The 122,767-nt window shown below is 51.8% G+C and overlaps 29 protein-coding genes across 29 annotated transcripts; 16 read left to right on the top strand and 13 right to left on the bottom strand.

Annotated features, from left to right (window-relative positions):
• Positions 1 to 1,986: 1,986 nt before the first annotated feature.
• Positions 1,987 to 3,453, top strand: CONPUDRAFT_77694 (kinase-like protein; the record flags this gene model as incomplete). Its single annotated transcript, XM_007776755.1, is given in 11 exon segments — positions 1,987 to 1,990; positions 2,217 to 2,245; positions 2,295 to 2,323; positions 2,386 to 2,545; positions 2,600 to 2,648; positions 2,705 to 2,770; positions 2,823 to 2,872; positions 2,931 to 2,975; positions 3,028 to 3,117; positions 3,174 to 3,323; positions 3,343 to 3,453. 11 exon segments carry the CDS (start codon positions 1,987 to 1,989, stop codon positions 3,451 to 3,453), a joined length of 783 nt encoding a protein of 260 aa, XP_007774945.1.
• Positions 3,454 to 3,981: 528 nt separating this feature from the next.
• On the bottom strand, positions 3,982 to 4,756 carry CONPUDRAFT_77693 (uncharacterized protein; the record flags this gene model as incomplete). The annotated part of the gene is made up of 4 exons (XM_007776754.1): positions 3,982 to 4,050; positions 4,118 to 4,366; positions 4,428 to 4,532; positions 4,613 to 4,756. The coding sequence occupies 4 exons, from the start codon at positions 4,754 to 4,756 to the stop codon at positions 3,982 to 3,984; spliced, it is 567 nt and encodes a 188-aa protein (XP_007774944.1).
• Positions 4,757 to 5,180: 424 nt separating this feature from the next.
• On the bottom strand, positions 5,181 to 5,866 carry CONPUDRAFT_159659 (uncharacterized protein; the record flags this gene model as incomplete). The annotated part of the gene is made up of 4 exons (XM_007776753.1): positions 5,181 to 5,247; positions 5,328 to 5,417; positions 5,473 to 5,565; positions 5,640 to 5,866. The coding sequence occupies 4 exons, from the start codon at positions 5,864 to 5,866 to the stop codon at positions 5,181 to 5,183; spliced, it is 477 nt and encodes a 158-aa protein (XP_007774943.1).
• A 983-nt stretch (positions 5,867 to 6,849) lies between these two features.
• Positions 6,850 to 10,110, bottom strand: CONPUDRAFT_77692 (kinase-like protein; the record flags this gene model as incomplete). The annotated part of the gene is made up of 14 exons (XM_007776752.1): positions 6,850 to 6,980; positions 7,154 to 7,334; positions 7,397 to 7,556; positions 7,793 to 7,850; positions 7,898 to 7,964; positions 7,996 to 8,155; positions 8,212 to 8,240; positions 8,296 to 8,327; positions 8,384 to 8,471; positions 8,525 to 8,586; positions 8,689 to 8,851; positions 9,414 to 9,456; positions 9,510 to 9,590; positions 9,869 to 10,110. The coding sequence occupies 14 exons, from the start codon at positions 10,108 to 10,110 to the stop codon at positions 6,850 to 6,852; spliced, it is 1,497 nt and encodes a 498-aa protein (XP_007774942.1).
• A 2,122-nt stretch (positions 10,111 to 12,232) lies between these two features.
• Positions 12,233 to 12,658, top strand: CONPUDRAFT_27913 (uncharacterized protein; the record flags this gene model as incomplete). Its single annotated transcript, XM_007776584.1, has 1 exon — positions 12,233 to 12,658. A coding segment is annotated over one exon (426 nt), but the record flags the coding sequence as incomplete, so codon positions are not given.
• A 9,181-nt stretch (positions 12,659 to 21,839) lies between these two features.
• On the top strand, positions 21,840 to 24,278 carry CONPUDRAFT_159655 (uncharacterized protein; the record flags this gene model as incomplete). The annotated part of the gene is made up of 2 exons (XM_007776751.1): positions 21,840 to 22,322; positions 23,724 to 24,278. The coding sequence occupies 2 exons, from the start codon at positions 21,840 to 21,842 to the stop codon at positions 24,276 to 24,278; spliced, it is 1,038 nt and encodes a 345-aa protein (XP_007774941.1).
• Positions 24,279 to 24,890: 612 nt separating this feature from the next.
• CONPUDRAFT_77689 (uncharacterized protein) lies at positions 24,891 to 25,647 on the bottom strand (the record flags this gene model as incomplete). Its single annotated transcript, XM_007776750.1, has 3 exons — positions 24,891 to 25,207; positions 25,284 to 25,489; positions 25,568 to 25,647. The coding sequence occupies 3 exons, from the start codon at positions 25,645 to 25,647 to the stop codon at positions 24,891 to 24,893; spliced, it is 603 nt and encodes a 200-aa protein (XP_007774940.1).
• A 2,005-nt stretch (positions 25,648 to 27,652) lies between these two features.
• CONPUDRAFT_159654 (uncharacterized protein) lies at positions 27,653 to 28,015 on the bottom strand (the record flags this gene model as incomplete). The annotated part of the gene is made up of 1 exon (XM_007776749.1): positions 27,653 to 28,015. The coding sequence occupies one exon, from the start codon at positions 28,013 to 28,015 to the stop codon at positions 27,653 to 27,655; it is 363 nt and encodes a 120-aa protein (XP_007774939.1).
• Positions 28,016 to 28,797: 782 nt separating this feature from the next.
• CONPUDRAFT_159653 (uncharacterized protein) lies at positions 28,798 to 29,200 on the top strand (the record flags this gene model as incomplete). Its single annotated transcript, XM_007776748.1, has 3 exons — positions 28,798 to 28,834; positions 28,882 to 28,954; positions 29,008 to 29,200. 3 exons carry the CDS (start codon positions 28,798 to 28,800, stop codon positions 29,198 to 29,200), a joined length of 303 nt encoding a protein of 100 aa, XP_007774938.1.
• A 5,192-nt stretch (positions 29,201 to 34,392) lies between these two features.
• On the top strand, positions 34,393 to 38,120 carry CONPUDRAFT_140292 (calcium ATPase transmembrane domain M-containing protein; the record flags this gene model as incomplete). Its single annotated transcript, XM_007776747.1, has 11 exons — positions 34,393 to 34,502; positions 34,610 to 34,892; positions 34,939 to 35,021; positions 35,097 to 35,148; positions 35,174 to 35,449; positions 35,542 to 36,237; positions 36,261 to 36,661; positions 36,750 to 36,954; positions 37,611 to 37,745; positions 37,850 to 37,954; positions 38,007 to 38,120. 11 exons carry the CDS (start codon positions 34,393 to 34,395, stop codon positions 38,118 to 38,120), a joined length of 2,460 nt encoding a protein of 819 aa, XP_007774937.1.
• A 6,587-nt stretch (positions 38,121 to 44,707) lies between these two features.
• CONPUDRAFT_66633 (uncharacterized protein) lies at positions 44,708 to 45,605 on the top strand (the record flags this gene model as incomplete). Its single annotated transcript, XM_007776602.1, has 2 exons — positions 44,708 to 45,124; positions 45,177 to 45,605. The coding sequence occupies 2 exons, from the start codon at positions 44,708 to 44,710 to the stop codon at positions 45,603 to 45,605; spliced, it is 846 nt and encodes a 281-aa protein (XP_007774792.1).
• Positions 45,606 to 46,322: 717 nt separating this feature from the next.
• On the top strand, positions 46,323 to 47,131 carry CONPUDRAFT_159649 (uncharacterized protein; the record flags this gene model as incomplete). The annotated part of the gene is made up of 3 exons (XM_007776746.1): positions 46,323 to 46,364; positions 46,416 to 46,493; positions 46,547 to 47,131. 3 exons carry the CDS (start codon positions 46,323 to 46,325, stop codon positions 47,129 to 47,131), a joined length of 705 nt encoding a protein of 234 aa, XP_007774936.1.
• A 1,366-nt stretch (positions 47,132 to 48,497) lies between these two features.
• CONPUDRAFT_66843 (ribosomal protein L18ae) lies at positions 48,498 to 49,220 on the bottom strand (the record flags this gene model as incomplete). The annotated part of the gene is made up of 4 exons (XM_007776616.1): positions 48,498 to 48,646; positions 48,696 to 48,825; positions 48,968 to 49,064; positions 49,129 to 49,220. Coding segments are annotated over 4 exons (468 nt in total), but the record flags the coding sequence as incomplete, so codon positions are not given.
• A 583-nt stretch (positions 49,221 to 49,803) lies between these two features.
• On the top strand, positions 49,804 to 65,721 carry CONPUDRAFT_93664 (uncharacterized protein; the record flags this gene model as incomplete). Its single annotated transcript, XM_007776745.1, has 13 exons — positions 49,804 to 50,113; positions 50,166 to 50,337; positions 50,391 to 50,514; positions 50,540 to 50,580; positions 50,627 to 51,186; positions 51,247 to 51,589; positions 54,613 to 54,642; positions 64,500 to 64,620; positions 64,675 to 64,836; positions 64,890 to 65,018; positions 65,082 to 65,222; positions 65,278 to 65,532; positions 65,593 to 65,721. 13 exons carry the CDS (start codon positions 49,804 to 49,806, stop codon positions 65,719 to 65,721), a joined length of 2,517 nt encoding a protein of 838 aa, XP_007774935.1.
• A 640-nt stretch (positions 65,722 to 66,361) lies between these two features.
• CONPUDRAFT_159642 (uncharacterized protein) lies at positions 66,362 to 67,116 on the top strand (the record flags this gene model as incomplete). The annotated part of the gene is made up of 3 exons (XM_007776744.1): positions 66,362 to 66,477; positions 66,539 to 66,646; positions 66,702 to 67,116. 3 exons carry the CDS (start codon positions 66,362 to 66,364, stop codon positions 67,114 to 67,116), a joined length of 639 nt encoding a protein of 212 aa, XP_007774934.1.
• Positions 67,117 to 67,420: 304 nt separating this feature from the next.
• Positions 67,421 to 69,496, bottom strand: CONPUDRAFT_159641 (uncharacterized protein; the record flags this gene model as incomplete). The annotated part of the gene is made up of 7 exons (XM_007776743.1): positions 67,421 to 67,771; positions 68,404 to 68,630; positions 68,686 to 68,820; positions 68,882 to 68,957; positions 69,019 to 69,180; positions 69,242 to 69,360; positions 69,427 to 69,496. 7 exons carry the CDS (start codon positions 69,494 to 69,496, stop codon positions 67,421 to 67,423), a joined length of 1,140 nt encoding a protein of 379 aa, XP_007774933.1.
• A 1,692-nt stretch (positions 69,497 to 71,188) lies between these two features.
• CONPUDRAFT_169798 (calcium ATPase transmembrane domain M-containing protein) lies at positions 71,189 to 77,582 on the bottom strand (the record flags this gene model as incomplete). Its single annotated transcript, XM_007776742.1, has 15 exons — positions 71,189 to 71,722; positions 71,780 to 71,822; positions 71,882 to 72,135; positions 73,530 to 73,737; positions 73,788 to 73,904; positions 73,955 to 74,286; positions 74,333 to 74,743; positions 74,794 to 75,072; positions 75,143 to 75,186; positions 75,269 to 75,632; positions 75,686 to 75,868; positions 75,930 to 75,952; positions 76,019 to 76,135; positions 76,998 to 77,332; positions 77,443 to 77,582. 15 exons carry the CDS (start codon positions 77,580 to 77,582, stop codon positions 71,189 to 71,191), a joined length of 3,384 nt encoding a protein of 1,127 aa, XP_007774932.1.
• A 1,496-nt stretch (positions 77,583 to 79,078) lies between these two features.
• CONPUDRAFT_66856 (uncharacterized protein) lies at positions 79,079 to 79,273 on the top strand (the record flags this gene model as incomplete). Its single annotated transcript, XM_007776618.1, has 1 exon — positions 79,079 to 79,273. A coding segment is annotated over one exon (195 nt), but the record flags the coding sequence as incomplete, so codon positions are not given.
• Positions 79,274 to 79,609: 336 nt separating this feature from the next.
• CONPUDRAFT_77682 (uncharacterized protein) lies at positions 79,610 to 81,550 on the top strand (the record flags this gene model as incomplete). Its single annotated transcript, XM_007776741.1, has 8 exons — positions 79,610 to 79,733; positions 79,918 to 79,995; positions 80,053 to 80,119; positions 80,169 to 80,229; positions 80,300 to 80,797; positions 80,860 to 81,004; positions 81,215 to 81,252; positions 81,302 to 81,550. The coding sequence occupies 8 exons, from the start codon at positions 79,610 to 79,612 to the stop codon at positions 81,548 to 81,550; spliced, it is 1,260 nt and encodes a 419-aa protein (XP_007774931.1).
• A 559-nt stretch (positions 81,551 to 82,109) lies between these two features.
• Positions 82,110 to 83,881, bottom strand: CONPUDRAFT_159638 (uncharacterized protein; the record flags this gene model as incomplete). Its single annotated transcript, XM_007776740.1, has 6 exons — positions 82,110 to 82,304; positions 82,358 to 82,515; positions 82,560 to 82,818; positions 83,304 to 83,464; positions 83,524 to 83,706; positions 83,740 to 83,881. 6 exons carry the CDS (start codon positions 83,879 to 83,881, stop codon positions 82,110 to 82,112), a joined length of 1,098 nt encoding a protein of 365 aa, XP_007774930.1.
• Positions 83,882 to 83,955: 74 nt separating this feature from the next.
• On the bottom strand, positions 83,956 to 84,594 carry CONPUDRAFT_66852 (uncharacterized protein; the record flags this gene model as incomplete). Its single annotated transcript, XM_007776617.1, has 1 exon — positions 83,956 to 84,594. A coding segment is annotated over one exon (639 nt), but the record flags the coding sequence as incomplete, so codon positions are not given.
• A 3,801-nt stretch (positions 84,595 to 88,395) lies between these two features.
• Positions 88,396 to 89,306, top strand: CONPUDRAFT_159637 (uncharacterized protein; the record flags this gene model as incomplete). The annotated part of the gene is made up of 4 exons (XM_007776739.1): positions 88,396 to 88,438; positions 88,492 to 88,670; positions 88,723 to 89,207; positions 89,264 to 89,306. The coding sequence occupies 4 exons, from the start codon at positions 88,396 to 88,398 to the stop codon at positions 89,304 to 89,306; spliced, it is 750 nt and encodes a 249-aa protein (XP_007774929.1).
• A 1,240-nt stretch (positions 89,307 to 90,546) lies between these two features.
• On the bottom strand, positions 90,547 to 92,574 carry CONPUDRAFT_112819 (S-adenosyl-L-methionine-dependent methyltransferase). Its single transcript, XM_007776738.1, has 5 exons — positions 92,494 to 92,574; positions 92,299 to 92,431; positions 92,130 to 92,236; positions 91,074 to 92,046; positions 90,547 to 91,014 (listed from the first exon to the last, which is right to left on the bottom strand). Exons 2-4 carry the CDS (start codon positions 92,379 to 92,381, stop codon positions 91,373 to 91,375), a joined length of 864 nt encoding a protein of 287 aa, XP_007774928.1. The 5' UTR covers positions 92,382 to 92,431; positions 92,494 to 92,574; the 3' UTR covers positions 90,547 to 91,014; positions 91,074 to 91,372.
• A 1,133-nt stretch (positions 92,575 to 93,707) lies between these two features.
• On the top strand, positions 93,708 to 95,691 carry CONPUDRAFT_66660 (cytochrome P450; the record flags this gene model as incomplete). The annotated part of the gene is made up of 11 exons (XM_007776603.1): positions 93,708 to 93,843; positions 93,896 to 94,031; positions 94,087 to 94,275; positions 94,334 to 94,485; positions 94,535 to 94,644; positions 94,710 to 94,830; positions 94,899 to 94,912; positions 94,975 to 95,164; positions 95,221 to 95,277; positions 95,334 to 95,358; positions 95,412 to 95,691. 11 exons carry the CDS (start codon positions 93,708 to 93,710, stop codon positions 95,689 to 95,691), a joined length of 1,410 nt encoding a protein of 469 aa, XP_007774793.1.
• A 727-nt stretch (positions 95,692 to 96,418) lies between these two features.
• Positions 96,419 to 97,368, bottom strand: CONPUDRAFT_29539 (S-adenosyl-L-methionine-dependent methyltransferase; the record flags this gene model as incomplete). The annotated part of the gene is made up of 3 exons (XM_007776585.1): positions 96,419 to 97,113; positions 97,168 to 97,277; positions 97,328 to 97,368. Coding segments are annotated over 3 exons (846 nt in total), but the record flags the coding sequence as incomplete, so codon positions are not given.
• Positions 97,369 to 98,845: 1,477 nt separating this feature from the next.
• On the top strand, positions 98,846 to 104,199 carry CONPUDRAFT_112813 (uncharacterized protein). Its single transcript, XM_007776737.1, has 22 exons — positions 98,846 to 99,197; positions 99,253 to 99,365; positions 99,422 to 99,999; positions 100,049 to 100,156; positions 100,209 to 100,299; positions 100,354 to 100,497; positions 100,555 to 100,626; positions 100,682 to 100,732; positions 100,789 to 101,386; positions 101,436 to 101,566; positions 101,617 to 102,178; positions 102,238 to 102,304; positions 102,359 to 102,604; positions 102,658 to 102,676; positions 102,725 to 102,780; positions 102,830 to 102,960; positions 103,014 to 103,166; positions 103,226 to 103,352; positions 103,411 to 103,499; positions 103,553 to 103,597; positions 103,650 to 103,842; positions 103,890 to 104,199. The coding sequence occupies exons 1-22, from the start codon at positions 98,972 to 98,974 to the stop codon at positions 104,059 to 104,061; spliced, it is 3,972 nt and encodes a 1,323-aa protein (XP_007774927.1). The 5' UTR covers positions 98,846 to 98,971; the 3' UTR covers positions 104,062 to 104,199.
• Positions 104,200 to 104,678: 479 nt separating this feature from the next.
• Positions 104,679 to 105,754, bottom strand: CONPUDRAFT_159631 (uncharacterized protein; the record flags this gene model as incomplete). The annotated part of the gene is made up of 4 exons (XM_007776736.1): positions 104,679 to 104,873; positions 104,959 to 105,104; positions 105,168 to 105,268; positions 105,327 to 105,754. The coding sequence occupies 4 exons, from the start codon at positions 105,752 to 105,754 to the stop codon at positions 104,679 to 104,681; spliced, it is 870 nt and encodes a 289-aa protein (XP_007774926.1).
• A 4,493-nt stretch (positions 105,755 to 110,247) lies between these two features.
• Positions 110,248 to 114,820, top strand: CONPUDRAFT_132472 (uncharacterized protein). Its single transcript, XM_007776735.1, has 3 exons — positions 110,248 to 110,835; positions 110,916 to 110,998; positions 111,070 to 114,820. Exons 1-3 carry the CDS (start codon positions 110,437 to 110,439, stop codon positions 114,431 to 114,433), a joined length of 3,846 nt encoding a protein of 1,281 aa, XP_007774925.1. The 5' UTR covers positions 110,248 to 110,436; the 3' UTR covers positions 114,434 to 114,820.
• A 1,629-nt stretch (positions 114,821 to 116,449) lies between these two features.
• CONPUDRAFT_169791 (uncharacterized protein) lies at positions 116,450 to 120,521 on the top strand. The gene is made up of 23 exons (XM_007776734.1): positions 116,450 to 116,671; positions 116,772 to 117,004; positions 117,062 to 117,133; positions 117,194 to 117,303; positions 117,373 to 117,393; positions 117,452 to 117,523; positions 117,574 to 117,688; positions 117,745 to 117,757; positions 117,813 to 117,838; positions 117,893 to 118,110; positions 118,162 to 118,268; positions 118,327 to 118,411; positions 118,466 to 118,523; positions 118,583 to 118,587; positions 118,637 to 118,676; positions 118,732 to 118,893; positions 118,943 to 119,042; positions 119,090 to 119,110; positions 119,173 to 119,205; positions 119,259 to 119,580; positions 119,635 to 119,874; positions 119,924 to 120,157; positions 120,216 to 120,521. Exons 2-23 carry the CDS (start codon positions 116,938 to 116,940, stop codon positions 120,444 to 120,446), a joined length of 2,352 nt encoding a protein of 783 aa, XP_007774924.1. The 5' UTR covers positions 116,450 to 116,671; positions 116,772 to 116,937; the 3' UTR covers positions 120,447 to 120,521.
• Positions 120,522 to 122,767: the final 2,246 nt, after the last annotated feature.

Raw genomic sequence — 122,767 nt, 5'->3', positions numbered from 1 at the left:
CAAAGTTTTAGACGTTCTTCAGTAGTGTGATCAGTCTAAATGTTCGCGTTCGCCATACCGTCGGTATGGTAATTTATTTACTTCTTTGCTCCTACTCCTTCGCTCCTTTCTTCGCGTCTACTCTCTCCCTGATCGTATTATGGGCTGGATCTCGACGGCGACGCGGCTAACTCTGTACATGCATATCTATCGGACGAAAATAACTTTATACCCGTTGCTTTCATACCTCAGGGCGTCGATGATGTGCACTCGTTTTCTTCTTTCTTTTCTTCTATCATCATTACATAACAAAATCATCAAGCGTCATATTAGCATGAGGGTCATTGTGTCAATAGTATTACAGCATAATAAAAGCAAAGTTTTAGACGTTCTTCCTCGCTGAGAGGATTAGTACGCTGCAACCTGCACTGGACAATGCCAACGACGACGACACCACGATAGTTGGCATAAAGATGCTCTTTAAATGCGCTCACTCTAATCTAATCCGACTCAACACCCGCTGTGCTCATCGCACGAGCCCGCATGCCGCGCATGCGTTTTTCTCGCGCGCTCTCGCTCACCCGCTTCCGCAGCGACCGCGATCGTTGCAGGTGTCTCGTCTTGCGGGCAGCGTATGAGGCATACGAGCGCAGGCGCAGCCCCTAACGTTCGCAGAATAAGGAGGGCTTTCATGAACTCGCCTCCGTGGGGGGAAGACGCTGACCCCAACGGTTGTTCATTCAAGTTCCCGCGTCTTGTCGGCATCTTTCGAGCTAGAATTTGTCACGTTGCTCTCTCGCATTTCCGTTATATGCCAAGGCTGCTCTACTGTTCATGCTGTAGTTACGAAGCTACGCTGTGCAATACACGGTCAGGCTGCCAGACTAGCTGGCAGTCTCGACACCTTCTACATCAAACATTTGATATCTATTCAACAGCATGCGCGAGGTCAGATTAGACAGAAGGAGGGGCAAATCTGACGGATTCACTGTGCGAAGGCGCAATGGGGTAGCTACTAGTAGCAAGATAATTACATGGATCATGCCTGAATAGGGGTGGCTAATCGTTTTTTGGGTTAGCAAGTAGGCTGTTGCGGCGGCGAGTCGTATTAGATTTCGTGAGCGACAGATCGTCGACGGATCTGGCGCAAGATGCAACCATCCACCTTGGATGCGTTGCGACAAATATTAGACATCGCATTCGAGCCAAATCTACCCTGGATCTGGATCTGAGGCTGATCTGCATCTGTCAAGATCCGCGTCTTTCCACAGTGCAGCATCAAATCAGAAGCCAGGGACACCAGGGGGCGGATGCTTTGGGGGTTGGCAGGCACGGCGATCCTGACGTCATGCGTTAGTCAGCGCCATGGCTCAGTGTTGGAGACTCGTTTGGGATGAATGAGCGGCCCCTTGACAGAAGCCTGTCTTTCCATATCCGACATGAGCGATAAGGCAGGATGACTTCTAATGCAGCCCTTTTGCCAGTCCAAGCCGACCCACCTGAACATGTAACAATTAAAGTTTATTGCTCACAACGTAACGTTCGGCACTCAGCTTTACCCTACATGCCTTTATCCAGGATGGCTCATGCTTTAAAGAACCTCAAATCTCTTGTATCATTTTAAATTTGTCCACCAAGTCCTTTGACCTTTCTGTTGTAGTACCTTTCGCCTACCCGTTCTCCCGGCTTGATGACAGACAACTATCTTCCTGAACACTGGGGCGTACTTGCTCTCCATGTTCCCCAACACGGTTGGATCAGGAATATTCCCTTGACCTCCCGCAAGGACTGCATCCGAGTAGGAGCAAACTTGATGGCTAATGACGTTAATATTACCAGCAGAGGGATTCCTCTGGGTATCGCATCTTTTATTATATGCGTTCCTTTGGCGTATATGGCTCATTGTCCTTGCACAGATGCTCATCACTTTATCGTATATAATGCGCCGGATAAACAACTTGAAGACGCAGAAAAGTTTCACTTATCGGACATTAGTACATTCGGGACATGGGTAAGCCTTGCAAGAAGCCTTGCGCTCTTGCTGCCGATACAAGTCTATTTTAAGCTCACTTGTATTTACATTTCAAAGGTCAACGGTGTGCGCTGTATCCAAGGGAGCAAGGTAGCTATCCGACCAGGTGCCCGAATTACCACGTCTGGCAAAACAACGGAATTCTGTACCACTTTTTCCACTATTAGCTCTCGGACGTAACTGATTTTTTCAATCGACATCCCAGATTTTGAGCTCTTGGATCCCACAATTGCTGTAAGTACTATGAATGAAGTCACTTGTCATAAGCCTAATTGTATCACAGTTCTCAGACCAATACATGATTGGAGAAAAGTGAGCGCATGCAGTTTACTAAGACAGCTGAGCTAAGTCGAGCCTGTATTTTTTGGGGATAGCATTGGAAGCAGTTCCTTTGGAATAGTTTACAAAGCAAAGCGCTTGGCCACAGAAAAGGAATACGCTGTAAAAGTTCTTCGAAAGCTTCCATTCCGTCCCCACAAACTTCGCAACGCCCCTATCCTTAAGGAAGTACTCATCTTACAGAACCTTGGACACGTTGGTCGTATTCTTACAGTTCAGCTACCATAGTACTGACGCAAAATGTTATAGACAAACATCGTCAACCTTCATGCAGCTTTTGAGTCCAAGAAGGAAATCTGTAAGCGGTGCATCTTGTATTGCTCAAGCTACGTATCGAGCTAAGTCCACTTGTAGACCTGGTCATGGAGTTCATGCGCCATGGCGACCTTGAAAGCCTTATACAAAAGTACAAGGGTCTAGGTAGGTAACGGTATTAACTAAATCCCTTCAGCCTGGTGAGCTTTCCTCATAGATGAATCAGTTTCCAAAACAGCCCTGAATCAGATTTGTGACGGGCTGGAGGTGAGTGGCCATTTGCCTCACGCTTCCAAGTCTCTGGCTAACGTTGCTCCCTCTCCAGTACCTTCATTGTATCGGCATTGTTCATAGAGACGTTAAGCCTCCGGTGAGTCGATGGTCTTTTTTTTGCGATATTCAGCTGCTTGACCGCGCTGCAGAATGTTCTAGTGGCTGGCACTACACCGCTACGCTTGAAGCTGACCGACTTTGGCATCTCAAAAGTTGTCAATGATACAACCTTCATGAGGGTAAATCAAGTGTATAGTCTCTTCAACCTTGTAATACCTGCTAATCCTAGAACTAGACACTGTGTGGGACGCCAATGTATATGGCTCCTGAGATCTACGCCCCAGGCGCGGGTGTCGACCATCACTACGATCGGAAAGTTGATTCTTGGAGCCTCGGTGTTACTCTATTCAAGATGTTGGTGCACCTCAGTTCACATATATCGGCTGTCTGTGATGCGTTTTTAGGTTATCAAGCAAATACCCATTCTCAAAGAAGGACGTTCCAAGACCGCCCGACTATCAGGACAAACGCTTCCCAAAGTGGGACCGTCTCCCGGAGAGGATGCGAAACGTTAACAACAGCCAAGGTAAACGCCTTCAAGAGTTGAAGCGTTTAGCTAACCTCATAAAACTCTCTTGAAGTTCGCAACCTATTGACAAGTCTTCTTGAGCACAACCCGGTGCAAAGGCTGCCTATTCAGAAGGTGAAGCATCACCCTTGGATGCTCTAATGCCTCTGGCATTATATCGCAGCAGTATCAACCACTGGGTCGCGATCGCAACCAGAGAGGGGGTAACAATGTAAGATGGAGCCACGTAGTATGTATATTTTTACTAGCTACGTCTAGACCATGCCCCGTACATGTACACTAGTATAGCGAAATGGCTTGGCATAGGAATCAAACAAATCAGAAGCAGCTAGATGATGTCGCACCGGTGTGAATCAAGCGTTCAACTAGCTTATCACATACGAGGACCTTAGAATTCCGGAGCTTTGGTCGTAGTAGATCATCTAGTATAGCTGTATTAGGCGAGGCACCAGCCGAGCTGGTAAAAGCTTTGCTCGTAGTCGCACATGGCGCCACCTCCACCCAGAGCGTCCTCTTACCCATATGCCAGCCACGCCCTTGCCGCGTCTGCTGTCCATGCATAACCGACCATGCTCCCGATTAGCTGATGAGCATCAAAAGAGGAGTGATTAAAGCGAGAACACCCCAAACCAAGCTTTCGCAGTGCATACCTCTCCAAAGGGAACCTGGGCTCGGTGCTCCGCTGCGAGAGCGCTGCAAGCACAGGCGTGATCTGCTGCACCTTGCGTATCGACCTCGCCGCCGCTGACGCTCCCGAGCGGGTTATGCATCCTATTCATGGCCTCGAGGAGGCGCAGCCCATGCGCGTTGCAGTCCACGAGGTCGGTGACTGTGCGCGAGACGCTGCTGAGCGTGCGATAAGCCGTGCGCATATGCCAGGCGCACGCAAGATCCCCGATCTGAAGAAGGTGTCAACAAAGTCCCATCGCCTTCGGAGCCACCAACCCAGAGAAGACGTACCAGCGAGTTGTGTTCGTCCCCGGGCCCCGGCCCACGCCGCGAAATCCTGGAGGACAAGTCTGAAGAAATGTGCGAATCTGCCGCCATCCGAGCCGTCGTATAGGCCTATCGATGCCTCGGTGAACGGCAGCGATGTCTTTGGCGGAGGCGGTGGCTCTCCATGGTCAGAGCGAGGCGGAACGAACTCGTGCTGGCTTCCATTTACGAGTCTGCGCATTCAGCTTGCCCGCTGACTTGGTGTTGGTCGGCGCCTCCACATACTCGTCGGGCTTGTATCCCGACTCGTCTGCTGGAGGGCCGGGTACGCTGGGTGCGCTGGGTGCGAACATGACGGAAGAAGGAGCGGTAACAGACGAGAGTTGTAGGTCGGGTGGTGGTATTATCGTCGTTGAATGGGTTCATAGGTTCGTCTGAAGGGCTGTATTCCGTGAACAGGATGTATTAGGTATGAATAGGAGAGCATATAAACATGGTGCTTACCTCGAAAGACGGGCGAGCGGGGAGGGGATGAATGGAGGCTGAGGCTGGGTAGGAGGAACAGATGTTCGAGAGGCTGAGGAGAACGAGCGACATGCTGTAGGCGCACATGATCGAGAAGGCTTCGCCATCGCGATTCGCCCTCGGCTGGGTCCGGCGAGCTGGCGCTATGCGTCCTAAGACCGGCGCGGCGATTCTGGCCCAAAGCGTAGCGAATGAAGATGGAGTAGAATCACGTTCAGGTTCATCGACATCCACTGCACCGCAAGAACTTCCTCAGGCTCGTCCATCACCGGCGTCGACCTCACTCGTCTTGCCCGTCCCGGTGTTCACCGCTTCCTGCCTGGCGTTACATAATCTCCAGCACGTGCGTTAAGAGACTTCGCACGGCGATGCTGGCTCTCATGTTGACATGCTGCGTACTCGTCAACCTCGTCCCCAACGTCTTGCATTGACGTCGGCATAAAAACTAGTGAGGTTGTCGGAGTCGTCGTTGGGGTTGCGTGAGATGGCCTGCTATGGTCATTAGCTCGCAATGAACAGGCCGGGGAGGAAATTGAGTACGAACTCTGTACGGGAGCTGCTGGCTGCCTTGATAATCCTACTCTCATCGTTAGCGATTTCAGCGATGAGGAGAAAGACAAAACCTCTTGTCCTATACCTAGGGGTTGCGAGTAGCACGAGGAACTAAGCCTTGATGTTCGTATGCCTCTTCCTCTTTTTCTCATCCTTCACCTGTTCCTAGGGCTAGCGCGCTCGGACCATCCGCACTCGGATATCGTGCCAACGCGTCCTTGTCTTCGCCCCTGGGCTCCGTGCCGTGGAGCCACGCCAGGCCCTTCGGCGGGGCGTGACGTCTTGAGCCATGTCTTTGGACCAATGACGAGCTTGGTGGGCATCAGCAGCGCAGCGACGTTGTAGCGGTCCAGCGCGTGAGGTTCGGCCTTAGCGACCCATTGCATGACTAGTGGTCGCGAAGAGGCGCATGGTCATGCGTATGCGAGAGCGAAATGGTAGAGCGTGATGCTTACATAAGCCAAAGCCCCCTTATCTTGTCTAAAACCCTGACGCAAAAACGATCATCGCCCTCGCGGGCATACCTGGAACCGCGGCAGGGCCTCACTCAACGATCGGACGAAACCAGACATGGTACACAACTAGGCATAAAGGATACATGCTAGATTTACTAGATTGCAAGTATATACGATTAGCGCGTTAGATCTGCGCGTCATAGGATACGGGAAGGAGTTCGTCCGACGGAGTGAATTCGTTCCCCAGCAATCGAAGGGGAGCGTGCGAGGTAGGCGCGCTGCTCAGGTCTACCTGAGGAACAGAATACGTGCAGACGGCACACGCAGTCATGCCCATGGCAATATCGAGCGTCAAACGCCGACTGCTACCCGCGTATAATAGCTTCCTTCAATGCTTCGCCATAAAAGTAAGATAAAGGGAACTCCTTGCCTAGCAAGATCGTAGGTAGCTGTAGAGAAAATGTAGGTGATCCGTGAATCAAGAAACGACAGTCCTCCTTGCAGTCTGCATTGGAGACGCCATTGAGCACTCTTCGTCGGCATGAACACTCTTAGTCGGCATGCAAGCGGTAAGCGCTTAAGCTGTCAACGCAATACAATAGGGGATCAGTAACCTTTGAGCATGAGGATGCCGGCGGTAACGCTCAAGACTAGAAGCACGAACGGAGGCTAAAGAACAAGAGAGATGCCATCGATGATGCATATACAACGAGCGAGGGATTACTAGTACTCCTGCTAGTGGCTAAAGGAAAATTAATTCACTATCTAGTATTGGCGACCGCTAAAGTTCAAGGTGAAGCAACCTTCTAAACGCCTTCGAGGGTGCTTTTAGAAATAATCCTCTTGTTTTATATGCCTACCCTAAGCCACACAACCCTAAGCCACGCAGGTTCCAAAATCATCGGAGCGCTGACTTAGGTGCTGACGTTGCTTGTTCCATTCCGAATAGACCATAACTCTCTCATCCAATCATGCTTTGTGACATTGGAGATTGATAGACGATCTTCTACTGCCCATGCAAGCATACCAAGAATCATGTTGCGGACTGTATTGCGGCAATTTCACTTAGCATATGTATCGCATCGGAAAAGTAGACGCTTTCCAGTTTCGTTAGCCTTGTCTGGAAATCTGCTCCAATCAATTATACGGGTATCAAAGATCAAACCACCTGGCAAGATTTTGAAGTCGCTATGGTGGAACGGTGGCTTAGCTGCTAACCTGACAGTTCATCTAAGCACAGGGGCGAAAATGCAGGGGTACCATCGTAAAAGCAGACGTACATAAAAAAGATCGTGACGCCCAGGCCCCAAGCGTCGACCTTGTTATCATATTCATTGTAGCCCAGCATTCGGTTGCAAACCACTTCTGGAGCTATGTACAACGGTGTACCGCAAAACGTCTGAAGGATAAGATGCAAGGTAAGCAGGCGTCGTCCATGGCTAATATCAATATGGCACGAACCCTGCAGCAGCTACCATTGGCTGCAGCTTTTGCAATGCCAAAATCCGCCAACTTTGTCCTGGGTGGGTTCAAGGAAGCAACCAGAATATTCTGTTGGCACGTAGTCTTAGTGTTGGTTCTTGATCGAGGCTTGAAGAGCCATACGTTGGCAATGACCGACCTTTGGTTTGACATCACGGTGCACAACGTTGTTGGAATGAAGGTACTGGCACGCGCGATGGCTTTAGAGGAGCACGGAAAACTTGGTCAAAATTTGAGGAGATTGACTTTACCTCGAGAGCGTCGCACATATCGGCTGTCACAAGCTGTGCATCGTGTTCCGCTGGCATGTTGTGTTAACGCGCCATGTTTCATTGCAGCTAGGAGTGGACTGAATTCTTACACATCCCTTCGCACCTTTCTATAAGATCGTGAAGGTCGCCGTGTGGTACGTATTCCATCACAACGACTAAGGCTTTTGATTAGTGAAAAACTCCACCATCATAAGTAGGAAATGCTGACAGAGTTCTCGATGCTCTTCTAGAACGGCGACAAGTTGGACGATGTTGGGCTGGGCGAGGGTCAGCATCTGAAGGGAACCAGGCGTATCGACCTCGCACATGTCTCAACGTTTTCAGCATAGTGATCTCATTTTGAGCTTCATTACGACGGTCCCATCTGGGAGGTAAATCCGGTTTACGCATGATCTTGACGGCATACTCTTGCCTGTTAATTCGGTTGCAGGTTCGCTTGACAACCCCAAATCCTCCGCATCCAATTCTACACAAGCCTATTAGCTTGATAGCAGGCGGAGATCATCCGCAAATGTCCCTCACTGTTCTTTTAAGTCAAAATGAGAAGAAAACTATAGCGGACATTTCAGCGTCGTAAGCCGTCAACGGGGGGAAAGATGCGCTCACTGAGTTATCGTTTGTAGCCAAAAACTCAAGCGCTGTGCACATATGGGGTAGGATTCAGCCTTGCATCCACGCGCGATATTGTACTTACCTAAGTGACGGGGTCGACGCGGAAGATGTATGACCGCACCGCTCAGAATATCATGCTGCATATCAGCTGAAATTCTTTGGCGGTTTACCTTGAGAAATTTGGTCGACAAGCGTTAGGCATGGACAACTGAAATCTGCTCACATATGTTCCGTTCCTGCTCTTGTTGTCTTTAATCGTGTATCTGACGGTTGCCGAGTCGTCTCCTAGATGACGTGTGATGCAAAAATGATGGGCACCTTCGCAAGAGAGAAAGGCGTAGACCGATCAGCGATACTGATGATCGAAAACGACCACAAGCCACTTACTGATGAAAGGATTTTCGATCAGAAGGTCGGATGACATATCGGAGCCAACAGTGTAGCAATCCTTGAGGGAATCGAGAAAGATCTCTTGCGCAGTTCCACTTTCGAGGTCTGGATTAGTAACAAGGATTCTCCCCCAGACCGGAGGTAACAAAAGGTACGCCATCTCCAAAGAATTGGTGAAGTATCAACTTGGTATAAGAGTATCACGTTGTGGCTCTTAGATACGAGGCAGCTGGGGGGGGGGGGCAGGTTGAACGTTCGAACGTTGGGATCGAGATGCCGGTCATAAAATGGATATATACGGGAAGAACTGATCACGTGGCCAAGGCGCGCGGTGATATTGACATCAAAGACTTCCCGCCCGAGCACGAAACATGCGTATTGAGTGCGTAGGCTAGGGCTAGCACACGGGGAGCATCACAACGCAGAAAAAAAACAATGGAGCGTAACTCTATGCAAAATCAAGGCGGCTCGGCGCGGCCGGCACGTTTTGGGCGATTTTAAGTTGGCATACAGCGTTGAAGAGATAGAGATGAGCGCAGCGATGCGAGGTACCAAGAGCTTCGGATGCGAACTAGAGGTTACTAGAGGGCGAGGGTGGCTGACATGGTCATGCGGTTTCGAATGTAGATTCCGGAGGCTCCCGACGACTCGCACCAACGGCTGACCCTTGGGCTGACCGTTGGGATACGATTGGACAATATGATTCATGGCCCTCACCGTACCTTACCAACGTCTGTCACGCCGTAGTTAAGTTGATCGCCCCGCCTTGATGATGCAACGATCAGATAGCGAGTATGATCGTGAACGGGGCAGCTTACCTGTTGCATAAGAAAGGGTCCCCAAGTACTCCAACATCAGGTGATAGTCCAGCACCGCCGATTGCACGCAAAGTCTGGAGGCTTCGCAACGGAGACGTCGTGAAGATTATGCAACTTAGTGAAAGAGTTCTCCAGCCCGCTCAGCAGCTCTTGCATCGTCACTCGCTGACGGCGTGAAAGCTCCAGCGGTGTAGAGGAAAGTTGAATGCGCTCCATGCGCTACTGCGAATGCGCAACGCTGTTTGGCTCCGCTAGTCTAGTCTCCGAGTCCGGTAGGCAGACTTTAGCTGAGCATGGAAAACAGTCGTTCTGACGGCTCCGGCTTGTGAACCGTATTAAGCAGCCAGTCACGAGCTGACGGCTGCACTGGCACCGTCGGTGTCGCCCGTGAAGTTGGTGCCCTCAGCCCTGAGGGGTCTTCCTGGGTGAGGAAGAAGCCAAAGGTGCTCATCGTGCACCGCTCAACGGAGCTCTTGATCATTGAAACGCACGCGGCACGGCCCTTTGCGTCTATCGATGAGTTGTCTGTGCCGTAGCCCGAAACCCCGCCCTCGGCTGTCTGAAGCCATATCTTACCAAGTCTAGCATCACCTCCACGCATTTTGAGGGCTCGTTTTGGGAGCTGTGGACTTGGTGGCGGTGGGTGGCTCGTTGCGAGCGGCTGTTACTTATCGTGCATGTTGGCGGAATCAATCCAGGGGGTAGTTGATCGCCAGATGAACAGGGCGGCGTGCCTCACCCCGAGCTGTTGCCCGCGGTCGAGCAGCGGGAAGACGCTCTTGATGCGGTGCGTTATTTCAAATTTGGCGTTAGGCATCTAGGCGTTAAACGTTTCGATGGCCATATGTGCCGCTGAGGTTTAGGGAGCGCATAAGCAGGGATGCATGATGCACCCTCGCGCACCCTGTTTGAGCAGGCGGCGATCTCTGTGCCATGCTGGAGCGGTAGGCTGGGCTCCTTTTTGAGAACACGCGCGGCGACGCTGATTTTGGAAGCGACCAGGATGCAAGGGCAAGGTCATGCGCGCTCTGAGCAAAATTAACGTATACCCGCAGCGGACCGAGCATCTCACATTAATTGCAGATAGCGTGTGGCAGCTGCGTGGCCTCTGATCGCGATCCACTTCCTGAGATCTAAACTTGCCCAGTCGCTGCTGTTTCGCACCTATGCTTTCGCCAGCGTCGATGTCCCCGCCTTGCCCGCAGCTTCCTTCGTCTCTCGTCTTGAGCATGAGGTCTTGAGGGCCTGCGTCCGTTACAGTAATGTTGATCAAGCGCGTAGAAGTCATGGTGAGAAACATGCGGATGCGCTGCGGAGAATGCTATACCCGCAGGAACTTCGCGAACCGTCATTTCGAGCGGGTGAAACCCCGCTTCCGAGTCGTACGTCCTGAGACCCGACGACGCTGGGTCATTTACGTCATAATCGTAAGACCGACCGTCAGGCCTCAGGCCGAGTTCTGAGGCGCACGCGCACTCTTTTCTGCTCTACCATGGCCGGGTTGGGTGAGCGGCGCGTTAAGGTAAGTTCAAGCCATCCAGTGAACTTGCATGCACTTACTACGAGAGCCGTGCTAGGCTTGTCATCGCATCACTACTGTGGATGCAGCTACGCTTCTAAGGGACCATGATAGCGGGCAAATTGAAGTGTTGCCTTATGCTGTCACCAGTGAACAGGACCCCGATTCTTGTGCCAGCATGTCGCAGGCGTTCTCAACGCTGCGAACTCTTATGAGGGAACATGATGCCTTCAAGGAAAGTGCTCGTGCGGGATCTGCATCTGATGCCGCTGATCCTGGTCCTGTGCCTGATCTCCAGACGCCGAAGGGAGATTTTGAACATAACGTGAGTTGAACGTCTATTTTTGCTTAAGCTATCAGCTGTACTGAATGGATTTTTGCTAAGGGTAAAAAATCTCGAGCTGATAAACGCAAAGTGCGTAAGTACGCCCAACAGACCCTACGTCGACAAAAAAAACGCCAGATTGCTGGCTGTGCAAAGGCTGCTGGGCATGAGACTGTTGGTTCTCTTGGTCTCAAGAAGGCACAACGTACTCGCCTCCAGAAACGACCTCATTTCACTGCTGCTTCGATTGATGCAGAGGGTGACCTGAAGACCGACCACGGAGCTTTTTCTGGCTCAAAGAATGTTGAGGATAAGGGAAAGCCTTTCGATATTCAGCCACTTCTGGATAAAGGGTTTGAGCTACTTCCGTGGAAAGGTGAGTAAGTAATATCTATCAATGAAACGTATCATCCATCCTCACCATCTATTTTGCATTGCAGGGAAACCGAGCTCATCACCGATAAGAACGGGGTTGTTCTTTGTGTGCTGGCAGGCAGACCCAGCTCGGCAGAGGAATCCGGCTATGATGCTGATTGCAAAGACGTGACCTGCATGATGAATTGCTTGGGGAAGGCTTACCCGACACTTCCATCTGCTTGCAAGAATATGCGAGGTCCACATACTACCAAGACCATCGGTATAACTCATGGGCAAGGAACTCCGGTAAATATGAACAGCTTGCCTTATTGTACTCAGATGCTCAGTGCAGTCACTCCAGCACCCGGTCAACTTCGCTGCTGACCAGGACCTCGCTAATTTTCTTCGAAGCCAGCCAGCTGTGCATCGCATCTCAGGTTATGCTGATGGCGGGTCCTTCTTTTCATCTCTTTGGTTCTTTTACTAATTGCGCTTCCCAACCGTTCAGCTGCAATGTGGCTGTATGCGCCAAAGCAGGCACATTATATGAAAGACACATGCTCAAAGGTTCTGGAGCGCGATCCCAACCTCGTACCCAACTTTCCTGACATCGTGTGGCCTGCAATGTCTTTCAATTTTGGCAAGAACGTTGCAACGCATAAGCACGTTGATTGTATGAACCTTCCGCAAGGTTTGTGCGCCATATGGGCTGGAGGAGATTATGATCCCACAGAGGGAGGGCACCTCATTCTTTGGAAACTCAAGCGCATCATCGAGTTTCCTCCACACTCGTGGATACTGATTCCTTCTAGCATCATTCCCCACGGGAACTCTTCGGTCCATCCTCATGAGAACAGAGTTTCGATCACCCACTTTTGTCCAGGCGGGCTTGCAAGATGGGTGGAGGCAGGCTTTACCTTGATGGAGAGCTTAACACCGGCTGAAAGGCATGCTGTTAACGGAGGGGATAGGGGTAGATGGCCTGCAGCGTCAAATCTCTTCTCTACAGTAGAATCTCTCGAAAAGGATAGGAGCGACGTAGTAAGGTAATCTGGGGCACCGATATACCCATCACAGCAGACTTAGTTAGCTTCCAACTTCAGCCTTTAATAGACTCTGAGTTGGACGTTCATTGAAGCCTTTGCATCAGAAACCGGTATGAAGAGCATGCTCAGAAGCTGGGAAGTCGGTGACAGCGGCAGTACTAGTAAACCCCGGTGCACGGTATCTCCCGTATAATTCACCTTCTTACCGTTATTCGTTTGGTGTTCTCTCGCTCTCCCTTGCAACCCCTCGCCTTTGTGCATGCGTCAGCGGAAGCCTGGGCTGTTGGTAAGCCTTCGCCGCGCTGACGCACCCCCTCTTCGACCGAGAATAAAAGAAGGAGAGTTCTATCTCCAGTGGCCTCATTCCACTCCTGGCTCCGGCTCGTTCGTCGTCCACATCAGCATGTCTGCGTGTTTTGTCGTAGGCATGATCGGCCTCGCCAATGGCGTCCGTCGCTCGGAGAGTAACGGCAGTGCCGTGACGTTTTATTGCTATTACGACTCCGCAGTTCACTGCAGTCAAGCCCGCTCCGTTCCCGCCCAAATCCGCGTTTACAGTCCTAAGCGCGATCAGGTCCTTCCCAACGACACTGTCGCGTTCGTTATCGCCAAAGCTTACTTTGAGTGTGGAGGGACCATTCTTCTCGACACTCAGCCGCAGCAGCTCTTTCCTATCCCTGGCGATCCATCCGACGAGCATTATCTCGACCACGTTCCGGACTTCAATTTTCCTATGCTGTTCGCCATCGGCCGCGTTTGCCCTATGTCATCCACTGACAGCGTATCGACTCCCGTTTGTCGTTTCGACATTGCTGTTTCCGAGTACGTTCGCAACACTACGCAGCATAGCATTGTTGAGTGAGCAATGTATTCGATTCTTTTCACAATATCTAACATGCAGCTTCACAGATTAAGTTGCGACGTATCTTCGTCACGGTGGGCAAATACGCCTGCTCCGACTGTTAACACAGGCGTTGGAGTACTCGCTGTCGCCAGCGGCTTGAACACTTCCGGTGTAATGCGGTTTGACTTGCTCTCTCTGGCTTTAAACGTATCTCCAACCGTGGCGATCGGAGGCGGTCCAAGCAGCGGCGTCAATGGCGATGGCATACCGGATTCGTCGAAACGAAAGCGATTCTCGGCTTACGCGGGATCAGGGCAGCAATAGTCACAGCGGTATGTTGTTTATGTTCTTCGATGCTGTGTATCGTGCTTACATGTTGTTACCAGCAGCCAATCGGCGGCAGGCGACCTCGACGATGAAGACCACGCGCATGATAAGATGCATCCTACAAAGTTCGTCCACGGCGTCGAGGATGAAAAGAGCGATTCGAGTAAATCTGCTAGTGGTGGAGGGAAACGGAAATCAGCTCGTCAATCCTCAACGACCAAGGGTAAGAGTGTTTCGTCTCAAACGGGGGAGACATTGAGTCCACAAACGTACGTTATTATTCTTTCCTCTTCGCAGCGAGTTCCTGATTGTTATCGCATTAAGGGTGGAATCAAGTTCTGAATTGTGAGTCTGTCGCAATGACCGATGTTGTGTATAGTCGTCATAGGATAGATGACGAGGCCATGTCTGAAGTTGTAGACGTGGAAGAGTCCAGCAACAAAGTCGCTGACGGAAAGCCTGCAATCAAGTACGTGGTTCACACTCTTAACCGCTCTTATGAAACCGACTAACATGATACGTGAAGAGGATCATCGTCAACGTCGGCCACGAACGCCCCTAACGCGGACTCGCGTTCACGCGACGCGGTGTTACCCCCCGAAGCTTTCCACCCGCAGACGCCCCAGCTTTTCGAGCCCAAGGTTGATGCAGGGGTTGCGTCCGGTCATGCTGCGATGCTGGCTACGCTCAGCCCTGAAGAATTAACAGCCTTAGTTGCTACGTAAAACAAAAACTCATCTGCGGTCGGTTCCACAACCGCTGCACCAACTTCGAAGCCCAAACGCCAGCGTAAGAGCAGGAAGTAGCGACCGACTTTTCTTCACCTGTTGTTAGAGTAGTCGCATGCACCTCTGTATCAGTAAAACAAACGTCTACAATTGGATGATCACCATGCAATTGCCTTCCCTCTGTCGTGCTTCGGAATACCCCTTTTATTAATTGTTCAGTGTGACTGGGACAGGGGCGCGTTTGGCGATGGTCGGAGGAATAACAGGAACAAGGCCGTATGGCGAAAGTGACTCACCAGCCGCGTCCGAGGACAAGTCGTGCTCTGAATCCGAGCTATCCTGCATGGATGAAGGGTCAGGCTCGTCCTGAGTTGTCGTAAATCTCCTAGAACCTGCAAACGGCTTCGGGCCGAAACGCCGCCGCCGCGCCTCGGCTGCCGGTTGGCATCGCGTCGCTCACCGCCGCCATCGCGTCCCATCCCTTCATGGCGTCCCATTCCTTCATGAGCCCCCTCCGCCCGCAGCGGGCGCCGCGCTTGGCAAGCCCTCAGCCTCGCACCCTCTGCAACATGGCTCCCCAACGCTCGGCTTCCGGACCCGGCGAGCCCGCCGTCTGGGTAGCAGCCTGCCGCATGCTTGACTAGCCTAACCATAGGCATGTTGGCGTGCGGTGTGCACGGGCATCGGACCCCTGCTTGGTAGGCTGGCGCGCCTTGGAACTCTGGAGAGCACGCAATTAGCTCTGAGCTCAGCTGCTCGCTCTCGGTCGGACCTCTCTGAAGCTCGTGAGTGCAGGATGGTCAAACGAGCTACCGTTGCTAACTGCCGTCGGCTCTCAACAGCAGCCCCACCGCGCTCAGGCACGTCGCCTTTGGCTCTCTCTGCTGCATTCGCATCGACCCCTTCGACGCCGGCTGCTCAGCGCCCGCAGTTTGCTTTTGGACGCCTTTCACCCAGGCTGGCAGCTTGAGCGATGGTGTGGAGGGCTTGAGGGAGGGGTCGGAGCTGGAGTTGGAGGAACCACAGGGGGAGGAAGCTCAGGCGAAGAACTCTAACCGCCCGCCATCCTTACACCTTGCTGCTAAAAGACCGGCTCCGCGTCGAAGACGCAGTTTCCTGCTGATGCTTCCCGCTGCTCAACGGCTCCAGGGTGCCCTATACCAGAGGCGCCGCGGTCGCAGGGGATGGGCTGCGCTCCCCCCGCGCGTGCGCGCACTGTTTTAGTGTGCATGCCAGGCATCAATCCCTTGGCGCTCACCCCGCAGCGCCTGCGATCCGTCCGCCGTCTTCCCTTTTTCAATTTAGCTCCAAAAAAAGCAAACAAACAAGCAAACAGCCCTCTTCTGCATGCACTTCTACTCCGTGCTTTGCGCGTCGCAATGGCATTGGGAAGCGACGCCTCCCTCCACCACCTGTGCCCGACGCCAAGGGATGCTCTAGCAAAGCTGGCGAAGGCTCGTCTGCGTAGGGCGTGAATCAGGGCAGTTTTTGGCACCCTAGTCCGCAGATCCTGAGACGACTCCGCTCCCTATTCCACCGGCGGCAGCGGGGACCCGCCGACGCCAACGGGTGCGAACTCTTCCGACGAGTACCACAGGCCAAACGGGGCCATGGACGAGCATGAGGTGGAGCCAACGCCGCCACTCTCCACGGCAAGTGCGCGGGCACGGTCTTGCAGCGATCCCGCCCTGCCTTTCCATCATCCACGGGGGTGGCTCGCTTGCATTGAAGGGGCCCTGCGCTTTATTGATTCTACCAACCCAGCGGTGCTTCGCCGTCGGCCGCACCAGCGGTCAGGCTATCGCGTCGAACCAACCAACGCTAGGTCTATCGTTTGCTCCCTCGGGCAGCATCGGATCTGAGCCCTTGCCCGCCGTCGGCGCTTCCAGTATGCAACGAGCACGGCCCAACAGCCCTGATGCTGCCGGATCTCGCATTTCCTTGAACGCGTTTCCCAAACGCGTCTTTCGGTGCGGGCATGGCTCTCGAGGGGAGCCGCCTTCAGCGGCGCTGGCTTTCAAGCAGCGTTCTACGCCGGCCAGAGTCGCCAAAGGGCACCCCGGACCCGTTCCAACCGCTGGCGCAAACAAGGGGCTCCAACGGACATAGTGCTTTCAAAAGGCCTCGCCGCCTGAAGCTGAACGGAGCCGACGCATCGCCTAAGGATTGCGCCAGAAAAATTCACCAAAATTTACACATGCGCCTCTCGTCGTGATGGGCAAGGCATTCGTCGCTTAGTGAACGGCCATCGAGGAGAGCCTCACCTCAGAAGCTACCCCCTTGGCAAATGCTTACGGCTCCACCGCTGCATGGCTCGCTCCCGCTTGACACGGACGCTGGCGCCTACTCGTGAAGCCCCGCTTCCTTGTCCATCGATCGATGGTCGTGTAATTGATGCAAAAAGTTCAATGCGACATCTACGCCAAAGCGGCGTAGCAGCTCGCTGGCCTCATCAAAGCCCCAAAGTCCTTGAGCCTGAGGCCTGAGCATGGGGCCAAAGGCGCTTTCTGCATGCGTAGCGGTCCTGCAAGACGCCAACTTTGCACTAGAGTTTGGCATCCTCCTGAAAAAGCGGCGGCAGCATCATGGACTTTAAAGAAGCACAGACCCTGTAGAACGAGAGCACGGCCGCACATTCGGCAGGAGGGGGCTCTTCTCTCGGTCTTTCGCCCGTTTGACGGCGTTGAGCTCTCTCGCCTTGCCAAGCGCCGACCAGCCCCGCCGACCAGCTCCCTCGAAGTGCGACCACCCGCCCAATATCGCAGCTGTCCAGGACCAGATGGCGCAAGCCGGGGGGGAAGATCAACGCGATAAGTTCCGCATCAGCGAAGCGATGCGTTGCATGTCGACAGGTCGAGCAGCTCCAGGCGGAGGCTAGAGGTCGCCACCTTGCCGCAAACAGCAATTTCGAAGCAGGGTTCATAGATGGGGTGCTGAGGTTCTCCAACCTCCAGGCAGCGATGCAGGTCGGGTTTGGGTTTTACCAGGGTGCCGGCGAGGTGGTTGAATGCACCCGGCGAGGTTGAGGTTAACATGGGGTGAAGAAATTGCGGCTTGCCGAATATGGGCTCACCGATTGCTGCTAGCTTTACACCTTGCCTGGCAAGATTGAGATTGCATGTGCTGAAGTAGCGTTGATGTCGTTTTGCCTGGTGTCAGAGAGCTTCGGGATCACGCTGCTGGATGGCAAGGAGGGGTGGAGGTCAATCTGGATCCACCCGTTTAATGCTGAAATAACGTCGTCTACCCAAAACGACCCCTTATTGATACCTGTCGCGTTTGACTGCTAGACTCGAGGTTATCAAAGCGTTCCTCGCGCCCTCCCCAAGTCACTCATGTAAACTCCAGTCCAAAATGAATCGGCACAGCGTTCCGGCACTCTCGTTAATAGACGCGCGCGTATACGCAGCCGTGCTCCCATTCCAGTCCACGCGCCCACGCACACGCTGAAAGCCCTCTTTCTGCCTGCATCGCTTAGCCCATCTCCTATCAACGCCCTTGTAAGCCTTCGTTCAGAAGGCGCAACTTGAACCGATATGCCTCTCCATGAGGATGCCGACGTCCCGGTAATCCAACCGCCGCCTATGCTGTCTGGTGACGGGATCCATCTCTGCCAATGCCCCGAATGTTCTGCTCACGCAGGCGGCGGTCGCCACGTTGGACTCAACGAATACAAAGAACATCGAAGCAGGTACAATAGACGACAGGGTCTGGTACCCTCTGGTCATTCGACTGCGCCCTCACCGGGTTTATGGCCTTTTGTCCCTTCCGCAGCTTCGCCGTTAGAAAATCACAGCCCACCATCTGCAAACACCGACACCTCAGCAGAGAGCGCCAGATCCTCATCCGCAGAACCCATCATCAAAGCGCTAATCGCCATCCAGAACCGGCTTGATAGCCAACGCCCTGAAGACCATCCGCTAGAAGACTTAGCGTTTGTTTCCCCCCCTGGTGCAGACTCGAATGCCCCTCCGAAGGTTATTCCTGACATAACTCAAGGAAACTCTGGGGTTTTATCTCTGGACGAGGAGGAAGCCGTTAATAGCGAGCTTATTGGCCGGCAAGAATGGATGCTAGGACTCCGGGGCTTTGTATGCGAAGCCACGCAAAACAGTGATCCCTACGTCCGTGCCCTGTCCAACATCATACTGCACAGTATGGCTGCCAAACTGTCCCAAATATACAGCATCAAGCGTTTGCACTGGAAGCAGCAGCGTCGACGCATCCGTGAAAATATATCCTTGGCGTGCCTTGACAAGGCTTGCATTGATACAGGTGAGTAGCCTGTTTGACGCTCCACCCGTGTTCATTTGCTGATCGCCCTGTATCTTTGATGCACAGAACGTTATTTTATACCCCTCCATTGCTATTCCCCTGCTATCCTTGCATCTTATGTCCTAGTCGCCATCCTCCATGTTATGTGCGGGCTCTCTCTTGACCACTGCGCTATAGTCCTTGCAACTTTGAAGACGATTCTCAAGATGGGCTTCTCTGCAGAGGGTGCACCTACCAGCGAAGGTTCAGTTCCCAAAGATGCCAGGTTTATATCAGAAGCGCTTGGGCTCGGCCCAGTTACTCGCGCCTACCTCTGTTGCTCGAAATGCTTCACCTGCTACACGATGAATGAAGATCCTAATGAAAATCAGCTCTACTGTACTTATGTGGATGTACCGGATGGCGAAGCCTGTGGCGCGCAGCTATTCTCTAGTACCCGCCAACTACCGCATCTCAATCATGCCGCTCCAAGTCCAGGAGCTTCGAACGAAGTACCGAACGATGCACCGACCCCTTCTCATGAGTCTCCGATCGGTAATCGAAGGCCTGCACGAACGTACCTTTATCAAGACATGAAAGAATGGCTTGGGCGATTGCATTCGAGAAAAGACATCGAGCTTGCTCTTCAGCGTGACGTAACCAAGACGAGCTCAACTGCAGATGCAGACGTACATGGCGATATATGGGACGCACCTGTTTTTCGAGAGTTTCTCGGCCCTGACGGTCAGCCCTTTGCAACATCTGACACTTCTGAGGGACGATACGTGTTCAGCCTATGCATGGATGGGTTCAACCCTTACCATAACAAGGAGGCTGGGAAGAATGTTTCTGTGCATGCAATATACCTAGTTTGTCTGAATCTTCCACCGGATTTGCGTTACAGGCCAGAAAACATATTTCTTGCAGGCATCATCCCTGGCCCGGAGAAGCCGTCAAAGCATCACATGAACCACGTCCTCCGCCCACTTGTAGACGACCTCTTAGCTTTGTGGGATCCCGGGGTTTGGCTGAAGAAAACAGCTTTGTACCCTCAAGGGAGAAGCATCCGCTGCGCGTTGATTCCGCTGATTTGCGACCTTCCTGCTTCACGCCAAATGGCTGGTTTTGCCAGCTATAATTCCAGGCACTTTTGTTCTTTTTGCCTACTCCTTCGCGACGATATTGAGAACCTCGATTCCTCAGCATGGGGTCACCGATCGAAGCAAGATCATTTGCGCATTACTCAGGAATGGAAGGACGCTCAAACTGAGGCTATACGAGATAATATATTCGAAGCACACGGGCTACGGTGGACCGAACTCCTTCGACTCCCATACTGGGATCCTACCCGTTTCGCTCTCCTTGATTCCATGCACTCCCTGCTCCTCGTGCTTTTACGGGTTCACTGCAGAAAGGTCTGGGGTATGGACGCGTCTATCAAGGATGGACCCGGCGCCACCTATGACTGTCTTATATCCAAAAACCCTCTCAGTGGCAGTGAGATTGCTGAAGCCAACCTCATTCTTCAAACCGGCACCATGGATCAGCTCAGCAACATCAGCGAGCTCAAACTCCGCCGACTCTGCCTTGACCATAATCTACGTTTTGGGGGTAAAAAAAGGGTGTTATTGCGGCGTCTCACAGAACTTGTACGTACCCGCTCTGCGTCTAGTTGCGTTTGCATCGATCTCACGGATACGCTTAGCGCACAACAAATGGCTGGTCACAAGAGGGCGATGACCGTATCACCCAGCAGCATGATCAATCCATGAGTGAAGATGAATCTGATGCTGATACCTCGACTATCAAAGAACGCAACAAGAAGAACGTACGCTTCCAGGTTCCATCCGGAGAATTGTCTTTGTCTTCTGAGTTGAGCCAGATATCCAGTCAGAGGGCATCAACGGAATCCCACAGCTTATCGCTTCAGCAAAGCGACCGCTCAGGTCCCTCGGAGTCTTCTGGTGCTCGTCTTCCAGATTTAACTGATGAAGCGGCCATGACATCATTTCTTCAAACCGCTACCAAGACGGCGTTGAAGGGCCTTTCACGCACCACTCTCCGGCGCATATGCGCCATGAAGATGGGTTCTCGTCAGGATGCTCCGGATCATTCTCGGATGCTGAAGCCAGAACTATTGCGCCGTATCCAGGATTGGGTGAGTCTAGGAATTTTCTCTTACCGTTCAGATGACTTACCTAATGCCTAGCGGCTGGAGCAAGGCATCGTTAGGCAAAATGGCAGACTGCGTACTCGAACCTCTACACGGCGTAATAAACACCAAGGCAAATCCTGCGTTCTGGGATCTAATATGCTATCTGAGGTCTGGAAAGATATGCAGCGCATGTCACTCCCTTCCTGGGTTAACGGTGCACCAAGTCGTGCGGGTTCGTCCTCTCATGGGAAACTTGGAGCCGACCAATATCGTTCTCTGTGTTGCATCAATCTTGTCTATACTCTAGGGCGGATATGGGGCAGCAAACCGCCAGAAAGCCAGGAGCATAAGATGTACACGAACTTTATGGACCTTATCTCTGCGGTCAAGATTGCTATGATGCGCACAATGACGCCTCAACGCATAGAGGACTTTTCTTTCTACATGCAAAGATACCTCCGTTCTCTCCTTGACGCGTACCCTGGTGTGGAGTTGTCGCCTACTCATCATCTGGTTCTTCATCTCCCCGAATTGCTCCGAGATTTCGGTCCCGTACACGCATGGCGCTGCTTTCCCTTTGAGCGCTATAACGGGCTTTTGCAAAGGATTCCAACAAATAGTAAACTAGGTTTGCTGAGCATCTTATCGTACGGGTTCTAGTCTTGCTTATTGGGCGTTTTCTTCAGGAGAACTAGAGCAAACCATGCTAAATAGCTTTTGCATGGCCCAAAACATTAGATCCTTGCTTTCCTCTGGAACACTGCCTCCGAACATTATGACCGACATCCTGCCCGCTTATGAGCAAGCGTTTTCAAAAGACATACGGGGAACGCTTCTCAACGATATGCTAGCCTTTGAGGATTGTGAGACAAGCAGCGGAGGTATTCCAACTCCACATGCAGAGGCAGAGCTCAGAGACCTTGGCAGCGTGGAATTCCAGCTCCTCGAGCAATGGATTAACAACCACGATGAACGCGCTGCTTCTCATATTCGACCAGAGGCTCACCCTAAGGTCAACGTAGGGCGTGCTGGCGAGACGTATTCAATAGAAGGCAAAGCACAGCGCAATAGCTATATCGTATATCGTGTTGCTGGCAACGACGGTCCCTGGAAAGCCGGTGTCATTCGCGCCATATTCGATCATACACGCAAAGCTCCTGGAAACCACAGCACCACTCAAACCTTCTTCCTCGTATTTCCTCTTCGCCCTCTCCCAGACAGGCTTCTACCGTACGACTACTACAGGGCTTTCCCGGAGGTCGGCTGTTGCCTCTATCAGAAAGACCTTGAGACCCAGCCTATCCTGCTTTCGTGGAGGGACGTTATCTGCCATTTTGCTTGCTGTGATCACTCCATAAACGGCGTAGAGAACTTATTGTTTGTCCTTCCGCTCAACAAAGTAAGCTCGATGGAACCATTTACATTTTGTCATTGACATCTTGGCATGTTGCAGGCCTGATTTGCTGAGAAATATAAGGCATACGATTGCAGGAGCGTAATTTTATAGGTTATTATATACTAGTATGTGGCTGTAGCAATTTTGCGATGATGGCGAATGGCAAGAGCAGCTTGAGTACTATCGTATCATATCAACATAGTCCAGTTGTCTATACTGGAGTTTGAACATGCGTCAGACCATTGTAGGGGAAACATTGCATGCATGGGTCATGAAGCTGAAGCCGCAATTCTGAGAACGGAAACAAGAATTGTACGGACCCGGTGTGGACGAGGCCAAAAACCAAAGCACTAGAAAATCAGGAAGCTATGATCAGAAAATATCGCTCCATCCAATGTTAACAACCTAAATCACAACGTCAGCCCATTGTCGAGGCGCTATTAGGCCATCTTGAATCTGATCTCCTTCAGGAGGGCGGCTTCGGCACTGCATATCCATAGAACATAATGGGGCAACGAGAAATGGGACCGATTCCTATATATTTCCGCGAGCAGGGCTGGATAGTCATATAGATCGTCTAAAGCAGGAGTGGGGCATCATATAGCGCCTCAGTGCTAGCCAAAGTTTAGAACTTAACGTCGATCTGAAGTCTCTGGACAGACGGCGCTGCATACCGACCTGTTGTTACCGGTTGACTTGCTCAGCATGAAAGGAATGCGGGAGGACAATGAGCGGGGACGCATAGTGAGCCTTGAAAACGAATCGTCGCAAGAACTGCGCCTCAAAAGCTACCGAATAGCTGAAGGTCGGACTGGTAGAGCGTGATGTGATGTCTGAGCGAAGTCTCGTAGGATTCCTCAACACCCACGGAGCAATTGTTAGTGTGCAGCTCGGAGATGAAAAAAGAGAGCCTACCAGAACGTCACCCTTGAGAATATCAAACCGCGCGCCGTCTACGGACCCTTGAATCCGTCGGAGGAGTGGAAGTATATGTCGCCCTCCTTGAGAACGCCGTAAGGGTCTACAAGACCATTTCCATCATAAGCCCAGATCGTATTGTAGCCAACAAAATTAGATGCTCACCAGGGACAATTTACGCCTCCGCAGGCTCCTGAATCGGGATATGCAGCGACTTGACGTAGTCGTCAATAACCGTCGTCACGATCTTGCGGATCTTGTCATACAGCACCTCCAGGTTCTACGGGCGGAACCTAGACTGCAGCAGCTGTATCGCCGCCTCATAAACTGACGGCGGCTGCACAGGCTCCCCGCTGCACCGCCCTCAACCCCGCTAGACAGCACATGCGCGTCCTCGTCGTCCGTATCAATATCCGCCGGCGCCTCAGAGTCTCTATCATCCGGCCCCACCCTCCCCAGCCCCAGCGCCCTTGCCCGTTCCGCAATACGCCTGCGCAGACGCGTAAAGCTCGCCCCGCCCGCGCGCTCGACTGCGCGCCACACCACGACGAGCGTGTTCGGGCCGTCCCACTGCGTGAGCTGCTGCACCTCATGATCGAGGACAGCCGCCATGAGCGAGGCAAACGCGGCCTCGGGCACGCCGTTGTGCGCCATGTTCACGATCGTCTGCTACGAGAGCCGGCTGGGGTGCATCACGCGCGAGGGCGCGAGCAGGTCGAGCACGAGGTGCTCGCGGTCGGCTGGCGGGCTGGCGATTTTGTTCTGCGAGGACCGGATCCAGATCTTGGCGGGCCCGTCGATGAGCTACTCGGCGGGGTCCGGCCCTCACCAATGCGCATGCTCTCCTTGAGGGTGGCCCCATTCGCCCTGCTGGCCCTCGTTCCGACCGATGATGGGTGAAGCCATATGAGCCGAAGACAGTTAGCTGCAAGAACAGCGGGGTAATTCTGCAGGAGCTGCAGGCATCGTGCGCTGAAGCAACACGTCCATGAAGGTGTATCAAGAAATCGGCGCAATGTATGTGATGCTTCTGAACAGCGCCCACCCCTGTCTTGACAAACCGCAGTTTTTGCCAATTCTTCAGGGCCGAACGCCAGCAATCTCCGCCTCGGGAAGGCCAAGCTCTTTGAACAAAAAGGAGCATGCGTCTGAGACACGAGCTAAGGTAACGCTGTTGTACAGGAGCAATGAATAAATCTTCAGAATACGAGGTGGTTGCTGCAGGTGATCTGAGCCGGGAGTTGGAGGTGAGAGGACGGCAGCCGATATTCTGAATTTGAAGGCATTGGTCATGGACGAGTTCAGCAGAATTTCCGGCGAAATCTTGGATGGTGTTAGTTAACTAGCGAAACCTATAAGGGTGGAGTCCAAGGAATAGCGTTGACCGTGCAGAAGCCAAAGGAGCGTGCTTGATAAGTACTCTGGCAATTGTCGCAGATTTATGGGTCAACCTAAAAGTAAAACGTCAGCCATTCACGTAGAGGATAGCTAAGATGCAAGGTACATACATGCTCAGGCACCTCTGTCATTGGCCCATCCTTGTCCACTTTTTTGCAGCACCCCATTTGAATCAACGCCTTCAACACCTCCCCCAACTTCACTAGGTCCGTCTTCCAGAGAAGATATGCTTTTCACAACACCAAAGTACCCTTGCGAATCGTCATACGCCTCCCGCGGACGACAGGGAAATTGGCACTGGCGGAGGGTCACTTGTGACGCCGGAGGACGGGAAGGAGGGAAGGAGGTCGGCGAGCCCACGAGCGTTTGGGCTGGCAAGGACGGTGTACTACGCAGTGGAGGACGAGGGAGGCGGGTGACGTCGGCAGTTCCTGCCATCTTCCAGAGAAGTCAGGCTAACGTCTAAGGTAACTCCAAAGAAACAGTTGGTAGTCAACGATTACGCACCTGAGGGACCCAGCGGAGGCTCTCCGCCTCGATGCATCATAGGTGATCGCAAGTTGGCACGCATGAATCGGTCGATGAGCTCAATCTCGGTGCCGGCAAAGATTACGGCTTTCCCACACAAGTCTGCTTCCAGGACGCTGACCGCATTACTTCGAGATGCTGTCGGAACATATCGCCGGGATTGTAGCCAAACTGTAGCTTGAGTTCTAGCGTGCACGTACGAGTGCGTTACCGGTGTTACTGGGACATGACCAAAGCTCAGTAACGGTTATGGCGGTGCGCACATGAGTCTGCGACGCAATGTTGGCTGCCGTTGACGACACCGGTGCGCGCGCGCCCGGCGCGCCATTGCAGTCAGGTGCATATTGACACCAGACGCGCTTACTGGGGCGCGGGTTGCGTCAGTAGGTACCTTCCCTGTATGGATGTTCAAACGTTCAAGCTCAGCGCTCAAGCCAAGTTCAGCGCCCTCTGCTCACGCGCGAGATGCTGTCCTCTCAAGTACATTCACTAGGAATAGGAGTATCCCTATGGTGAGTACATAGCATTTAGGATAGAGTACGGTCTACCATGTGCTTGAAGACCAGCACTAGCAGGCTCTTGCATATCCTTATTTTCAGCACAAGGGAAGTAGGGACACGAGTCGGATGCTCGCATGTCGCGTTCAACCGGTCCTGGTAACATTAATGTTAATTCTCAACTTGGCTTGCCCCTGGCTGCACTGCAGCACCAAACGCGGTTTGTTGACGCGCCGCCACTCCACTTGCTAACAAGGTTCGGGAGCTCCAGTAGTCTCCCTTGCAGACCTTGACACATGCTTGCCTAAGGACGGCGGCGCTATAACGTAGAGCTCCAGTAAGCGCGTCTGGATCTATCGATGCGCAGCTGACTGTAACTCTGAATCAGCAAGTCTCACCCTACCTGGTTACTCTATCCAGCTCCGCACTTGATTTCGTCACTTGGACCTCTAGAGTAATGTCTGCACCGCCCAAAGTTCGCCGACTACAGTACGCCGCTCAGATTACGCCCGATGCTGCTGCTCCACTCATTCTCAAACCTACTCTTGGTCTACTCTCATTAGGGGTGCGCGTCTAATCCTAGAGTTTGCTTCCCTGGTCACAACCATGCGCCCCTTTTGCATTGCTGACGACTTGCTATTGTTATCTTGGTGCTTACGGCCACTGCCGCTCATGATCCTCTGCATCAAACTTATAACTCTCAGTCACTTACGATGTTCTTACTACAGTTGTGTCATCGTTGCCACCTTCCATTCTAATCGGAATTTCCCTGAGCTCTATTGCTTGCGTTTGCTTGTCAACCTACTTCAACCGTTTATCCTGCAAAAGTGTCCTTTTGGAAAGTATTGCCGACTTACGGAGGTAACAAATGAGCTACATCCACTCTTGGATAGCGCTGAAGCTACTTCGCTGTAAGGTTGGTGCCTGCTAAGTAACTGGTAAACGCTTGGGTGCTAGGCTAAATTGGATACCGCGTCGCAGCCCTATCAAGGGAATACCTACCTTTGGGTGATCATCAACTGAATGGGTAAGTAGCGGAATTGACGGGATTAATGCTGCTACTCAAGGACGATTCCTCCCCTCTGGAAGAGCATTCCTACTCAGCTTGGTGTTCATGATGGAAAACACAATGGTGTGCGTCTCTTCTTCCTCTCCTGTAGCTTTTTCCTGATTCTAGCCAAAACGGCAGAGCAACCGTCAGGCACTTTTGGAGCGGCATGTTCTTATGCACAGTGTACCAGGAGGATATGGAAAGGAATTTGGATGTGGTCTCAAAGGCATACAGCCCCTACGGGTACATTAGCGAATGTCCCTCTGGAGAACGTAAGTGTAACATCCCGCAAGCAAGGCTATGATTGGCCAATACTTTGTCACCAGGAATTTTGAACTTGTTCTCTATGTTTGACGATGGCTTTATCGTTCAGCAGAAAATCTGCCAGGACTGGGAGATCTACGTGGTTGCCACTACGATGGTAAGCACAGTTGGTATCCTATATGCTTATAATAACACGGCTACAGGCACAGGATACCCTTCGCTGGATTGTCCCGAATGAAAAGGCTCGATTGGTGTTTGAGATAGAATTCACCAGCCCTCAAGCCAGTCGCTTTTTTGCTGACGCTCTCGCTGAATATAGAGAAGCATCACAGACAGCCTCCAGCACTGAATACCGCAATGGAGATGTTGTCCTCGATGTCAATGAATACATAGGCATTGAGGACTTTGTATTGGTGCAGGATAGAGACGTAGAAATAACCTATGTTTGAAGTATATGGAGGCTTCACGTCTCTACTTAGCGGTTTTTCCTTCTTTGCCAATAGTTTTCTCTCGATTCTAGAATAATGATATCGGGTTTAAAGATTGTTTACTCGAGTCTGGCCAGTTCCCTCAGCAAGAGCACGCGCGAGCGCGGACGTGCCACAGACTTCCGCCGGAAGTCTCGCCCGCCAGGCGCCAGTGCACATGAGTCGCGTGCCAGCGGACACGCCGCTGTCCACGCCCGCGTTCTCCGCCGAGTTCGCGCCAGCGTCGGCAGCCGGACTCGCCGCCAACGAGTTAGCATCCGACGAGCAGCGACGCTTACATACGCCGTCGATCTGGCGGCGCAGATTGGCGGGTGTCGTCAGACAGGAGGTCATATACGCCTCCTGTCTTTCAGCCGGCATCCACTGTAGCCAAGCTATTGGTAGGCAGGCAGGGCGCGGGCTAGCGCTCATTGCTCGTCTCCACGCCCGAAGCTTGACGTCTTTTCCTGTCGCTTCCGACCGCCATGTGTTACTAGCTCTACGCATTCACTCCAAATCAATGTTTGCGCTCGGGCTCCCGGGTCGCCTCCTGGGGGTCGCGGCTGCTCTATTATCACCACGGCGTGACCAGCCGCACAGGCGAGGGACTGATTAGAGTGCACTCAATAGCAATGTTTTGGAGGGTGGATTATTATACATATGGAAAATATTAGGAAAATATTGATGCCTGGGAAAATTAGAGGTTCACAGCCTTGCGACGCCTGCGTCCAGCGCGTGGCTCTCACCTAAACTTGAACCCCCACCAGCTTCAGCTTTCCTTAGAAGCTGACTCGCTACTATCATCTTGGCTCAGTCTCAAACGTTGACCTTATCCAAACACAGATAAACTGGCACTCCTTAATATCAGATGAGCCGTCGAATCTTCGAAGTCAAGACAGCGCTCAGCGCCCACTACAATAACCCAACTCGATTGCAATTGCCATTACCTCTGGGATGGACGGAGGGGATGGAAGCTGATCTCCTTAATCAGGTATCGTATACGTGGCAGTTCAAGGATCCGACCCGGTACGCTGGCTTGATTCCTTTTTCCTCAGTGCAGAACTGAGTACTGCGGCATAGAAAACCACATTTTCCTGTTCACAACGGCACTGAAATGGATCAGGCGAACAGAAGTTTCTCAGCATCTATGTGAGTATTTGCTGATGTGGAGTAGTAGCTGCCCACTCACCGCCGTAGCCGCTATCCTGAGTTCCATGAAGATATCGGCCAAAGAGCAGGCGTTATACCAAGGTATCTTAAGGGCTGTCAATACCTCTTCAATACGCTGACTTCTTCAGCACAACTACTCTTCCATTGCCTTCTACGACAGTTGATGATTGCTATCAAACTAGCAACGGCGCAGGGCAACAGGTCAGTTTTAAGAGAGCAAACATCATCCGCTGAGCTGATGGCTCCTATTACAGGTATCTGAGAGGAGGAGGCACAAGCACCGTGCTTCGCCTGGAGAATACCACTGGTTTGAATCGGAATCAAAGTGCCTGCTCGATAACCCTCCAGTTCCCAAGGACGTCCAAGAGGGTGATTTCTACGTCCATTGCGCAGGAGAAGAGTACCAAGTCTGGCTTTGGACGGCTGAGCATGTTTGGGTTCAAGTAGGACCAGGATATTCTCCGCTAAATTCTGACCGACACGTTGTGATCACCAAGAAAGGTCACCTTTCTCTTGTCCAAGGACCTACGTGGAAGAAGGAATATCAGTACAAGCCATCTCCGTTAATTGTACCAGCCTCTTCTTGAGTGCACGTTATTGTATATCGTCCAATACATACCCTATCATTCTACTCTTTGCCTAAATGTACAGCGACCGACTTTTATTTGCAAGCTGACAACGCTGACAGAGTGCGGTCAAACAATAGCCTGTGCTTAACAGCTGGGTGTTCTGAGCTGACTGTCGGCCCTCATTTCTAACCATAATTCAGCCTACAAGATCAGTAGGTCCTGCTACTGACCCCATATTCGCTGCCAATTCCAGGAGATCCTCAATTTCACTCAATACAAACTACGTTTTTCTAACTTGTTACTTTCCGCTATAAACTAACCAAACATCACCGCATTCTCAGCAAACGTCCTCCAAAAATAGTGCATGAACCTTAGAATCTGTGGTCCAAGAGTTAAAACGGATAACCACCCTCCTTACCAAATCCTAACGGCATATGCGTCAGATCCTAGTAGGTATGATTGCGCCTTTAACGTCAGCTCTCTTAGGCCTAAGCCTAATCCCGGAGCTACGCCACAGACCTGGCGGAGCGCTCAACAGGCATATGCGTCAGATTCTAGGTACGATCGTACCTTTAACGTCAGCTCTCTTAGAGGCGCAAGCCTAATCCCGGAGCTACGCTGTAGGCCCGGTAGAGCGCTTGCAGAAGCTCCTACACCTACGTCAAGATCAAGAAAACATCTCATCGACCATATCTTACCTTGGTCATGGGGTAGATAAGGTAGACATCTTTACTTCTTAAACATAGACCCGAGTTTGCCCTCAACTCAACTGATTGCATACCATCACTAGCTGCTGTCGCACACCGCCTTGTTGAAGCCATGAGAAACAATTCACACCTTCCCCCACTATGGGCAATACTGGCCATCTATACTCCAAAGCGTGGCTGGACTCGAAACATACCCTTGAGATGCGAGGCGCGCCATTACCGCTGCCGTGTTGGTGCAAACTCGCACGCAAATGAAGTTGTCCTCTCGAAGAGTCCTCTTGGTATGTTGGATTTGGTTCGTGTAGTTATCCAACCCCTGATTGACGGTTTGATAACTCATCAAGATCCCCATCACTTCATCCTCCACTGCACCAAAGGCGACGAAGGTACTCTGAAGTGCTATATAACCAGTCTCAGCAAGCTGGGGACATGGGTAAGCTAGATGTGGCTGGAAGCCCGCTGAAGCTATCTCACACCGACCTTAGATCAACGGGGTCAAGTGCCCTTTGAAAGAAAAGGTCACTATTGCACACGGAGCCCGTATTACTGTATCCGCCTCCGAAACTGGATTTTGTAAGTGTTGGAGTTGGCGACCAATGCTACCACTCATTTCCTTGATTCATCCCAGATTTCCATTTCCTTGACGATTCGGTCAAAGATGTAAGGAACGTCACTGTATTCATTGACAACACAACTTATTAGCATCGCTATAGATCACAAAACACTATCAAATTGGGGCAAGGTACGTCTGCATGCTCATGGTGGCACGAGATGCCTCCATGAGCCCGTTCTCCATTGATGAGAGCCCATTCTTAGGATAGGAAATGGTAACTATGGGACGGTGTACCAAGCGTGCCATGTTGCATCAGGAACAACGTCTGCTGTCAAGGTTATACGCAAAACTGTCCTCCCGCCAGCCGGATGCAGAAACGCACCCCACCCTGCACTCAGAGAAGTGTGGGTCCTGCAAAGATTTTCCCATGTATGCCATACGCATCTTTGTTTACACTGTTCAGCCTCAAAGATAGTCCAGAAGAATATTGTCGCCTTACAGGGCGCTTACGAATCAGACAAATACATCTGTGAGTGCAATTCTAGCAACGCTTCAAAATGCTGACGTGTTTGCGCCAGTCATTGTTCTCGATTACATGCCTGGTGGCGACTTGTATAGCCTCATTGTTGATCGCAATGGTTTGAGTAAGTCTTTCGAGGAATTGACCTTGCCATGAGCGGGATCTAATCTTCATGCTACCAGATGAACCCTTTTCGCGAAGTGCTTTAGCGGATATCTGTTGCGGTCTTCAAGTAAATCACATGCTCCTCTTGTCCTTGCGAGTCTGACAGCTTTCCTTTGACATCAATCACCAGTACCTTCACTCGTGGAACGTTGTTCACCGGGATGTCAAGCCAGAGGTCAGTTTAGTTTTAACAGTCGCATGCTCTGTTAATTAACTATTGGCACAGAATGTTTTAATAGCCAGCGTTATGCCGCTCCATGTCAAGCTAGCTGATTTCGGGATTTCAAAAGTAGTCAATGAAAATACGTTCTTGAGGGTGATTGAATGAAGAGTTTTGTACTTCATTAACTAATGGAATTGCACAGTCATTTTGCGGTTCGCCAATGTTTATGGCCCCAGAGATCTATGCTTCGCGTACCAGGCTCAACAATCACTACGATCGTAAAGTCGATTCTTGGAGCGTTGGAGTCACACTTTTCATCATGTGAGTCGCTTCGCGTCCTTGTTAATTGTCCTTAATAACCTGATCCAGGCTGAGTAACGACTTTCCTTTCCGTACAAAGGAGGTTCCGGTCTTTCCCAATTCCAAGGACACGCGCACCATTCACTGGGACAGGCTTCCAGCTAGAATACGAGGCGATACTGACTGTAAGCGTCCATCCCGTGCGCCTCAGTCAATCGCTACTAAACGTCTTCTGCCAAGTACGCGACCTCCTCAAAAAGTTAGTCGACCATGATCCACAGCGGCGTGCCTCTGTTTCTGAAGTCCTTACACATGCTTGGATGAATAACGTTCCCTACATGATATGGAAATAAGTTGTGTGGCAGCTTGTAATACTAGTCGAGACCCTGGCGTTCCTAAACACAACTTCTTAGAGTGGCATCCAAATTAGTGATCCTTGAAGCGGAATACTTCAAACTGTGTTTATATGAAGTAGTTACGTAGATTCGCTCTACCAGAACTAACACTCTCTGGAGAAGGTTAAGTTAAGGTAGTTGCACGGTTTGGTGAACACACGTAGTGCGGGATCACGTCGACTTTGGCTTTTGTGTTTTCGCTCCTTCTGTTAATGGAGGGAAAGTTCAAAGGGTGAGCCACGACCAAGGGATATGGAGGCAAACAAATAGAAGGGATGAGCGCTCGCAAGTAGAGGATGGAAGGATGGAAGGAGGCCCATGCGTAGGCGGCTGTAGCATGTTCTTCCTGCTGAAGCCCTGCCGCCCTAAACATCCTTGAACCCATTGGCACTCGCGGTAATACCGCCTTTCAGCACTATTTCGCGCTTGTAGAGCGTTGCTCACAGTGGTGACTGCAAGGACGCAGGTGTTCTCCCTCCGCTTTGGCGTTGTCAGTGATTGTTTAGTCAAGTATGAGGGCTATTGGATGAATGCGACGTCTACAGAAGATGACCATGGTAAAAGAGAGTCAGAAGGAGAGCAAGGAGAGAGGTCGTTTTTTTTAATACCTATGTCAAGATACAGGTCTATCGGCCTGTTGCCAAACGTCCGAACGTCTCGTTTAGTGAACTAGATGCGCTTCAAGGTCTTCAATACGAGCGTCGCACAAGAATTGAACGCAATAAAGCATACCAACCTGCAGCTGGAGCGTAGCATCGACCCGAACATCCTTATAGGCGAGCGATTCCAGCAACTAGCAAGGCAGACGATCCTGGGCTAGATGATGCATATATGTCCAAGTGAATCGCTTCAGCCGTGAGCCTGCGGCATTGCATTTATGAGTGCAACGGCACTATCCCGCGTTAGTGGACCCGCCGTGGCAGTCTCGCCACGAGAAGGCTCATCGACAACCGGGCCGGCGGGCACCAAGTAAAAGTAATAGTATGACATTGGCCGACTACGCTACGTGACATGCAACTCAGGTAAATACTACCTCGTTGGCTCGTTGGAAAGGTTGCAATAGGTAGTATGGTAAAGAACGTAGAGAAAATGAGTGGAAATGATTATGTGGAATGGATGAACGTAATGCAGGTTTGTCGTCAAACGAAATTCGTTGATGATGCGTGGAGAAAGGCAGTCAGGTAACGCGACGGAAAGTTTGAGGCGTGGAGTTATGTACCTCGGTGTATCCTTAGGACTTCGAGCATCCCAGGCGCCGCCCGAGCGTGCAATCGGCCAAACTGGTAACATTAGACATGGTGCACCGTTTCCGCATTTGGGCTTCCGAATGAACACCGCACTGAGTTCGAATGGTCGGGAGATTTTGACGCTTGGAGAAGACCAACGTCCAATTGACTAGGACAGGCGTATAGTTATAGGTGAACGGCGGCAGAGTACGCAGATGATGCCCGAGTGTATGGGAACGCAGGTGGAGGAATTTGATCGTAGAGGGGGAGAAGTTGCGTAATAGCTCGTAGAAAGGTGGCATCTGAAGCAATCGTTCCGGAGACAGAGGAAGACGTACATACGCGGACCGCTGAGGGGTCTGTATAATTTGAAGAGGGAGTATTATAGAACGAAAAGTCAGGAAGGAAAATGGATGGGAATGGTAGACGGGGGCGTATCGTGAGTTTTTGCGAAGGATGGCCAGCAGTGTCATTGATTTGTGCTGAGGTTGTGTTTGATATCTGATGAGGTAATGCGGGAGAAGGAAATGGGGTGGTTTTGACGTTGTCGGTCAAGGGCGTCAAGGGGCCGTGGGTGGGCAGTGGAACAGAGGCCATGCGCAGTCACACCCCGGTTACATAATCCGCCGGCAATAGCCGGTGATGTCCGTACGAATCTCCAACGCCGTGAAGAGCGGGCCCGCCGTTTGGAAAGCAGCTCTCCAGCGGGAGGACCCGTCGCCGAAATCTCATCCTCCTACCGCATACCCGCCTGGACGCTCTATGTCCGGCGTAGACAAGAACGAGCCTGGCCCGCAAAGCGAGGACTATCCTGTCGCTCAGACCCCGAGCGATGAACTAAATAGGAAGAGAGCACAAGGGCTTCGGGCATGAGGAGCAGAAGTCTACTTGTGAGTCGTCTCCTCCCGATTTTGCTGAACGCAACGCTCAACGCGCTATCTGTTCATACGGCTCAGACGTCCGCGTCAATGTCAACATGTCAGCCGTAAGCTTCATTTTTGACTGATTACAGGTAGCTCAATGATTATCACACCGATATTTATGGATGAGCTGAACGCAGGGGACCTTTGCGGCAAGGAGAAGGTCAACCTCGAAGCCATCGACATCGATGCCTTCACACCCCTCCAATTTGGCGAGAACGCTCTCGCCAGGTCTGAGGACGAGCGTCGCCTGATTCTCTTCGGTCCTAACAAGCTCGAGCAGGAGGAACAGAACAGCAGAACTCCTCCTTCAGGTGAGACTTCCATGCCCTCGGAAGAATTTCCGACCTGACCACGCGACTTGCCCAGCTCTTGGACTCCGTGCAGACCCTTTCGTGGATCATGGATGGTGTTGCGTTGGTCAACATCTTTCTTTTCAACTGTGAGGGCCAGCCTCCCCTCCTGCTTTTCATCAACTCGGCCATCGATTTCTACAAAGAGCTCAACGCCAGCAACGCCATTAAGGTCATCATGGACCCCCTTGCCCCCAAGGCGACGCTCAACCGTGACGGTCCGTGGTCCGGGACTGGGTCCTCCAATCTCGTCCCTGGTGATGTGTTCGTAAAAAATGGCGGACATTGTCACCGCCGATTGTCGTCTCACTAAGGGCACCGATGCCTCCATCGACCAGGCCGCCCTCACGAGTGAGTTGCTCTTTCAGAGCAACGAGGAGGGTGACCGGTACTTCTCGTGAGTATCTTACCTTCATCAGTTGTCCGGTCGTTAGCTGACGACACTTCATAGTGGCTCCCTGTTAACTTGCAGGCAGGGTGAAGTTGAGGGTGTCGTCATTCCCACTGGTGGCAACACTTTCGTTGTTCGTGCCGCTTCTCGTTGATCAGGATGATTGCACCACCGGTTACTTGCAGATGACCCTCGCTCGGATTGGGTCTTTCTGCCTGATCGCCATTGGTATCTTCGTTATTGCTAAGATCCTCGCCCTCTACGCCGGTTTCCGTTACACCTACTGCCGTGGTCTCAACAACATCCTCATTTTGATCGGCGGTATCCCCACTGCCATTCCCACTGTCCTGTCCATCACCCTCGCCGTCGGCGCTCGGCAGCTCGGCATGCACAAGGCTGTCGTCACTTGTATCACCGCTATTGAGTTGGCTGGTGTCATCATCCTTTGCTCCTTGCCCAAAGGGCCTAGCCCCAGAGGACATAAAACCTAGATTGATAATAAATAATAATCCTTTGCTCCGACAAGACCGATACCCTCATTACCAACAAGCTGATCATTAACAAGTCGATCGCTCACACTTACGGTCCCTTCTCCACTGACAACGTCGCCCTGGTCGCTGCCTACGCTTCCCGTACCGGGAACCAGGATTCCATTGGTGCTTCCGTCATTCAGGTCTTTGGTGACACCACGCGCGCCCGTAGCGGTATCAAGCTCCTCGATCTCAAGCCCTTCAGCCCCGTCGACAAGCGTACCGAGGTCACCTATGGTGAGGAGTCCTCTGGCAAGTTCAAGCGCGTCACCAAGGATATAGCCGGTATCATTTTCGAACCCTGCACGCACAACAAGACCGACGAGTTTCAGAACAAACTCGAGGCTGATGTTGAGGAGTTCGCTACTCGCGGTCTCCGCGCTCTCGCAGTTGCATACGAGGAACTTGACGGCGACGACCCTGAGGGTGAGGGTGATGGCTTCGAGCTCATCGGTCTTCTTGCCATCTTCGACCTTCGTGAAGAAACCAAGCAGACCATCGATGATGCCCTCCTCGGTGTCAAGGTCAACATGGTTACTGGTGATCAGCTCGCCATTACCAAGGAAGCTGGTCGCCGTCTCGGCTTCGGCGGCTACATGCACCCGGCTAAGATGTTCAAGGATGGGCACGCTCCCGGCAGCAAGCACATGTCCCTCGATGCCATGATCCTCGAGGTCGATGGTTTCATTGGAGTCTTCTCAGAGCACAAGTCCAGCGTCTCCAGGGTTTTTGTCCATTTTGTGCCATGACTGATGACGGTGCTAACGACACCCCTGCTCTGCCCCGTGTCAACGTCGGCATTGCTGCCGAGGGCGCTACGGACGCTGCTCGCTGTGCTACCGATATCACCTTGACCGAACCCGGTCTCTCCACCGTGGTCCGAGCCCTCCGCGGATCCCGTGTCATCTTCCAGCATATGCGCAACTGCTCAATCTATGCTTGCACTGCCACCATTCGCATCGTTGTCTACTTCGCAACTCTCGCGTTCGCTTTCAAGTTTGACTTCGCGCCGTTCCTTATCATCGCTCTTAACGATGATACCATCATGGCCCTCTCTGTTGACTGCGTCCTGCCTTCGCCGGCCCCCGACTCTTGGGATCTTGCTGAGACCTTCGCGTGCCGTCGCTTACGGTCTCTGGCTCACTGCTTCGACGTGAGTTCACATGCACTGCACTCATGTTCCATATGCTGAGTTTTGCTTTAGTGTTGCCCTTGTCGCTATCATCCTGAAGACCTTGTTTTTCTACGGCAAATTCAGCGTCACCTTCGATGGCTCGCCCACCCCCTCTGGTGCCAACGACTACCAGCTGCACTCCATCGCCTACCTCCAGGTCGCCATCATCTCACAGTCTCTTGTCTTTGTCACGCGTTCGCACGGCTTCTTCTTGTCACGCTCCGGTCCCGCTCCGGTCCCTACGGCCACGTTCCGATCCACACAGCCACCTCGCTACTCTTCCTCGTTACATGTTTGACAGGTGTCGTTCCTTATTACCTCCTTTTCTACTAGTCTCGTTGCTACCTGTCTACCTGTGACACTTCTTGACGTTTCTATCATTCCGCAGTTACTACGATATCGCATCCGACGTTTTGTCTCATGTCTACTTACTAACGATCCGTTCCTTCCGCACGTTCCTTACTCATCGTACATTACCTCCGACTCCGGAGCAGTAGTATAAATACTCGTATAGTTCAGCCTGTATTCCTCAGTATGAATATCGACTTACTTCTGCCCTCTACTCCTCTTCGCCTCTAAGTCCTTTCCGCCAATTCCTACTCCAAGTGTCTTCCGCGATACTTGTGTCTTCATCTATCTTCAAGTCTTCCCTTGCTTCGTACTTCGGTACCCTCCCGTCAACCTCCGGTGCCTACGTCACCTTCGCTCCTTACACGCCGGTCCTCCGGTATCGTTCCCATCCCCTCCGCGTCGCTACCGTCGACTACTTACCCTACGCTCGCCCTCCGAGTCCTTACGCTAGCGTTCCGGGACACGGTATCCCTAGTGGAGCTTAGCTCGAACGTCCCGCATACTTCCGGGCAGGCACGGAGTTAACACTTCTTCACGGAGCACCCCTCGGTCACCCTCATGGTCGCCTTCTGCATTGCTCAGCTTGTGTCTTCGATCATCTCCGCGTATGCCAACTGTGACTTCACTCAGCTCCGCGCCGCTTCTGGTGGCCGGATCGGTGTTATATGGGTCTGGGTATGCCTACTCAACTTTGTTTCTCTTCTACGATATTCTTACGTTCTTTCTTTAGAACATCATTTGGTTCGTTCCTCTCGACTGGATCAAGTTCGAGATGAAAGGCAGCTGTCATTAAAAAGCTCCGCCAGCGTCACGAAGAGGCTGCCAAGCTTGCTACCGACGAGCCTGGTGTATCATTCGCTCTCAGCCCCTGTCGCATTGAACCAGTCAGTCGATACACTCGAACCGTATCTTATTCATCCGCCGTCTACCCGCAAGGTCGGCTTCGGCAGCAAGGTCGCGATGAAGCATGACGAACCCCAGCGCTTCTCATCGATCCGGGCCCAGCGTACTGGCCAAACCTTGGCTTACAACCCGAACCGCACCACATAGAGCCTGGCTGTGTCCCCATTCCCACATTCCCGCACCTGCTACATCTACAAGAAGCCTGTAATCTAGAAATCATTCCTGAGAATCGACCGTTTACATCTAGCGTCAGCCCTCTCGTTACCCCACCTACCACCCGCAACTCATTCCATGTTATTCGCATGTTCCTAAGTTACTGGCATCGGATGCCCCGTCGTTTGGCTCTCTTCTTTTCTAGTTCCAGGCGATCGACATGTGCTTAGGGTTTGGTTGCGGTTACCCTCGTTTGCTCTACATCTCAATAATAATAATATTTCTCACTCTACCCCGTCCCGCCTGCTCGCATTGGACCCCCACAACATGCCGTTCCCCAGCTACGTTCTCATCATTTTTTAGTAGGAGACACGGCCAGAAGATGATGTTAACGCTGGTACTTGTGTAAGCATCGTGACCGTAAAAGTATTCCCTCCAGTCAATTAATTTCGATCAGCCATGGCAGTCCCACGCCAGGAGATCAGATGCATTAATGCTCACCATGATTCGTAGCCCGCACGCTTGGCGCGGGCCTTGTCAATGAGCTTCTCTCTTCAAAGCTCCACCGGTCCAGCCCAACCTTGATCTGAACCCTGACCTCATCACGCCCAGATGGACCGACATGCTCTGCCATTGCCCCCAAGTACCCCTATACCACTGTCACCATTGTCGACCCAAATCCGCGCGTTATAGCTGCATGAGACTTGGAGAAGTTTGCCCTGCCCATCTATGAACTGGCCTCGAAGATGTCGTTCGCTAGATGCGTGAACACAACCCGTCTTCGTCAGCTTCAACACGCCATCAAATACACCAGGCGTTGGCTCAGGCTATGCCATCGGCCTCAAGTATGTTCGGATCCCGCCCTACTCTAAGAAGGTTCTCGAACTAATCTCTCATTCTTTTCTCCCTCCCCAACTTTGCCAACTATATGATACATCATATTATCCACGTTTCGACGTCCTCTAACAACATTGCTGTCCAACAGCTCACTGCCTCCCACCGCACTCCCTTTTCCAAGCCCACTACCCTCGAATCCGACTCTGGCCCTGGTGTAATCATCCTCTCCGGCTCCGCTCTGGGGGTATTACCATCAACCTCCTCCTCAATACAGACAGCATTCATATCGGTGCCCTCGCTACCCTCAAAGATGCGGACGCGTGTGCCGTTCTGTTGAGTAATTCATGCCAAAATGGAGCCCGGTATGTGTCGTAATTCTAATCATTCATGACGCATTATGCTGATCCCTGCTTTGAAGCCTGGAATGCTCGGAGCTTCCAAGCCTGATTTCAACGCGCTCATCGCTTAGCTCAGCTTCTTCGTCAACGACTTCTTCGCTATCTGCAAAGACCAACATCCGCCAAGTACCGCTCGCCCCGTCCACCTCGGCACGCGCATTGGTCTCAGGTTCTTGTGCGCCAGCATTGGTTTTGGCGATTCATATCTTCAGGAGGGCATCATCGGTCTCATATCTTTCGACGCCTGCCTCTCCCCGAGCTGATCAAATTATTTGGAGCCACCGCAATTAAGGTGCAGCTTCTTCTGCCTTGGCTACTTTAACTTTTCTCCTATACGTTTGCGTTTGTCTTCGACGCTAACACCACCGAAATCCACGAGCCCGTTGATAAAAAGACATTCATTGTTGAGCGGTTCCAGGTCTCCATATACACTCCCCCGGTGCCTCATGAACAACTACGGAGCAAGAATGTAGGATTTCTTTTGTTCACTATGTTTGGACCACGAATCTAAGTAAATGCATCCTTGTCGCTTTTTAAGTTACCAGTTGGTTACCAGGAAATTTGCATTGCAGTATCATTGGGCCGAGTACCATTGTGCGCATCAGTGCCACCGCCATAATCACTGATTGAACTGGCTTCACCGAATTTTGACTACAAGGCTTATTCGAGACGACAATCATAGCCGCGCTCGCATTTGATACATGTCCAGCTGCGGTCGCTGTCTAGAAAGTTGCAACCGTGCTTAAGGTCGGTTTATCCAGCGTTTCTGTCGTTGTCTCAGCCGTAGATTGATGTTTCAGACCAGGTCTTCACAGCTGCACTTAACGGGAACCTACAGCTGTGCATCTTCATTCACTCGCTGTAGCATTATCCATTTTGGATTCCATTAATGAAGTGAGTTTTAACCTTGGTCCTAGCAAAAACGTGGGCTGTTGTTCACAATCTAGATGAGAATTTTGCAGCATCGGCCCCATACCACATCGGCGGCAAGATACCTATTATAATTAGATGGTCATACCCCAGATGCATTTTCCGAGCAGCTGCTCCGCTTCTTTGTAGTCCTACAATATTACCTATTTCTATGCATCGGACGATACTTTGTGAACTGGGAATTAGACGTCGACGCATTACCCTGAGCGATATTGAACGTGCTGCGGCAGATATAACTCGCAGAACATACTGAAATTACCAGTGCTTATCTAACGGAAAGTGCAAGTGGTCTCCTGACGAGATCTATAGCAAGGACCAGCAGTATGTTCGAGCTCGGCGCTCTCAGCACTCAAAGCTTGAGCTTGAAGCTTGAAGCTTGAAGCTTGAAAGCCCGCGTGTGGCAGTTATATATATAAGCTCCGAAAGTGCTTCGGATTTCGGGCTGGGCTTTTCCGGGGCCGTCGCTCCAGAGGACGCCAGTCACAAAATCACCAGTGCCTCGCATCAATCAACCATGGCGAGCTCTCCCCCAAGCCTTGATATGCTTCACGTTTACGATAGTACTCATGACGATCCAAACGAAGGCAGGCAGTTCGTTGGCGCTAACATTTCACCCCAGTCTTCCCGATTTGACGACCCTCCGATCGTCACTGTACAATCCGAGCATGCTCCAATGTGTAGGGAGTCTGCAACATACATGACAAACCGACTTCAAACTGTCGAGAAGCAAGTCAGCAAGATGAGCGACCTTGCTGTTCTCTGCAATGACAAGCTCACGACGCAGTCCCAGGATATTCGGAAGCTATCTTCTCAAGGGGTAAGGTAAATGTTAGCCCTTGCCGGCGTTGTTAATGATGCGTTGCAATGTAGGTTGGGCACCATGCCACGATATGCACTCTTGAAACAACTCTGGATATCGTACAGAATCAAGTCTCTACATTTCAACAGCATATAAAGTCGAGCGTCGAGAAACAGGCAGGTGGGTTTTAGTGAGGTTAACGACTTCACCAAGCCATCTCAAGAGTCTCAGTCTTTGTTAAGGAGGCTGAACAACGCCTGGCGTATGACCTTCTTGCACATACATCTGCGGAAAAAGGCGATCGGGACCTTCAAGTTGGTCACATAGAAACCTCCATTACATCCTTGAAGACCAGGCAAGGTGATTTAGGGACCGAGCTTGAAGGGCTAGCGGAAGATCTGCGTCGCCTGGGAGCTGAGCTAATACCGTTAAAGGAGAAAGTCTCTGACGCCTTAGCTCTTGAGCAGACTGTGTTTGATTTGCAGATGGAATGCTCCACCTTGGGTCACAATATGGACAATCTTCGAGAGCTCATCAGGGTAGTCTCTCCTGACAGCGAGAATCACTTCGCACTCAGCAGCGAAATAGAAATGTGTGAAGCTATGCAAGATTCGGCCGAGGGGATCACTTCATTGTCAGACTCAAGCCCAGCACTCTCAGAAGTCGCTCGCGAATTAGTGTTATCTGTGCGCCAAGCTGACGTTGACGATCCATTGATGATTTGCACTAGTGCATCAAATCCGAGACCAAATTATCATCCTCAAAGTCAATTTCCCCAAGAGCAAAGGAACTCTGAAGTGCGTCTCGTGACAACGACCACCAGTGCAGAGCGGATTTATAGCCTATGGCGCTGGTTCCTTCTCACTGCCCCGGCGGCTCAATGTCGGGGAGAATTATGGTGGCCAAATCTCCAGCGAAAGGTGGCAGCCTTGAGGAATGTGCGTTTACATGCTATCTTAAACCCAGTAGTCGCAGCTGATGTCGGCGCTGCAGACCTCACACCCTGCTACACTCACCGGTATAGCCCTGTTTGGGCGCTTGGTGGGTCTCCTCATGGTGGCGCTATTGGGTTTCACTATAGCAGCAAAAGAGCTATGGGGCTGTTCATTCCACCGCGACTTAGCCTCTACTTATCGTGCGCAGAAGCTAGGAGAGGGGTTTGATGTTTGACCTCAACGATCGGAACTGCATAAATGAACGTTTGTACCATATTAGCATTTTGAACAACGCCTTGATCTTTTACGGCTTTGAATCCGATCCTTGTGCTTGTCTCTACAATACTATTCCACGATCAAGTTCACAACATGCATACGCTGCCAGCGTGCACCATAAGCCCAGGGCAGAGCAAAGCGGATATGGGACATTTCTCACGAAGTTCCCGTTCACAAATATAACCAACAAACTGATAGTCGACGCTGACGTCGACAACAATCCAGCTGATACGTTCTAGATTTTGACTCTGAGGGCGCAGCTCTCTGCTATATGGTGAGCTATTGTTGCACTCGATGGCATGATGCGCCAAGCATTCACTCTTAAACCGCTAATCATCAGCTCAATCCAAGCTCAATCTCGCAGCCCTCGTAGCGAACATATCAGGCACCCGCCTTTCCAATCTCCCTTTTGTTGCAATACAGCTGCTCAAATTCATGGCCTATCCTTGGACGCTCTGCTCGCCTGTATGCGCTATGCCGTGTTCCCATGTGTACATATAGCAGCACGCTGTTCGGTGAAAAGACGCTGGCTAAGCAGATATCAATCCTGTTATTTGTACAAGTCCTGCCTCTCATTATAGACTCGTCGGATCCAGTACTAGTGGCGCACCCCTTGACTACGGATCTGACTGGCTGTTGTTCAGGTTGCTTTCCATCGTCCCCCTTCTTTCAATAGCCCACTATCATCGCGCTCTCGATGGTGACAAACCACAAGCGTCAGAAGACTAAACACAAACACCATGATCTCAGAGCTGCCCTTGAAGTAAAAAGGAAACGTTTATGGAGGAAGACTCGCCAGATTGAATTTATCAACTCAAGGCAGGGGCGACGGCTATCAAAGCAGCGTGCGATGGCTACTTCCATAGAGCTGCTTTCCCTCTCCAGATCAGAGCAATCTAGTGAGTTCCTTAGGCAAAACTTGGGCACTCATCAATATACATACGGGAACCCTTTCCTTTCCAGCCGTTCATGCAGTAGCCAAGCAACAAGGAGGTGAAGCCAATATAAATCATCTAATGCCTGTGGTGTTTACTCGGGGCCCACATCTAAGTAATTGCCGCAGTAGCTTTGCACAGAGCCAGATACAGGCTGATCATTTTCTCTAGCAACTACCGTTGAATATGATACTTCGATGGAGGCCCTACAAAACACCAGTTACAAGACTGCCGGTTGTTTGTTCTACCTCACTATTTGTGGTGTAGAGGCTGATGGGGGTTTTCTTCAGCGTCTATTGGGGAGCTGGGGCTTTCTGCAGATTCTCCGTACCATCTCACTCGCATGGAGACCTTGGTAATATCTGGCCTGTCAAACACCCTCCCTACAGACGGCTCTTTTTCCAACACCGGTGTGCCTACAGAGCCTCAGAGCTCCATTAACGCTGAACATAACAACATTGAGGAAAGCTGGGCTGGCTTGGGAGCTCAGCCTGATAGTCGCATGGAAGGTAGGGCTTGGTTTCAAGGAGGACGTTAGTTCTACCAGTGACTGATAGCGGTTAACTCTAATAGAAAGAAGAACGTACGGCATTACGCAGCATGCAGGCCAGAGTGTCAGGCCAGCGCCTAGAGGTAGCACGCCGGTCAACCAGGATCCTAACACGGAAATAATGGAGTGGTCATGCGCAGAAGAGGCTAGTAACAATGGCGCTGACGTATATAGGTTAACTGTGCGTTTCCCTCAGAACAAGCAAGGAGAACCATCTGTACAGCAGCACACGGAGGATGATCACCGCAGCCATGCATTAGGAGGTAAAAGCAAACCGACAGCTCATGAACCCACCGATAGCTCCGCTTCATCTTCGGGAACACCTATAATCCATAAAACCGGAGGCGTCTCACCCCTGCTTATACAAGGAGTCAACAAAGGGAAGAACAGAGAAATAGCTGCTTATGATGCTAGAGGTTCTAGCTCATCGTCCGCTACGCCAAGGCAGCTACCACCGAACGCAAACGGCATTGCTGGTGCTGATGAGTTGGTAAGTCTAGGTCGTTTTTAGGCATTTGTGTCTGTGCTGACCTCGTACAGCACACCGCATTCAATCGCTTAGCAAATGTTCCTCAGGTAAGGCCGCCCTCTGTCCTTTAAGCCGGACGCATATGTGACTGAATTTACCTTTCACTCACCGGTAGCATGCACCTGCTACTAAAGGCGATGTTGCTATGTTAGTTGCAATGTTTCATCAAATGTATAACCAGACGAAAAGGAGGGAGGTATCAACTAGCAAATCTATTCAATCACGCCGTACACGCAGACTTCACAGGATATCCAGCAGCGCCTCATCGCTGAGAAACGGAAGATCTAAGCCACGGCCTTCTGGAGCCTTTCCTTCGCACCGTGATGCGTCTCAGCTCTTGTTACAGGTGAGCGCGTTCAGCGAATGGACTCTAGGAAGATACGCTTAAGATCATGCAGAGACAGGTTCGAAAGCATGCGGCGAAGCTCTTGAACCGGTCCGACAAGGACTCCCCCTTTAAGGAACCGTCAGTCCCAGAGGTTGTTGCTTTTGAACGACGCAAGGAGGGCGGACCTACAGCAAAAAACTTTCGTCTCCAGCTTCAGAAGGCAAATGCCTCCCAGTGGAATAAGCAAGCAATACGCGTCTTTACAAAGGACTTCAGGGGTTGTAGCTGGCATGCGAACGCCGGTTATGGAAAAGTCAAGCGAACATTCGAGGTTCACATGCAAGCTCTTCGAGAGCAGTACAAGGTCATCAAGCGAAAGAGCTACGACCGGCTTCAAGTGCCCTCCGAATCTCAGGCAGTGGAGGAACAGGCCCACCGTGATGCCATCACAGAGGCTAACCGCGGGCAACGACGTCGTTCGGTAAGCACGACCAAGGTTGTCGAAAGGTCGACCCTAATTTCTATGTATCAAGCTTTGTGGACGACGGGGAGACGCCTGTGACGATCACCCAGATCTAAAGGAGTTTAAACCACTCTTCAACCAGCTACCTCCCGAAGCAATGAGTGACGATGAGACCGATGAGGAGGAAGATGACGGACGACCCCGCTACATAATTCGGGTACCCGCCTGGAGATCAAAGCAGGCAACCGCATGGCTCAGGGTTTTTGATCGCATCCATCTAAGCGGAAGGTTCTGGCCAAACGGAAAACCAAAGCGTGGGCGATTCCCTCATCATCGAGTACCTTCTCAGCGAGTGGAGTCACCAGGAAAGCCTGTGCGTTGCTTGCCCGTGAATTTCTACGATGCAGGGTGGTTGGAGGGCTTGTCAAGCCCCGAGCGTGATTACCTCAAATGTGGACCGCCTGCAAAGTTGTCCCATACTACTCGAGTCGTTCAGTAAGCGTAAATTGCATCTCTTCTTCATCCAGGCTCACTTCCCGTTCACCTACAGGTTGGCCCACAGGTTTCGCCACGTAACTAGCGGTAAAACACGTCCAGAGCCGGCGCGAGTGCGACAGTAACGTTAATCTCATTGTGACAAAAATCATTAGACAAATACTTGAACGCAGTACGGTTTCATCCAAGTCAACAGTATCGCCGCTCGTGTCATGTATACCTGTTCCCTGGTGCGTGGAGTAGGGATGTCCGTAGGCCGCACTGTAGAATTATGAACTGCGATACGAGTACATATCTGTGTAGTAATATCAATGTTTTGATCAAGGCAATGGAATCTATAACTGATAGCGAACGTTATGTTTTGGTGTTTTCTGTGGTTGCTGTCATTACTTCAAGTATGATTGAATCGAGGCCTGCGGTCAAGCTGTGTCGTTAGTACTAATACATGGTAGGTCGAGGATGGCTTACCATATTAAGAAAACTCGCTGACGTGTTCGAGCTTCAGCGCCATTCGCTCTGCGCTGACCACTCAAGTACTCATTAATGCATTACCCGACAACTTCGCGTATCTGCTGCTGCCCTCGCTCTTGCCCACTCGCTCTATCTCGTGTAGGAGCGTAAAAATGATGATAAACCGGGCCCATGCCGCTGTAGGCGTGTTCCTCGCTACAGGCTCAAAGCGCAGCGCAAATGGCGCGTCCCCGCCTGTAAATGTCTCATTATGCTCTGCGTTCCCGGCTACAGGCCCTCTGTTCGAGGCTTTGTACGTATTCCCGCATTCTAATTACCTTTGCTTGCTGACTTGCGTGTACAGGGAAACGTTAACACTCGAGACCTCAACTGCTCTCCTCCCCCTCCTCTCGCACTTCCCCTTTTCCGCCCTTCCATCGCCGTACACACCCCACGACGCATATACACGTGCCTGCGACTTTGCACAAGAACCAGTTTCTTGACGGTGGCGCCTTAAGCTCGGAAATGACGCTATCTGGTCTGTACGCGGCTGCACCCAGGCTTGCGGTTGGCGCACAACGCCATGAGGAGCGATTTCAACAGGAGGCGTCGGGTAGATTTGCAGGAAAGAGATGCACGTCTTGGATAGACTGGTACGGGGAGGTGTTGTGCGATGCGGAGGAGTTGAAAGAGAAAGGGTCCTCATCGCCAGGCAATTCGGACTACGCGGCATTCAAGCCCCTGCCCTTTGAATGCGCGCACGCAATCCCGCCCTCGCTCAACGAGCCCCCATTCAAGATCGTGCTCTATGCAGACCATATGGCTGATAGTTTCGCGCCGATCCATGCCGCGTTGCTGTTGTTGGAGCCAGGGGTTGAATACGCTCTTCTGTGGGCGCGGACTGCTCGGTCCGGCGAAGGCAAGGGCAGTCTTACGGACGGGTACGGGGTTGCGCTCGACCTAAAGAAGACGGGCTACCTGGTTATTGGCGACCGTGCTCATCGCTCGGACGACGCGGCGTCTTCGACGGGCAACGAGGATGCCGGAGGAAATAATAACCCGCATAAGTCGCTGCCGTAGGCTGACGAGGCTTCAACGAGCCCTTGACTGAAGATGAGATTGCAGGCAAGTATTGCAATTCTCTCATGACTATCCGAAGCTAATGAATAATGTTTCTAGCCTTTGGCATGAAAGCGACTCAGTTTATCTCTCGGCTTCCCTCTCGACCGTACGGTGCCTCCCTTTATGTCCACCCCTGCTGGAGCAACCGCCATCGAGCGCCTCCAGATCAGCTGGCTCTCATGAGCGTACCAAGCCGCTCTTTCCCCTTGGACGCAAACCTTCTTGCGCGCGTAAAGCAAGTTGATTGAGGGCATGGCGGACGAAGTTGACGAGAACTGGGGAAAAGCAACATCAGGCGTGGGCACACTTTGGATTAATGGTCGGGTCTTTGAACAAAAGGATGGGCAGGGTGGAAATATCTTCAGGTGAGTGGAATATGAACGTATATTGGTAGACTCAACGGTGTACTGAGAAATTTGTACTTGTAGCCTCCTTCGCACACCGAGTGCGTGCGCTCGTCCAGTGCATCATGGACTTTGGTCAGACAGGAGAACGGGCGGCCGATATTGTCATGCATCCCGCCTATACCAAGATTATATCTTCATCGCTTTCGAAACCTGTAGGCCGGGGTAACCACACGCCGACGCATGCAGCGGGCGGGTCATCCGCGTCCACGGATCAGGCACTGGGCTCTCCAGTTTCCCTTTCGTCGCGATAAGGCCTGATAAGGCTGTTCGCGTTCATGGCCTATCTTTGTGCGTTCTGCTCGCATGCGCGCATGGCGTGCTCCCACGTACGGCTGAGGTATGTATTCCAAGCACGCTTTTTACTTTACAATAGCTGATCTAGCATAAGTCAATTCATTCGTTGTAGGTTGGCAAAATGTAAGGCTTCGTGCCCTGACGTACGACTGATCATGCGCTCGTCTCACTTGTTTTTATATGCCTTCGCTCGATCGGCTGCCCGTGTATGTACTTTACAAAATTGTTGACAGGCCTTTTGCAAATTTCCGGAAGGCGTTCCCCCCAGAAACCTTCCAGCCTTCTTACCTAAGATGCTACTGTGAACTGCATGCTGCGCCTCGGGATCTGCAGCCGTATAGATAAATGCTTACACCATTTACCCTGTATACCACTTTGAGACCCGCCCATGAGCTAAATGGAATGCGGGCAAAATACGAGGCGTTTCAACGAGTTCATCCATCGGCCAGGCTGCAGGATTCAGCAAGCGTGACGTATAGTATGTGTCTCACACAGAGGCCGTTGGCGTTAAGCACATATATCATACTGCATGTATGCAATTTATGGAATCGCGTGAGATACATGGTCAAGTGAGTGATAATTTTGGTACTATAAACCATCCAACAGGTCCCCGCAAAGACCAATCAGAACGTCGTTGGTCGCTGAGCAACGAACTTCGACTTCGACTTGGCCACGCGGTGGGGGAGAGGGAGCTTGAGGTTGGGCTGGAGAAGATGCTTTATGCACGGCCTGCGGACATCGTTGGATTTCTGTAGCCCAATGAAGGGAAGACCTGCCCAACGACGTTTGTGAGGTTGCACTAAATGCGAATGAGAGCATACGTGAATCGTCTAGAAAAACGGGCACGGTGCCATACGTGTCGTAGTAGAGTCTTTTGACGGCGTGGGCGCTCGAGAGCTCACGGAACCCCTCGTACATGTTGTACGTTCCGGAATGCGAGTTGTAGCGAAGCTAGCTGCCGATGTTCTCCACCAGTAGGTGGTCCCTGTGAAATTACATCAAAGAGCGAAAGAAAAGAAAGCAAGAGGGCGCATTACCTGCTGGCCTCCCATCCCATCCCCTTGCTACGTGAACGGGTGCAAGGTAACCCCACCCAAATACAGGACTCGACATTAGAAGGCCAGGTGGACCGGGCCAGCTGCAAGGGATCAAAATACACAACGTTGACGCCGATGATTTCATTTGACCTTCTTCAGCTGCCTAAAAGCCCGTCAAGATCGTGCTATAGTGAATAGTTTGAAAGAATTGGAGTACCTAAGGAAGTACCAGAAGCGCGACTTGGCGACAACTTCGTCGGGCGCGAAGATGCGCATGCAGTAGATTTTGGGAGTCGGGTCGTTACACGTTATCCGCGGGGATGTGGTAGTCGACAACTTGGAATTCCTGAAAGCCCATCTGCAAGCGAGAAATTGCAAAGCATCAGCAATTCATCCAACCGCCGACGTCAGCCCATCCTTACCAACCATCCATCCAAACCCGACGCCATCCATCCAATGCAACCGGCCCTTACAAACGCATGCGTGCACGAAGAGAAGGTCCTGGGACATCAGGATGGTAATATGGCGTAGGCCCATCTTGACTTCCGTGTCTTGGGGAGGGGGCGTTTGGCGTTGCTAACGACGATGGCTGCACAAACTCTCTTGCATTCAATTGGGTTTACGTCGGAGCTTGAAACTGGCGTCCCGGCCGTATCTCATGAATAGCCCCTAATAAAAAAACCCTTCGCTGCTCGTGTTCATCATGTCATCGCCAAGGCCTCCGCAGTAGCGTTGGCCATGGGATGGACTTTGTTTTCAGCATCACGGATGACGATGCTGATTGTGCTGGGAATGATGCCAGGGGTTGGGAGACGCGTTTGGCGTTGTCCTGTCCCCACTTCCCTTCACGCGCAATCCTCGCGCGACACCGCAACGCCGTCCCGCCTCCACAATGCCTGCCCGCACTATTGTGGACAGAGAACAACTATCAACTCTTATACCGCGCATATTTGACCAGGCTCAGAACACCGCTGCCAACCACCAGAAGAACCTCGTTGCTCTCCACAAACTCCATGCTCAGGCCGCAACAATCACCAAGCAGGTCGGCGATGGCGCGAGCATGAAGCTTACAGGAGAGAAGATGTTCGAAGACGTGTTTGAGGACATGGCCTTGCGAGTGGTGGTGGTCAAGAAGGGAACGTCACAGGTCGACAAAATTGTCAAGTTCATCGGGATGTATGTCAAGTTCATCAACGACAAGGGTAAGGAGTTACTCGACCCCTTAAATATATCTAGCTAAATGTCGAACCTTAGCCGCGGAGGTCAAGAAGAAGGACGACGAAGATGAAGATCATTCGACTGCAGGCCGGTTCTTCAACAAGTTGTTCAGATACTTGCTCAAGGGGCTGACGGCCAAAGACAAGATCGCCCGGTTTCGTTGCATCGACATTCTTAACGAGCGTGTTTCGCATATTGGCGAACTTGAGTGCGTAATGCGACTTTGTTTTTTGGGGTCAATCCTTAGTTGCAATACCCTAGTGAGGATTTGTACGTTACACTCCGATCTGCACTACTCGACCGGATACGAGACAGGGAGACGATGGTCCGCGTTCGGGCTGTCCAAGCGATCACGAAACCCTTTGGAAACGAGTCACCGGACGACGTCGAAGATGGGGAGTCCGCAACAGAGGTCTTGCTTAACACTCATGCTCGAGACCCTTCTAGGTAAGTCGACATTCACTAGTTGTTGCTTTCTTGGGTTTACCCGGATACAGCGAAGTTCGATGCTGCACACTCATGAATATACCACTTTCTCCTTTCACTCTTCCTGGCGTGCTTGGACGCACACGCGATACGGAAGACACGATACGCACGGAAGACACGATACGCACTGTAGTCTACAACATTATTCTCGCGAACAACATCACCGTCGCCGGCCAGGAACGAGTTGCAGATGGAGAGATCAACGATGCTCCACAACCTATGGGCCCAACGCACCCACGTGTGCTATCCATTGCCCAGCGAGAACTTGTGATACAAAATGGCCTCGGCGACCGAAACGCCAGCGTGCGTAAAGCGGCTGCAGCATTACTTGGGAAGTGGGTTGATAACGTTTCAATCGAGCCTAAAGGCGAACCCGAGGACGAGGAGCTGCCCCCAGCCGGTAGCGAGGAAGCGAGAGCAAGGGAGAAAGAGAAAGAAAAGGAGGAGGTACGGGACCGGCTCATAGCGCTCCTAAGGATGTTCGACCTTGTGGAGAACAAAGTCGCGGAGAACGCGCTGCTGAGTATCTTTGCCACGCGTTTGGACGTCTTTGACAAGCTTGAGTTCAAAAGTTTGTGTTGTCTTCCCGTGTTCGTTATCAATACTATTGAAAACTAACCATTAAGAACAGAACCGTACTGGCTCACCCTTACTCCCGAGAAAACCTTCCTCACGCGCGTATTTGTCGACCATTGCATCGCGATCAAGGACGAGGCGCATCTGGACGCGGCGATTCCTGTCGTCATGTTCCTCGCGCTTCGTATCCAGAAAACGTACAGCGACCTCATCAAAGACCTTATCGGAGCTCAAGACGAAGATCATCTCGGAAACGCGCTTAACGAAGATGCGCAGGCGCGTCGGGAGGAGAAGCAGATGGACGCGGAGTTTGTCATCGGGGAAATGCTGCGAATGGCAATGAACATGGACTATTCGGATGAGATGGGTAGACGGAAGATGTTTTCGCTCGTTCGTAAGTCCAACTAAATCATTTTGAAAAATGGTCGGTAACTCAATGCTACCCACAGGCGAGATGATTCCCAGAGTAGTCTGCCCGACTCCCTCGTCTCGGTTTGCCTTGACGTCTTCACTTCAGTCACCCCGGGTATCCACCCCTATAAGGTGTGTTTCTCTGTGCCAATTTTTGTACCTGTAAGGGGGTCACCCTGCGTGACCATCCCCCTCCCGTGTGGATCCTCCATAAATTGGCCGCTGGATAATCCAGGTGCTCCAAGCATGCTACATAAGGCAGTCAGTGTTCCGTAAGGCAGTTATGGTATAGTGGACATCCACATTGTATATCTGGAAGCTCACACAGCTTATCCCAGCCAACCTATGGAAATCCTAAGGAATTGAGTGGGCATGCGGGGGCATGGATGTCCGTATCAGGATGATCAAGGAGTCCGGGGTCCTCGGCCTCTCATTTAATTATTCTATTAATTTACAAAGAACTACTACGGCACAAATATCATATTAAATTCACTACATTGCATTTATTCCGCATTAGCCACTCCAGACTATTCACTGAACACAAATACGGGCGAATACTGGAATCGATTGTTACGCATACAAACCCACCACCACGTCTGACACACAGAAGTATTTGTCAGCCCTCGCAATGGAGGTAAAGTTCCAGCCATGAATTCCACGCACACAGGACTCTGCCACAAACAAAAGCCCAGGTCAACTATGAGTCATCTGCACGAATAGATCTATTAATCTACATGTTGGCGTGCAAGAGGCTGCGTAATGTAATATGCCACGCATATTCATCATGCACCCATATCACACAGGAATAACATAGATGCCATGTGGATGATATCTGTCTACATCCCGCGCACTCGCACAGTTATCATCGCGGCGGATATCCTGTAAGGGACTCAACCAGTGGGGGATATCCATAGCGATAAGATCACCAACATAGGACAGCCTCAAGGCCAATCACGCGCAGGGGATATCCTCCCAGGGGGAACTCACTCACCGGTGGGATGTCCGCAACGATACCATCGCCAACCCGGGACAACCTAAGGGCACATCACATCAAGGGGGTCATCCTAACAAGGCGGCTCGACCACTGGTGGGATATCCGAGGTAATAACATCACCAACGCAGGTCAGCCTAAGGGCACAACACACACAGAGGATATTCTACCACGCGGGCTCAACCGCATGTTGGGTATCCGTGACGATAAGACCACCAAAGTTGGACAATCTAACAGTACAACACATGCGCAGGATATCACATACAGGGGGGCTCAACCAATGGAGGGATATCCCGCGGTGATTATATCGCGAACGCTGGACAACCTAAAGGTAAAACACAGCGTCATCAATAAAAAAAGTGCATTTATTCACATGCAGGATATCCGCGGGCCTGTCGCGCAACACTTCTGACCTCCACTGGATGACTCAGGGCCTGTTGACACATGAGGGATAGGAAGTCCATGTTTTTGAAGTCAATGTCAGGGATATCCGTGTTAGTCGATGGATGTCTTCCAGGGTATCCTGCCATCCACGCGATTATCCACGATGGATAACCAAAGACCCCATGCACACAGAAGTGCATCACACCTCTAATGATGCCAATACAATGGTTATCCGCACTAGTAATAAGAGAAATGTTCATTCAATGAACATCCACAGATAGACACACCGCACAGAGGATAACCCACAGGATATCCCTACATCATCCACATTGGCATGATGGATAACCACCCTTGCACAAGAAGAGACACGCTCACATCCACAATGTCTGTCTTCAAGGGATAACAAATCCACCGTAAAGCCAGATTTGAAGAAGAGCTCAAACCCGACACGACCAACCACACAGGCACTAGGACATCCACGTAGGAAGTCGAAACATAAATGTAGGATATCCATGAACGCCGCGAGGACAGCGCTGGAACATTATTGTATAGCCAGAACGAGCATAGAGGTACTGTCATTATCAATACCAATTCGTACATCAACGCAAACAACCGCTCCATATCACTAACATAGCCATGGTGAACCAGAATGAATAGATCATCGTTAGTATCTATGCCTTGCTTGCTTGTACGCACGCGAGGACTCGGTCCTGGGATCACTGAGGGGTATGGTCGGTATACACTCGCAATGCACGTTGGTTGTTATGACTCACGGTGAACACCTACGGCGTGGAGGCGAAGGGGAGGATACGCTTCGGAGGGCACTACCGTAAGCAGGTACACTTACGGAAAACAAGGGGAAAAAAGACTCACCGCATTGGAGAAACAACGCGCTGGCGATGGTGAGACTCGACACGGTGCTCGTGATGACGGGACGGCCCAGCCACTTGATCGTGATGACGGGACGGACCGGCCACTTGATCATGATGACGGGACGGACCGGCCACTTGATCGTGATGACGGGATGGACCGGCCACTTGATCGTGATGACGGGATGGACCGGCCACTTGATCGTGATGACGGGATGGACCTGCCACTTGATCGTAATGACGGGACGGACCGGCCACTTGATCGTAATGACGGGACGGACCGGCCACTTGCTCGCGGTAATATGAACGCGATGACGGGGGTGCACTGTCATGATATCGTGAGCGCCGTTCATGTTGATTGCGGGGATCACGGGAAGATGAGGCCACAACACTGGCATACATATATTAGTCGTTAACGATCGAGCTCCACATACGCGAAAACACGTACTATACATCTTGAACTCCATCGACAGGTCGGAGCGACGATGGAGATACCATGCGGTCTTGCACATGGCTGAAATAAGGAGGCGGCGGTGTCCTCTCATTGCCGGCGCGACTCTGCCGTCGCGGAGGGGAGGGTGGTCGTCGTGGTGGAGAAGGCGATCGTCGCGTGGGGGAGGGCGATCGTCGACGGACACGTGGAGTCTCGTTTTCGTCCACCTCCATAGGTGACAGCGGCGGGAGCAGACGATCATAACGCGATTCAGCAGCGTCGGAGCGTACACGCGCCTGCGAACGACTCGGATTATGGCGACGGCCCATGTAGACTGGTTCATCCGAGTCTGACGAGGGGATTGTTATGATGTCCCTGTTCCCATCCCGAGAAGCCCGAGATATGTTCCGTGGGGGGCTTGGTGATAAAACACGCCGGCTAGATGCAGCGCGTGCTCGTGTCCTTGGTTGGCTAGAAGGCGGAGGGGAAGGTGATGTGAAGCGAGCACGTACACGTCGTTGTGGAGGGGGAGATGGAGACAGCACGCGGAGGCGGGGACGGGGACGAGGCTGAGGAGGCGAAGGAGACCTGACATGGGTACGAGGGGCCAATGGAGCTCTAACATGAGGATGACGAGGGGGCGAAGGAGACGTGGCAACAGCACGAGGATGGGGGGGAGGAGAGGGGCTGACGCGAGAGCTAGGAGGAGGAGAAACCGAAGTTGCGTGACCTTGCGATGAAGATCTAGCAATCTTTTCATCCGCCTGTTCTCGCGTAGACAAATTATCTGAAGCGCTTGGCTGGTTTCAGCACTCTGAGTGGCATCATGGGGCTGGGATGGGAACATACCTGCCCACTTTGGCTCGATACTTCTCTCGCATCTTTGCGCATTCTACGGCTTTGTTCCTAAAACATAATGTCGATGCGGGTGACGAACGTAAGCGAGCTACATGAAAGCTTACTTGTGATAGTATCGAGCTCTAGAGGCGCGAGCAGCCTCTCGACGCTCTGCATCTGTGGTGTACAGAGGGGGTCGCCCAGCAGGCATCGTGGCGGTCTGGTGCAAGTGCTAGTAGCGTGAAAACATCCGATGTGCTAAGCCCCTATTGCTACTCACTCAAACTTTCTTGGGAGAATAATCAAGAAGACAAGTTGTGGATGGTTTGACCACGACAATAAACGTGTGGAGAGTGTGTGTGTGTCATGCAATAGGTAAGCGCGCAGACGATAGTACATGCAAGGAGGAAGGGGCCATGGTATATGTGACCAACGAGAGTGGACAAAATATGTGAAGCGATGCGTTCGATATAGCCTTATAGACTCTTGCACGGGTTTGGCCATCGTTCTTTGGAGAGAAATTGGCAAGTCAGCTTGCCACTCCTCCTTGGTCGAATACAGATGTTGTACACATATAGAACCTATCTAGCGTGACATAGCTCTGACAGCACTCACAATCTCACTTCCCCTTCATGGAAAACAACGTGTACCGAAGGATCGTTGAGCCGGACGATCAACCAATTCTACGAAGAGAGCCAGCAAACATTTCAGGGTATTGAAAAGGAGGACACGTACGGATGCTGAGCAAGCGGAGGCCAATGACTTGCTCATCGCCCCAGTGCCAGCCCACCCTGAGGTCTTCAACCGCGTTGGTCATGCAGAGCGGAGTCATGCGGCGCGGCGACCTCATGAGCTACCGCTCAAAAGCCACCTAGCCAGGAGCGTAGAGCTCCTAGGTCGGTGCAAGGGACACGAGCAGGCGAGGAGCACATAGCTCCTCTCATCATGTGGCATCCTTCGTGGAAAAGAATGTTCAGTACGTGGAGGACGATGAGAAACGTACCTTCACCGTGTGCGGGCAATGCTACATAAGTACCATCATAGATGGTGTGGTCGCGTCCATGTGGCGTGCTCGTAAGTGGCGCGCAGGTCATGGCAGGGGTAGGCGCCGTGGGCAGTGGATGGAAAGGGGAGTAAGCAAGCGAGGCTGGGTTTATATACCGTGCAGTAGTTCGAAGTCCGCGGAACCAAATCAGGTGTGGATAACCCACGACGACCCTGGGATATCCCATTCGGACTGTGAGGCGCGACTTCCCTATGTGGTAATGAGTCTAGGCCCCGCGCAAAGAGACCCAAAAGCAGCCACATGCGCAAACAGACCCAAAGCAGCCACCCGCACGAACAAGCCCAAAGCGGCCATCCAGCAAATAGCAGCAAATACACCCATACAGTCTATAACGTTTGTGCCCTCTCTGGCGCTTACTCCCATCCGCATCCATTCGTCGCTCGCTTGTCGCGCACCCCTCGCTCCTCCTCCCTCCGTCAATCGTGACTTTCGTACTCGTCTCACCACCACCGCACGACTCTCACCACCACCGCACGACTATCGTATCTCACAGTAGGTCTGTATCGTCGTGTGTCCCTCCACGGTCACTGACGCCTCCTCTAGTAGGACTGCACTGTCGTGGCGTCTTACCAGTGAGTCTCCATCGACGCCGCACCCTCAGTACTGATACGCTATGAATGAATTTTAGGCCGAGTTTGCTGCTGTGGTGAGTCATTCGCTCCATGAAGCGCTGGCAAACTGATGCAAAAGGCGTAGATCAGTCGTCTCTCGAAAACCACCACCACGGTATGCCACCCTTCCCAATCATTCCTTTCTTGAGAGGAGCTCTGTGCTCCTCGCCTCCCTTTTGCCCCTTGTCCCGCCTTGGAGCTATATGCTCCTGGGTGGGAGGCTCTTGAGCGGTAGCTCATGAGGTCGCCGTGCCGCATGACTGTGCTCTGCATGACCAACGCGGTTGAAGACCTCAGGGTGGGCTGGGTTTTTTGTACATAATTTCATCTTCACCGTCCTTACGATACGTCACTCATACTTGTTATATTCGATGTTTCATTTCTTTCTTTCTGTACGTTATACTCCCGTGCGTGCGCATTATGTATGGTTCCACGCACGTGCAACACGCTGGCAGATGCCCGTAGGCCCTAGTCCCTCACAAGCGTAACATACATACGTTAACGGTGTCTCAATCTCAGATCTATCCGTACATGCCCATTGCTAAGGTCGTGACGACCGATATGTTCCCGAGTCATCGACGACTGTTTGATCAAGAAGGTGACGATGCATGCATCGACTCTGTTTGTATTGGCTGATGCCTTCCCCTCAGAACCTTTACGCTTCACTGACGCTCTCGCGCTCACCGTCTTTGATGGTCGCCTCATAACCACCCCCAACATGAACCACATATACCGTCCTCACGTGTACCAGGCGGAATCGGTGTTTGCTAGGGCTGACGGTCGATACGCCGCGGTGGACCCACATCAACATCCACAGATGTACGATCAGAACTGGCCATGGGCCCCGCTGATCATGCGTGATGACGGTACCACTCACAATCAAGCCCATCGCTGTGCCTGGGACCCTTACAAGGACACCGACTGGGTTCGCACATCCTCTGACACTCTCGTTGGTGTTCTAAGCCCAGATGCGAAGAATGGATTACAGGCCATGCACACGGACCTACGAGAGCATGCAGAGGCGTGGTTCCATTCCATGGACAATGAATCCAGGCCCAGTGCCATCATGGGCATCATCAACGATTTCGTGGCGAACGTCGGCGTATTGCAATCAACGCCCCTGACACATCGAGAGGCTATCACACGCTTTGCAGAGGCGCAGCGCCTCTACCTCAATTTGCATGCATACCTGGACTACATTGCCATTGTCCGGCCTCGTATCTGGTCCCCCACGCCTTTCTTGCCCTATGCCGTCAATACCCATTGGATGGGAGCGTTCACCGACTCGCCCGAGATATGTCACATGCTCTATAAGGCGGGCGTCCCGGTGTGGTACATTAGAGACCCCCAGTCCATTCCCGCCGACATGAACGTTATCCAGCACGTCGACCTCATCCCTGCCAAGGTCTCTTACCGCGAGTTCTATGACGCTGACACCCGTGATAAACCCTTCCCTATTCTCCGGAAGAGCGACGTGGCTACGTGGCAGCGTTTGTCTGCCACACAGAAACGCGCCGCCCCCAAGGAGATTTTGCAAGCTCCTTTGTGTATGTCCTCGTATGCAGAGGTAATGGCACGATGGAAGCCTTCACGCCATCTTACCTTTGATGGTATGCACACTCTTACCGATATGAAGCACGTGTTGACACACATGCTAGGGTCAGTGACTGCCAATCGCGACCGATGGTCGGTATTCAAGCACGAGAACATGGCTGAGCCTGACCATTGTTTTTACTGGGGCTTACGCAACGTCAAGCGCGAGCTCGATGAAGCTAACAAAGTTCGCACTGAGGAGGCTCGAGAACGTAGGCGAAGACTGAACATCAAGGGCACAGGCAGAGAAGCAGCGTCCGAGCCGCCCCACGGAACTGGCAACCTTGCTTTTGGACTTCGTTTCCCAGACCCCGCCATCTTATGCTCTTCCGACGACCCCGGTCGGTCGGAGACGTACATCACCAACTGGCTCCTGGCTCGAGAGAAAATCATCGAGCTCGTCGAATCCAACCCCACCAGCCAGACGTTCCCCAAAGCGCAGGCTTGGCGTCGTCTGCTCTTAGGCGACATGGCTCCGAATGCATTCCACAATTCTGCAAAAGCTAAGGCCGAGGTATCACAGTGGCGACAGTTATTTAGTGAGGACGTGTGCGGGGCTACTTTGTCGCAGCCCAGGGTGAACAATCGCACCTCTGTGCTCTGGCGCGGCGAAGACATGGACCCAGAGCGCATGGGTGACCTCTCCCCGGCTGAGGTGCGGTTAGTCACTTGGGAATTGGCCGACCTGTCATTTCGCTACGAATTTCTGGCCCTCGACATGTATCTAGCTCGCCGGCACTGGGACTCTGACTATGACGAGCGAATGCGTCGAGTTTACGAGGCTTTTGATGTTCCAGAGGACGCAGCCTGTCTCGCTGCCCCTTACTCACTCCTGCCGTCTCCCATTAATCGGCGTGGGCTGCATGTGTCCGATCCCGACAGTGTCGCGTCGTTGCGCCACTGGGACTTCTTTCGCCGGCTGATGAACGAGTGGGAGGGCGGTGCCCAATTTGCGGCTCTCACGGGCAAACCTGATCGCAACAATCGCCTCACATGGCCAGAGAGGCTCACCACCCATTACATACGGGAGTTTCATCGACACACCGGGCGTCCTCCGGTGGTCCCTTTGATGTTTCCTTTCTAGTGGGCGGATCGCGCCTTTTTTTTTGTCAAAATTTTCATCGCTTCTTCTTTGCACTATATCGTACATTCTTCTGCTATCGTCGATGTGGACTAACATGATGTAAAATGACCGCTTACGATTGCTTACTCTGTCTCACAAGTGCGTATCAATCCGGCCTCCTTGTCATCCAATGTCCGTACGTCGGCCAACCATGCCCAAACCGAAGAGGCGCAAGCACGATGCCACCAAAGATGGAGGACCTGGTGCGTCTGTGGGGTCCCATGGCGGACCTCAAGGGACACCCGCGCTGGTGCGCGTGCATGCCCCGTCTGCTCCTGAGGTTCCTCGTATCCATACGTTTGTTGACGTTGAGCAAGCTCCGCGTCGTCCCAGACGTATCATCAATTTACTACACCCGCGCTTAGCGCAGGGGGCGCCCATACTGACTCTACCTTCACGGCAATTAGTCCAACGGCCAATAGCAGGTAGAGGCCCTCATGGACCTCCACAGCAAGACTTGGGCTCGAATCCATTCACCGCTGACTTCACGCAGGTTGAGGAGGATCAACTCCCTCAACGTAGTTGGTTGTCGGCTTCCGAGAAAAGACAGAGAGTCTGGGCCAAGTGGACGAATGATGTCATCCCATCTCTCATTCAACCTTATATTGATTACATGAGACGCACGGATGACCTACGCCTTCACGTCGACATCACATCCGAGCTTTTACGTCCTGGTGGGTGTGCATGTGCTAAGGTGGACCAGAAAGTGGTATGTCTCTCCTTTAAGCGTGAGTTCTCTCTTGATGATCGCAACGAGTTGTTGATGAATTAATAGAACTCCAACGCATCACGCTGTCCATTTGTCCATGTCAGGCTGGCCCGGTTCAACTCATTCGACTTGGGTTTTTCCCTAACACTCCATCTAAGCCCTCTCTGGCCGTAGACTTCCGTGTGCTAACACTCGTGGCCAATCTTTTTAAGCGCTTGACACCGAACACGACGGCATGGTGTGAAGCGTTGGACGATTTCTTTAAGCAGATGCGATTTCAATTTGCGACGGACGTAAGTCGGGTCACACATTCATAGTCCTCGGACACAATCGGTATTGACATACTTGTATAAAGGACGCCTTGCGCAGGCGTTTTGCCATGGCTATCCATTGGTTTTCAGTCTTACGCCTCGCTGTTGACGCCCACATAGACCGGTTCATTGAATGCGCGCAGCCACGTCAAAATCCTCCGACTGAGTCAGCCAGCAGCGACGAGGATGCAGTGCCCCCTGATACAAGTCCCGTAATAGCTGCTCATTCGTATTCGCGGACAGTCGTATCACCTTATCTGCAATCCCGTTGCCCGTTGTGTTTTCCCGAAACCTTTGTCCACACACCATCAAGCCCAGACGTGATTGTTTGCCTAGATGCCTGTTTCACCCAGAAGCGGGCCAACAACCCTCGCCAAGCTGCTGGCGAGGACCCCCCTAATCCCACCAATTCGTTCTTTGTCCCTGAGTGCATTGTCAAAGATATGGAATCATGGGTTGCCCAGCGACGTGGACCGAGAGCCAATGCTAGCAGAACACAAGGGCCGCAGCGCGAGGACGATGACAACATCGAGGCGGGTATGAAGGTCCCGGCGTCCAGTCTCGAGGCATGCGGGAGCTCATTCAAGGCAGCAGACGAAACACGCGAGAAAGCGAGCACCCGTTTCTTCGCTGATACTGGACTAATGGCGCTGGTGTGCAGACATGATCGCGTACTGTGGTTCTGCAACATGACCTCTGCAGGAGAGAGGCAACACTATGCGCTCGCCCTGCTCGAAATGTTCTTCCGGAACCTGCCAGGCTCTGCGAGAGTGGGACTATTATATGACATTGCATGTCAGCTCGAACGCAGTGCTCGCAAATGGGGCCTCCTGTCTGAAGAGGTGCTTGCTCGGATGGAATTCGGTGTCTCTGTGTTTCACGCCTATGGGCATCAATGGCCTTGTCAGGTTGTGTACCACCCTCGTAAGCGTCCAGGCTTTGGTCTTTCGGATGGGGAAGGTTGTGAGCGTCTATGGAGCGCTCTTCGATTTTTGATTTCAGTCTTAAGGGTTTCTGGGGTAAGTGCTTATGCGTAATTTGTGTCGGATGATATCTGAACTGCGGATTAGTTGCATCGACGTCGTTTTGTGTTGGACGACCAGGTGCGGTTTCTGGACGCCAAGGCAATGATGAACAATGGGACGTGGCTGCGCAACAAGTGGAAGGCATGTCAGGAGAAGAAGAATATGGCCCAAGACGTTCTGAGGGAATGTGGAATGCCGACGGAGGAGTTGCGAGACGAGTGGAATTCTCAAGTCTTGGCTCAGACGAGACCTCTTCCCCGTGCGCGCGTACCTTGTTATTCTAAAGTATTGTCCTTATTCTCTTCCTTGTGTAGGTAAATCTCAAGCCCGAGTGGATGCCGCGGTTTCAAGAGCGCTGGAGTTGGAAAAAACGGTGAACGAACGTGGAACTGAGGTCACCCAGCTCGAACAGCAATTACGGTCCGGGGCAAACACAGACGTATTGAATATCGGTGTCATGCTCAGGGATGCTCGCGAGTCCCACAAACTAGCAGTGACTGCTCTTCAACAATGTCTCGGCACTATGGGTGCGCCCGCTCGTAGAAGACTACAGCAGCGTAGGCTCGACGTATACATGCAAGCGAGAATAGATGCTTTGTCTACTTTGACGCGAATCCGTGAACGGGCACGCGGTCGAAAGTTCCAGCTCGAACGCATGAAGGACTCATACCGGTCTTCAGTGAATGGTAAGTGGGGGTTTTGTGTATCATGATTGGTCGCTCAAAATTGGCAGAAAACCACTTGACAACGCATATTGAGACGTCCGTAAAGCGGGGCGAGCCGTCCTTAAAACGGCTCGTGGATCGTTATAATCAATTGTGTATGGATATTAGGAGTCTTATATCAAGGCACAGGGCCCCTGCCCGTGCGGTGGTGCCACCCCTCCTTACTGCCCAACAAGTCTTCAACCTAGACGTCGACGATGACATCTGGCAAAACACTGGCCTCGATGATGCTTCGCTGCAACCTCCAGCTTGGCTCTCCAACGATAACGTGCGCAGGGGGATTCGAGCAATGCTTGAGGTCGACCGCTGCAACGAGGAAGAGGCACGTATCCTCCTGGAGCGCCGTCGACTGCAGGAATGGATAAGAAATCAGTGGCAACGCCTCAAGAACGCTGAAGTAGAAAATGGTACGATTGGAACACCTGGTTGACATGTTCTGAGTCCTCTGCAGGTTCAAACATGGCCTTTTTTATTACTCGGAGAAAGGAGTACATCGCTCGTTTATACACGGAGTGGGAGCCGTTGGTGCGAGACATACCGTGCAACGTTGAGGGTATTTCGTGGGGCCTGGATCCGGGAGAAATCAGGGACGCGTTTGCTCGCAAGAAGTGCGAGTCCTTCGTTGAATGTAGGCCAGCGCCAACGAATACTCTTGGCTCCTCCTCGATGGATGTTGGAATGAATGACGTTGTGGGGGACGGGCAATTCATGGACGCGGAGGAAGAGCTTGACAGTGAGGTTACTCTAGATGACGGGGAGGAATCAGTACCTTCGTCAGAGGAAGAGGACGTCTTCTTTGACTCTGAAGGCGAGTCGAACAGAGAGGAAGGAATAGATGACTTCGATACTTTCGAGGCCGGACCGCATATTTTCCCTTCCTCACCTTGACTTGTTTTTTCTTATTTAGTTCGTCACATATGCCCGAGGCAACTAGCATGGTTCATCCACATGGTTTCACTGAATGTCCACCAAAAAGATGAGGTTCAAGTCATATTGAGATAGGAAGGTGCGAGGTCTGTGTCTGAAGTGGAGGGGATGTCCATGTACAACATGTGGTTATTCGGCGTCATACTGTCCGGACTTCCTTTTGCTACAACTGTGCAGATACGGGTTTTTATTATCCCTAGGATATCCTACTACCTAAATGCAAGGTCACCATGGAGTACCCAACCATATCGGGGGATGTGCACGCATTCCTGCATGGTCCTGTGGATATCCATCTTGCAACTTCATGGGACGCCAACGGATGTCCCTCACCTGGTCACGGACAACCACGCATGCCTGTGTGGACGTGTGGATAACCAGCAACCGACTTCACGGCAGGACAGTGGACTTCCTCCATCTGGTCCCGGACAACCGTGCATGCCTGTGTGGATGTATGTATATCCAACCGTGGACTGAAGTGCTCCTTCAGTGCCCCGTATGAAGTGCTCGCGGGGGATCCCATGGATGTCCCTGTCTCCGTTGCGGACAACCTCCACAAGTGGGTCCTGTCCTTGTGGGTTCGTGGATGTCCACATTCAACCAATGTCTGGACTTAGACTTAGTCGGTGTTCTTGGTGTGTGCGCGGATATCCATGACCGGTGTATCCGGACGCCATGGATAACCATGGTCCCCTTCCATATTTACACCTCTGTGCCACGCATGTTAGCTCTTGACGTTATGGACATCCACGAATGGAATATCCATAACACTATCCTTGTCTGCTGAGTATAAGCACGTTACGTGGTAAGTTTTGTCTGTGATCTTTAAGTACTCAAATATCTCCAAAGAATCGACGAGGTCATAGTATTAATGTATCTTGTTTGAATTGAAGGAGGTTTATGTGGACATGAGCGACACTCTGAAAATGCAAGGTAGTACGTTCTAATTTTGTTGCTAATACTTATGTTTAATAACAGTCATCAATATTAGATAATAAAGTGTAGAATATTGGTAAGAAAGCCAAGGACCCCGGAGTCCCTGGATGACCATCCAGGATATTGTCGGCTTGTGGATAACCCTCCATATGATGTGGAGAGGAACTTGGGATATCCACGCATTGATCTACGCTCCTGCCATTCATGGTGCTTCCTCTCGGCCCCCGGGGAGTATCCATGAAGTGGAAGAGGAACATCCCCCCCAGCTGAGGACTATCACTCGGGGTGAGCCCCTTACAGGTACAAAAATTGGCACAGAGAAACACACCTTATAGGGGTGGATACCCGGGGTGACTGAAGTGACGTCTTACGCACGCTCTCATCAAGTGAACGTGACCTTATCCGCGTTGTCGTTGAAGTCATGCACGAGCTTCGCGATCCTAAGGACACTGATCAAGAAGAAGAGGAAGAAGTGCCTGCTGTACGTTCGCTACTATACTTTTGTCAACACGTTGACTCACCGTGGAACTTATAGAGCGTTGCACCAGGGCTGGAAGATGATGATGCTGCTGTCCTTAATCGCCTTCCACGTATGCCCGCCCGCGAGAACATGACGCCCGAAGAACGTGCACGCGCCGACGCCATAGATTTACGATGCCTCTCGCTGTGTATCGGAATGCTGGAACGTGTCAATGGGGTACGTCGTCGTCTAAATGTTCGTGAACGAGTTCACTAAGGTTTCTTCGGCAGACGTTTGAAGAAAATTCCACTTTGGAAGGTATCCTCGGCGAATTAATTATGCCCGCTGTGAAACGCAAGGAACTTGTTCTTCGCGAGAAGGGGCTCGTCGCGCTGGGATTATGCTGCCTCATCGCTCGCGTGAGTGTATATATAGATATTGACTAAAGGCGCGCATAAATTGACCATGACTGGCAATTGCAGCGTATGGCTCTCAACTTGTTCCAACTTTTCCTGGGCCAAATCCAAGCCGCACCCGAGGTTCTCAAGATCCAAGTCCTGCACATCGTATTCGACATTCTAATGGTACACGACCGCGATTTCCTCGGTCGCGATGACTCTGGAGTACGTGGCGAATGCCCTTGTTCTATAGGCTTTTAATAGTAACTCCGCACGACAGGGCGATAAAGTGATTGACTTCCTGCTGCGCATCCTTTCTGCCGAGGAGAGCGATCGCGTGCAGGCCGTCCTCGTTATCGGTCTAGCAAAGCTCGTCCTCGCGGGAATGGTGGGCGACGAGAAGGTGCTCAAGAGCCTTGTCGCCGCGTACGTCTCGCCCGACACCGTGGACAATCTGGAGCTGCGCCAACGTTTGTCATATTTCCTGCCTGCATATTGCTACGCCAGCTGCACGAATCAGCGTAGGATGCAGCAGGTGTGTTTGTTTCATCCTCCGCGGAATATTTTCACGGTACCTAACGTATCGTGCGTTTAGATCTTAATACCAATGTTTGAACAACTAGCAGAGGCATCGCGCGATTTGGATGAGGACCAGGAAATGGTTACACCACTGCAAATTGCGGGTATGATGACCGATTGGACGGATCCAGACAAAGCTTTGTGAGCGCTTTGAGATGACATTGGTCAACACTATACTAACAATTAGGCAGCAAGATTGAAGGTGCCGACACGGACGAAATGATTCATTTCGAATCAGATATCGTCAAGACCCTTTACAAGGACAAGATGAAGCGTAAGTAAAACTTTATTAGTAATCCACTTGCACAACGCATCCTCATAACATTGGACAGGCGAAGACATAAAGGTTCTTTGTCAAAATCTTGGCCAGCTTTATCTCCCCGATGAAGTGGACACCGACAAAGTCCGGACACTCAAGCTTCTCATGCACAATCTTCAATCCGTAAGAAAATCCGATCTGCCCTTCAGCTATGGTTACTCATGATCACTGCGATAATAAGAGGCGTCCATTGCGAGACACGACGTCCAGGAACGCGTTCAACAAATTCGACGTAGCCGTCACGAAACGATATGCCAAGCTACTCTAAGGTTTCTCCGAGGAGGAGTACCGACAGTTTGAGACCCTCAAGGATTTGTTTGAATTCTTGGACAATACTATCCCCGATGATGATTGATGAGGACGATCCTCCTTCAAAGACTAAGGCTTTGCGGAAGCGGTATTGCCTTTGTCTTTGAGAAACGATGTTGCTAAAATTCGCGATAATTTTGGGCGCTCGGAAAGTGTTATGACGGACCCTACGACCAGCAGTGGAGGAGAAGATGCCGACTCGAATGCATCATATGGGTCAACACACAAGGCTAGCAAAGGGAAGGGGAAGGCTAGGAGTAAACAACCTATGAAGTACGCCACCCTCCCCTGTTTATCTGGTATATTTTTACTGACGGAACTTTCACAGATGAAGACGCGTTTCGGGCTCATCCCAAGGTGAAGGCGACGAGGGCCAGGATGAAGATCCTGCTCCTGCACAAGATTACACCACGCCTATGCGGACTCAGCCTCGTCGAGCTGCGTGAGTCTCCTCTTCCGCTCCGTGGTCAGCCTAATTAAATGAGTGAGTATTCTAGTTTTGTGAAGAAACCACCACCGCTACAGAAAATCTTCGATGAAGACGAATATGAAGAGGAGCAAGACGAAGAAGACGACGACGAGGAAGTACAAGTACAAGACGAAGAAGGTTCTGTCGTCCCTCCCTCTGAAGAGGAAGAGGAAGAAGCTACCTCCCCTCCTCCGTCTAGACAATCAAAGCTTCCACCGCCGAAGGCCAAGGCGAAAGGCATCGGCAGGAACAGTAGGGCTAACAGCCGTCAACCGTCTCGTCCGGCTGTGAATGGCCATGGCTCAAAAGCAAGACCCGTTACAGCGAGGGCTAGTGCGGCGACTATCAGCAGCGTGGCTGAGACAAGCTTTGACTCGATTATGGACGAAGAGGAGGACAGAGAGGACGAGAAGGATCTGGATGAGGTGGAGGATATCTTGTAGGCGTTGTCCAGGGGGTGATCTTCTTGGGGAATGATTCGTTTTGTATCCATTATCTATGTATGTTTACGCTAACCTTCACGTTTATTCTATTCCTTCTTTCTTTTTTTTCTCTCTGCATTGTCTCCGGCAGGAGTCTCGGTGAATGTGGGTACGTATCTCTGCGTTATCAGTTGCGGTAATTGTTACCCTTGAATATGCATAGGTAGCCTCTTTCCAGCTATGCAATGATACCACTCACTTTTCTAGATAATATGCCAAGTTAGGGATGTATAGCTTCGTGAAGTGATGGTCAGTCTTTCAATAACTACACCCCCTTGCCGAGCTTTGTTCCTCCTTCTCCCTCTCGAACCGTGTTCATGAAATTACCCTTCCAGTTGACATCGATTTCCATGTCCCGAACGTCTTCGTGGATTGGAACAGGCTCGCATGTCATCCCAGGAATCGGAGGTGCTGCAACGATAGCGTACGCCACCGCCTCCTCGAACGTATGCTCAGTCTCAGCACGCATCTGCTCGTCTCGCGCCATGAACGCGGGTGAAGGTGTCACTTGTTTATGACCGTCCTTGAAGGCGATTAATCTTGCCTCTGCTACTTGAGATGAGGCGAAGATAGTTGAGCAGAGCAACAGAAAGAAAGTGAGGGCAGGGGCGATGGGCTGTAAGTAGCGTTAACGGCATGGCCGGTTTCCGATCGTGTGCTGCCTCTCCTCGCAGGACCCCATATGGGCCTTCCTCAGGTACTCCTGTCCCCGGGTGTGGGTGGAGAGGGAAACGATGAGGGCGACGATAATGAGCTCGAAGACGGCATCGACGGCGCCCAGAATAGGCTCTCGCGGAGGGCTGAGCTGGAGGCGAAGCTCATTGAGATCAGTCGGTAGCTGTAGCTGGATCTGTATACCCCGCTCGCCCGCTCGCTTGCCCCGCCGATATGGGAGAATCGTTACCATAGTTGTCACCTTTCTCTGGGAAACACCATTTATTCACCGCCATTATACTTCTAAGGTCTTATCTGTGGTCTGCACTCGCTGTGCGCTCTTCATTGGCGCTGGCGGTCGATTGAACGAAACGTGTCCTATACTAAACTCATCACAGCTCCTAGGATCTCGCGAAGGCTCGAGTGTCGGCATCTCAGTACCAGACAGGGTCATTTCACCTGGACAGTCGCATGTGCTACGCAGATCGACCCGTAGAATGACCATGTAAAACGTTATTGATATGATCGGAACGACCTAGAGATGTTCTTAGTTTCTTCCATCAATCTCTTGGCCATTTATACTGAACAACGCACCGTGTCAAGCAGAACGTAAAGTCCCCTGTTCCGCATCGTGTAGGTCAAGAGCACTCCGACTAGAGTGACCGAATAAAGCAGCCCAGCGTCTGCGAAGATACGCACTAGCGGCGCCGTCACTAAGCTGCGGGTATACACGGGGGTCGCGTCACCATGTCGAAGGGCAGCTTGATGCGCTGAGAGCGTGACCTCGCGTCCGATGCTCCAGAGGCGATAGATCAGTAAAACTAAACGGGGTCCATTGTGAGCGCATAATCATGTCCTAGAAGAAAAGATACTTACATGTGCCAGTCGAGTTTGCGACGAGGGTCGAAACAAGGTAAGTGAGTGCCCACACGCTATTTCCTCGTGGAGACTGGGTAGTTTGGTTGTAGTTGTCTCCATAAGCACAGACGGTGTGATAGACGCTAACTCCGCCTGACGCTTATATGTGTCAGCTTGGTCTGGTAGACGCATTTGATATAACGTCGGAACACACCAGCCACCGCGAACCAGAGCGCGATCGGAAAAGCGACTACTTTCCAGGACTGCCATGCGATAAAACATCTGAAAATCTGCAAGCCGAAGATGCTCAGAACTGGCAGGAGCTGATCCTAGAGAGAGCCGGTTACGCACCACAATACCGTCTCCAATCAATGTCTGCAAAAGGTACAGTAGGGTCTTGAAGGTAAAACTCCACTGCGTGACGTCCGCGAAGAACGCAGTTGGCCCCCCGGGATATGTACCTTGGTACAAGACGAACCCCTCCACGACGCGTACCACGTTTATCGCCATGTGCTAGAAGTGTATGATAGATACTCAGCGGTCCACACTCGACACAAATGTAGCTGATACTTACAATGGTGCTTAGGATGCATAGGGCAATCGCAGTGGTCAGCTTGCAGAAGAAGGCGCGCCTCGGACCGTCTCTGCGTAGCAGCACCCTGATGATCACGGTGAACAAGATGAGTGAAGCTCCTAGAGCGCCGCGGAGTAACGTGAGCTACGTGCGAAATGACATCGAGTCGAGAGACAATGACATACCGTAAATTATCCCCTCCAGCACTAATGAGACGACCGCAAGAGCGTCCAGAGACGGCCCATTGGGTTTCATTCTGGCGCTCGTTTGGTACCAATACCCACAGCTTGGCTCGATATTTATATGCACCATCCAGCGCGATTCAACCAGGCAACGCCGTTATCCGTACGTAAGCCCTCTATACTTATTCGTCGAGTACTTCGCAACATCCGCACCCAAGGACGCGAAGGTAGTCCAGGGATTACCGTTCCCGCGAAGGGAATACACATGATCTTGACAGTCCGCGAGCTTAAAATGACACAAACAGCAGTGGGACATACTACCGCGCGAGATTCCAGACCATGCCTTGCATCTTGGCCAGTAGCGCCATCCGCTTACATCAACTTTGGAGACCACGCTGACACGAGGCTGAAAGGTACGCCGCTGCCCAACTTGAAGCTTGAAGCTTGAAGCTTGAAGGCGGAGTCGGACTGGAGCCGACGAAAATTCAAGGTTACGGGAAACTGAGCCGCCTTTCCTGGCTAGAAGGATAACATACGTGCGGAGTGAGGGAGTTGAAAGACAGTTGAGCAAGGACGGCGTTTCCCGGATCGATTCTGTTGCAGCGACGATCCCGCTCGGCACTAATTATCCGATTTTGATTTATGATAGTGATCAAACAGTGATGGTGCTTTTGCTTGTCTGTGTCTGTGGTTTGACAAGGTCTGAAAAGCAACTGCAACAGATATCGAGTTATTCTACTCAAAACATCACGCTAAATGTTTGAGAGCACGGGGTGAAGTATCTAGACTAAGTGGCCGCTGGTCTCCAACTTTGGTGTTATGAACAACGTAACAAACGAGTCAGAACGAGTCCCTTCCAGAAGAACATCCGTATTTTTGGTGCTGTCATGAGGTGATAATCATCGATCATCAACAGACGGCGCTCCGCCACAACTAAAGCAGGGAATGCGAAGATCTCTCTAGTTTATATAGCAAACCTTTTTGGCCACGATTAAGTCGGACTCGGAAGACGGTCGCGGGAGCAACCACTGCAGACAAACGGGAGATTTTGGGTCCTGAAAATAAGCTGGAATAGTCGTTGGATTGGTTTCGTGTTCCAGCCGGTTTTCGGGTGGGGAAAATAGCCCGGAAAGTCAAAGTGTTTCGGATGATTTCTACGCCCGAAATAGAAGGTCAAAGCGATTTCTTATTCTCGTACCTTTTCGGGGATTAAATTTAGCCATGATAGTTTACCTTTTCAGCTAGGGTCGGAGCCAATTGGTCAGGGTGGTGCATTTCGGTCTCAATTCTGAGACGAATAGGAAATATTCGGAGGAAGTTGTACTCCCGGACAAAGTCCGAGAACAGGAAAACATTTCCACCTTCTATTTTGGGCCCAAAAATCTGCCAAAACAGTTAGACTTTTCGGAGTATTTTCCATACCGGAAAATGACCTGGAACATGAAACCAATCCGGCGACTGTTCTTGCTTGTTTTCGGGGCCCAAATTCTCCCGTTTGTCTGTAGTGAACTGAACGCCTCTTGCACATGTCTCATGCACTGTGCCTTTCTGACATATCCGAAAACTTTTGGGGGTGGCACCGCCCCACTTCCGTAGCGTTTGAATACCTAAAATTTGTGTGAAATAGGCGGGTTATGACAAGGTTATGACGTTGAGCGGAGATCATGGTTCATGGTGTCTAGTACAATGACATGAGTACAGAGGTAGATGATGAGTGCTATACAATGAGTCAAAAATGCATGCAATGATCGGCTCAAAGGAAGATCTAGATGTCCTTAAAATAATACCTCTCCATTCCTTCAACGCCCCTGACAACTGCACCAACATGGCCATCCGGACGCACAACCACAGCCCGCGTTTCTCCCTCTGTCACGCGGGAACCGAAGTACATGAACCCCTCAGCATCGCGCAGCATGAGTACACCATCGAGCTTCGCAGACACGGTCGCCGAGGCGGGAATAACGACGACAGGACGGAAAGCATCCTTCCACGGCTCCTTCTCCGCGAGAGCAGCAAGCACCGGCCGTGCCTTCTCAATCCACGGCACAAACACAAGCACCGTGTGCCTGCTCAGCTCGTCGTACACGATGGAAGAGGAGCGGTAGTTGACGCCGCGCACGCGCAGGCTGTCTGGGCGTTGAAACCCACGGTCGTTGTTGACCGTGGAAAGATTGAGGACGGCGGTGGTGATATTGAGCATCTCGGTGTTGATGGGGATGTGCTCGGTATTGTATGTAGAGAAGAGGGTCGGAGGGGAGAGACGTTTTACGACGAGGGCGAGTTTCCAGGCGAGGTTGAACTGTGTGCCTGTAGGTTTAGCGTAAGGAAGGATGATTTAGAGAACGGGACGATGCACCGCGTCTTGGACGCTTGAGTTGAGGCCTTGTCCGCCAGTTGGGCTATGGCAACTATGCAGATCATCAAAACGAGTTCTTCAGAGGATGACATGAAGACTTACTGCGCAGCATCCTCAGCGATGAACACCCTCCCTTCGCCAAACTTGTCCGCCATCCGGATGTTGGGACTGAATTCGCCGAACCAGACGAGTTCCCTGAACTCCACCTTCGTCGGAACGTGCTCCTGGATGAGGTCATACACCACCTGCTGTCCGCCAGCAATGACTTTGGCGAAGTCAATGCCGCCGCCGCGGATCATGAGCTGGAACCCGTCATCGTTATCACCCGGATGGTATGTTCCGGGCGGAGGAGCACTCTACAGTGGTGGCATAAAAATGAGAACTATATGTACGAACGAACAGGAATGAGGATGTATCCGCACCTGCTCACCAAGGCATCTTGAATTACTCATCTACCCGCAAATCAGCCGTATTTGTTGCTATTCCAGCTACCGCAATATTCACTCTGCGTCTTCAAGAACGCTGATCTTGACTTGCCACCTTTACTGCCCTGGGTATAGGACATTACGGCTGATGGTTAGGCCGCAATCCTCGAACGCTGGAGCGAGGAGCAAGTTTGAGCTCGAATGCCTGTCATCTAAAGACAGCTGTCAATCACTCACATATGACCGACCCCCAGAAGCTTTGTAGACACAGACTTTAGCTCCTCCGTAAAATCGATGCATCCAACGAGTCCATGTTGACAACGCCCCAACTGGATGTAGACTCGGCCGCGGAAATGTCATCCAGCCTGAACGCCTCGCCAATGTCGGTAAACCTGGGCTCTTGAGCCGTGTGCTTGTCCGCCTTTGATTTCGTGAGCGTATCCCAGTGTTAGGATGAGCCATATGCGAATATAACAACGTGATTGAATTCAGTGGGGCTGCTTTGGCAGAGGAGACTTTACTTTCGCGCCAGGGCAATGATGGAAGTCGGTTCATTCGTACGAACAGCCGTTGACGAGGGTTCGGAATATCTGCTGCGACTTCTGCACCAGCGCTTCTCCTTAAAAGTCTAGCCGGCTAGAAGGCGGTCCAGGTCCAGGTCCGATCATTCGAGAAGATGTCAGAACGGCAACTGCTGGTAAGGCAGAAGTTGAATCCAGAGTTGTGAGGCCAAGAGCCCGTGCGTCAGGGGACGCTGGATTTTTCAACAACAATCTTGGAGTAGAGTAGCAAACTGGGCGATGCGGCATGGAAGGAACTCGACCAAGCTGAATAATGAAGATCCTGAATGAAAGCCTTCGGAGGAAGGCAGATGGACGAAAAGCACCCGGCTGGGTATTGGCGTGTACGCATTTGAACGCCATGGCAAAATTCCCGATTCATCTATGTTACGGACCCCGTTGTGGTCGAGTCACAGAGAAGAGCTTACAGAAACCCACTGATGCGGCAGGACTAGTTTCCCCTAGGCAGACCCTATATCAGAAGGTAGTCGTTCTTACTATAGTACAATGTTTCTCGATTCAATCAGACTCGTAGATATCAGGCAAAGATGCTAAACAAAATATCTGTTACCACAGCCCCAAGGCAAATGAGCCCGAAGTAAATAGATCGAGCTTCACGCGATGTAGTGGTACCACCTTGCTATTACGCAGATGATATATACTCGTATCGCAGTTCAAAAATTGGACCGTGCGTCCTAAACATGCCCCCACTCCCCGTGAGCATCGGAAAACAAGAGCGCGAAGGTGAGAAAGGCGTGAGTCGACCATGAGCTCGACCAAGGGATGCTCCGTGACAAAGCCACGCGAACGCGTGGCGAAGATGGGAGCCTGCGAGGGGACGGCGACCTGGAGGTGGACTATGGATTGCAGCTGGTAGTCGTTGGCGCCGGTGGGAGGAAGCGGGCCATCGAAGGTGACGCCGAACTTGTTGTAGACAAACGAACCCTTCGGGATAATAGCGGCAAGGGCAACGCTAAACAAAACTCAGTATGTGGGATATGATTGTAGTGCGTGTGAACTTACATCGATGCAGTGAGCCGGAGACCATAGGCAACGGCATAGACGAAGATCTCAGCGAGGTCCCAAGAGTCGGGCGTCAACGAGGACAGGACGCGGTCAACGGAGAGGGTCATGATGATACTATCGTTAAAGAGAGTGATGATAAGGACCATGAACGGCGGAAATCGAACTTGAAGGTGAATGCGAGGGTGGCGACAGTGCGGATGGTGGCAGCGCAGGCGTAGATTGAGTAGTTACGCATACGCCGGAACACAATACGAGATCCGCGGATGGCGTGGGCAATGGCGGAGAGACCGGGCTCAGCCAAGACGATGTCAACAGCTCCTCCGACAGCAAAATAGATGTTGGCGCGGGAAAGAGCAGGAGCATCATTAGCACCGTCACCAGTCATGGCGCAAAGGTGACCGAGACCCTGGGGACGCTTGACGACCTCAAACTTGTGCTCGAGGAAGACCTTGGCGAAACCATCGGCGTTAAGAATCACGTCGTCGAGAGACATGTGCTTGGTGCCGTGAGTAAGTCCACCCTTGAGCACCTTGGCCGGGTACATGCGTCTTCACGAGGAAGGTCGAAGATGGCAAGAAGACCGATGAGCTCGAAACCATTGCCCTCACCCTCAGGATCGTCGCCGTCAGCCTCGAGTTTGTTCTCAACCTCGTCAGTCGCGTTGCGCGCGCAGAGCTCGATGATGATACCGGTCTACCCTTGTTGGCGCGCTTGAACTTGCCGGAAGACTCCTCACGGTAAGTAATCTCGATATGGTTGTCGCCGGGGTTGAAGCGCTTGGAGTCGAGGAGCTTGATGCCGCTACGCGCGCGCGCGGTGTCACCGAGGGCCTGAACGACGGAGGCGTCGATGGCATCCTGGTTCTCGGTACGGGAAGCGTAGGCACCGAGGAGGACGACATCGCCAGCGGCGAAGGGGCAGTAAGTGCAGATGGTCAATTTGTCGACGGTCAGCTTGTTCGTGGTGAGGGTACCAGTCTTGTCAGAGCAAAGGATGGCGACACCAGCCAAATCCTCATGGCGATGATACGAGTGACGGTAGCCTTGTGCTTGGTGAACTGCTGAGCGCCGACGGCGAGGGTGACGGACAAGACAGTGGGCATGACGATGACGATATCACCGATCAAGAGGACGACAATGTTGTTGAGACCACGGTGGTAGGTGTAACGGAAACCGGCGTAGAAGCCGAGGATTTCAGCAATGACGAAGATACTGATGAAGATCAGGCAGAAAGAACCGATCTGAGCGAGAATCTTTTGCAAGTGATCGGTGGTATCGTCGTCCTGACCGACGAGAGAAGCGGCACGATCGATGAAAGTTTTGACACCGGTGGAGATGATGAATCGATGTCACCCTCAGCTCCATCTGCTTGCCGTGGAGCCGCTGTGAAGTATCAGCTAACAATCCGAGAAAATGATGGAGATAAGATACTCACGAGAAGCGCTGCTCACCCTCCTTTTGCCGTGGGGAGCGACTCACCCGTAAGGGTAGCCTGACCGATGGAGACGTTGATGGTCTCAGTGAGGCGGCAGTCGGCAGGAACAATGTCACCAGTCTTGAACGAGATCATATCATCAGGGACGAGGCCGGAGGATTCGATTTCGGGCCAGGAGCTGTCACGCTTGACCTTTGCCTTGGGGGCAAAGTCCGTGATGGCTTTGACGGCGGTACCGGCGTTCCATTCTTGATCCGATGACCGAGTTGATGAAAAGCAGCAGGACGATAGCGATGAAGTCCTCTCAGCCGGGAGGCTGGCCCTCCCGTTGGAGAGAACGATAGCGACCAACGCAGCACCCTCCATGACCCACGAGAGGGGGTTCCACATGAAGCCCAAGAACGTTAACTGTGCAAGTCACGTAGTCAGCTCGGAAATTCTTCAACACACAGGAATTTCACCTGAAGGAAGGGGTTCCGTTCCGCCTGCTCGAGCTTGTTAAGACCAAAGAGACCGAGGCGATGCTCGACCGTAGATGGCGAGAGCGTTCTCGCCACATTGGAGGAGTATGAAGATATCCTCGATGACGAATGTTCTGATATCGACCTTCTCCTGTCGCGAAGGTCCCCGGTCTTCAGCTCAATCTGGAAATATCGGCGTTAGAACCATTTGAGCTACCTGTAATCAGTCGTAAATGGAGCTTACAGCTAACATATCAGCATTGACGCCTGAATAGCGTGAGCAACAAATAGCGCGTTGAGCGTCGCAGTCAACAAAATCGGGAGATGACTCACGAGTAGGCTTCTCCTCCTCATGCCCGAAGCCCTTGTACACCCTCTTCCTGTTTGGGTCATCGTTCGGGGACTGAGTGATGGGAGAATCCTCGCTTTGCGGGCCAGGGTCCTTCTTGTCTGTGTCGGGCACGGAGAGTCTTGGGTGGTGTGCGGTGATGATGGGTTTTTGGCAATATGGTTGGGAGCATCGTGTGAGCAATGAAAGGAAAGCGCTATCACACGCGGGTGACTACGGCTGAGGAAACAGGTTACTAACAGTAACACCGAGACTTGCGTTACGCGTAAACATAGTACCCGGCTATTGCCGGTGGATTATGTAATCGAAATGGAGGCGGTCCTGGGTCCACATAACCATTTTCGCTCCTTTCCCCGTGCGTTCTTCATCATACCACTTACTGCAACCTTTACAACGAGCCGACGAAGTAGTAGTATGTACCTGATTTACATGTCACGTAATGTAGTATGCCTCGTTCTATTTTCTTGTCTAGCTAGAAACTTTATCAGATATGGCAGTAGCAGCGGTGGTTATCGGCGGAAATATTATGTTGTGAGTCGTCTCTGATGCCCTTCTTACAAGCGTTGACCATACGCTCATCCGCTTGTCCCCCTTCCTTCCCATTATCCATGTATTCTTCCATGTCATATGCTCCGTAGTTTGTTTTGCTTTGCGAAAACCCCCTGCCACTGTATCCTCATATCTTTGTCACGTAATTGTGTCATATATATGCCTTATGCCTTAGTATTATGTACTCTATGACTGGACTTTAGACGTCAAGGCCTCAACGCGTACTTAACATCCCCAGTCCACCTTGCGTTCAGCCATGGGGTCATATGTGTGTTATCCCTCAGCCTATGTGCATCACAAATCACTGTTCCTCGCCTCAGCTTCAAAGCTTCATGCTTGCCATGTCCTCGACAAATCCTACCGCTTCATTGGTACTCAGGCTCACATTCCCCCCGTCCCCAGCCACGCGCCTACCAACGCTGCTGCCCATGTGCTGGCAATTCTGAATGTTCACGCAAATGCCCGCTTCCATCGTAGCTCTCCAAGCGTATGCCGGGTTAACACCCTGCTCACGCCCCTTCGCGCCTGAGGGAGCCGCGGTGTCTACCCCAGGCGCACGCAACCAGGAGAGCAATGTCGAGTGCGCCACCCTCATCTGCTTGAGTGGCTTGTACCATGAGCACTGTGCCAGCGGCAGCGCCTGTGCCAGCACCTGTTTGTAACTCCGAGAAGGCCGGGCAGACGCTACCCTCGCCCTGTACACCACCAACAGCGACTCAAAGAAGCTCGTTGCGCTCCCGCCTATGAGACTAGGCCCTCGGCTTACGTGAGTGCTCTACCTGTTGTTTCGACTCTTGCCACTGCCTCCGTCCGTGTTTCTCTCCCCTACTGTTGGTTCACACCCCTCCGGTGCGCGTACGCTGGTTGATGCCACGCCTCGTACTTATTCTCCGTTTTACGCTGTCGCCTATCACCGTGCTGACTGCAGTCAATTCCAGATTTAGCAATACCTGCAAAAATCTCGCATGTCGACACCGAGGATCCACTGAAGTACGGCATGCGAATGTTCCCGTCGGACGAGCTGTACGCCCTGGAGTAGCAAGCAAGTAGCAAGTGCACGAGGCCGACATCGTATACTTACTTAACTCAACTTGAGCGCGATCAGTTTCTTCACGTTTTCTAGATGAATTTACTTTGTCTTGTAGTTTCAAGACAATTGGCATGGTTTTTATAGGCTGGCCTTAGAGGGGTACATCGAAGGGCATCAAACCGTCTGTCAGTCCGACGGTGTTCTATCATATCATAGCTGTAGTTTAGCTAGAGTCCCAGCTTATATGTATATACAGTGAATGCCCATGGCGTTTTTACTACTCCAAAAACCGATTGTAAAGCTCGAAAAATGGAAAGACCGATCCAACCTCCAACCAATCTGGTGTTAAGCACAAAACATATGTATGAACTTGATGGAAGCTGGCGAGACTTGATGCAACTTGTTTTGGGGAACCGCGACTTTTTACAAACTTAATTGCCCTTACAACTTCTGTCAAGTAACGAAAAGATGTCGCAACTTTCCACAAATTCTTGAAAGATAATACTAGCTTCACACCCGGGAAGGTTTTTCCTGATTCCCCTTCGTTTGCCGTATCCAAATCTGGCAAAGGACTTCAGTCAGCTCATTGAGCCCCGAGTTCAGACGTATTATTTACTAGCCGTCGCTCTTCGCAGAATTGATATTCTTGAGTTATCTCCAAACTCATGAACGTTTAACTCACCGAAACGACATAGTAAGCCGCTTGCAATTAAGGAGAAAGGGAACGCTAACACCGTTGATGCATTCCTCGACAATATCTCCAAAGGGAAAAGTAAACAGAGGGACAGGGATGAAGAATAGCATCGCTTGCCACCGATAGTGATGTTTTGAAAGCTCTACCAGGCCCGATGCTCGCGTCCGCATCGGTCTCCAACAATCAGAGCAGAAGTGGAGATGAACTTTGCACCTTGAAGGTAAATGATACATCACTGGTTTCTACAGAATCATCTGCTAATGCCAACATGCAGCGTTCCATTCCTGGTCTGCTAAAGATGATGATCAACAACTCATATATACGACACTACATCATGCCAGCAGTGAATGCTGTAGCCAGAGCACGAAAGGGCCGCTGATGTCTATGACACCTTGTTTCTAGTCTGATGTATGAAAGTCACCGCTTGGGCATTTACCTATTGACTCAACCATCATTAGGACCAAAATAGATCAACGAAACCTATTTATTGAGCATGCAGCTGTGTATGTAGAAAAAAATGCAAGTAGATCTTCTTCACAAGTTCAAGTTACCAGCAATAATATTCATCCCACCCCGTCTCGTACCCTTGCCACTGGGAATTTTGCTTGGTTTCTCTGATGATATTGAGATAGAACGGTGCCAACGATAGTATCGGCGTCTTCTTGTTCCCAAACAGCTCAAACAGGTTCTCCCTCTGTGTCGTATTCTGCATGTACTTCCACTCGCCAAGATCACACGACCTTGCCATATTATTTGGAGGTAAGTTCAACCCTCAAGAACATTTTCAAGCTTTCCTCTTTCTGCACAAATCAGCTTGAGGCATTAGACGGCAAAGATGTCTTTGTTCTTATGCCCACTGGAGGTGGAAAGAGTTTGTGTTACCAACTCCCCACCATTTGCAAGACCCAAGGAGTCACATTAGTCATCACGCCGCTCCTGGCAAATATTAAAGGCGGAGAACATTGACGCCGTCTCACTCAGTTAAGGCGCACTTTGCGGAGAAAACACCCGTGATGTTGAGAGCCAACTCAGGAGGAATGGTGCGCCGAAGCCGAGCTTGGTATACATTACACCCGAGAGAATGCAAAACAGCAACTCTTTGCTATCTCTCTTGGACAAACTCAATGACCCAAAGCAGTTAGCACGCTTTGTTGTCTATGAAACACACGTAATTCAATCTTAGGGGTGAGATTTCCGAGACGCAGTGAGTAACAAGCCGTTCTTTGTACATCACGGGCAATACCAAACATACCGTATAAGAAGCTTAATGTCCTTCGTAACAACTGACAAAATGTTCTCGTCATGGCACTCACCGCCACTGCAGATGAGACGGCAATCCGGGATATCACAACTCAACTCCAGTCTAAGCTTGAAGGACGAAGCCAAGTTAACGCAATCTTTCAACTGGCCCAACCTAAGCTACACAGTACACCCCAAATCCAATAACAAGAAGCAAGCCACGCAAGAAATTGCTACATTCATCAAACCGTAACACCCCATCGGTTCAGGTGTGGTATACTGTTGATCCCGCAATATATTGCGAGGAAGTCACAAGCCAACATCGTGGCGACTTTGGCCTGTCGGCGCACTAGATTATCATGCTGGCATAGGCACGGCTACGCGAGTCGGACCCAGAATCAAAAGCGACTGGCTCTCAGACAAGTACAAGATTGTCATTGCAACAGTGAGTGGGTTTGCACCCCACTTTACCTTAGCCTGATGGTTTGCTATCTACTTGCATGCAGCTTCCATATTGACAGAGTCACAGCCGTTTGTCATCCACCATTCCTTGCCTAGTAAGGATATGGACGGGTAAGAGTGTTTACCTCATTTGCGAGGCGGATGACTAACATGTAAACAGGTATTATCAAGAGATGGGTCACGAGGTGGGCGTGATGGTCTTCAGTTGGACTGCGTTCTTCGTATGTCTTGAAGTCAGCGTCGGTTGGGCAATATCTAACGTATTGTGATGCTTCAGTCTTTTCTAACAAGGACCTCATTGGGCGGTCAAGCATGGTTCAGAACGATAGTGAGAAGTCTGCTGAAGAAAAAGAACGCCAGACTGCCGCCCTTCGAGCAGTAGCCATCTATTGCTTGAACGGGGTAGAATGTCGCCGGACCATGGTCCTTAGACACTTCGGCGAGAAGTTCGATCCCGCCAATTGCCACAAGCAGTGTGACAACTGTCGCAAGGATGGCGCGTCTGTCACCCAGGATCTCACTGCTTATGCGCAGAGAGTGATTGAGCTCCACAAACAGATGTCTGCTACAGGCTCTATGATCGCTACTGGGACCCTCAAGGCGGTTTTCAAGGGCCGAAACATCAAAGCGGTGCGGGAAGGCGGGCATCAGCAGCTCTCGTTGTGTGGTGCTGGGAAGGACCTCGATGCAGCTATACTCGACAGACTCATCGATTATATGCTCCATAACACCAGCATCCTTCGCATTGAACGAGTTGCTAGAGGACAGTGGACCCAGAACTATGTGGAGGTAATTAATATCCTTGCTGTTTATCACGCGTTCTCGAGAGATTTTGACTCCTTCATTTGAAGCTGGGGGACCAGGCCGACGCCTGTGTCAAAGGACGTCTTCAAGTCTGCCTGGCTTTCAGAGATGAAGACATTGGCTCCGCCAATCAAAGCTACTCCGGGTCATCCATCGGACGGCAGTGGCCAGCCAAGACACCTGCCAGTGCTAGTACGCGACCTAGGGAGTCCGTTGACACGAACAACTCCTTCAACGAGGACGACCTTTACGATGACAACAACGGTGTCCCGATTTCTGACTTTGAGTCCATCAGGGAGGCACCAGATCCCCAGCTAATGGGCACTACATCATTGTCAAGAGTATCGTCCAATGCGAGTTTTGCTGCATCGAGGCCAGCTGAGCACAATAACACGGACATAGATGAGGAGCTTGTGCAGCTGCGTAAACTTCATCCAAAGGTGTGTTCGTCTACAGTGTATGTTGCGCAGCTGTGCTTAAGTTTCGTAGTTTGCTCTCCAAAAAGGGGTCAATTGCGAAGGAATCTTCGAAGACTTCATTCTCGACAGTATGGCGAAGTTCGTCCAAAATGTGAGAGTCTTCTCTGGCTATTCCTCGGCAGGCACTTATGACTCCTCAGCTATTGATGAGCTGAGAGGATTGTTGTCGACTCTTTGCCCGAATGAAGAAGAAGTTCTAGTGAAGCTAGACCGGTATGGCAAGGGATTTGTGAGGATATTTGCACATGGCAGCAGGTAATCCACTTATAAATGGCCTCTGCCTTGATTAAGCTGCCATCTAATTGCCTCTAGTGATACCGTGACCTTAGCTGGCCTGTTTCACAGTTCTCAACTACATCGACAATATGACTATGCACCCTAGTAGTCATCTATATACACAGAGACCATTATTTTAAATCTGGATGTTTGATCATTTTGTCATTGCAATTGTCTTCCCCATTATTCTATCTGCCACGTCTAGAGTATAGAGGCATCATCCGCTTCACGTCACAGCACTTATAAATCATACCAACTAATTAACACGCCAATCCACCACTATAATTAGATAATGACCATGGCACAATGTAATCAACAATAGGCCTGTTGGAGCAAATCTAACTCGAGCAGAAAGATCACCAGGCCTGGACCAGCTGTAGATAGCTCAAGACTCAATTCGAAGGTGGTGTTGACACAAAATCCCTGTGTATTACTCTCTTCTACATATATTCTAATGTAAGTATGTAAAGCAAACAAATTACCAATGCGGAAAGAATGGTGTAGACTTAGACATTGCAGTATTCAAACGCCGGAGCGCCTGGTTACGAAGTCTCGATGATGGCCTTTGAGTAACCTGGACCCTCCCTTTCAAGAGCCTCGTCAACAAACATGACATCTGTAACGACCAAGTTCAAAGATTTCTTCAAGTATGGCAAGAAATGCGTCAACATTTCCGATTCGGGGAACGGCAACCCTCTTCGGAAAGCGGTCTGTGCTCCAAACTCAGCCATCCGTTTCTGCATGAAACGATCAGTAACGAGTAGTTACTCAATGGTACTTTCAAACAAACCTTGAGTAGCTGAATGAACGGCATCGCACGCTTATCCTTGATGAGGCCTTTCTGGGCAAGGATTTCGCGGACCTTAGCATCATCAACCTTGTTTGCCTTCTCATCATATGCGTCCTTGACCGCCTGCATGCACGCATCCTGCCACTCTGGGAACTTGGCTGCGACGTAGGCATGAACGCCCTTGGGTTTCTTGGAGTCAAACAGCGCGTCTTAGCCGCCCCTTGCCCGTTGTTTCCCTTCTGGATCTTCTTCAGCAAGCTGGTCTCAGCGTCCCGGATCGTCTTGACCGTCGTGCGCATGTACGCGCCGGTCTCAACGATAGTCTTGTCAACAGGCTTGGATGGCTCGGGCCAACGAGCCAGTTGCACGGACTTTGCTTCCTTCAGAATACCAGCCCAGATATGCTCGGTGAGATGAGGCGCGATGGGGGCGACGAGGAGAGCGGCGGTGCGGATCCAGTACTAGTATTGACCGGAGGTCGGCGTGCATCCTACATCAGGGAAAGCCACAAACATGAATTTCCGTGGATTTACGCAAATACTGTGTATTCAACCAAATTTGATACTTTTTGAAGAGTTTCAGGGCACTTTAGAAAGTCAGGATGGCTTCGAAGATGTTGACTCATCAAAACAGCGTGTGATTGTGCATTGGGTATAACTGATATGTTTAGGCGTGTACCAACAATGATTCAGCATGTTACAGTGTCGGTCTACTTCAAATAGATTATAACAAGATCCTTTAATTCTACTTAGAATACAGTCATATATGCGCGACGGTCGGAAAACGGGTTAACATAGAAAGAAGGGCAGAGGTCAAGAACATTGTTACTAGACCACTCTCTGGGGCATACAGGGCCAAAACGGGGTATGAGGTGAATACTGCGCACAATGTTAGCCACGGGGATGATGCTGACCAATGGTGCATTGTTTTTTCGCGAAGGTTTTACCATATACATGCGATGGGGATCTTCGGCGGTTGTGAAAGGATCGAACCACTCAACATATGCCAGATGAATTGGCACGCCTGCCACCTTCGCCGGCGGGAAGAGACTTTGACGGGCTCGTTCGTGAAGAGATAATACAACGCGAACGCGTGCGATACAGTGGCCTGGTATCGAATTCAATAGTCAGAACGTCAGAATGTACAAGAAATAGTCTACCACGCACCAGTTACTCCTGATAAGGCTCCATTTCTGCCATTGACAAGCACAGTTTCGAATCGGCTAGGGACGTGTTTGCTCCGCTGGTCCGTCTTCCCCGGTTTGGCATAAACAGCGTTAATGGTGACCGAGCAGTCAACAACGCCGTTGCTGTCCACATCGTTGTACCCGATCTTATCGTACACGGACACTGAATTCAAGGTGAGGATAAAATTGGACACACGATGCTCAAGTTGAGCATGTGTTAGATCGGGGTTGGAAATGAGCAAAGCATACCGGGCGAGCGCAGCCTTGAAGAATTGGGCACCATACTGCTCAGCCAGCGCGTTAAAAGAGACATGGTGAACAGAGGGGTGCTTGGGCATTAGACACCGACGTGCATACTGGAGATTGGGAACACGAGGCGAGAGCAATAGATTGTAGCGGGTTGGAGCAGTGACTAATGTCGCAGTTGGAGTATGCTGTTGTGGATCCGCCAGTGAATGAATCGGGTATGGTAGGGTATCTTCTCGCGGCGTTCGAGCCATAGAGTGATCTGTGTATGTTCGTCCTTGTGATTCGTTGCATGATACGCATCCTTTGCAAGGTCAATATGAAGCCGTTCAGTATACTCTGTGTGGTAATTGTCGGTTGCCTCAAATAGACGTATCATGTAAGCGTAGTGCTCAAAGGAATGGAGCTTGGGTAAATTGAACGAGGTGCGAATGCCGAGCTGGACAAAAATAGCCTTATTCTTGTGGAAGTTGGATAGGGCGTCGTCAAGGAGGTCTGAGTGACAAGGGTGCTGAGCCAAGTAGAGGAAATCAAGCAGCCCTCTTACAGCGTGAATGAGCCGTGTGGGCGAGAGATTATCAGGTAGGCGAACTCCTAGAATGATTCCGACTCGGAGAAGGAAACGGCAAATCTGGGCGTGCTCCGTACCGCTGACGCGTTGCAGACCAGATATGCCCTTCATGAATAAACGGATGTTGTGATTTGGTGGGAGACGGCGGCACCATGCATCGAGTTCTGCTTCACCAAGAGCTGACTTGAGCCATGAAATTAGATGCTTCACCATGCCCTGGTAGAGCTGATGAACGCAAGATGAACGTCAGAGGTGGCTTTGACTTCTGGACCAGAGCGGGAGCGGTCATCTTACTATAGATTGGCGTGGAAAGCACAGCGACTGGCTCGAAAAAGACAACGCGCTCCCTTTTGAACGCGATGGGGCTGTCGATGCGAGCTGGCGGCAGATGGTAGCTTCGTTCAGCCGCTTCAACTTACGAACTCCAAGAAGGTCCGGCCGAAGGCGAGCAGCTGAACTCAGAGCTCATCGCGTGCTCTCCGGAATCCCAAGATGGCAGCCTGCGTGGCAGGATCCCGAGAGCGCTTGGCTTTGCCCGAGCAGGGGTCCGACGCCCATACACACGCCATACGCCAACATGCCTACGGTTAGGCTAGCCGTTAACCGGATGGTTGCCTAGTTGGGCCCTGTTGGGCCCGTAGGCTGAATGACGGGAAGCTGTGCTGCAGATGGTGAGGTCGGGGACTTTAAGTAAGCGCGGCGCTCGATAGCTAATATATAGGGTGAAAGCTGCGAAGGAGCAGGGCGCGGCGATGACCGCGGGCGACGCAGTGCGAATTCGAATCAGCAGCGAGGCGCGGCGGCGGCATTTCGATTGCGGAGGCTCGAGCCCGTTGTTACTCGTATTATTACTCACGTATTCAATGTTTCTGCCCGCTTTTATTTGGCTTTTTGTTTGTGTTCTTTAAGAGATCTCCTTCAGACGAGAACACCCGGGAAATGGGAAAGGCGGCATATGCCGCCGTGGCGGCGGCGCGGCGGCAGTGGCGGTGCACATACCTTCAACTGGACCGGATCTACGCGGATCCTTTACTCCCTCGACGAGCCACCGTACGGACGGCTCGCCGCCGTAGAAGTGGCATATGACGAAGAAATACAGACTACGGACATAATCCGTGCGCCGAACCTTGGTGTTGAGAGCGGCGTTCAAGAGCATTTCCGGTGGCATGGTACAGAGTTACAAGCCTTTGAGACGGAGCCGTATTAAGGAAGGATATTGTACTCACACAATCTTCCAGAGGGCGGGTCTGAACGCACAAAGCATATGAAGCATTGTCTGTTCGACTTTGCATAAGTAGCTTCCGCATACTTAGGTACTTTATCAGACTACCCCACTGGAGCCCATGTGAGAGCTGCATGAAAGAGGATGGAAAATGTGGACCTCTTGAAAGGCACGCGAGGCTGCAATCGTAAATGGATGAACGATGTCTAGGGAGGATATCGTACGTTTATGTAGACGAAGGATCTGAGCGAAACGAGGATGGCTTGCGAGATGAACAGCGTATGGTTTGTCTTTTGGATTTCGCATAGCACCTTGGATACCAGGCTATCGTCTGCAGTTGGACGTACCGATACTATGATTATCCATGCCCACGTACTACGATGCTTGTGCTATGTCTCGCTGCCTCATTGTCAACGCGTGCAGCCATTGCTGCTCTATCACTCTCAACTGGACCCTGTCGCTGAATTTAAACAGTTCCATGCAGCTCAGTGCATGACGCAGCATTGATACAAAGTACAAAAGTAGAAGAGAGCTGATGCGGTCAACATAGCTACACTACACTCCGAGAGAGAAGTTAAATATCGTGGTATCGTCGTCAGCCCGAGTCGCTGGAGTATCAATCTAATTCATGTTCACTGGAGTCCGAATCGGCACTTTCAATAGAGTCCGAATCATTCTTATTGGAGTTTGGATATGTCGAAACTTATAGTGTAGGGATGCAACGTTGGCGGACTCAAACACGCTCAGTCTTTGCTCAAGCACGCATAAGCGTGGCGGCGAGACGACGCGCGGCGGTCACATCGTGGGATTTTTATTTTATACACCGCCACTGACGCCGCGCCGCCCAGCCTGCCGCCGCGACTTGCCGCCTTTCCCAGATCTCGGACTTTCTGCTTCAGACCAGATCTGCTTTCGATTTGGAAATCCTCGTCCTTTTGGGCCATCCCACTGATAAGATAATGGAGCGCTCCGTTCGTCGCCATCCTTTCCTCCCGTTCCTCCCGTTTTCACATTATGGATCCTCGCAAGTGTAGAAGTGGTACGTCTCTCGTGCTCTCTAACGTCTACACTCACTTACCAGACCTGCCAGGACCACAGTGCAGATCTCCAGTATGTACCATTCCCATCCCTTTTGGGCTATTAACTCACGAAAACCCGCTCGTAGATGGCGCCTGCAGTCTTCTCGACTCAGCCTTGGTGATTGCCATACCTGATGCTACTCTCATTTCATTCCTCGCTTCAGATACAGAATCTGTAGGTACGCCCTCTCGCTCGAACACCATCCCTTTCCATTGATAATGTCTATCACAGACTCAAACTCGCCATCCGCGAATATACACTCAGTGCATGCTCGACCACAGCGAGCTCGGTTCCTGTCTCTCGGTCCACCCCTCCTTGAAACTCCCTCACTCCTGGTGCCCCATCCTTTCCTCTCCACAGATCCGCACCATGCCTCCTGCTACGACAAATTCGTACGTTATCACACGTCCTCTTCTAATGCCTACTAATTGCCCCACAGTGTTTCAATCCCTTGCCTCACTCGCTTCATCGGAACTCAGCGATGGGCAACGGGCACCTTATGCTGCGCAGGTGCCAGCAACCTCTCAGTAAGTTGCAGCCCCGACCGCTACCGCTTCCGCGCCGTAGGTTAAAGCCCTGCTGTCATGTTTGACTGCACGCCTCACGTCCCACCGGCCTCTCGGACTGCCTGCATATACCAAACGGCCAGAGACCGTTGCAATTGGCCGCCTTCGCAGCCCATCCTGCAGGCGCTCCTCTGTGTTATCACTTGATCCCCCGAGTCTTACTCATGTCCCGATACGAACTGTAGGTCTTGAAGCTGCTTGAAGCTTCAGCTTCAGGTTCGATTGCGCGGAATATTCGCGCGTCGGAGGGCCTCGCAGTGCTGAGCGAGATTTTGCCCGCATATTCCAGCTGGAGCCGCAGGTGGCAGGTATGTCCCTCCGCTCGTGTTGCTTACCCTCCTAAATCGCTGCTGGTGGTAGCACCGCTGACCTATTGCGCCTCACTGCGCGGTGGCAATAATGGGTATTCTTTGCGCCTCGCAGGTTCCAGACGTACGGCTGTGTCACTGTCGTAAGTACGGGAGTTACTGAAATTGAAATGAGAGAGTATGGTAATGCGTTATCACCTTCTCTTGTCTCATTGCTGTCTTGCTGGGTGTGGGTTCCGAGCTGTCCCCGCGCACTGGGTCCAGCATCAGAAAGTTCGGTGGAGAGTAAGGGATCTGACATGATGTCGGTGACGAATCATATAGAGCGTGGGTGCGCGATGCAACTGAGCACTAGGGAAATAGGGTCCGTGCTTTAGTGTACGTACTTATATATCGAAGCGAAGATCCAACGTGCGTACATGATGATGTAAATACTTGATCTAGTCATGACAGTTACCAAGCGCGAACTTGAAGGGCATGTTCGTTTGCAGGCTCAAGCATGAACTAGACCATGCTTACGGTATCGTTCCTACCCCTCGAATGTTATTTCACGCGCCGACTGGTATTAATCGCCGTGCCGCGACAGATATATGATATGTAAACTGGATTGAGTTAGCGTGATTGTCGCATTTCTGGTTGCGTGTTCACAAATAACAAGTGAGCGTTGAATGTATTGGAGCTTCTTGCAGTCACGCGCGTTGCCGTTCGATGGGCGCCTCCGATGATTCCTTTTGATCGCCGCCTGCGTTAAATAAGAGCACTTGGAGGGTTTCTTCTTCCATCGTTGCGCTCGTTTCTTCCTTTTTCCCCATTTTTGACCTGCACCCTGCGATACGGCACTAGCAGCTAGTCGACATCAATGGATCCACTCGCCAACATGCTGAGCGGGATAGTACTTCGCGGTACGTAGTGTGCTATCTTGAACGCTATGATTGCCTTACTGAAAGTACTGTAGAAAATACCTGCTCAGACAACGAGCAGATTGCCGAATCGAGGCCTTATAACCTCCCAGACAAACTTTGCGGCCAACCCACTCCAGAGGTGCTGGCGATAACTGTCGGCTTTATACGCGACGGTCGCGGTGAGTTTGCATGGGATCTCTTTTCGAGATTTATGTATGTTATTTGTGGAGAGGTAGGTCGTTGGGCGCGGTTGGGCACCGTTGTATGTGCTGATGTCGAAGTAGCCCACAGGATACCCCGAGAACCTCCCGCCTGTCGACTCGTTTCCGTTGTTGACTGTGTGGCATCCGTCGCACCTTCCTGGGGGATCCAAAGTGCACTTCTACATTGGCTCCAACGATGTGCAAGCGTCAACAGTTCGTCTCGCCGCTGCTATGTTCCTCTTCACGAGGGAACACCTGCACCTGGCACTTCCCGAGCCTGAAGGAACTTTGGCGTCCAACACCGATTCCATGTTCAATAATGGCATGAACAACCTTATCAATGCCATCCATGTTACTTACAACGGAGATCACTTTATGACTGGCACCATATTCTGTTCCGACCGTCTCAAGACCTGGGAAGAGGGTTTACTTTCTCCCCGCCAACAACACCAATCTCCCAGCGCCTTTCGGTACGAAGGAAACGGGGTCCTGTGCAACGAAGCCTTCCTTAGATATGCGACCTATACGACCGACATTTACGTTCAAGAGACCGTGCAGTCTGCCTGGTACGTGTAACTGCCCTCCCAATCAATCTCGGCTGATGCTCCTCGATGTCTTTCAGGTCTTACTTTGTCGAGCGCATCGCTGGTGAGGGCGCTTCATAGCATACAAATTCTTTAACGGATGCTGTGAATATGAGGTTGTAGAACAACTTCTCTAGAACATGCGTAAATATCAAATATACTGTTTGTTTGATTCGCCCGGGCCGAACGACAGTCGAGTACCAGCTCCGTCATGACCATTACTATGGAAATCTGCGGATCCCTGTATGGGCACCACCTAGGAACGTGCATCGTGTGCTCCCTCATTAGAATGTGCAAGCCATGTACGGAAGTGAGGGGTCCAACCGCGTCTATTAGCATCCCAACCTTATCCCAATCAATCAAACGGCCTTGGTTGTCTCTGCGGCGTGTTGTATGTAATGGGTCGTCTCCACGTCTTATACGAGGCGTGTTGTCAAGGAACGGTGTCTGTATGCATTGAGCACTACGGAATTTCCTCCCGAGATAGACTGTTGCCTTCCCATCCTAAAACTCCTCCCTCGTACATTGCGCTAATGACGCCTGAAGCCCTCACTTCTGATGGTCTTCAGTAATTAATATTTTTTCAATGCGTTTCAAATAAGTTCTTTGGATTAGTTTTAGATAACTTTTTATCCTTATTCGGCAGATACTATAATGTTGTTTTAAGATAACATATTAGCAGATATGTTAATTTTTCTAAAACGTATGCTAAAGATATCAATCATCTAATTAAACTACCACTCATCATATATGCACAAAAAATCTTGAATAACATTTACATAACTGTTTTGATTCATCCAGAAGTTAGCATAAACCACCTTAACGAGTCTTTTAAAATAAATTCATTGTAAATGGGACTGATGTTTCGTGGACGCCAATTTGATAGGTTTACAATACCTGTTGAATAAGTTGGACCATTTTTGGTTGACATGTTCGGATTAATTTAAAGATAAGCTTCACATAAGTTGTCACTAGTCATCCTAAAATCCACCCTGTGTCGCAAACTGGCGGAAACAGTTTGTCACTGAGCACTATCTTGAATCACATTTCTGAGTGGGATGACCATGATGACGGCGGAAAGGTGTCGAGTAACACTGCTTGTTCGGAAGTCGTTTCACAGGCTCCATTATGCGTTGTAGGGCCTGTACCTGAATCACACGGCACCAACCTCAGATCATCATCACTGTTCGCAACGATCAACCACTGGGCTATCCAGTTTATTTACCAAAAGCCAAGACCTTCAATCACTGACCACCTTCATTCATGATCCCGGACCCGAGCCACTGATTCTATGTAGAACTTAGCCGACGATGGGATCTGCACAACTGACAACCGTATATCTACACGTCTACCGAGGAACAAGGCAACTCACCAGCACTCCTTAACCTCGCCCACCCACCACCACCACCATTACCACCACCTGCTCGATAGCCAGGAGCTTTCAGCCGCCCACGTCCCTTTCCCAACAATAGCTAGCATGTCTCTCCGCCAAATGGTGCACCCGGGACTCTTCCCGCTTCTCCCCGTCCTGTCGTCCACCGCGATGGCCTCGTACGCAATCGCCAAGTACCCGACCCTTATCCCCTTCTTCGCCCCCGACATGCCCCCCAAGGTCGTCGCACGCTGGATGAACCGCTGGTTCCGGCTGGGTAGCATCGGCATCATCGGGCTCGAGTTTGCGACCGGCATCAGCGGCTTCATCGCCCGTAGACAGACGACAGGTTTCGCGAGCGTGATGTACGGGTATGGGGCTGCGTTTGCGCTGGGTCATTTTGTGTTCGCACCTTGGGTGAGTGGTAGCTATACCTATCTTATGACGTCCGGCTGAACAAAACGCGCGCAACGCAGCTCGCACCAACGATCCAGCGGGTCTGTATCGGGCCCGAGGATGAGACCAGGAAGCAGCTCATCAGGTTCTTCAAGATCCACACCCTGCGCACGTTCCTTGCGGACGTTCCCGCTGCTTTGTGCTTCGTCCTAGCCTACCTCCACACTACATCACTATGATCTGGCAAATGCCCTTTCTAGTTCTTAATACCTGCGGCTGGCCGCGTCAAGGATGGACCACGGAAGATACCTCATCTTCATATACTTATGCATGTCTACCATACATTCCACTAGATCAGCGCGAATGACCAACTTGTCCGCTACTCAGCTTTCTTCCTCCCATAAATCACCGCCCACTTCATCACCGCATGCTCGCTCGTCGCCATCTCGTCCCTCACCCGATCCATGAGCTCCAGATATTCCTTCTCACTGCCCACTAGCCCGAACCCACCCGCGCGCATCACAGCGCCTGCCATAGCGCTGTACACCAGGTGCAAATTCCGTAGATTGGCCGCGCCAGCGGCACCGTCCGTGCCGTCCAACCGGATCTCCCGCGTCTCTGTCTGCACGTCGTCGAACCCGTTCTCAGCGAGCAGCTTGGGCAGGACGACGACATCCTCCCTCACGAGGCCCTGCCCCTCCCACAGCCTGCTCGCGATCTCATGATAACGCGCCGAGTTAGGCCCGTACAAGCGCAGATCGTCGATCAAGCGGCCGTCGAACTCGAGCATCTGGACGTATCCGCCCGGCTTGAGCACGCGGTGCGCCTCCTTGATGCTCTGCGTCCAGTTGTCGAGTGTGAACGCGCCGCCGAGGAGGCGCTGGTTAACCAGCGTGAAGGAGGAGGACCACGACGGGGGCAGGTCGAGGATGGACTGGACGGAGAAGTGCATGTTGGGCGGGGGCGAGGCGGGGAAGAGCGCGGACTGGATGTCGATGCCTTCGAAGTGCACCGTCGGGGGCAGGGTTTGGGCGGCGTCGTGGATCCAGATGCCTGTCACGTCCGGCACGATGTCAGTCTTTGGTACATGCTAATATGATGCGAGTGGATGCGAGTGCGTCTTGGAAAGTACGTACCAGATGCTGTGCCACAATCGAGGATACGATCGCCGTCCCTGAAATGAATGGGCGGGAAGATGATGCGGCCGAAGGCGTCTTTGAGGAGCTCGTGTTGCGTGTTCAGTCTATCGAGCGAAGGATCAGCGTTCCTTCCTCGCAAACACAATATCAATCAGCATAGACGTACCTATCACACTCCGGACGATCGTTCGGCAGAACATACTTCGATCCGGGGTAGTTGGCGTGCGGGCGCTCAGCGACGATTGTCATGTTCAGAGATGGGTAAGGTGGGGGATCGGTGGGATAGTGGTGTGCAGTGACTAGGTTATCGGGCAACGGGAGGTGATTGGGGCGACGTCCACTCTAGGCTGCATCCGCGTACCTTTTATGTTCGAAAATCAACCAGTAATCAACTTCCATGTATGGAGGCTGATAGCCTACACACTGGGTGCGGGAAAGAGCCTACCACTTCGCGGCGACGCTGTAAGACCGTTAATCCTGTCAGATCTTTGTTGTACCGAGGTCATGCGGAAGATGATCTAGGCATAACGGGGCTACGGCGACTGTCGGTGTGGATCCGAGTCGGACCTAGCTAAGCCTGATTACCAGACGTGTCTCCTCGTGTCTCCCACTAGAACGGCTGGAGAACAGGCCCTGAGAGGCTCCGGGGCCAAGTTTGTTCCGAAGTGACAGAATATAATGTCCGCTCACTCAAAGAACGCGGGGGTGAGAAGTTCATCTGTGTCAAGGGAGTTGCGTAAAGAAGTGGTAGGTACTAGGTACCCGTACCCGTTTTCCTGTCGCACTGTCGTCAGAACATGCACTGCATGTTGCTGATCTTTGGTAAGATAAAGAAATGCAATCATTTTCTTCGCTTTTTCTCCACCAATCTGGGGTCATTGGCTGGATAACCTGAAACACCGACGATCGCGGACAGGAGTGGGGATTTGCTGGGATATCACCATGGAATCATTTCATGGGGTACGTAGATCACGGAGAGAGGGGGTGAGCATTTATATTAACATGCCGCAGATACTAGTAGTGTTGCCGCGGGTCGAGAAACCAGCTCAAATCGACTCCTTGAGGCGCACTTTCTTGCCACAGTATCGACAGGAGCGGGTTAATCTTCGCGGTTTTAGCCTCTACACAACGACGAGGTGTGTTTTCTGTACTGATGATAAGTGCAAGTACAAGTCTCTTTGGTTTGGTTCCAGCTAGGTCGCCATTGATGCGGCAACACTAGCCGCAGGAATACTTACGTTTGTACGTCAACGAGCGGTAGCGTAGTAATTGGCAGCAGGCTTCATGATCCGACATCCCCCGACACTACGCGCTCATGTAGGCGCTCTGTGTTGTCTCCAAAAGCAAAGCTTTACTTTTCCAATCGAACAAAAACAGTGTCCGACTCGGAACTCAAATCACCCGGGGTACTCCGACGCGTGTCATCTTGCCTTTTATACGCGCCCGCGTTCTTGACAGATCTGCACGATTTGTCTCCTGAGTCGTTTCCTCGCTAATATGTCCTCTCTCAACATTCGCGATCCTGGCTCTGCAGCGGCCATTGCGGCTGCGTCAGTAGTCTTGGGCATGTTCGTGATGCGTTCTGCGCAACGCCCCAGCGAAAAGAGTTGTACTATCCCTGGACCAGAGCCTTGGCCTCTTCTCGGCAATATACCAGGGATCGACGCAAAATCCCCGTGGCTAAGTTACATGAACTGGAGCAAGACTTATGGTACGTGTTTCAACCTGTGATCTTACGTTCATAAATACTCATGGCACCCAAGGCGGAATATTTCTTACTACCGCGCTCGGGTTTAACACCGTCATTATTAGCGATGAGAAGATAGCACATGAGCTACTCGATATTCGTTCTAGCAAATATTCGGCGAGGTTTTTTGATCCGACTGGTACATTCGACGCGTAAGTCACTGTAACAGTCTTTCGTTCTCTCAAGCTAATGGCTTTTCTTCGACAGCTATGGGTTTGAAAGCCTCACTGCTCTTATGGGCCACAGCAACGAATGGCGTACCCACCGTCGGATATTCCATCAGCATTTCCGTGCAGACGCAGCCCGGGAATACCGAGATATGCAGCTGCACAAAGTTGCAGAACTCGTACGCAATATCCTAGCATCGCCTCAGGATTACCGCGAACATCTAGAAGCGTGAGTAGGCAGTCACTCTTGTCAGTATTTGGGGATTCTGAGTAACTCTTCAATGAAGATTCGCATCGTCAACTATTGTAGCAGCTGTCTATGGGTATCAAGCTCGCCCTGTAAAAGACCCGCTCGTCCAGAAGATGACGCACAGACTCGAAGGCATCCTCAAAACGATCGGAGTGGAGAAGATCGTTGCAGTTAACTTTATGCCTTTCCGTAAGGAAGCCATGCTGGAATATTTAAAACGCGCTGACACTTCTCAAAGTTCAATATGTTCCGTCTTGGCTCCCTGGTGGAAGCGTCAATGCCGCGGTCTGTCGAGAAAGCATCGAGACGCTGAGCCAAGAGCCCTTCGCCAGTCTAAATGAAACCATTGTTCGTGCTTATCGACATGGCTATAGTCCCCGTACTATATCATTGACCGTCTTTTTATATAGGAGCCCGAGTCGTCAGTACCAAGCGTCGGGTACTCCGGAATAACTCGTCAGGCACAGCTTCCCGATGGCTCCGAAAACGAGGATCAGCACCTAGTCAAAGATGTATGCAGTTCCGCATTTGCAGGTAAGTTGACTTGTTTTCTCTTTTCATTGAAGTAGGCTCTGACGGCTGTTCACTTTTTTAAAAAAAAGCTGGGGTCGAGACGGTATGTGCTCATGTTACGGACGTCTTGTTTTTACTCATGTCACGTTGGGATGCATGTTCTAGACTGCGTCAACCCTATACACGTTTGTGCTTGCGATGGTACTCCATCCAGAGGCACAAGCGCGCGCCTATGCAGATATAGTCAGAGCATGCGGCGCCGATCGCATTCCCACGTTTGAGGATCGAGAAGATCTTCCGTATATCGATGCCATTCTACGGGAAACAGAGCGCTGGTACCCAGTCCTACCCTTAGGTAAGCTTTCCTGTTTCTGCGTATGCTGGCAAGTTGTCTCACTCCGCAATGAAAAGGTCTCCCTCACTCTGTCAGCGAGGATGACACCTACGGTGACTACTTTATACCCAAAGGTTAGTTTCAGAGACAATTCACGTAAAGTCAGCATTAAATATATAGAAAACTCTAGGTACAACTTTCATGGTAAACATTTGGTTAGTCATCCCAACTGACCACCGACGATGTACTCAACATTTTGCTTGTTAAGGGCATTATGTCACGATGAGGAGCGCTTTCCTCGGCCAGACGATTTTCTGCCAGAACGGTTCCTTGCCGAAGATGGCACCCTGGTCAAAGAGACGGTGGATCTCGTCTTCGGATTTGGGCGGCGTGTATGCCCCGGTCGGCATTTTGCAGATGCGTCGCTCTGGGTTGCGATAGCGGCACTTCTTTCCACGTTCCGCTTTGAAAGGGCGAACGGTGCGCAGGGCACAGACATTCCATTCGATACAGAGTGGGCGTCTGGCGCAACTTTGTACGTCATTTGATGCAACGTTTCGTTCTGAAAATAACCTTATTTTCCGTAGATACCCTCTTCCGTTCCCCTGCCGAGTGGTTCCTAGAAACTCTGAGGAAAACGCCAGTGCTACCTGAGAGCCATAGGTCGCTAGGTAAAGAGGCACTCGACGCCTTGCGTTGTAAATTATATGGATACGTAGTACTAAACGGTAGACTCACATATCCTGCTGTACATTAACTTGACATAACACCACACCACTCACCACTGTCTCCTTGTGTCCTCCAAGAACGGCTGGAGAACAAGCTCTGGGAGACTCCGGAGCGAAGTTTTTTCCCGGAGTGACAGAATAACAGTCTCCGCTCCACTCAAAGAGCGTGGGGGTGAGAAGTTCATCTCGCGTTTCTGTGTTAAAGAAGTTGCGCAAAAAAGACGTAAAGTGAGGCCGAGCGGCTAAGCTGCAAAAGCAGAGGTGTAGGATGACACTTTCGCAATGTGTTGACGGCCGATGCCGTCGTGCGTAAGTCAAACGTCGGCGTGAAAATTAGTTCAGGCGAGAAGCCGATTTTGTTTCAGAAAGACAAGTTACACGCCCGCAAGCATCAGAATGTCCCGAGCTCATTCGTTGGGCTTAGATGAGAAGCTAGTTGGATGGAATGAATGATCCGATATGCGCACCCGACCAATGACTCGCATCCTATGGGCATTCAGCCTTGAGAATGCATCCAATTCGCAAACGAGCTCGCAGTGTACTATAGAGGTTTCCTCGCACAGATGGACCAAAACGGGATCCTCGCCTTGGGATCGGCCGCCCACTCCCTCTCTGCACCTTCCATCATCTTGTCATACTCCTCTCCCGTCATACCCCCGCCTTCGCCCATCCCCAAACCAAACGCGTTTGCTTTGAGAATGGGGCCTTTCATCGACCTGTACACGTTCACGCAGTTCATGCGATTGCGCACCGCACTCTGCCCACACGAATCACCGGCCGCGTCGTCCATCGGAATCTCCACCCGCTCCATCTCGATCTGCTCGAACCCCGCGGCGCGCACGAGGCCGGGAACGACGTCGTGCGTCTCGAGCAGGAGCCCGCGCGCAGGGAAGAGGCGTTCAATGATGCCCATGAGAAGCGTCGAGTGTGGTCCGCATTTGAGATTGGGCGTGGTGCAGCGCCCGTCGAATTCGACGAGCTGGATGTAGCCGCCGGGTTTGAGCACGCGGAAGAGGGTGTGTATGGCCGTGGACCAGTCGGCGCGAGTGAGCGCGGGGCCGAGGAGGCGCTGGTTGATGAGGCTGAAGGTGTTGGTCCATGAGGCGGGGAGGTCGAGAACGGAGTGTTGGAGGAAGTGGGTGTTGGGAGGGGCTGATGAGGGGAAGAGGTGCGTGCTTATGTCGAAGGCATCGAAGTGGATGGTAGAGGGCGAGATCGAGGCCATATCGAGGGTCCATATTCCTGGCAAGAAACCATAAGTTGGTTTAAGAGTGTGAACTTGATTATGCCGCTCACCTGTTCCTGTCGCTACATCCAACACACGATCTCCGTCTTTGAGCTCGACTGGGGCGAGCTTGACTCGGCCGGCAAATGCGATCTTGATTATGTCGTACTGGGTATTCAGTCTTTTGCTACATGAGCCGAGATCTACGCATTTCATGGACCATGAACGCACCTCTCCCCTTCGGGCTGATCAGCAGGTAGTACATACTGGTCATCGACGTAGCGTCGAGAGATCGCAGTGGGTTCTGACATGATCGATGAGAGACTCCGAGTGCGGATGCCTTGATATGCATGCAAGGCAGACGCTTAGATGGCAGTAGTAGAGCCCGTGTGATCATTAGCCCCAAGCTAGCCAAAATTCTTCTTGGCAAGTCAGGTCACCAGAACGTTGACAAGTCTGAGCCTGTCGGTGTCCATCCAAGCTTTGAAGTGTGCTCTTGATTGTAAGAAAGTCGATGGGGAGATCGACATAAGCGCATGGACAGCACGGACAAGGCAGTGTTGACCTCAACATGGAACGAGTCAAAATCTCAAACTGGCGGACCCGACGGTGTCCTCGCGAGGATGCACGTGACCGCGAGCATTAATTTACTTGCGACGCGCCCCGGATCGCGTGTCCCCTCTTGCTTCCGCTCCACCATCTCACACAAAGGGATGGCCCTCCACACCATCTCCTATACAGCTACAACACCCCTGCGGCGCTGGACGTCGGGGGAGATTGACTCGCCGCCTCCTCGAAATAAAAATCACAAAGCCGCCAGCGCCGGACAACCACTTTTCCGGCACGCTGTCGATCTGGCGTTACTCAAAGACCTCGTCATGCGAGAAGCGGAGCAATCCTCGGACGGAGATGTTGATTTGGTCGATATAAATGTTAAAGTCATGGCTGGAGTGAAGCGCTCAAGGGAGGCTTCACCGAGCAGTCCTCCGAAAAAGAAAGCAAGACAGGGGTCGATAGGTGTGCTCTTTTAATAGCGTTCCGCGTTGACGGACAACCTTGATGCGAGCATTGGTGACAGTGGGTATAGAAATAGAGACCTCACCAATCATCAATCCAGAGTCCTCTTCCAGCGAATCCTTGCCCATTGTGCGCTTCGCGCTCGAGATTGACGTGGCGTCGTCAGCATCCGAAAGTTCGGACAAGGCCCTCTCACGGGCCCAGAAAAGGGCGGAAGATGATTTCTTTGAGGCTGTAGGCGAGCTCTCAAAGGGAACACCTCCTGCTCGTCGAGGCGTCCTACCACTTGGTGCGGCGGAAATTCGGTCTCAGAATAACAAGCTGTGCGCTCTCCTCGGAGGGGAGCTGTCGCTTCCACTGCCACGTGTGCCATGGTCCCTTGAATCTTCAGTAGTCAGCAGCGAGCATGACGATGTCCTGCAAGCGTGCTATACCCTGTCCCGCTCTGGCTTCGTGTCGCTGGAGCTCTCTGCTCGGCTGCTGTATGATGTCGAGATCAAGCAAAATTTCCGCATTGCAGTAGACGTTACAGTCTTCCTGGACTCTGACATCAGATATCCTACCAAAGCCAACGCCGCTTCGCGAGCAGCGTACGAGGAGACCCACCGTCTCCTCATCCGCTTTCTAATGCTTGTGGCATACAACGCCCAGAGGAGCGCGTCGTTGCACCCGGATATGGTCCTCCGCTCCAGCAAGGCGGAGGACGCGACGATACCCTACTTCTACTCCATCCTTAAACCAGCTAAACGCGTCATCCCGTCGTTCTACGATACCTCCATACAGTCTGTCTTTGACGTGCTGCAGCCGGATGGGCTTATCCCGAACCTTCTTCCCTTCCAGAAACGCAGTGTCGCATGGATGTTGTCGCGCGAGGGACGGAGAATCGCTCCCGACAGGACTGTTGTGCCTGTCGGCGAGGTCTCTCAGGAGACCGGATCCGTGGACGAGGAGAGGCTCCCCGTGTTTTGGCGGCGGCTCGATATCTCAGGCAGCCAGCTGTACGTCAACTTGCTTACTTATGCGGTTCGCCAGAGCCCTCCGCGAGTGTATGACGTATTAGGCGGTATTCTGGCTGAAGAGCCCGGTGAGCGCCTTTCGCAGCAGAGCTTGTCGCGCTATCTGACAATTTCGATTCCTAGGTCTTGGCAAAACTGTCGAGTGCATTTCGCTCATGCTTTTGAACCCTGCTCCGCTGGATCGCAACGGTCGTCAGTGGGACAAGGAGACGCAGTGCGAGGTGACCGAGATCAAGGTTCGTGACGTGATGTACCATACCGCGGGCGACAAATGCTGAGTGTATCTCCCTAGACGACTCTCATCGTCACTCCACCTGCTCTAGCACCTCAATGGGCCGACGAACTTGCCTTGCACGCGCCCGGCCTCAAGGTCATCATCTACAACGGCTGGAACAAGCTCAAGATCCCAAAGCCCAAGTCGACTGCTGCATCACACGCCGATCCAGAAGACGATGTCGCGCAGCCGAACAAGTCCAGCAAGTTCAGCAGGGGAAAGTCCAAGTCCAAGAGCAAAACCTCCACCCCGGCTGCCGACGACACTACCTCCAAAGCTGCATTGCTTGACGTGCCGGGGTACATCAACCAATTCGACGTCTGCATCACAACGTACCCCATCCTGCGACAGGAGCTCGCGGTCGCGCGGGCCCCGCCGAAGCGGCCCCGGCGGGCGGACGTGACGTACTCGAACGTGACGCGTCCGCGCAGCCCGCTGGTGGTGTGCGAGTGGTACAGGGTGATCATGGATGAGGTGCAGATGATGGGCGGGGGCAAGTCGGAGGAGATGGTATCCCTGATTCCGAGGCTGTCGTCGTTTGCGGTGTCGGGTACGCCCGCGAGGTCGACTGTTCAGGATTTGATCCATGTTCTCAGGTGGGCTCTACTACTGCCCGCTTCTCATGTAGCTGATCACATGACAAAGGTTCCTTCGCGTCGATGGTCTCATCGGATCCGAGAAGATGTGGAACCGTCTTACGACTGGCGCGTACAAGGCGCAGTTCGCAGAGCTGTTCCAAAAATATGCAATCAGGTATGTTTACTTATAATCTATCGACCTGCTTGATGACTCAACGTTTTTGCAGAACTCTGAAGTCATCCATCACAGAGGAATTGACCATCCCTCAGCAGCACAGATACCTTGTGAGCATTGAGCTTGGCCGGGTCGAACGACACGTAAGTCTTATATTCTTAAGTTGAGTTTACAGTTCATGTTCAGAGCGAGCTCAGGTGTATGATCATAGCCTCGAAGAAGCTCTCATCGAACTTGGTCTCGATGCTCGTGGTGTCGCGGCGTCAGCCGAGTGGGAGGCGAACGCAGCTCTTCTGCGGACTACGCTGAGGAAGCTTCGAGGAATCTGTACACATCCGCTGGTTTGTCCTTTCTTGCTTGTTCAGAGGTCCTCTTCCCCAAGCTGATCCTCCGAATAGGTGGGCCAGCTGCAACAGCGACAAAATAGGATGTTCAAGTCAACGTTGAAGACTATCGGCGACGTACTGGAGGTGACTGACTTGATAGGACGGCAACCATGAATGCGACTGAATCATGGATTTACAGGCTATGCGCGAACAGAACTGGCGTAATACGCTAGATGACCGAAAAGCGAAGGTAGAACCCTTGATTTGCGAACGTTTTCCCTCCAACTCATCTATACCCAACGCTAGATCCAAGAGCTAACGCATTACGCCGAGCTTCAGAAGCATGAGCAAGTCAACGACCGATACCGTCGCGCTCTAACCTCCCTCCTTGTAGCCGAGAGGGAATCCCAAGCGCTCGTCGATGACGTCCGCGCCGCTATCCAGGAACACAAGGTCAAAGGGGATGCGCTCAAGCGCGAGGTGCAGGTCCTACGCCAGTCACGCAAGGCTAACCGCGCAGTCGCCTCGGCGCAGAACAATGACGCCGACGCCATCGTTCACGAGGATGGGAATGGCGAGAGAGAGAATGGGGGCGGCAAGGGTAAAGGCAAAGAACGCTACCGATCTCCCTCGCCTTCAGACGGCGAAGACGACGACCTGGACCTCGATATCCTGGATGGGAGCGGCGATCCGGAGGAGCGCGGTCTCCCGCGAAACGTGGCGGGCGAGGAGCACCGTGCGAAGACCACGTCGCTCCAGGCACGACTGCGCGAGGCGCTGATGGTCCTGCATAGGACGAAGTTCTTGCAGGGTGATGTGTATCATCTGCTTGGGGCTGAGCATGCGGCGAAGGAGGACGCGGCGTATGCGGGTGCTGAAGCTATACGGAAGGACTTGCTTAAGAGTGAGTTGCGTAAGACTTTGGCTGGCTTCATGACGCTGATTGAGCGCAGCCACGGAGGAGAATGCGGTGAAGAGTATGACGCAGCTGCAGCCTGATATGACCGAACGGAAGATCACGGAGCAAGCGATGGGTATTGAACTTCCCTTCCTTACGGGCGGCGGTATCAAGTCTGCGCATCTAGTACGTCCGAAACAATTGTCTCTTTAATTGCCAGGTCTCACGCCATCCAGGTCGAGGAATGCAACGAAATCATCGAAGTCCCCCTGAATGAGCAAACCCACCTTCTTTGGGTCTGGCGGCAGCACATTCACGCCCTCATCACCCAAAAGCTTTCCTCGAATGGTGAACAGTCCGCCGACGGCGAGGAGTACAACCGCACGCTCGACACGCAAAGCGAGGCCGAAGTCTACCTGCAGGCATACGCCGCCCTCCTTGCCGACCGGCGCGAGACCATCCTTTCCGAACGTACATTACTCGCCACGCACGACGTGCGTGAGAAGCACAAGCGGCACACCAAGGCTTCCGCCATGGCAGCATCTGCAGCGGAGGTCTCGGCGGATCCGGTGCTGGATATGCCGGAGGACGTGGAGGTGCAGCCGCAGCACGAGATTTTGCACAAGAAGCTCATGGACGAGCGCAAGGAGCTACGCGGTGAAGCGGAAGGGAGGGCGATCAAGTCGATTATGGTTGAGCTTGCGACTGTTGCCGCCAATATTGTGAGCGATAAGGACCCGGAGAAGATTATTGCGAGGGAGTTGAGTGCGAAGCTGAGGGCAATGATTGCTAAGCAAGGTATGTTACGGGTCTAATCTCAAGCAAAGTGCGTGTTGTTGACGGTGAGTACGTCACAGGTGGTTTCATGGATAAGATGGACGCGGACCTCGCGCAGCTCCGCAAAGTTTTCAACGATCGTATTTTGTATGTCCTAGTCTTTATACTAACGTCTTAAATCTTCTCACTCGGGTTTCACAGATACTTCCGACAGCTACAGGAAATATCCGACACCGTTGCTGAAGCTGCATGGGAGGGCAGCCTAGACGAGGCCTTGCAGGCATCCTTCACGGAGCAAGCTAACCTGGATGGGAAGATCAACGCTGGCCGTGCAAGGCAGCGTTACTTGGATAATCTCGCTAAGAACCAGGAGGATGGGCTCGATGAGGATGACAAGGCGTGCATTCTGTGCCGATGCGAGTTCAATAGGGGCTTTATTACTCAATGGTATGATAGCCCCTATCTCCCAGCGATCAAGTGTCTAACTGTTGGACTTTCAGCGCTCATGTATTCTGCGAGGTAAGACAGCGTGCGCTCTGACGAAGCTTAGGTGTTGACTTGGAATAGGACTGTATGAAGGCATGGATGGAGAGGAGGGAGGGTAAGGCGTGCCCTGTGTGCCGGTATGCATGTTCTACCCCTTACCTTCTGAAAGTTCTGATTTGCTTGCAGCGTTCCCATCAATGTCGACCAGCTACAGCGATTTTCGTTAGAAGGTAACAATACCGTCCCTCAGAGGCCCGTCATTATCAACGGCGAGCCTGTCCCGATCTCTCACCGGCAGATCAAGTATAACATGATCGGTGAGCTTAAATACACCCATACAAAGCTGCCCCTCGCTAAGCTAGTTGGTTAGACGTGGATATATTGAACCGCATTCAGGACGTTGAGATGAATGGGAGTTACGGAACCAAGATTGAAACACTTATCCGCCATCTCCTGTACATCCAGATGCAAGAACCCGGTGCGAAGAGCGTGGTTTTCTCCGCATGGTCAGACTCGTTGCACAGTACGTGATTCCCTCTCAGGAACGATCATGCATGACCCATCTTCGTTTCTTTTTCTCAGTCGTTGAGCTCGCATTGGAGCGGAACGGCATCCCCTGCCTTCGCATCGATCAGGCTGGCAAAGGACGCGATACGGCTGCGAAGCGTTTCCGTACTAATCCTGAACTGCTGGTGTTGCTGCTCCACGGGTATGCTCCGGAACTTATTTATCTCGTTGAATCCAAGCTGTACTAATAAGCATGGCAGTGAACGTGATAACGCCGGTCTCAATGTCACCTGCGCCTCTCGCGTCTTCCTGCTGGAGAGTGTTGTGAACCACGGGTTTGAAGTTCAGGGTAAGTAAGCGATTATACGAGGGAGACTACTGCCTCACCAATGCCTTTCCTAGCCATCGCTCGTATAGACCGCATGGGTCAGACCAGACCTACCGAAGGTGCGTTCTACCATAATTCGCTATATTGCAGTGGACTCATAGGCACATGAAGTGTTCTGCTACTATGCGGAAGACACGGTCGAACGGAACATCCTCGATCTAGCAGCCCGGCAGGGTCTCTCGCTGTACACGGAGGAAAACTCTCACGGTACCCTCAACGTCACCCCATTTGCGGCGGACGGCAATGAAAAGAAGGTCGACAATCCGGGCAAGAAGAAGGCGCAGAAGGGCGACTTCATCTCCAAGTGCGTTCTATTCTCCTCCACAGTTCGGAACACTAACACTGTTTTAGGGTGGACGACATGCTGGCGATTTTGTTCCCTCACATGTACGAGGACTTGGAGTACTTGCTCCCCGCAGGAGTGGTTGGGGCCCCCATGGACGTTGATGGAGACATGGGTACCACAGTGGGGCGCCATTCGTTGCATGGTAGCTCCCAGGCGGGGCCATCCCGGCTTGGATGATTGCAATGGACACCATCAAGGTTATATGGTTATGGTACAGCTTCATTAATCTGTGTAATCTCACGCGCTATGTGCAAAATTAATTACCAGCGCCACCAGGCGCCTGTCCGCTTGTTTGCTTAGCGCACGTTGGAAACTCTAGACATTTGTACTAGACAGCGGGAAGGCAGAGTAGAGGAAATCAATTACCGCTGTTGGGATACTTCTGTACTCTGTGCTGCACGCATAGCCAGAGTTCTGACTAGTTCGAAACCCCTTGTGTGTACTGGGGCGCCTATTTACCAGATGATACGCGCTTAACCTTGTCTGCTGTGGCGGATGCCGCGTTTCGGCACCATGTACACGAATATAGTATCGCCCCGTGATGGTCGCTCGTCAGTAACTCTAGAATACCAAGCGCCAAATCTATATCTACGTCATGGACTTTGGATACTACTACCCATGCGATCGGGTTGGCGCAGCTCAATCAAAGAACTAGCGCGTGGGGAATAGGTATCATTATGTAGCACGTAGAGTGCGTTTCCATGCAGACTTGTAATTAAGATCTTCAGCTGGGACATTGCACAGTGCGAGTCAAACCAGTGAATGGTCAAGACAACTGTCAGGATATAAGCCATCTAGAGATCCTTCTTAATCTTGACCGTGGAGTCCGGGTTGCCGTCTGGATGACGGTAGGAACCTCCAAGGCGGTCAGCCCACGTAAAGTACTGGCCGTAGTTGACCGTGAAGTAGAGGTGGTGCATTGTATGGTGCGCGGGACCATTGATGTACTTCTCAAGCGGGTGACCAGCGATCATGTCCCCATCATGGATCTCCAAGCCACGTAATAAGTTGATCAGCATCCCCAATCGTGAAGATGGGATTGTTCCATTAATGAAAGGACTAAGCAAGACGTACCAGAATAGACCAGAGGCTGACAAAGTTGAATAGACCGAGGTAGAGCCACCGGTGGAGAGGGAAGACAAAGATGAATATGTGGTACGGGAGGGACTGAATACACACGTCCACAGGATGGATAGCGTACGCGGAGAACGGAGTTGGTACTATACAACACCCATATGCACTGTTAGTAATAGTTGCCAAATTGAAGCAGAGCAGCGACTGACCGAGCCATCGATGATGAACCTTGTGGAGCCTCTTGTAGAGGCTCGGGCGATGCAAGGTACGATGAGCCCAATATACGCCAAGATCAGTAAAGGCAATGAAACTACGTCCCATTTATCAGAAACGAGAAGACCCAAACAGCCTAAATCAAGTCTACTCACAAGACGACCGAAAAAATAAAGTAGCTCCAGCCGTACTCGTCGACATGGTCGTACAGCTTCGAGTATCCCATCACCTCAGCCTGGAACCACGGCAGGGTGAGAAGAACGACACCAGGCAAGGCACGAAGGCTGTCCTGGATCTCGAGCTTCACTTGGTTGGGCTTGAAACGCGGGTGCTTCATCATCTCGTGGTTGAAGACGAACATGTACGACAGAGTGGCGAAGGTGAAGTAGAGCATGTGGAAGCCCACGAAAGAGAGAACGCCGAGGGAGATCAACTGACGCGGTATGTAGTCCCTAGTCCAGGCGGACTCGAGGACCGAGTATGTTGCTGTGATATTACTGTGCGGCGTCGAAAGCGCAGGAAGAGCGCGCGCCCATGCACGATCGAGGAAGTAAGTATCAGCTGTGTCGAGGATGAGATCCATGGAGGCTGAGTACTGGTGATTGTTATTGAGGACTCGTCGATGGGACACACCTCAGCTCTTTATACCGAGTCGCTTCGGCCTCTGAAGTAAAAGCCGTCGAATTTCTGCGGATCCCTCTAGTTAACTCTTCCCACACGCTCTGATGAGACCGATGTCTCTAGCTTCATTTCGTGATTCTTGGGGCGAGCTCATACCCCGACGGCCGCGTAATGACGTCCAAAGCTGCGGTCTGTCGCCGATGCAGTTACCAGTAAACAGTGAGCTTTTCTAATAACAGCAGAACGCAAGCTTAATCAAGATCAAATCGCAGGAAAAATCAAGCCAAGTCATTGTATCTCGCCGAGACCTTCGGACATTGTCCGACGGTCTTGCCCACGACCATCCAAAAGACGTGCGCGTTCAAGATAGCTCTGTTCCGACTCGGGTTAGGGACGCTTACCTGGTTACGGATTGGATTGTATGCGTGGGTCCTTCTGATCCTTCGAAGTTCATCGCATGTAGCTAGATGTGGCTGGCTTGGCGCAGCACAGTGGACTGAGGAGATCCGTCAGTGCGTCAAAAATCTGGCTCAGACCCATGCTCTTTACGAAATCTAAGTCGATTTTGCCTTGAGCTTGGGCTATTATGCGCGAGCAAAGCAGCGTGTCGCCACATGTGGCGCCTAACAGCCACACCATTGGTCTTCGAATACGTATTCGCACGAAACACGCAGACGGGCTGTGATAGGTTCGCTCGGAAGGAGGAAACCGGAAGACGATCCGAGCATATCCGCCTATCGGAAAGCCCCAGCGGACTTTAAATTTGTTCCTCACGGACGCTGAGCTGCTTGTCCGAGTCTTCAAAGTATGCCAGCTCCGGTTGAGGACTCGCACATAGAGACCTCTCGGTAGCAGGACACCTTGTATTGAGCTCACTATTTACCCAATATGGCGCAGCACTCAGATTGCTTGTGTTTACCGGGATTTCCGGTGTCTTAAGGGTGTCCCATTCCAAGTGCTTATGTTTGCATGCATCCGCGTCGACACCGTTGACGTAGTGTGCTTTAGATTCGTTACAGCATCACATAGCGGTGTCCCAGAACAATTCTCTGAGCTCAATGTACTCGTGTGTTTAACCACTCACGGTGAGCTTGGAATGTGCCTGAAGTATGCGCTCTCCTCGAGCTCATTGTTACTTTCAAGTTGTATTTCGTGAGTAGTAGATCGAACGAGGCTGCTCGGCCGTACCAAAGTTTTCTCATGAGCTTTTCGAGACCTTTCTTCCATATTCGCCGATATCTCTGAGGACGCGATAAATTCTTCTTCTGTTCTTCAAGCATTCACTCGGCCTTCCATGCCTAGGAAGAACGGATAAGACACCCGACCTCCGCACAGCATAGTGTTCAGTTCGCCATTCAATCCGCTCCTACCAGTCGCGGCTAATACCACCCACATAATCGAACCCCTTCCTTCCTCCTACCTCTTCCTCAGCGGCAACACTCGGTGCAACAAAGTTGCAGGCCCACATTCATTTCTCGAAAGCGTTTAACCAGGAGTCATCCTAGCTTATCGTCCCGTCGCAATTGAAAAGGCACGGCTTAATATCGGTGCATCGTGCTGAGCTGTCACATGCGGGCGGGTATCCGAGCGTCTCGGGCCCCTCCTTTTTAGTGTTTAATGAAGCGGCTGCCTCGGTGCCAGATTCTAATAGCCCGTTTTCGTGGATCGACGCTGGACGGATAGTGAAATCGAGCTACTCTATATTTCCTGCTTTCTTGAAAAGTAAAATGTACGTCCTGCTTTGTCGTAAGTTGGAGTTTGTCTTTTGGTCATATGCCATCTCCCCGCTTGTTCGGTATTTTATCATGGTGAACCTTGAGACGTAGACAGCGTGGTCTACTACGAGTGTGTCGAGGACAAGCACGTTCGTCATCGCAATGCGCTAGACAGCTTGATGTCAGGCTAAAGCATGTCAGAACAAGAATAAATTATCTGATAGGGACTGAGAGGCTGTACGAACAACAATAAGTGCTCTGCACCACGGCCTGCGTCATCGTCCTCATCAGCAAGTTCAATGCAGTGAACGTTATCATCCTCACGGAAGGAGAAAGTAGGGTGTAGCCGGCGATAGCCACCCTGTCCAGAGATCTTGATTATCGAGGCAGTCCTCTGTCATACCTGGCGGAAGCTTGAGAAAAAAGCCTCGCCGTGTCTCGCCTCGGGCGAGCCCGTCCCGGGACGTCACCGTGTCAGAGTCCGAGGATTGACGTGTTCCGCGCTCGAGGCTGGCATAAATCTAATTTAATCTAACGACGCGTGGCTTTCTACTGGATTCGCAGGCGCGGATTGGCCTTGAATAAAGGGTGACTCGGAGTCGGGCGTGTCGAACCGTTCGTTTGAACATCGACTCGCACTGGCGACTCGAGTTGAAATCGTGTTTGATATTCCTCGGGAGAATACCCCACTGTAGTTCATTAGCTGTCGGTGGCGCTGGTTCTCACTCCGTTCAGTACAGTATGTTTTTCCGCTGTATACAGTACATGTGTGATAAGGCGGGTGTAGTCAGTACCGATAACACGCGTTTTCAGGTCCGGACTCTGCATACTATCAGCAGTAAGTAGCAGTGCAACTCAATTGACCCACTGGTTGATGTGGAAGCCGCGAGGATGTCTGCGAGTTATCTGGCCAAGCGGCCCGATGATCATCTCGATTTTCTGGATGCGACGTGTTTATCAGGATGAACGTGTGCGGTTTGTTTTTATGGAATACGACTTGGGGATATCACTGAATGTCGAACTCTATTGCAATGACGCACCTGTCTGGGGATGCGGGTCGGCCTGATTTTCTTGTCCGATAGCTCGTTCGCCTCATAGGAAACAAGTTGAAATTTTTATCAGAAGAGGTTAAGCTCGTGATAATTGATGTACACACACACACGACGCACACGCACCATAGCAAGCCAATATTCGCGCCACTTCCTGAAAGTTCGTTGGGTCTGTAGAAAGTCCTCGAAATGCGACGACGCGCGTACGGTACTACCGGCTGATGACTTCATCAGTACCATAAATACGCTAACGCCTGCAAGTCCTAGCCGCACCCCGATATTTTGAGCACAGAAACACGTTGAAGCTGATGACTCGCCGAGATAGACTTCGATGTGACGGTCATATGTTTTCATTTCCCTGACGACACAGGCTATGAGAACACCAAGCTCGGATCCGGAGTTTACCGCTCCCTGTCAACATTCACAGCAGAGGTGCGTTGAAGCCCCGCGAAGCTGGGGCCCTCGCTTCAGATTGGAAGGCTGCCTGGATGCCTGCAGGATGACAGATGACGGAGGACCGGGGCGGCATGTCAATTGTCGAGATGATAACCGCGGCCGCTCGCAGAACGAGAATGACACGCTCACCGCCTCCGCATACGATCGAGAAGTTGCGTTGGTGTATTGGTAATTGGCATTGCGTCAGATGCTATGGACGAGCGCGCGAGGTGCGTGTTCGGTTTGTGCGGTTCCTGTGTCCCGGTACCTCGAGTACCTAGAGTTGAGAAGGATGAGAAAGAAAGAACGTTGCACTGCGGGTGGCGGTTTGAATGAGTGGGCAATCGTGAGCTTGGTTACACGTTCACTGATTGTCCAGATACGCCGTCTTGCGCTGGATCTTGCGAGGAGATCAGCTAGCTGGATGACGATATCACACAGCTGGCTGTGACATTGCATGAGCGCTTTTGACGGTGAAATCAATTAGTTCTCGATGAAGTCACTATGCGATTACTGGTTAGTATCAGTAAAGGAGTGGCCAGTATTGATAGCTAGCTCATTTCGAGCTTTAGAGTGATATCGAACTTGCCTTATTGGCGCATGTTAGTGAAGAAGGTCTCAGGTGACTGAATAATAAATTTGACCGCTTCCGGCCTCGACTACACGTTTTTGCTGATGCTGGAGATAGGCCCGGCAAGTGACGGCATCCCGCGATGGGACGTGTTCCGCTGGCCGAGGGCGGGAGTGAGTGCGAAGATGAGAGCTGGTGACCTCATAGAATGTGGAAATGAAAGCTTATGTATTTTTGTAGAGGCCCAAGCTGATCACCTAGATACGATGCTGGTGGGAGACAAGAGATATGTCTTGGATCACACACGCAAAGGCAGCATGTGTGACGGAAGAGGGAAAGAGGGGCCGAGTGGGAGGAACGAAGGCACTGCCGCATAGACGTCCATGGCCCAGAAAGGGAAACTTGCTGGCTGGGGAACGACTTGCTCTCATTCACTGGACCAAGTCTCCAATTCACTTTTCCTCGTTGCAATCTCTGCAGACCGACACAAACAACGCCCCCTTCTTCCGGTTCTCCCCCAGAAACAGCGTCTGCGCCAGAACGAAACAAGCGAGAACGTGGCTTTCATACGAGGACGTGTTATATACCCGTAACACTCCCTCTTGAGACTCCCCAGACAGCCACCGCATCCTGCTGGCGTCCTGTCATCGTACGCCGACCTTCATATCTTTCTATTCGCCATCCTCACACTTTTCATCTCCCCTTCATACTCCCCACCAATCCTCGGCCAAATTACCGCACACGACCCTTGCTGCTCTTGTACCAGTGCCATCACCGCCATTTCCGTTGCTGTATCTACCACCCATACGTCTCACCTCCAACCATCCATCCGATATCCCTGCCACCAACCTAGGCACACACCACCTTACACTCCATGCTCAGGCAGTCCGATTCGGGGTGCAAGCCGCCCTCAGCAGCGACGTTTTCCTTCACCGCACCCTTCCCCGCATCCGCATCTTCCTCCGCTCACCACCACGCGCCACCAAAGCAACGACGCGTCTCGCTCGCCCTTCCCTCGTCGGAGACACCGCGCATCATCTCGGGATGGAACTTCCGAGACGACACCACCATCGCTGCCCACTCGGGCTCCGCGGTCGCAGATGATGAGCCCCTCTCAGAACGCCGTGGCAAGATGCGCCGTATCTCCACGGCACATGACGCAGCTCTCGCTGGCATGAGTGACAGCCACGACGGATTCATCATTTCACAGAAGCGGCAGCGCAAGAAGTGGTCGGAGGAGGAGACAGAGATGCTCGTCAAGGGCTGCAACATCGTGAGTCGTACTCTTTTCCTCAGTCATCCCGACGTGGTCGGGCGCTTTGTTAGACGCGTACTCACACACATCCGCTACAGTGGGGCGTCGGCAATTGGAAGGCGATCCTCAAAGACCCAAGTCTAAAGTTTGACAATCGCTCCCCTGTGGATCTCAAGGACAGGTGCGTCCGCGCTTCATCACACGTGCTCTGACCTTACCTAGAAAGCTGATTCGTCTGCCTTGCCCGCACAGATTCCGCACCTACTTTCCTGACGCATACAAGGAGCACTACCCCAACGCAAAGACCCACCTCTCATCTAAAGTCCGCTCCACCCACCCAGACGGTCGTCCCCTTTTCGAGAAAACGCGTTCCAAGAAGCGACGACCGTTCACGGAGGAAGAGGACCGTGCTCTGAAAGCGGGCTACGAGAAGCACGGGACCGTCTGGGCTGCGATTGTCAAAGACCCCATCTTCCAGTCACAGAACCGTCGATCCACCGACCTCCGTGATCGATTCCGCAATGCATTTCCTGAGCTCTACCAGGCGGCAGGATACAAGCCACGAGGCGCGCCAAAGAAGCGAGACACGGGGCGCGTGATGCCCATTCGAGCTGCTACTGACGATCAACTCGGTCGAGGGGTCGGTCCCACAAGAAAGCGGAAGACTCGGCAGTTGGGAAGAGGGGGTACAAAGAGCGTGCCGGAGAGCGCGACGGGGTCTGAGGATGAGGGGGAGAGCTCGGACGAGGATGGGCTGTTTCGGTGCCCGAGCATCGTACACATGAGCACCATGGCCAGCAAGCCCGCAACTTTCAGTGAAGCACGCATATCGACGCCCACCACCACATCCACCTCCGCATCCGCATCATCAGCTTCTGCATCAGCACCAACTTCTGCGACTGAGCCGTCCTCCGCGTCGGACATGTTTCCTGACATGGAATACGAGGCGATCGATCCCTTGTGCGAGCCGCTCTCGCTTCCTGATATGCTCCCGGGCGGGTCACAGAGCCTCTCCGAGCTGACGGACACCAGCACGAGCCAGGCATGGTCGAGCAGCATTGACACGCCCCTAAACACGTCTGCCTGGTCCGGCCCCAGCGCCGCATCCCCAACGACGTCGCACATCTCGTCCGACTACAACATCCTACACCCCCATCTCCATCACACGCAAACTCAGGGGCAACGCGAAGGCACTGGCAATATCGGCAAGTCCGCGTGGGGCGCGCATGACTGGTTTTCGCCGAACCCAAGGCTTGGGCAGGACTCGTCCACCTCCGGTGAGAGTGCGTACGCAGACCAGCTCTCTCTCTCGCCCACCCCTTCGTCGCCTTTTGCCCTCAGCGGCCTCGGCGACTTCGGTCTCGGCGGCCTTGCGAGCCACCCGCTCGGACTCGGACACGCGTTCGGTTTAGGGCTTGGTCTGGGGCCTGGAGGTGCATACGAGCACGCACACGGGCACGGCGTCGTCGAGCGCTACGATCTATTGCCGTCTGCCAGAGCGGCGGCGGCGGCGGCAGAGAGGAACGGGCTCGGCGGTGCGCACCACCACCACTCGTACCCCTACAGCAGCCACGGGTACGGGTATGGCTCCGGCTTCGGGTTCGAGAGCAGCGAGGGCGGCGCGCCCGACAGCAGCGAGGCGTTCTCCGACCCGGGGATGCGCCCACCGCACTCGCCCGGCTCCGCGTCGGCGTCGGCGTCTGGCGTGTCGGGCTTCGATTTCGACGGCGAGAGCAGCGGCATGGTCGGCGGGACGCACGGGGGCGGGATGGGCGGTGGTATGCGCGGGTTCACGCACCACTCGAGCTACGCGGGCGATCTTATCTTTGGTGCGCGGACGCATCAGCCACTCGCGTCGCTTGGCGCGCTCGGGCAGCTGAGTATGAGCGTGGGCGTCGGTGCGGTGGGCGGGCTGGGTACGGACCAGGCGGCGGCGCTGTATGGCCCTGGGTTCGGGTTTGGTACGCCCGGGGCTGCTGCCGCTGCCGCTGGGATGGTGGATGGGATGGGGCTGGGTCTTGAGGGGATGGAGGGGCTCGAGGGGATGGAGGGCCTTGAGGGGATGGAAGGTATCGATGGCATGGAGGGCATGGAGGGTGTTGGCGTGCATCGCTCGCATAGGACTGGGAGGACGCCTGGTTTGCCAGGTATCGACGAGATCGAGCTGTCGAGCATCACGCTTAGCGACGCGGACGGCTCTGCGGCCGAGCCATCTTCTACCACTGCCTCCGCCAACAACACATCCAGCGGCTCGAATTGCTCAGTCCCGTCTGGTATCAGGAACGTGCCCCGGAGCAGGAGCAAGACCACAGCCGAGGCTGGGGTGCAGAAGGACGTGACGACGGACCCGGAGATGGCTATGCGCTTGGCGGGACTGGAGCTGTTCAATCTTCCTCCTAGCGAGCTCGAGGATATGGTTAACGACGCCACGTCTGTCCCTGCCTCTGCTGCTTCCCTTTCCGGAACCAATGGCTCTACGACCTCTGCCTCTGTTTCCGCTGCTGTTGGTACTGATGAATCGGATGCAGCCGACGACAATGACATGGATATGGGGCACGACCATGAAACTCCTCCCGCCACGCCTCTTATCACCACCGGCCGGAGCGGCGGACATGGACGACACTTCCGCGCTGCGTCGACAGCGCACCTTCCTTCCCATGGGCTCTCGCATGCCCAACGTCACAGCCAGTTCCCGCATGGGACTGACGGTCACCATCACGGGCAGAGCGGTAGCGGGCAGCACGTCCGCTCTGTGTCGGTCCCACCGAGCGAGCACCGCATTCCCATCCGCACACCCGTGATGCAGCCACAGGTTGCGAGCTCGCGCTCGTTGCCCTTCTTTGAGGCCCTGCCGCCTCCTCATCCTGCCGTTGCCCAGCCGCACCAACAGCAGCCTCATGGACTCCCCGCCCAGCCCCTGCGCTCACTCTCACATGACGCCCACCCCGTTTCCCCGCCGACATTTTCTACCTCGCCCGCTGGCGCGCACAACAGCTCCACGCAGCAGCAACAACAACAAGATGAGCTCCAGTACCCTGAGCCGCCTACGCACACACCCGGCAACGGCACGCTCTGGCGTCTCCCCGCAGGCTCGAGCGAGCAATACGGCATCCCCTTCCTCGACCTGCACTACTTTGCCGCCGCGTCTGCCACCGACGGCACCGCCATCGGTCCGGGCACCGGTTTCGGCGAGACCGGGCCGGGCGGAGAAGACGCGTCGCGGCAGGGCCAGGCGCTCGACCTCGCGGGCGCTGGGACGTCGTTCAAGCCGAGCTCGGCGGCTTATCAGCACCTTGCGTTCCTGCATGCTCAGCACCAACATCTGCACCAGCAGAGCCAGCAGCACCAGCAACCGAATCCGTGGGCAGGGCTCGCGCTCTCGCCCGCGGCGCTGCATACGCCCGAGGCGCTGCTTGCGATGCGCGGTGGGCACGCACAGCAGGCGCATGGCCAGGGCCAGAGTCAGAGCCGGGAGAGCGGACATGGCGCCAGCGGGGCGGGGGCGGGGCGGCACCACCATAAGGGCCAGAGTTTTGTCGCGCCTGCGGATTTGCTGATCCGCAAAGTGGGCGACAACAAGCGGAAGCGCGCGAGCTGGGACGGGGGTGCGTTCTGAGTGTCTTGTCGGCACGTTTCGTGATCTGGATTTCCCTTCTTCTTTCACCATTGCTATGATTTTCTCGATTCTTTCATCATGCCGCTGCTGCGCTGCTGCTTCGTGTGTGCTAGCTACACACCTTTCGCCCCGCCTGCTTATGTTTTTCGTCCAATTTGGCTCCCACTCATTCATCATCGCATCAACATTACACATACTAGTCGTCAGGCATACGTTCTCATGTTTTATCTTTTGATGTCTTTCTTGTCTCGTATTGCTTTGGGCTTGGTCTTTTTTCTCTCCTCTCGCTTTATCATCTGCCTTTTTGTCTCTGTCACCACACATACACGCATACCACAGGTGCATATAACACGGATCCAACATGCACGCATCATAGTCTTACGTCACGTCAATTTCTTCACAGTCATGCAAATATATGATATGTTTCTGCATTGATTGTTTGCTGCAGCACTGAGTACTGTCGCCCGTTGAGAATCCTGAGGTCAACCAAAGGTGAGGAGACTGCCTGTTTTCCCAGGGTGAGCGTGAGAAATATGTACCGACTCACTCTCGCCACCGTCATCCACGACGCCAAGCAACGCTGCTAGTAACGAACTGCGACGAATCACCGTTTCCATGAGATCTCCTCAGAACTCGTCCACTTTTACGATCCCTGAAGGTTCTTGTTTCTATTTGCATGGCCCACGGATGACCTGGCTACACGCGATAGGCCAATCGGCGAGTCATGGCTGCTTGGCTCAAGCTTGGCTGCGCAGCCCTTTAGAGGGCTCAAAGCGACTTTCCTCGATCGTGTCAAGACTAACAGCGCTATCGGTTGGTGGGCGGAGCGGCTGAAGACAGTCGTTCGTCAACGTTCGATATTCGTGACTCCATCTGGCGTACGTCATCCTCTACCCAGATCCAATTATTTTCACCCACCTTCTTTTGCGGTCTATTCAACCTGCATGGAACCTTCCTTTGGTTTCCACCTCATGATGCTGACTTCGCTCCATAATTATTTAGCGCCTCTGACATGTGAGCAAGAAGGTCATCAAGGAAGACATTATGTACGCTTATCCCCGGTTGAACCCACTGAACTCAAAATGTAGCGCGTTCAATCCCATCTTCGCCCGTGGCCATACGCTAATACCCTCATGCAAGCTACGTGGTCAATGTTTGCTCTCCTTTCCCCCCTATCAAAATGTTGGTCAATGCTCAAAGAGTGCGATGCATCCGTGTGTCTTCCTTGGTGCCTTCGGGGCTCGCACTGTTTTCCCTTCCGACCTGGCGCTGGCTAGTCATATATACTTATGAGATGCCGACATGGACCTTACGAGCAGCCTTCTCGAACGCAGTTAGCACTAAATTACATGAAACGGCTATATTCGTAGCGGGATCCAGACCTTGCCTGTGCGAGAAGAAGAGCTGCGCAGCGCGCTCCTATCGCGGGTATCACCCAGCAACTCAAGTATCAAGGGACGCGCGCCTATGTGTGAGAAAGCCTGGCGCCTACCGCCGGACTATCTATCTGGCCCTGCAAAGTTTGAGCCCAAGCCGCGTCGAGTAAGTGGCTAAACACGTGATGGTCGCGGAAGAGTTAATGTGCTAACGATAGCAGGCATTCTCCAAGGCGAGTGGACCCGTCAAAGTGCCGTCTCGTAGCGTCTCGTTCATTGTGGTCGAGGCGCCGTTTCAAGCATGTGTTGTCGTTCCAAGGTGGACATTACGTTCTCCATAGCGGAACACGTGTGAATCTGTCACAGCTTTGAGTTCGTCGGCGTGGTCATATTCATTGCATCTAATTTGGTCACCAGGTTAGCATGGTGTTTCTCCATGTGCTGCTCCCTTCGTCTTAACCCACCAATCCAAGTGGTCCTTTCCTGTATTCATACCCTGCGATGCGAAATGGATACCCAAGCTGTCGGGTGGGTGCTGCCTTATATGGTCACCCGCGAATGAGTGATGGACCCGAGGTGCACACCCATCTGTCCTTCTTTACGTTCGGAAGCGAACTGCGATCCTTGCGGTGATGCGCTGCGCCAGGCTGCACCCAAACTTATCACTATTTCTGTCTTCGCTTCCACAACTTCCCCATAAAGTCAGATAACAACAAATTTTCGAAGACAAGACAATCGACAAGCACATTGGAACAGATGGCGTCAGGCAGGTGAGAGATTGGAGTTGCCTATCTGAACATTTAGGTTCTTCCTAAGCTTTGGATTTCGGACTTCGACTTCCGACACCGAGAGTCTTCCTCACGTAAGTCCCTGTTATTAAAATCATGTTCGATCTGGAACAACCTCCTTCGCCACTTCCATTTCATACAGAAGTAATTTGGACTTATGTATAACATCGGCAGTGTCAGGCGAAGCTGTGCCGTAATTATGGGCGTCTCCTCAATGTCGTCGCTGAGAAACCATGTTTTACTAGCGTCTACTCATCCCTATAAAACATAGCACGCCAGTAAAACCTTAAAATATCAAGGGTTCTGTTTCTCGTTAGTTCCCCACTCACTTCCCCCTACCATGATGGCAGCGCAGCCCGAAGAGTCGCAGCTTCCCAGCCCCGATAACACTATTAGAGAAAGGCTTCGTACGTTTCATGTCTCGATAGCCGTTTCAGACGGGCGCTGCTGAATTGTTATCCCAGGGAGCGTTTTAATCCCTGCCGCGAAGCAGGCTCTTCAAGACGCCCAAAGTGACATAGGCAAAATTGAAAAGAGTGCGCTCAATTCAAAGCTCTTCTCCACTGATACACCCCCGTTGACGTCATATTACACAGCCGAAGTTCCTCCACCACAGCTCAAGGAGGTGGCAAAGAGAATTATTAGCGCAGGTAACAAGGTTGTCGTAGTGGTACAGGATGTGTCGGCGCTGTACCAGATAGGACAGGTGAGTTGACGTCCAGGCAATGGGTGATTTTCACGGATACTAATCAATCACTGTCGGTTTCAATTTTAGGACGCTGCGTTATTCTATGCCGTAAGAGCCTCGTTATGGTCGCCTGGCTACTTCTTTCTCACACTCCTCCGTGCACAAGTCGCTTACCAAGATCGAGTCGGATCGGAAGGAGCCAGCGAATCAACAGATAGCGATCATATATTACCTGATAGTAAGCGTCAGGACTACCACGCTCTATACCGTAGCTGACGTCGTCATAAGTCGTCGGTGATCTTTGCCATGCGTCATCTCGACCGATCAACTCCCTTTTCTCCAGCACAAAGAAGCGAGCTAGACCGTCTTCTGGTGGAGTTCAAGAACACCATGGAGGACTTTGGTGTGTTGCTATTGCCATATCGCATGTGTTCTTTCAGAGTCTCAATGTCTATCTAGGTCAATACGCTGAGTAGGCAACTGCTTCTCTTCTGCCTTGGGTATAACTCATCTTTTTCCGCGCGTAGCTTATGTTACAAGAAGGGAAGCTTTCGTTAGTCATTTGTTCTGCCATGCGTTGATGGAATTATGCTCATATATATACAAGTGGCCGTCCTACGTGGTACCGAACTCAGGGGTCGAATCAAGAAATACTGGGACGACTTGATGCAACATCGAATCTCTCTGACCGAGTATATCGCGATCGAATTTACTTACGAAGTTAATATCAAGGAGATACTGAACCAGGTTGGACACGCGACGGATAGGGAGAGACTTGCGACGCGTTTTGTCGCCGACAATCGTGGTCCGGAAGCTGTCCTTCGAGTAAGAAGCTCATCACATAGAGCTCCATATCACACTAACTACCGATTACAGAACCCGGAACTCCTAAGTCAATTGTCGATGATATTGGGAGAGACGATTACCGACTCGTTAAGGAGATCGTTGACAGGCGATGTGGCGGAAATGATGGAGCAAAATCGGTCAGTATCACGTTCAGACTTCTACAGGGCTGTCACTCATTCCTCGGCTGATTGGTAGAAACCACTTCAACATCAAGCTTCGAGGTTCGACTGCTCGCATCCGAAAGGCAATCACGAGCTCTCGAGAGGCAATTCTCAAACGGGTTCGTCGGCCCGATCCCTGTCTCAATGATTACGCTTAGTAGATATCAATGTAGCTGGATGCGGGCCCTCACGAGCTTATCATTGATGACGACATAAAGGCAATATGGAAAGGTAAGTGATAACAATATGTATGAGCAGTGCTGCGCTCATTAGCTATATGCTTTTCTCAGAGAACGTGCGTAAGAAGTTCACAACGGTGACCTCACTGATCAAGCTTCGCTCAGAAATGGCGCATGTCTGTGAAGGCCCGAACCTTCATGGATGGTAATATTCTTTATCCGGCAAAGTCCTCACGACCGTCTGATTTATGCTTCGATAGGCATACATAACTATTTCGAGCCTCACGTGAGGCGTAAGATACTTGTAGCAGCGATCAACAAGGTCGGCATTCAGGGAGATACACCGGTAGAAACATCGTCTGGCGAAGATGACATCTTCCAGAGCGAAGAATGGACACTTCCATTTTTGTCCAACGCGATGTGTATGCTTTCTCCTCCAGCCGCATGAAACAAGGACTAAATTGGCCTTAGATTCTCCCGCTGTTGTAGATGCCATGGATGGCGATGGTAGTGGGTTCATCTCTGTAGATGAGTGTAACGACTTCCTGCAACGGAGACCACCGAGATGGAGGTGTGTAGAGTAGTTCTCTGCGCAGAGTTATCTCTAATATCTTCAAGCGTACCCCAATGGTTCTCTTTGTGAGTTTTCGCCTATTCCACTCTTACTAAAACGCAAGCGCAAAGTTCATATCTGAAAACAGCTGGGCTATCGTGTGGCTCATGAATAATGAACAGTGAGCGTCGTTATCAGTACAGCAATTTGGGACGGGCTAATCATATGGTTTAGCTATCTTGACAAGATAAACGAACATATAGCCGCCATCAAGAAGGCAGCAAAGGTAACCCAGCCAGGAAATAAGATTCCCATTCGGGCTTCGGAGTACATGAAGTGGCTCGACTTCCTCGACCCTGTCATCCTTCAATCCTTGAACTGGGGCATAACTCAAAACACTCCAAGCTCCATCGCATATGGAGATCTCTATCGAGTACAGGAGGCCTACACGAAGTATGAGGAGGGCAAGATCGACGAGGAACTGAAACACATTGAGTACGCCGTAGACGATGTTGAGGCGTTACCTTATATCACAGGCCATGACCGGATTGAACTGGTCAGTTTCGCTTAAGTGACCGAGAGTTGTGTTTCTGATGCAAACTAACGGTAGATCATCATGCCTCTATTATATCTCATCCTCAGCTATCAACGCACCATCATGGAGCAAGCGTCGAGGGAAGTTGTTGATGGCTCTGTCTTCGGCAAATTCAAGGATGCGTTGAACACTGTCCTTCTAGCTTTCAATAGTCGATTGAACGACCTGGAGCGTGGATGGAAGCAGATGCGAAAAGATGTAAACGCTCAGGTGGAGTGTTTCGCGGGGGGCATGTTCTACGCATGGCAGCAAAACGTGTGTATTACTGCGTGGGTGTGAGAATCCAGCTGAAATAACTTTGCAGCGCCGTAGCTCATCGAAGTCTAAGGCCGCCAAACCCTTGCTCGACTTCTGGGCTAATAACAATGTCTACACTAATCGATACGAGGAAGATGGTTCTGAATGGTGGAACGTGTTCAGCCCCACTAGTCCAACCCCTCAAGGTTTAACCCGTCCAGTGGCCAGTGGAAGGGGCAGCAGCTTCTCCCGTTTCTCTGCTTTCCCATTCCCGAGGTTGACGCATGTTCAACCAGCACAAGTAAGTCCTTGGGTTTACATGGGTGCTAGGTGGTTCACACATCACGTAATTTGGTCAGGGGGACCCGCAAAGCGACCGCATTGCCGCTCTCGAAGAACGGATGGAGCGTGTCGAAGATTTACTGGATTCAATAGATCAGAAACTGACAAGGATTCAAGCGAGCGCCGCCAGGTTTTCATATATGGCAGGCAAAAGGGGTAAGCTTGTAAAGCACCGCCGAAGCCGTGGCAGAGAAGAGTCATACCAAGGTTCGGTGAACTCGGACAGCCATGGGTGTGTCATTAGTTGAGGGAGATCGTAATACGAGTTTCAGGTGTTTGGATAGCTTTTTCCATATCGTATGCTATGTAGTACTAGGGAATGCATCTAAGTGACGTTGAGCTTAAGCGATTAAACCACATGCATAATGTCACCCGTTTTAAAAATAGATGGTGATTTAAGTATGACTCACCACGTTATAAATTATTCGCAGCACCACATTTCTAACTTATTGCCTCTTGAATGTGTTTTCCAGGTGCCGGTGGAACGAAGAGGTATAAAGAGACAAGGTTCAAGCTGCGCACCCTCAGCTGACGTTTCGGAGATACGGAGTCTTCCAGAACGCCACGTGTCTACACCTTCAATTAAAGTTAATTAATGGAATTTTCGCAGCTGCCGAGATGTGACTATGGTGAGAAGTCGGTTTGGACCAAATTATTGGGGCATGATACAAATACAGTGACTAAAATTAACTAGTACTACTTGCTCTCAAGGTGTTCCGGTGAGGGCATTCCCCTCTTTCAAAAGAACTACATGTACTGACTACCTAGCCTACAACCGATTGAACCGCGTACCTCGGTGTTGGGCATTGCGATCGGTAAGTTTAGTAGCCTATCACGACTCGGAGATGGATGGGTATTCTTTACCACCTCTACCATGAGGCTCCGAGTCGATTTTTACTTTTTGGGGCCATGGCATTTTACAAAAGATGAGTGTCGGTACCGACTTCGCCGCCGCCGATCTGGGTTGATAAAGTATGAAGGCAATTCCTCCTTGCTCGTCTTGGATTTGAACAAGTCAACTTCGCGACTCCTCTGTATAAAGAAGGCACCGTGCGCCCACCCTTTGAAATCTGCTCGAGTATACGAGGGCTTGGTCATGTGTACTTCTTCGACATCCGAAAAGGGGAGCCCGTAACCGAGGCTTTCACACCGCAGACATTCTCGAATGTATAGATGGGGAATATTGGTGGACAAAGGCGCGAACGAGGAAACATTTTTTGGTATATTTTTGCGCTGTGATACAGGCGCCTGAAAAGGATAAATTTCCAATTGTGACGCACCTTTTTGAGCAACGAAAAAGTCTTCGGCAGAGTATTCTGCCATTTTTGGATAGTAAAATTGAAACTCAGTTTCCATATTGGACAGTTGCGGAGTCAAAGTAGTTTGCCCTTTTGAAGACCAAATATTCATACAGAGGTTTCCATCTTTTGCGCCTCTTTTTAGCAATATTTCCTCGGTAAATAATCGAGAATGTCTGTGCTGTCATGAGCTCTGCTCATCCATCGACCCTACTGATTTTAATATTACCACGATCTCCGAACCGACATGTCACTAGTTGGAGCTCAACTTGAATGAAATTTTGCCCGGTGACTTTGATGATCATCGGTGGGGTTCCCATGTGCGCAGCATCTAACGTGTTGGTCAGACATTGTATTTTAAGCGCCTAGATCTTCGATAGGACAATAGTGGAAATTTTGCGGCGTCAATCTCACTTCCGATAGTAGTTTAGCTTCTAGGACGAATGCTGAACCGATATCAGTCAAAGGCGTCTTCTTCGCATATGGACAAACTATTCTAGGCTCCTTCTTGCGTTCCTTTCAGTTATCGGTGAATGGGTTCTATCCCCGTAATCAGCATCTGCGAACGAATGACCGACATCTGAAACTTGCTGGACATTTCGGTAAGGGTACGTAAACGCGCTAATATAGCAGACACATTTCTTGTCTGAAAGTCATTTTGAGATGGGACGACGGTTTCGGCGGTGTTAAGTAGCCGACAGATCACCGCAAGCGCCCGACAAGAATATAAGATGGGACCACAAGCGCTATTGAGACAGTCACTTGTTTCCTACCCATCCATCACAGAAAGTGGGGAAAAATTATAAGTACTATGATGTGAGCGTACTTATGATCGTCACTATGGGCTACGATAGAGGCCCATCGTGAGAAAGAGAACATTATGAGGGTGGACTCGGGCACTATACTATAACGCTCGGTCTGACAGAGAATTATAGACACGCACCGTAGGAATGCTATGTATTATAGCCAACTATAGATGGTCACCCAAAGAGTCGTATTCAATGTAGACGCCCAGTGATTTGCACGGTATAATTTCATATATTATAGAGTCTTGTCAAGTTAGCTACCTACATTATAGAGCGTCGTAATTATTCCTCATTAAATACGACGTATTATAGGCCCTCATCGTTATGTCATCAATGGTGATATTCGGACGATACAGAACACCGTGTTTTCAGAGCTCGTGCCGGCCCAAAGTGCTCAGGGGCTTGAGTCGCGCATTTCGGGACCAGCGCCGACAGTTCACGCCAAGCATTTGGACATAATTCCCT

The sequence above is a fragment of the Coniophora puteana genome (genome assembly GCF_000271625.1).
Source record: "Coniophora puteana RWD-64-598 SS2 unplaced genomic scaffold CONPUscaffold_18, whole genome shotgun sequence".
In the NCBI taxonomy this organism is placed as follows: domain Eukaryota; kingdom Fungi; phylum Basidiomycota; class Agaricomycetes; order Boletales; family Coniophoraceae; genus Coniophora; species Coniophora puteana.
This window is presented reverse-complemented; position numbering and strand designations above follow the sequence as displayed.

Bases quoted from the DNA above. Each gene is read 5' to 3' on its own strand.
- CONPUDRAFT_112819 (XM_007776738.1), bottom strand. From the start codon at position 92,381: ATGACAATCGTCGCTGAGCGCCCGCACGCCAACTACCCCGGATCGAAG. The intron at 92,237-92,298 runs GTACGTCTATGC...TTCGCTCGATAG, and splicing joins GATCGTCCGGAGTGTGATAG to ACTGAACACGCAACACGAGC. The intron at 92,047-92,129 runs GTACGTACTTTC...CGGACGTGACAG, and splicing joins CGATTGTGGCACAGCATCTG to GCATCTGGATCCACGACGCC.
- CONPUDRAFT_112813 (XM_007776737.1), top strand. From the start codon at position 98,972: ATGTTGTCGCGCGAGGGACGGAGAATCGCTCCCGACAGGACTGTTGTG. The intron at 102,179-102,237 runs GTATGTTACGGG...AGTACGTCACAG, and splicing joins GGCAATGATTGCTAAGCAAG to GTGGTTTCATGGATAAGATG. The intron at 103,500-103,552 runs GTAAGTAAGCGA...TGCCTTTCCTAG, and splicing joins CCACGGGTTTGAAGTTCAGG to CCATCGCTCGTATAGACCGC.
- CONPUDRAFT_132472 (XM_007776735.1), top strand. From the start codon at position 110,437: ATGCTCAGGCAGTCCGATTCGGGGTGCAAGCCGCCCTCAGCAGCGACG. The intron at 110,836-110,915 runs GTGAGTCGTACT...CATCCGCTACAG, and splicing joins TCGTCAAGGGCTGCAACATC to TGGGGCGTCGGCAATTGGAA. The intron at 110,999-111,069 runs GTGCGTCCGCGC...TTGCCCGCACAG, and splicing joins CCTGTGGATCTCAAGGACAG to ATTCCGCACCTACTTTCCTG.
- CONPUDRAFT_169791 (XM_007776734.1), top strand. From the start codon at position 116,938: ATGATGGCAGCGCAGCCCGAAGAGTCGCAGCTTCCCAGCCCCGATAAC. The intron at 117,524-117,573 runs GTAAGCGTCAGG...CGTCGTCATAAG, and splicing joins CGATCATATATTACCTGATA to TCGTCGGTGATCTTTGCCAT. The intron at 118,894-118,942 runs GTATGCTTTCTC...AATTGGCCTTAG, and splicing joins ATTTTTGTCCAACGCGATGT to ATTCTCCCGCTGTTGTAGAT.